Source organism: Haematobia irritans, chromosome 2 (assembly GCF_050003625.1).
Source record: "Haematobia irritans isolate KBUSLIRL chromosome 2, ASM5000362v1, whole genome shotgun sequence".
In the NCBI taxonomy this organism is placed as follows: Eukaryota; Metazoa; Arthropoda; class Insecta; order Diptera; family Muscidae; genus Haematobia; species Haematobia irritans.
The window spans coordinates 28816508-28937819 of record NC_134398.1 but is presented as its reverse complement, the minus strand read 5'-3'; the positions used below and the strand labels follow the sequence as shown (position 1 = coordinate 28937819).

At 28.2% G+C, this 121312-nt stretch overlaps 6 protein-coding genes and 2 long non-coding RNA genes across 12 annotated transcripts; 4 read left to right on the top strand and 4 right to left on the bottom strand.

Moving 5' to 3' along the window:
• Positions 1–9919: 9919 nt before the first annotated feature.
• l(2)34Fd (nucleolar protein 10 lethal (2) 34Fd) lies at positions 9920–12558 on the bottom strand. Its single transcript, XM_075293672.1, has 5 exons — positions 12389–12558; positions 11926–12327; positions 11443–11868; positions 11082–11377; positions 9920–11004 (listed from the first exon to the last, which is right to left on the bottom strand). The coding sequence occupies exons 1-5, from the start codon at positions 12452–12454 to the stop codon at positions 10038–10040; spliced, it is 2157 nt and encodes a 718-aa protein (XP_075149787.1). The 5' UTR covers positions 12455–12558; the 3' UTR covers positions 9920–10037.
• Positions 12559–12802: 244 nt separating this feature from the next.
• On the top strand, positions 12803–14365 carry LOC142227464 (uncharacterized). 2 transcript variants are annotated; one of them, XR_012719841.1, is made up of 4 exons: positions 12803–13124; positions 13233–13294; positions 13360–13786; positions 13851–14365. It is a non-coding gene; the product is annotated as an uncharacterized LOC142227464 (long non-coding RNA). The 2 variants fall into 2 exon arrangements; XR_012719840.1 differs by having other exon boundaries at positions 12803–13294.
• Positions 14366–18486: 4121 nt separating this feature from the next.
• Positions 18487–29459, top strand: Rab14 (RAS oncogene family member Rab14). Of its 2 annotated transcripts, none has more exons than XM_075293670.1 (4): positions 18487–18624; positions 23933–24046; positions 24123–24486; positions 28425–29459. In XM_075293670.1, exons 2-4 carry the CDS (start codon positions 23941–23943, stop codon positions 28600–28602), a joined length of 648 nt encoding a protein of 215 aa, XP_075149785.1. In that variant the 5' UTR covers positions 18487–18624; positions 23933–23940; the 3' UTR covers positions 28603–29459. The 2 variants fall into 2 exon arrangements, with proteins under 2 accessions (XP_075149785.1, XP_075149786.1); XM_075293671.1 differs by lacking the exon at positions 18487–18624 and adding an exon at positions 18634–18855.
• On the bottom strand, positions 18982–19492 carry LOC142223831 (uncharacterized). The gene is made up of 2 exons (XR_012718919.1): positions 19328–19492; positions 18982–19253 (listed from the first exon to the last, which is right to left on the bottom strand). It is a non-coding gene; the product is annotated as an uncharacterized LOC142223831 (long non-coding RNA).
• Positions 29460–29563: 104 nt separating the features above from the next.
• LOC142223828 (DNA mismatch repair protein spellchecker 1-like) lies at positions 29564–51832 on the top strand. 2 transcript variants are annotated; one of them, XM_075293669.1, is made up of 7 exons: positions 29564–29708; positions 39946–40467; positions 40529–40791; positions 40859–41919; positions 41985–42166; positions 42227–42318; positions 51359–51832. In XM_075293669.1, exons 1-7 carry the CDS (start codon positions 29706–29708, stop codon positions 51630–51632), a joined length of 2397 nt encoding a protein of 798 aa, XP_075149784.1. In that variant the 5' UTR covers positions 29564–29705; the 3' UTR covers positions 51633–51832. The 2 variants fall into 2 exon arrangements, with proteins under 2 accessions (XP_075149784.1, XP_075149783.1); XM_075293668.1 differs by lacking the exon at positions 29564–29708 and adding an exon at positions 39318–39508.
• Pgant35A (polypeptide N-acetylgalactosaminyltransferase 35A) lies at positions 34311–36598 on the bottom strand. The gene is made up of 2 exons (XM_075293667.1): positions 35534–36598; positions 34311–35474 (listed from the first exon to the last, which is right to left on the bottom strand). Exons 1-2 carry the CDS (start codon positions 36483–36485, stop codon positions 34576–34578), a joined length of 1851 nt encoding a protein of 616 aa, XP_075149782.1. The 5' UTR covers positions 36486–36598; the 3' UTR covers positions 34311–34575.
• Positions 51833–55641: 3809 nt separating the features above from the next.
• Positions 55642–64201, top strand: spel1 (DNA mismatch repair protein spel1). Its single transcript, XM_075293666.1, has 7 exons — positions 55642–55802; positions 56735–57259; positions 57325–57596; positions 59459–60546; positions 60605–60837; positions 60894–60985; positions 63513–64201. Exons 1-7 carry the CDS (start codon positions 55707–55709, stop codon positions 63982–63984), a joined length of 2778 nt encoding a protein of 925 aa, XP_075149781.1. The 5' UTR covers positions 55642–55706; the 3' UTR covers positions 63985–64201.
• A 5686-nt stretch (positions 64202–69887) lies between these two features.
• Positions 69888–119604, bottom strand: Ca-Ma2d (Ca[2+] channel Muscle-specific alpha2/delta subunit). Of its 2 annotated transcripts, XM_075293664.1 has the most exons (14): positions 119312–119604; positions 118391–119176; positions 94259–94340; positions 93826–94192; positions 93217–93731; positions 92648–93007; positions 89798–89968; positions 89032–89109; positions 88440–88962; positions 81667–82172; positions 81339–81581; positions 76712–76805; positions 76211–76635; positions 69888–71407 (listed from the first exon to the last, which is right to left on the bottom strand). In XM_075293664.1, exons 2-14 carry the CDS (start codon positions 118513–118515, stop codon positions 71300–71302), a joined length of 3597 nt encoding a protein of 1198 aa, XP_075149779.1. In that variant the 5' UTR covers positions 118516–119176; positions 119312–119604; the 3' UTR covers positions 69888–71299. The 2 variants fall into 2 exon arrangements, with proteins under 2 accessions (XP_075149779.1, XP_075149778.1); XM_075293663.1 differs by having other exon boundaries at positions 118391–119604.
• Positions 119605–121312: the final 1708 nt, after the last annotated feature.

Here is a 121312-nt window from a genome sequence, read left to right as displayed (position 1 = left end):
CAAATAAATTTTTGACAAAATATTCTATATATAGAAAATTATGACAAAATTTTTGATAGAAATAAAATGTTGACAAAATTTTCTATAGAAATAAAATTTTGATAAAATTTTCTATAGAAATAAAATTTTGACAAATTTTTTTTATAGAAATAAAATTTTGACAAAATTTTCTATAGAAATAAAATTTTGACAACATTTTCTATAGAAATAAAATTTTGACAAAATTTTCTATAGAAATAAAATTTTGACAAAATTTTCTATAGAAATAAAATTTTGACAAAATTTTCTATAGAAATAAAATTTTGACAAAATATTCTATAGAAATTAATATTTTGACAAAATTTTCTATTATCATAAAATTTTGACAAAATTTTCTAAAGAAATTAATATTTTGACAAAATATTCTATAGGAATAAAATATTGATAAAATTTTCTATATATAGAAAATTTTGACAAAATTTTCGATAGAAATAAAATTTTGACTAAATTTTCTATAGAAATAAAATTTTGACAAAATTTTCTATAGAAATAAAATTTTGACAAAATTTTCTGTTGAAATAAAATTTTGAAAAAATTTTCGATAGGAATAAAATTTTAAAAAAATTTTCGATAGAAAAAAATTGACGAAATTTTCTGTTGAAATAAAATTTTTGACAAAATTTTCTATAGAAAAAAATGTTGACACAATTTTCTTTTGAAATAAAATTTTGACAAAATTTTCTATAGAAATAAAACTTTGACAAAATTTTCTGTTGAAATATAATTTTGACAAAATTTTCTAAAGAAATAAAATTTCTTTCTTTCATTCGTTTTGTTTTGTTATTGTTGGTTTTTGTTCTTTAATCATTGTTGTTGTTTTTTTGATTTCAGCTTAAAACCATACATTGACTAAACTACAAGTGTAGCTTAACCAACACAGGAAAGAATGTTTGTCAAATTTATTTGGGCAAAGCCCTATAGACTGCAAGATGGTTGGATGGACGCACGTTTACTTGCAAAGAAAAGAGAGATGTTTGTACGAATTTATTTCGGCATAAGCCAGCTATCAATGTAAAGCCTTTTTTCGGAGGGTTCAAGTGTGGTTTATTGTTGGGTTTAATGAACTGCCTGAATTTATTCTGATAATTGGTTAACCAAACATTCTTTTACTCTGTTGGTTAAGCTACACTTGTAGTTTAGTAAATGTATGGTTTTAAGCTGAAATCAAAAAAAAAACAACAACAATGATTAAAGAACAAAAACCAACAATAACAAAACAAAACGAATGAAAAAAAATTATTTCTATAGAAAATTTAGTCAAAATTTTATTTCTATATAGAAAATTTTGACAAAATTTTCGATAGAAATAAAATTTTGACTAAATTTTCTATAGAAATAAAATTTTCATAAAATTTTCGTCTAAATTTTATTTCTATAGAAAATTTGGCCAAAATTTTATTTCTATAGAAAATTTTGTCAAAATTTTATCAAAAATTTTTTTCTATAGAAAATTTTGTGATGATTTTATTTCTATAGAAAATTTGGTCAAAATTTTATTTCTTTAGAAAATTTGGTCAAAATTTTATTTCTATAGAAAATTTTGTGAAAATTTTATTTCTATAGAAAATTTTGTCATAATTTTATTTCTATTGAAAATTTTGCCAAATTCTACCAATCTATCAAACAGTAAAAAAGACTACATTTTTCGGTAGAATTCTACCAACTGTGGCAACCGTGGTTCACAGACAGACGGATAACTACATCGACTCAGGTCCATTAATGCCAAAGACACCACACGCTCACAAAAAATCGCTTCTGTAACATATACTCCCAAACATATTTTGCTTCAAGCATATACATTTTTGGGTATTGCCCAAACATTTATATGTTTGATCTCTTCCAATATATAATATGTTTGAAAGCATATTGGTCTAAACAATATAAGTTCCAAACATTTTGTATTTTTGCATCCAAATTCAATAATGTTGTCTTCCAAAAAACAATCGTGTCTGTTCTGGTACACACATGTACAAGTTACGTATGGTGTCACACTTAAAAGGTGTTCTGGCCAACACTATACACCGTCATAGACCTGAAAAATGTACACGAACATTTCTTTTGTGTAGGCTTAGTGTACAGCCATCGTATGCAAAGTTAGAAGTTTTTATAACAAATAAATAACAGATTCTGAAACTTTAATATGTTTTTTATAAATATTTGCAAATTTTATTGGGAAAGTCACTTATATATGTCAGAAACCACGATTTTAAAAATCCATCTAAAATTTGAACCGAAATTTCCTCTGGTTGGTGTATAAATTTTGGGGTTGTTTTAATCAGCTGATTTTCAGTGTGTTCGAAAGCATAATGTTGCCACAATTTTTAAAAGTTAACACAAAAAAGTTTTAAGCAAAATTATCTTTGATTTTTGTGAATACTATCCGCTTTCCTAAACAAATCAAAGGTCTTTTTGAAAATATAAGGCAATTAAATTATAACTTTTACAAAATCAATGGGCTAAGAAAAGTGAATTTTACCAAATTTATTGCATGAAAAATATGGCATCTTCAATTCTGCAAAGTGTTCTTGGTGCACAAATCACTGAGCAAATCACAAAAAAAAACTAACGCCGCCAATATCTTTCTGCACATGAAGGCCGCCACGATAGAAAATTTGTTTGCAATATTATTGTAAATATTTAAGCAATACAAATGAGAAAAACCTTAACAGAATAGTTAATTATGCCCACTATAATTAAATTTCCTTTAATGTATGGATGTTAAAAACTGTTTGACCAAAACCAATGTTACTCATGGACAAAAACGTTTGTTCATGAGTAACATTGAGGAGGGATAGAAAAAAACAAATCAAAACAGATTTGAAGCATCACGCAATTGTCTCCTTTTTCTTGATAAATTGCTCTTGTCCTTACATTATTCACTGCTAACAAAAATCCGACAGGCATTTTATGGCTTTGAGTTACGCACTTACTTTTAATTTTTTATGTTTTATACCGGCAAAATATGTTTTGTTTATAATTTCTGTCTGCAAATAATATGGCTTGCAGAAAAAATCAGCTGTCACATTTTTCGATTAAAAGTCCGAAAAAAGTGTTCACACGTGTGACTCAGAACAACTAACTTTGTGTGTGGTGTGTAGAAAGTGTATAGTGTGGTGCACAATGCGGTGTGACCCAGAACAGACATGAATATGTTATTATGTGACCATATAATATGTTTGGAAGCATTTTGCGCCCAAAAATATTATATGCTTAAAAAAATTCTCCCAAACAATATTGTGCTCAAAATTTTATTTATTTATTTATATATTTACAATCATAATGAATTATGAAAATAAACAGGTAATATAGGTGCTAACAACATAGGTTTTCGACCTGAATGCTCAAAATTTTGTTTCTGCCCAATTGTATATTCCCCCACATCTTTCTCACTTCCACGAGATTTTTTAGTTCTTAGCACCAAACATTGTAGAAGAAATTATTCAATTGTATGATTTTTTTTTATTTTAATTTTACCTTTTGCCGGACGGGGATTCGAACAGCGGACCACACAGTTTGTAAGGATCAAAGAAGTAGCTGATCAATTGCCCAAGGAAAAATAAAATGTTAATTTTGTAATAACAAGCAACAACCACCAACTTAATTCAATATCGCTCCCTGTTAAATAGCGCTCCAAGCTACTAAACACATATATGTTTATAGGCTATTTCTAAATTAATATATGTTTGCATCCAAGCATATTATATTTACAAACATTTTATGTCCCAAACATAATATGTTCTAACATATTAACATATATGTCCCAAACATGTTATGCTAGTTTATGAACATTATATGCTTGCACTCAAAAATATTGTGTTTAAAAATTTGTGTTCCAAACATATAATGTTTATAGCCAAACATATGAAAAACAGTCTTTTTCATCCGTGCATGTGTCTATCTCATCTCCTTCTGGGCGGGTGTTGTAAGCATATTCACTAACTTATAACACCCTAATCCACAGTGTGGCGCAGGGTACAATAAAAAGGTTTTCTAGATGTGAGAGCTCTTTTGAATGAATATGCAAATGTTGCGAAACAACAACAAAATAAATCGTTGTAGAATAACTATAACGTAAAACTCTATAACGATAAAACCAAAATGTTAATTTTTACTCATCAAATTAAAATTTTATATATCATAACACCAGCATGGAAAGTATGATCTCAATGGCACAACATTTTTTTTTAGGTGTACTGCAGTTTATTGTTATTAAAAGAAAATTAATTTATATTTGAAAATTTGATTAATGATTTTTTTAATATTGTTTCTGAACATGATTTTCGTAATCATATACGAAAAGCAAAATACTATTATTCAGCAAATTTTCAAAGCGATTGTGTTCAGACTTTTGGGATTTCCTCAAATTGGTCTAATCGGTTTATTTTTATTATTGTTATTATTGTTTTTTAATTCGACTAATCAAGTTTTGATGGTTTGTACACTAGATAGGGTCACGGCCTAAAGGAAAAAAAAGTTGATGCGGTCACCCCCAGTTTTGTAGCCTATTCGAAGACAATTTCAGAACACCAAAACTTTTTTTTTTCCGTGCACCCTACGACCCCCCGAAATACAATTTATTGTGCTGTGTCATCATTTGAAGTCCGATCGAAAAGAAACGCATATCGTTGTTCGTGATTGATCAGGGGCTATATTTCGTGCATTGGTCATTTTTGACTCCGACGTCAAATTTCATTTTTAATTTTTTTATTTCGCTTCGTATACCCCTACGATGCCCATTTCTGATAACCATTATAAAGATCTTAACAAAATATGAAACTTTTACTTTTAAAGTATTTACTTATATTCATAAACAAAAAAGTTACAGAGATTTTAAAAAGTCAATAGGTCACGAAAATATGGACAGACTAAAAATATCATGTAACGAAAGTGATTGTTAAATCTTAAAACAGTAGGCTCTCAAATTGTTCTAGCAAAAACACATGCACTTTGCATAACGCAGAAAATGCCGTGGCAAACAACGAGTATGTATACAAAGGTACCGTTAGAAATTTACAGATAAACAGCAGTGCTGCCGCTAGTGAAAAATTGAGTGAAGTAGATTTTGGAAAGAAGTGGAGTAGATTGAATAAAATTGAAGTAGCATACATTTTTGAAAACAAAACAATAGAATTAATTTTATTATACCCTCCACCATAGGATGGGGGTATATTAACTTTGTCATTCCGTTTGTAACACATCGAAATATTGCTCTTAGACCCCATAAAGTATATATTATGTGTCGTGGTGAAATTCTGAGTCGATCTGAGCATGTCCGTCCGTCTGTTGAAATCACGCTAACTTCCGAACGAAAGAAGCTCTCGACTTGAAACTTGGCACAAGCAGTGTTGCCAATTTGGTGCTTTTAGCACCAAATTTAGTGCTTTTTGATTTCTAAAAAGCACCAAATTGCCTTTTTGGTGCCTTTTCAAAAAAAGCACCAACTTGGTGCTTTCTGGCATTTTCATTTAGTGCTTTTGGTGCTTTTTTTATTTTGAACAGTATTAGTTTAATTGATACAAAAATTTTGATTAGACTTTCAAGAGCCGAAAAAACTCAAATTTATTGCCAAATATAGAATTTGATTGTTATGAAGTTGGTATTGATTATTATTTAATTAATATTGTTATTTAGGGTATTCTGTAGGAAAGTCGAGCGATGAATGTCGAATTTTTGAATTTGGTAAAGATGTCATTAAAAACGTTTGTATTAGATTCAGAAAAGCACGCACAACTGAAATAAGCAATAGACTCCTTCCATATATTAATATTTTGAAAGTTGAAAAACATCACTGATCAAAATGAATTGGACGAAAGCATTAAAACTGATCAAAGTGTATACTTGTATAGCGGTTCATAATGGTGAGTACTAAGTTCGAGTTTTGCCGCTAATGTGAAAACTATATCAGTAAACAAGGCATAAAATTTTGCATATTTGCTGCAAATTTTATTAGAACTTGATGGGGAATAGCCAAAAGCAAATTTTCACAAAGTTTGTATTCCTTAAAATGAATTACTTAAGAAAAGTAATTATGAAAAATGGTAATTTTAGCAGCTAAACTCGATCTTAATACCCACGATAACTTCTTAAAATTCAATTCACAAAAGTAATACATGTTCGGAAGTTTTTTTTTTTTTTTTTTTTTTTTTTTTTTTTTTTAGTAGAGCGTTTAATTTTCGATTTTGTGATGGAAGGTGGTATGTTAGAATTTATAATATATTTTTGGTGCTTTTTGGCCTTGGGGAGTTGGCAACACTGGGCACAAGTAGTTGTTATTGATGTAGGTCGGATGGTATTGCAAATGGGCCATATCAGTCCACTTTTACGTATAGCCCTATATAAACGGGGACTCTAAGAGAAGCAAGTTTCATCCGATCCAGCTGAAATTTGGTACATGGTTTCAGCATATGATCTCTAACAACCATGCAAAAATTGGTCCACATCGGTCCATAATTATATATAGCCCCCATATAAACCGATCCTCAGATTTGGCATTCGGAGAATCTAAGAGAAGCAAATTTCATCCGATCCGGCTGAAATTTGGTACATGGTGTAAGTATATAGTCTCTAACAACTATGCAAAAATTGGTCCACATCGGTTAATAATTCAATGATTAAAACCGCTATGTTCATCGTAATTAAAGGAATAGGAAAAGCTATTAGGTAATATGGGGAAAATTTTAAAAGTTTGAAGCAGAACAAAAAGTGAAGCAGATTTTTGGAAGAAGGATTGACGAAGTAAATTTTATGAAAATGAAGCAAAATACTTCGATTGAAGTAGTAGCGGCAGCACTGTAAACAGGTTTTGTGTTCTAAATGCCTTATAAATTGATTTCGTAGATGTGTATAAAGATGTGCATATTAGAGGTGTGCGCGTGAGTGAAATTTCATTCACACTCACGCACATTCACGAAGCAAAATGTTTGTTCACGCACGCTCACGCACGATATGTTTGGTAGCCACTCACACTCACGCACGTTCACGAAATGTAAACCGGTACTCACGCACGCTCACGCACGAACTACTTTTAAAGACTCACGCTCACGCATGATTCACGACATTTTCCAACCGGGAAAGAGGAAAGGTAACTAAATTAATAAATAGGATATAGTTCGACAGCTAAATAGAATTCAGTTATCATATCAGAAAGAATTAAATCTTAATTTTTTCGTGAGCGTGATTTTGCAGAAATTTTATTCACGCACATTCACGAACCGATTTTATTTCTCACGCACGCTCACGCACGACATATTATTTTTAGTCCCATTCACGAAAGTTTCTTCAGATTTTGTTCACGAGTCACGTGATTCACGCGTGAATCACGCGTGTCACGACAGTCTCGTGTCACGCGCACACCTCGATCGGACATCATGACAACACAGCAAAAACTATTTGGTGGTGTGTAGGGTGACCCATTGACTTTTTAAAATCTCTGTAACTTTTTTGTTTATGAATATAAGTAAATACTCCAAAAGCAAAAGTTTCATATTTTGTTAAGATCTTTATAATGGTTATCAGAAATGAGCACCATAGGGGTATACGAAGCGAATTAAAAAAATTAAAAATCAAATTTGATGTCGGAGTCAAAAATGACCAATGCACGAAATATAGCCCCTGATCAACCACGAACAACGATATGCGTTTCTTTTCGATCGGACTTCAAATGACGACACATCACAATAAATTGTATTTCGGGAGGTCGTAGGGTGCACGGAAAAAAAAAGTTTTGGTGTTCTGAAATTGTCTTCGAATATGCTACAAAACTGGGGGGTGACCGCATCAACTTTTTTTCGTGACCCTATCTATTGTACACCATCGACTTTTAGAAGAAATCAATATTGAATTTAAAGAGCAATGTTATATAAACTTTTTATGTTTACCCTCTATCATATCCTTTATTTGAAAATTTCTCCTACTCTAACAACCAATAGTGTGGCACATATTTTGAGAATAATTTCTCAAAGCTTCCAGAGAGGCATTAGACAAGATTGTGTAGCTTTTCAACCACAACAAAGTTTCCTGTGTACCTCTTATATTTCTACAAAAAAATTTGTAATAGCAGTAAACTGTTTCTTTCAGCAGTTTTTGTCTAAAATTGGTTCAGCGATTCAGCATACACACAAAAAAATATTTTTTTGTGTTCAATCACCAAATTACTATACTATATTAATTATACTATACTAATCAATTAAAAAAAAATTAATTGATCCAATAATATTTATAACCATAATAAATTATGAATATAAATAATGACAGAATGTAGGGTACTAACTACAAAGGTTTTATAATATTGATACTATTAATTTTTCTTTCAATTAAAAAATTTGTTGAATCAATTAAATTTTTAAATGAATATTTTTATACCCTGCGCCACACTGTGGAACAGGGTATTATAAGTTAGTGCATATGTTTGTAACAGCCAGAAGGAGACGAGACAGACACATGGTGTCTTTGGCAATAATGCTCAGGGTGGGTCCCTGAGTCGATATAACCATGTCCGTCTGTCCGTCCGTCCGTCTGTCTGTGAACACATTTTTGTGATCAAAGTCTAGGTCGCAATTTAAGTCCAATCGCCTTCAAATTTGGCACATGTTCATAATTTGGGTCAGAATAGAACCCTATTGATTTTGGAAGAAATCGGTTCAGATTTAGATATAGCTCCCATATATATCTTTCGCCCGATATGCACTAATATGGACCCAGCAGCCAGAGTTTTATACCGATTTGTTTGAAATTTTGTACAAACATAACACTTAGTCGTATAGTCAAGTGTGCAAAATTTGATTGAAATCGGTTCAGATTTAGATATAGCTCCCATATATATCTTTCGCCCGATATGGACTTATATGGCCCCAGAAGCCAGATTTTTGGCCGAATATGGTTGAAATTTTGCACAAGGAGTACAATTAGTAGTATAGTCAAGTGTGCAAAATTTGATTGAAATCGGTTCAGATTTAGATATAGCTCCCATATATATCTTTCGCCCGATATGGACTAATATGGTCCTAAAAGCCAGAGTTTTCGCCCAATTTGGTTGAAATTTTGCACTAGGAGTACAATTAGTAATATAGTCATGTGTGATTGAAATCGGTTCAGATTTAGATATAGCTCCCATATATATGTTTTTCTGATTTCGACAAAAATGGTCAAAATACCAACATTTTCCTTGTAAAATCGCCACTGCTTAGTCGAAAAGTTGTAAAAATTACTCTAATTTTCCTAAACTTCTAATACATATATATCGAGCGATAAATCATAAAAAAGCTTTTGCAAAGTTTCCTTAAAATTGCTTCAGATTTAAATGTTTCCCAATTTTTTTTTTTTACTAAAATTGTGTTCCACCCTAGTGCATTAGCCAACATAAATTTTGAGTCTATAGATTTTGTAAAAGTCGATCAAATTCTGTCCAAATCGAGTGATATTTAAATGTATGTATTTGGGACAAACCTTTATATATAGCACCCAACACATTTGACGGATGTGATATGGTATCGAAAATTTAGATCTACAAAGTGGTGCAGAGTATAATATAGTCGGCCCCGCCCGACTTTAGACTTTCCTTACTTGTTTAAAACTCAATTAAGTTTTTAATTGGAAAAATTTGTGTGAAAATTTTTTCTGTGTAATTAAAATTGGCTATTTTAAATATTATAGTTGATCAATCTGCTATTGCGATTTTTTTAGTAAAAAATAATAATTCTGTAAACGGCAGTTATTTTCCGCAAACTACGGAATGTTTTGGCAGGTATTCTGCTCACGTTAAAACAAAATTACCAATAATCGTTTTCTGTAGACCTATGGAAAACTATTGAAAATGTCTACGAGTCAATGTCAACCAAATCCTATCATAGGCAATATTTGTAGAGCGATATTATTTTCAATATTTTCTTTAGACATTATTACAATGTCATTTCATATTAACTTTATTTTTCTTATAAAAATAAACAAAAACTATTATGTACTACGATATATGTAGATTTTCTACAGAATAATAATGCCTACTACTTAAAATTAACTTTCTTCAATTTCAGTGACTTTATGGGTCTTATAATCTTTTTGCGTTCCTCCCGATGTTGTTTCATTTGTTGTTCACGTTTTCGCATTTCTTTCGAAGGAGGTTTTTTCATTTCGAATGTCATCTGGCGATTACCCAGTGAACGTCCAATTGTCTGAACTTTAGAATTAGTCTCTTCAACTTTCGATACACGATCTTGTAGGCTTACTTTCATAACGCCTCGCCTTACAGAACTCATTTCAGCTGTGGATTGTAAGGAATACATTTTAAATTCCTTTGGTTTTTCGCCATTTGTTTTGTGTGATATAAAACGATTATTTTTATTGTTAATTGGTTTTGTTTGCTCCCCTTCTTCATTGTCCATTTCTTCTAGATCTTCTTGCCTTTGTTTTTTCACTTGCTTGTAGGCCTTTTTCATTTCCTTAGCAAACTCCTTGGCATTTTCATCATCAGATGATTCAGCTTCGGATGAATCTTTTCCTTCGTCATCATCACTCTTCTCTAGACCAAATAAGTCCTCATCATTGTCACTTTCCTGGTGGGGATTGTTTTCATCTTCATGCAATTCATTCACTCGTGCAACCTCTATACGTTTCTTAATTTCTTTTAGTTTGGATTTCTCTAAACGATTGAGTACTGGAGCCAAAAGTTTATACTCTTCGGCATTTTTGTCAATATTGAAATCGGTGTTTTCGAACATAGCCTTGAAACGATTATCCTCCAAAAGATTGGGTACTTGTTTGCTTGCCTGTTTAGCTGTAGGATTACTCTGTTCATCAATAATTTTAAGAGCCAATTCCTGATTAACTTTGGGAAGTTTAGTGTTAAGTTGTAAGCGAGGCTTACGTTCACTTTCGATTTCTTGGCGAATTTTCTCTTTGCGGAAACGATCAAAAGCGAAGGGATCCACAATGGTCTTGGCCTTATTATACAAGCGAGCATCAATAAAGTACCTGCGAGAGAGAAAAAAAACAATTATTAATAATTGCCTATATGGTATAATATGAAAATACTTTTGACTTCAACTTACCCATGCATGTAGGCTTTCAGCAAATTGCTGCCTATTAAATGTTCCAAGCCCAACTCTTCCAATTCTTTCTGGGTAACAAATTGATAATCATCATACATGTTCTCCACGACTTCGGATTCAATTTCTTCCGTCAAATTATCCAAGAATGAACACCATCTGGGTGCAGGACCCATTGCAGGTACATAGAATGTCAACATTTTGACATCTTCTTGAGCCAAAAACATCATGCCTGTATCTGGTATACTGCAGAAGTCATTGAAAGACGATGTCGACTCTATATAAGCTATTTGTTTACCCTAAAATAGACACCATGCACAATCAACAAATGAAACAAATTTAATAGTCCATAACTTAAACTTACAGTTTGTTCATCCCACAACTTGAGCATTGCTTCATCCAAGGAATATACAGCATTATGATTACTATTAAAGGCCAAACGCTTAATGGGTTTTCTATTCAAATGATCTTTAATCAATAGCGGTTCTTTTGAACGTATATCATAGAGTAAAACATGGCCTGAATTTGTTCCTACACCCAAATGAAGACCATCCTTGAATTTCAAGGCTGAAACTGAGGGAAATTCCTTTGCACCAGCTAATTTTATGGCCACATCTAAAGTGGAACATTTTGTCTTCGATCTTGGATCCCATGCTTCAACTGTACCCTCTTTTGAGCCAACCATTAGTAAACCATGTTCGCTGCTAATTTCACAGCCATTAAGGGTTGAAGCTTCAGACTCATAAGGTTGTAAAAATTGACCACGTTCCAAATTCAAACGATAGATTTCCTAAAAACAAAACCATAGACATTAATTCCTTGCGTCTTTTAATATTTAAACACAAACCTTTGAGGTCCCCACTATGAATAAATCACATGATGGTTTATGATACTTCATATCTCGTCCAAATCTGGGAATACGTAAACGATAGTGTCGTCCATGTGCTGCATGTATTTCCACATAACGATCACATTGTAGAAAAACCATTTTGCTATAGTCATCGCTAATCACCTCAAATGTTGTAACTTCAGAATCAAAACACCGTTCAAACTTTATGGACAAATTGTTAACTTCAAAGCATTTTACGCGTGGTTTGTAGGTTCCAGTGGCCAAAATGTATTGCATATCAGGAGACATTCGTATTGAAGTACAAACACCTGGCATATCAAAATCCTGTATCAGTTCTATTTGGCGGCGAGAATCCACCTTTTTCATAAGTTGGGATTTTTTCCGGCGATCGGTAAGCCACTACAGAGAAGAACATATTTATAAGTATCACGATTATCGGTAATGGTAGCATTAAACTTACTTCTGGTACCGATTTTCCAGCACTTAAATTGTAGATTTTCACATCGTTTACTTCATTGACAAACATATTGTCATATTATATTCAAAAAATTTTGAGGACCACAGATATTGTTTTAAATTAATGGAAGTCACTAACAGAATGTAAACAACCAGCACGTGTACGAATCATCTGCTAGCTATATACCAACAAACCAAGTGGGACTGAAATCATCGTGTAAACATCGTCTTATGTGAGACTATTGTGAATTAATTTATAATTGGTGGCGCTTTACATCCCAATAAACACAAACGTTTGGAATATGCTAAAGTTCAACAATTTTTCAAACATTTTTTCAAAGGATTAGGGTAATATTCAAGTTGAGAAAACACTTTCTCAACAAAAAACAGACATTACCCAATAAACACAGGATGAGCGTTTTTCAAATGCAACAACTTTTCAGTTTGAGGGTAACTATAATTATCAACATAAATTCAGCTTGACTTGAAACAGCTCATATTCAATACATCTTCAAATTGTTTGCGAATTACTTCCAATTTGCCAAAATGTTGACGAAATCTTTGAAAAGGGGTTGAAGATAATATGAGAAAACTTTGACAAAACACTACCCTAAAATGCAACGAAAAAACCATGTGGTTTTCAATACTTGTTTGTGCAACGAAGTTCGTGGTCAATTGAAAGAAATAAAAAACATTTTAGACAAAAAACTGAATTTACTCCCAATAGTTTCTAATAATACGTAAGTGAAAATAAAAAAATGATATGAAACTTTAAGGAAGACACTAAATTATATCTCTTTGCCGAAAACTAAAATTATGGATTCTACGTTCTTTAAAACATTAAAAAGCTGACCGATGAAAAAATGTTGGACAAGTAACTGGAACTGCTTCAAATAGTTTATAATAATTGGTAAGTCAATATGAAAAATTAAATCAAAACTTTAGAGAAGTCACTAAATTTAAATCTCATTGCAGAAAACTAAAATATTTGGATGCTGCATTCTTGGAAACATTAAGAGGTTGACCAATGAAAAATGATGGTGGCTTATCGAAAAGAGAAAGTTTCCATAAATCAAAGTACAATGAATTAAACTTGGTATTTATGCTTTTCCATATCAACTACTGGGTGATAATACGCATCACGCCTATAGTTTAATTTACATCGCATCATCGGTTTAATTTGATATTTTGTGAATTGAAATTGCTGGAAATTTATTCTAACTCTCTAGTCATCAAGTTCCTTGCTAATTTCCCGAATTTTAATGAGTTTTACAACAATTTTGTGACACCAACGTTCTTGAGGAATTTTGTGGTTTTCAATACATTTTGTGCCACGAAGTACGTGGTCAGTTATTTTTATTGACATAAAACTGAAATTAATCCAAAACGGTAATTATAATTGGTAAGTCAAAATAAAAAGTGAAATGAAAACGTAATGGAAATCACAAAACTCGATTGTTTTGCAGAAAACTAAAATCATTGGATGTTATATTCTTGGAAGATGTTGACCGGTGAAAAAATGATGAAGGAAACAACAAAGAAACGATTCCAGAAAACTTGCAAAGTGCAACCAATTAAAACAAAGTGCAACAGTTCCTAAATCAAGAACTTCTGGATGAAAATGTGCATTACATCTATTTACATTCCGTCATCAGTTTGATATTTTGTGAATTCCTCTTGATGGAATCTATTCTAACACGCAGGCCAGCAAGTTCCTCGATAGTAATTATTTGAAATTGTCAGCATATTAATTAATAATTAATTAATTAATAGTTATGTGACACCAACATTATGGGGGAAATTATACATGAAAAATGTTTAAGTTATTTAAAGTTGTATTGATAGTTTTAGTTATTAATACCTTTAATAAGATAATTATGTTTTGATATTATTATTTTTATATATTGTTAATGTTATTTTTAATATTATTATATTTTTCACGAAAAAAATTAATAAAATGTACAAAATCATTAGAAATTTAGTATTGACTTTCAGTAAGAACTGGGATTGACTTTCATGCAAATTGTGGTTAGAAAATATTCGCAGCAATATTAATTTTTAATTTGTCTCACATTGAAAACTGTTTGAGAAATTATTGAGTAGCAATGCATTTCAATTTGAGGATTACAATTGAGAGATTATTGCTATTGTGTTGAATTTTACTGTTGAGGGTAATGTCTGTTTTTTGTTGAGAACGCGATTTTCTCAACAATTTCTCAACTTGAATATTACCCTAATCCTTTGAAAAAATGTTTGAAAAATTATTGCATTTTAGTATTTTTCAAACGTTTGTGTTTATTGGGTACCCTTAAGGCCGGTATGCACCTCTAGCGAAAAATTTCATTCCCATAAGAAATGCATTGCTATTTATGCTAACAAAATTTTCGGTAGCGTTCAATTTCGTAAGCTTGTACGCACCTCTAATAAAAATAACAGGGTTGTCAAAAGCATATTTTGGCAGCAAACATTTAATTTATTACAATCATTGTGTGCGTAAAAGATTTAAAAGGTCTGTAAATAATAAACAATTTATTTGAGGAATGTTTGGAACATATATTAACAATTTTTAAAAGCGATTAGCTGGTTTAAAATTTGTGTACACAGCCCTGTTTTTTTTTTTGCAGACTTAAATAAATTTTTGCTACCGAAAATTTCGCTAGAGGTGCATACCGGCCTTAACAGTAAAATTAATTTCTCAAGTGTTCAAATCGAAATGCATCGCTGCTCAATAATTTCTAAAACAATTTTCGAAGCGAGTCAAATTAAAAATTAATATTAGGGCTGTTTTCTTTTAGCACTGGATACCTTGAGCCCTGAAGGACTAAAAGAAAACAGAGTACTCGTTTATCCAGGACATCCCTACCAACATTTTTTGAATGTGACGGCGAAACTAGCTTCTAATAATTTATTTAAATAAAATCGATAATGAAGTTCTGAAAACATAGTTATTTCGCTTAAAATTATAAAAGGTATATTGGTGAACAATTTTTGACTTTCCAAATGGAATAAAGTGATTGCTTTTCAGATATTTTACAGATACGCTGCCTCCATCGAGAATAAAAACACTAGCTGATAGACGCTGCAACATGTACGAGGGCGGCTCGGAAACTTCTTAGCCTATCAATGAATGAGAATAGTTAGTTTTTCAAAAATATTTTGAGTTTTCAATATAATCTCCTGAAACTTCAATACACTTAGTCCAACGCTTTTCTAGCAATTCTATCCCTTGATTAAAATAGTTTTCCTCAATGTCTTCAAAATAGTGGTTTACAACTATAATTACATCTTCAGGTAAAACGCTTGCCAGCAAGGATTTTTATACCATCCACCATAGGATGGGGGGTATATTAACTTTGTCATTCCGTTTGTAACACATCGAAATATTGCTCTAAGACCCCGTAAAGTATATATATTCTGGGTCATGGTGAAATTCTGAGTCGATCTGAGTATGTCCGTTCGTCCGTCCGCCCGTCCGTCCGTCTGTTGAAATCACGCTAACTTCCGAACGAAACAAGCTATCGACTTGAAACTTGGCACAAGTAGTTGTTATTGATGTAGGTCGGATGGTATTGCAAATGAGCCATATCTGTCCACTTTTACGTATATCCCCCATATAAACGGACCCCCAAATTTGGCTTGCGAGGCCTCTAAGAGAAGCAAATTTCATCCGATCCGGCTGAAATTTGGTACATGTTAGTATATGGTCTCTAACAACCATGCAAAAATTGATTCACATCGGTCTATAATTACATATAGCCCCCATATAAACCGATCCCCCGATTTGGCTTGCGGAGCCTCTAAGAGAAGCAACTTTCATCCGATCTTTCTGAAAATTGGTACATGGTGTTAGTATATGGTCTCTAAAAACCATGCAAAAATTGGTCCATATCGGTGCATAATTATATATAGCCCCCATATAAACCGATCCCCCGATTTGGCTTGCGGAGCCTCTAAGAGAAGCAAATTTCATCCGATCCGGCTGAAATTTTGTACATGGTGTTAGTGTATGGTCTCTAACAACCATGCAAAAATTGGTTCACATCGGTCCATAATTATATATAGCCCCCATATCAACCGATCCCCCGATTTGGATTGCCGAGCCTCTAAGAGAAGCAAATTTCATCCGATCCGGCTGAATTTTGGTACATGGTGTTAGTATATAGTCTCTAACAACCATGCAAGAATTGGTCCATATCGGTCCATAATTATATATAGCCCGCATATAAACCGATCACCAGATTTGACCTCCGGAGCCTCTTAGAAGACCAAAATTCATCTGATTCAGTTGAAATTTGGTACGTGATGTTAATATATGACCTCAAACACCTTGCAAAAATTGGTCGATATCGGCCCATAATTATATATAGGCCCCATATAAACCGATCCCCAGATTTGACCTTCGGAGCACCTTGGAAGAGCAAAATTCTTCCCATTCGGTTGAAATTTGGTACGTGATGTTAGTATAGGGTATCCAACAACCATGCAGGAATTAGTTCCTATCAGTCCATAATAATATATAGCTCCCATATAAACCGATCCCCAGATTTGACCTCCAGTGCCTTTTGGAGAAGCAAAATTCATCCGATCTGGTTGAAATTTGGTACGTGGTGGTAGCATATGATATTTAACAACCATGTGAGTTGAAATTTGTGGATGACAGTCTTTCGTAGAAGTTTCTACGCAATCCATGGTGGAGGGTACATAAGATCCGGCCTGGCCGAACTTACGGCCGTTTTTTTTTTTTTTTTTTTAGATTTGGGAACAGTAAAAGTCACTGGGAGCTAAATCATGAGAATAAGGTGGTGGTCAAGCAACTCATACATTAATTCGTTGATTTTAGCCATTGTTAAAACACTCTTGTTCGCTGGTGCGTTGTCTTGATGAAAATTTGTTTTTGTGTTGTAAAGGTGAGTACTATGTTCGGATTTTTCACCAAAACACTAAACTAAAAGTACAAAAATATGTATGAAGACGATTATATTTTGATCAAGTCTTACCTCTTAATGGAAGGAAAAGATCCAATGAATCGTGTTTTACTTGACCACAACGATTCTTTAACAACTATAGGGCTGTTTTCTTTTAGCACTGGATACCCTAAGCAGTCACGGACTAAAAGAAAACAGAGTACTCGTTTGTCCAGGACATCTCGAATAATATGCAACACTGTCATCAGCTGTTTAAAAAGAATCACAGAAAATAGGTGAAATCTTGCATTTTTAATGTATGAAATGCTCCAATTAGTAATAAATATTTACTGCTGCGATTATTTATGTCACTGTGTCATTTAAAATTCTTGTTTTTCGATAAATTAGTCACAATAAAGTGCTATTGTGAACCGAAGAACCGTCACTATATCAAAATACAATCTGGCAACATCGGCGCGACTTGCACTGATGAGATGTTCTGGATAGAACACCAGTGCAACCATGTTCTGGATAGCCCATACAAATGTTGCGTCCAGTGCAAAAAGAAAACAGCCCTAGTGACGTACAACTTCTCAATAGTGATGGCGCTTTTCCGACGAGTTTTGGATATCGTATACGATTGTTTTCGACGTGGTGGGGATTCTCAGAAGCGCCGTCAAATTCAAAAAATGTTGGCAGGGTAATAACCCGGCTTGTTTTCTGTTAGTACAACCAATCCGTCGGGAAATAAAAAATGCAGTATTCTGGATAGCTCATACAAATTTTGCATTCATTACTTCAAGGTGGGTATTAAGTTCGAGTTTAGCCGCTAACATTTTTTCACGATTACTTTTCAATAATAATATTATTTTAAAAATATGAACTCCGTAGAAAGTTGCTTTCGATCATTCCCCATCAAGATATAATAGAATTTGCAACAAGATGATGTAATTTTATTCTGTTTTGGCAGATTTCTTTGTGATTTTATCGGCTAAACTCGAACTTAGTACCCACCTTAAAGAAAAACAGGGCTATTGTTTTCAAATCTGAATATGCTCTTTGCTCTTTCAGTTGGTGAATCGATGTTTTTTCATTACGACCTCTATTGTGAATTATATGCAGTTTGTTAATATTATTGAAAATTGTACAACAAATCATTATATCGGAAAACTAAATAAAAAAATCAAAGACTATTAACGGACGCCTTAAATTCCAATTTAGGCACAGTCATACAAAAAAGTTGCAAAACAGAGAACGTCAAACATAGAAAATTTCAAGGAAACAGATCAAATAATACAGAAAATACATCAATTCCAAAATACTGCAAAAATAAAAAGTAAATATCAAAAATATTAAGTAAACAATTCAGAAGAAAGTATTTTATCCTTCAATCGCTTTAAAGAAACAGCAGTGAGAAGAAAGTGAATCCAATTTGCTAAGGGCAAACAAAAGAAAATAAGACGCATTTTGCAAAAACAAGGGTAGTTGACGCTAGTCTGGAAGATTGAGAAATAAATAAAACCAGATAAAAAAGAAATTATTTTGAAAATAAAATCCAGGAAAACCAGTAAGTCGACAAATATCACGATTTTTTTCCTCGATGTGTTTAAATATTTGTCTGTCCAATGAATCATCGCCAATATTATCAACGTCAATCGTTGAACAACATGGGTTCACAATGAAAGAAGTAATGTGAAGAGGAAGTACATAGATCCGTTATAGGTTTATTGGACTACACCCCCTTTTAATGGTAGAAAATGCAAAGAATAAAAGGTTTTACATGTTAAATGTAAACTACGATCACAACGAAGACGATCGTATGTTTGTAAATGGATCTACTCGGCCGTTTGATAGTGGCTTTTACCATAACAATCGGGGGAAAATGTTTCTGGGATAAAGATAGTGGATTGGTTCTCTCATAGTTTCAAACTAAGAAATTGTAGTTTGTGTATAATGTCCATCCAACTAAAATTGAAAAAAAAATCGAAATTTAGCATAGTTTAGAGCCTATAAATTCTTTCTTAAAAAAAATATCTTACAGAATGATACCGTGCAAAACTATTCTACGGGATATGTGGTTGCGGTCAAAAATGTGTTAATAATTTGTCATTATGTTTCTCCCATTTACATTTTTTGTTGTTTCTTCAGCGAATGAAATATGCTTTATCAATTTAGGTCTTTGATTGTTCTCACCGAACAAAGAAATTTTAATAGATTTAATGGTGATCAATTGTTTACATGACATATATTGAACAACAAGACCAAAAAAGATGATAAACAAAGTTGTTATGAACAACCTGCAAGATATCTTTGTGTACGTAATAAAATAAAAGCTATGGGTTCCATTTGACAATGATTTAGAGTAGAAATTTGTATTTTTTTTTTATTTTTTCATTAGCTTTCTGTGATGGGCTTTTTAATTTGGAATGAAATGAAAACCCTCATTGAAGTCTGTGCAGCATACAGGATCTACCGCGGAGTATGTTAAATTCGAAAAAATTTAAAAACAAAAAACAATTTCATAAAAAACAAATCGCAGAAGAATTGCGTATGACTGTGAGACACGAGAAATAAAAATTTGTACAAAATTATCTATAGCAATAAAATTTTCACAAAATTTTCTATAGAAATAAAATGTTCACAACATTTTTTATAGAAATAAAATTTTCACAAAATTTTCTATAGAAATAATATTTTGACAAAATATAAATAAAATTTTAACAAAATTTTCTATAGAAATAAAATTTTCACAAAATTTTTTATAGAAATTAAATTTTCTATAGAAATAATATTTTGACAAAATTTTTTATAGATATGACATTTTGACAAAATTTTGTATAGAAACAAAATTTTCCATAGAAATAAAATTTTGACAAAATTCTCTATAGAAATAAAATGTTAAAACTATTTTCTATAGAAATAAAATTTTCACAAAATTTTCTATAGAAAAAAAATTTGACAAAATTTTCTATAGAAACAAAATTTTGACAAAATTTTCTATAGAAATAAAATTTAAAAAACTTTCTATAGAAAAAAATTTTGACAAAATTTTCTATAGAACCTAAATTTTGAAAAAATTTTGTATAGAAATAAAATTTTGACAAAATTTTGTATAGAAATAAAATTTTGACAAAATTTTGTATAGAAATAAAATTTTGACAAAATTTTGTATAGAAATAAAATTTTGACAAAATTTTCTATAGAAATAAAATTTTGACAACATGTTCTATAGAAATAAAATTTTGACAAAATTTTCTATAGAAATAAAATTTTCCATAGAAATAAAATTTTAACAACATTTTCAATAGAAAAAAAATTTAACAAAATTTTCTATAGAAATAAAAATTTCACAAAATTTTCTATAGAAATAAAAATTCCACAAAATTCTCTATAGAAATAAAAATTTGACAAAATTTTCTATAGAAATAAAATTTTGACAACATTTTCAATAGAAATAAAATTTTGACAAAATTTTCTATAGAAATAACATATTGACAAAATTTTCTATAGAAATAAAATTCTGACAAAATTTTCTATAAAATAAAATTCTGACAAAATTTTCTATAGAAATAAAATTTTGACAAAATTTTCTATAGAAATAACATATTGACAAAATTTTCTATAGGAATAAAATTCTGACAAAATTTTCTATAGAAATAAAATGTTGACAACATTTTCTATAGAAATAAAATACTGGGATTTGAGTACTTGACCGGACTCCTCAATTTGTCCTTAGAAAATCTCATTATACCCGATGTCTGGAAAATGAGTCGAGTGGTTCCACTACTGAAACCAGACAAAGACTCGAGTAAGAGTGAATCGTACAGAAGATATCCCTTCTCTCGCCAGTAGCCAAGACAATTGAGGCACTACTCCTCCCCAGCCTTGTGGAAAACTTTCCAGCTGCCCACCATCAACATGGATTCCGCTAGGTTCATAGTACGACGATAGCCTTGCATGCCATTTCAGCACACATTAATATGGGACTCAATCAGCCCAAGCCGTGTCACAGGACGATCCTCGTGGCGCTTGACCTATCGAAGGCATTGGATACGGTCAACCATGCCACACTATTCGAGGACATCGAGAATACGTCCCTACCGGCAGGAACCAAGCGTTGGGTTCTGAATTATCTGGAATTCAGGGACAAGAAGTAAAAACTCCGTAGAGTTAAACAGGGTGTTCCCCGGCACTGTTTAATCTCTACCTGTCCTCAATTCCACCCCTTCTGACGGCTTCGACATTGTATTATATGCGGACGACTGTACAATCCTGGCATCCAGGCCCATTGTTGATAACATATGCGATTGTTTAAACGTCTACATTGCTGATCTTACCAGTTATTTCACTGCTAGAAATTTGAGGATATCCCCCACCAAATCCTCAGCCACAGTGTTCACTACATGGACGGCGGAAGTACGTAGGCAGTTGAATGTTAGAGTCGACGGCGAAATAATTCCGACATTGAACATCCACAAGATACTCGGAGTCACATTCGACATTGCAATCGTCTGCCCATTCCATTGCAATTTGTAACAAGCTCCTCAAGTCACTTGCCGGCAGTATTTGGGGTGCGGACAAAGAAACCTTGATGACTACCTATAAGGCAATTGGCCAGTCAGTGGTAAACTATGCAGTAAACTATGTGGGAACACCTCAGACAAGCGACACGCAGTGGAATAATATCCAGAACTATCAGAACGCTGCCTTTAGAACTGCAAAAGGATGTATCCGCAGTACACCCCTGGATTACCTTTATGCGGAGACCAAGATCATCCCGGTGCGTCGACACAATTACGTTGTCAAAGCAGTACCTCCTGGGTTGCTATCGAAGTTGTCATCCAAATCACCATCTTGTGGATAGGCAACCTCCTCCCAGGAATGTAAGGGTTGATCTTCACCTTCTAAAGCCCGAGATCCAGCGTTACAAAAAAGCGCCTCGAGATCAGGCAGCATATCAGAAAGGTCTGAACAGGATTCATGAGGATACTGTAGCTGATGCGGTTAGAAGCTACAAGGTTAATCCTCTTCTCGGAGTCCGACCACCGCCCATAGCACCGGAGGAAAGAGACCTCCCAAGGAAGACTAGGGTGGTTTTAGCCCAATTAAGAGCTGACAAGTGCAGCCGCCTCAATTCATACCTATCAGTAATTGATAGCAACGTAGCTGACGTGTGTCCCATCTGTAACCAAGGGCCACATGACACTCGTCATATTTTTGCTTGCCCAGCTAAACCTACCCGACTTACCACCAGATCACTCTGGTCGCACGCCACCCTTGTTGCAGAGTTCCTAGATCTGGATACCAGCTGAACCAATTGGATGAAATTATATTAAAACTGTTAAAACAACAACCAATTACCAGAATAAATTCGGGTAGTTCACTAAACCCAAAGTGAAGCACACTTGAACCTTCCAGATCTAGGAAGGTTTATGGTAGTCGGCTTTTACCGAAATAAATCTTTGTACAAATTTCTATAGAAAAAATATTTGGACAAAATTATCTATAGAAATAAAAAACTAACTTGTGCTGTAAATTGATTTGAAACTTTTATTTCCTACCTCTGAGCTTTCCAAAAATACCAGTGACGTAGACGAATGAAATACAAAGCCGAATACCCGAAATCTTAAGTGAAGATCGCAGTACCAATGATTATAGATAGACTCGGTAGATTAAAATACAGTTTCAATATGTTATGGCTCGAGCGATAGAATAGGTAGAAACACCTTCTTTTATTTTAAACAGTTTTTTGTCTCTAAACACATACAGCACCCAATAATTTTCTCTCAAGTGCCACGAGGTCAGTTCTGTTGAGACCTTTACTCGTATGGTCAGTTCTTTTGAGACTTTTATGAATATAGTGAATATAGTATGTGATGTAGTATAGCTTTTGTAAATAGGTTTTTATTACAAAATTGATAACTTTTAGGTCATATTTCTTTATTCCGATTTAATTCAAATCCGTATTAAATGCAGTCATTTACCGTAGATAAATTGTTCATACATACTTGTGGTAATACAAGAGATTTGACCAAAGATATTGAAATGCGTTAAAGGCTCTTTCTCAACCTCTTTGGGAAAAGGACCCTGTGGGTTTGGATATTTTTTCTGGTACTAATTTCTTTTCACAATTAATAGTCACATTTGGTATGCTTTTGAAGACTTTCAGTTCTTCTTATGACACCAAATTCTAATTAACTAATTTCGCTTACATATTTCATTCGAATGTTTATTTAATGCTCGCCTACTTTTAGGTGTAACAGGTGTGATATGACCGTTCTCATAGCGACGCAAACAATACACCTGCTGTCTTTGAAGCACCACCAAATCAAAGAGATAGGAACAAAATTTATGTTAATTTTCTTCAATGCTGATAAAGCGAACTCGTTTTATTTCGAATCGAAAACTTTGTAGTCAAAGCTAAAACTCCAACTTCTTTGAAAATGGCCAACATAATGACGGAAAAATATTTTGTAATTTTTAATAGGTTTTACAAAGGATTTGATGAATTTTATGAAAGATGTAAGATGCGAGTTGCATATAGAAAAGACGTAATCACAAACAAAGAGCCTAAAGAAATTTCACAATGGAAACATTTTATAAAACTATTAAAAAATTTAGTTTTTCTGTTTTTTATTTTTCAGATCCAACCATGTCGTCGGCACCCTATAATTACAATTATATATTTAAATACATCATAATTGGTGATATGGGTGTGGGAAAATCATGTATTCTACATCAATTCACCGAAAAGAAATGTAAGTAAATAACCTTTTGTTCTCGCAAAACCTTTTTTGAGTGTTAATGATTGAACATTTCTTTATATATTTTCAGTTATGGCAAATTGTCCACACACAATTGGTGTTGAATTTGGCACTCGTATCATAGAGGTCGATGACAAAAAGATCAAACTACAAATCTGGGATACAGCTGGCCAAGAGCGTTTCCGTGCTGTAACACGTTCATATTATAGAGGTGCCGCTGGTGCATTAATGGTTTATGACATTACCAGACGATCTACATATAATCATCTTAGCAGCTGGTTAACAGATACCCGTAACTTAACCAATCCAAATACTGTGATTTTCCTTATTGGTAACAAATCCGATCTCGAAAGTACAAGAGAAGTTACATACGAAGAAGCTGAGGAATTTGCCAAAGAAAATGGTTTGATGTTCTTGGAAGCAAGTGCAATGACGTGAGTATTTTTGTTTTCGTCAAACATATCTGAATTTGTGATGTTAGTCGTCTATTTGTAATCTTCAAATTCGGCAAATCGATTTTTTATATTATTGAAAATCATCGACTTTTCATGCTGTTAAAATATTCTAATCGAGTTTTGAGGAAAAAGTCGAGATTGGATTAAAAGCAGACTATGATAAACTTTAAATATTTTAAAAAGTAAAAAATCGAATTTTTAATTCGGGTTGCAATCACTGTTGCCACTCATGCCAAAAATAATCTACCAAAACTTAAACCAAATATCTACCAAACTTAAAAAAAATCAAAATTTTATTTCTATAGAAAATTTTGTCTAAATTTTATTTCTATAGAAAATTTTGTAAAATTTTTATTTCTATAGAAAATTTTGTCAAAATTTTATCTCTATAGAAAATTTTGTCACAATTTTATTTCCATAGAAAATTTTGTCAAAGTATTATTTCTATAGAGAATATTGTCAAAATTTTATTTCTATAGAAAATTGTGTCAAAATTTTATTTCTATAGAAAATGTTGTCAAAATTTTATTTCTATATAAAATTTTGTCAAAATTTTATTTTTATAGAAAATTTTGTCACAACTTTATATATATATAGAAAATTTTGTCACAATTTTATTTCTATAGAGAATTTTGTCAAAATTTTATCTCAATAGAAAATTTTGTCAAAATTTTATTTATCTCTATAGAAAATTTTGTCACAATTTTATTTCTATAGAAAATTTCCTCACAATTTTATTTCTATAGAAAATTTTGTCACAATTTTATTTACATATATAGAAAATTTTGTCACAATTTTATTTACATATATAGAAAATTTTGTCACAATTTTATTTATATAGAAAATTTTGCCAACATTTTATTTTGTATAGAAAATTTTGCCAAAATTTAATTTCTATAGAAAATTTTGCCAACATTTTATTTTGTATAGAAAATTTCGCCAAAATTTTATTTCAATAGAAAATTTTGCCAAAATTTTATTTCTATAGAAAATTTTACCGAAACATCAAGAATTCTATTAAACAGTAAAAAATCTACCTTTTTTGATAGAATTCGACCAACTGTGGCAACCGTGGTTGCAATCCATATGTAAAACAAGTAAGGAAAATCTAAAGTCGTGCGGGGCCGACTATATTATACCCTGCACCACTTTGTAGATCTAAATTTTCGATACCATATCACATCCGTCAAATGTGTTGGGTGCTGAATATATAGAGGTTTGTCCCAAATACATACATTTAGATATCACTCGATCTGAACAGAATTTGATAGACTTCTACAAATTCTATAGACTCAAAATTTAAGTCGGCTAATGCACTAGGGCGAAACACAATGATAGTAAAAAAATATGGGAAAGATTTAAATATGAAGCAATTTTAAGGAAACTTCACAAACTTTTATTTATGATTTATCGCTCGATATATATGTATTAGAAGTTTAGGAAAATTAGAGTAATTTTTACCACTTTTCGACTAAGCAGAGGCGATTTTAAAAGGGAAATGTTCGTATTTTGACCATTTTTGTCGAAATCAGAAAAACATATATATGGGAGCTATACCTAAATCTGAACCAATTTCAAACAAATTTGGCACGCATAGCAACAATGCTTATTATACTCCCTGTTCAAAATTTCAACTAAATCGCAGTAAAAAATTGGCCTCTGTGGTCATATGAGAGTAAATCGGGCGAAAGCTATATCTAAATCTGAACAGATTTCAATCAAATTTAGCCCACTTGACTACACTACTAGTTGTACTCCTAGTGCAAAATTTCAATCAAATTGGGCCAAACCTCTGGCTTCTAGGACCATATTAGTCCATATCGGGCGAAAGCTATATATGGGAGCTATATCTAAATCTGAACCGATTTCAATCAAATTGCACACTCGACTATACCACCAATTGTACTCCTCGTGCAAAATTTCAAGCAAATCGGGATAAAACTCTAGCTTCTGGATCCATATAAATGCATATCGGCGAAAGATATATATGGGAGCTATATCTAAATCTGAACCGATTTCTTCCAAAATCAATAGGGTTCTATTCTGACCCAAAACAGGAACATGTGCCAAATTTGAAGTCGATTGGACTTAAACTGCGACCTAGACTTTGATCACAAAAATGTGTTCACAGACAGACGGACGGACGGACAGACGGACATGGTTATATCGACTCAGGGAACCACGCCGAGCATTATTGCCTATCTCGTCTCCTTCTGGGTGTTACAAACTTATGCACTTACTTATAATACCCAGTTCCACAGTGTGGCGCAGGGTATAAACACCCTCGGTTGTTGTTGGCCCACAGCTTTCTTATACCCAAAATTTTGACCATACTTTACTTAATGTCTCGGTCATCTCGCTTATCTTCAGTCGATGCAAATGAGATCCGGTTCCCAGAAATCCGTTGTAGTCGATTTCTGGGAACCGGATGTGGCTCATTAGAAACCGACACACGACTATGTTCAAAATTGGTTAAAAAGCCATCGAAGAAGAACAGAGGTTAATCACCGACCGATGTTTCTAATTTTCAAGAATACGCCTTCACTCCCGCAAGCATTGAAAAACTAGGATACGAGTCAAATCTGGCAGAAACTTCGACAGTAGCCACTTACAAGAAGTATTACATGATATAAAATTGGATTTTCATTTCAATCAATACTTGTACCGTTACGTCTGGAATCTTTGCATAGATTCAATGGCGACCAACGTGTCGTAGTAATTTGTTTAATTTACATTGCTGTTGTGCCTCTTAAATACACTTTCCGCCGATGGCGCCCAACGTAGGGCCGCAGTGCAAAACTTAAAGTTCTATAAAAAAGTTTTAGTCGTGAGAAAAATTGATATATTTTGATTCCAAATGCGATTAAAAATTAATTCTGTTTAAAAAAAAAATCGGTACCTTTTCCTGTTTAGGATGGGAAAAGAAGGGAAATTAAAACCAACATCATACACTTTTTCCGCCCTCGATCATATTAGTTCCATCCCTTTTTTATAATTTGACTTATGTTCGTTTAAAACGAATCTTAGGACAAACGCTACCTAATATTACATTCATATTATGACATTCCGTACCCGTACTCTTAGAAGACGACGATCTCCTCACCCACTATCGTAGCATCGTCTTTGAGGTTTTTGGACTGTGACGTCTGGAATCGTTGTTTGAATTCAATGGCGCCCAAAGTGAGACCGCAGTACATAGTTCCACTAAAAGTTTTTGTTATGCGAAAATTTTTTATACATTTAATTTTTTTTATTTATATTTAATTGTCATCACTGCTATGCCTCTAAACCACTTTTAGAAATTAGTTCTATCAAACAAATGGTTTACATAGTTTTATTGGCGACCAACGTGGGGGCACTACATAAATGAAAGTTTTACTAAAAGTTTTAGTCGTGCGAAAAATTTCTATATTTTAATACCAATACTGCCGTGTCTCTTAACTACATATTCCGCTGATTCGATTAGAAAGCTAATTTAATTTGTTCTATCATTTTGAGAATAAAATTTATTTCTCCGGAGATGTTTTGTCCGAATGATGTAAGATGGGATAGGCTATCAATACAAAGGAAGCCAGTAAAGGCCAATTATACAATGTATTGTAATAAAAAACTATGTGTGTTTTTTGTCTTCAGGGTCATACAATAGCGTTTGAGATTATATTTTTTTGAATATCTTCGAAAGTATTCTTGCGAAAAGGTTCACTCTATTTTTTTTGTCATTTTCTTATTTCTTTTCAAAATTAAATTCATGGTGATTGCGGTAATATACTCACATAGATGGTATTTTAGTTATTTTCGTTGCAAATTAATATTCTTTTCCTCACATATTTTACACTTCTTACAAGGCTAATTTTTCAGTCATATTTTTTTTCCAAAAGAAATAAAATTTTTGTTAAAAATTCTTCATTGTTTTACAGGGGCCAAAATGTAGAAGAAGCGTTTTTGGAAACTGCACGCAGAATTTATCAAAATATCCAAGAGGGCCGATTGGATCTCAATGCATCGGAATCTGGTGTACAGCATCGTCCTTCGCAGCCAGGCCGGACTTCATTAACAAATGAGGCTCCAAATAATAAGGATCAGTGCTCATGTTAAACACCCACATAAACACTCGCAACCCATAACATACATACTTTGTTAATATTTGTTTGATATTCCATATGGTTGGTTTTTTTTTTTTGAAGTGACATTTTCTTTTTGTTTTTTTTTTTTTTTTTTAGAGGAAGAAAATATATATATATTTATTTTTTGTTTTTTTTTCTTATTATTTCTTTTGTATATTATTAGTTTTTGTTCTTTTTGTTTCTTATTCTCCATATATGTTAACATGTGTAGAAAAGGCACTTTATAACTATTATTATTATTATTAATATTATATATTACTTTTAAGTATAACATGTATTACAACAAAATAGAATATTAGTCTAAAATATACCTAAAATATAATTAAACTAAAACGAAATGAACCCTCATTCAAATGAAACTCTCTAGTGCTCGAACAAAAAATACAAAACTTTTTTTTAGCTAAAAGGAACCGAAATAATTTTCCATACACATAGACAGATGTTAAATGTTTGTCATTAAAAACAAATAAACTCCCAACATTAAACAAAATAATAAAATTAGCAGAAAAAAAACAATAATGCCAGAAACAATTTTAGAATATACAATCAATATAAATATAACATTTGTCAAAGAAACCACTTATTAACCATTAAAACTCACTGACATCACTACTCTACATTGAAAAAGGAAAAAGTGATTTTATTTTTATATTTGACATTTAACATAAATTGTCTTATTTGTCCATTTCATCTGATACAAATTCCAATTCGGTTTATCGTCGGTCCATTTTAATTATATTCATATGGTAAATTTTATCGTTGGTATAAATACATTGTATGGCTAAGAAACAAAAGAATCCGTTAAATAAATGGTAGATTTAGTAAGAATCATGGATGTGTATGAAATTTATTAATTTTTAATCTTTTAATAGGTTCATTGGTAAAGATAAAATATAAAACAAATTACTTAGCTAGGTGAAATCTGATATATGATAAAAAAAACTTGAAAATAGGGAATAAAACAAGAGTGGGGAGAGGAGAGTGCATTTTAAAGAAAAAATGTAAAATAAAAACTTTGTCGGAAAAGCATTGTTTTCAAGATATCGTCCCCTGAAAATCGCTACATATAAAAATATGGTAAGTATTGCATTTTTTGTGTATTTAGTACAAAGGGTGTTTGTATTTTAAAGAGAAAATATGGAGTGAAAATTAAATAAAATTTTGACAAAATTTTCTATCAAAATAAAATTTTTAGAAAATTTTCTATAGAAAAAAAATTTTCTATAGAAAAAAATTTTGAAAAAATTTTATATAGAAATAAAATTTTGACAAAATTGTCTATAGCAATAAAATTTTGACAAAATTTTCCATAGAAATAAAATTTTGACAAAATTTTCTATAGAAATAAAATTTTGACAAAATTTTCCATAGAAATAAAATTTTGACAAAATTTTCCATAGAAATAAAATTTTGACAAAATTGTCTATAGAAAAAAAATTTTGACAAAATTTTCTATAAGAATAAAATTTTGACAAAATTTTCTATAGAAATAAAATTTTGACAACATTTTCTATAGAAATAAAATGGTGACAACATTTTCTATAGAAATAAAATTTTGACAAAAATTTTCAGTAGAAATAAAATTTTGACAAAAATTTTCTATAGAAATAAAATTTTGACCAAAATTTTCATATAAATACAAATTTTGACAAAATTTTCCATAGAAATAAAATTTTGACAAAATTTTCTATAGAAATAAAATTTTGTGAATGATATTTTTGTTTCGTCTCCAATTGGTGAATGTTTGCCGTTTCTTTATGCGGATGATATTCATCTTTTTTTCAGTAGTACTTCTACTTTACAACTTGAGATGAATATTAATTATGTTTTGGAACATGTTAGTCGGTGGGTTTGTGATAATGATTTTGTCATAAATAACTCTAAATCTAGAGCTATGTTCTTTTATCATACAAATAATGAAGTAGAATTGAATATAAAAGTCAATGGTTATGGAGTCCCTTTCGTTACTGAGATGAGATGTCTTGGTGTAGTGTTGGATAGGAGACTTAGTTTTGAACATCATGTTGACTCTATTTTTTCGAAAGTTCTGTCCACTCTTCGGAGGCTTTACTCGCTAAATTTGTTTATGCCAGTTCATATTAGGAAGAGATTGGGTTTTTCATTACTAATGTCTTCCGTTAATTACTGTATTGAAGTAGTATCAGGTGCGAATTTGGCTTGTTTTAGTAGGCTACAACGAATAGTGAATATGATTGTCCGGTTTGTTTTCTCTTTAAGGCGCAATGATCCCACTTCGGGCAGTGTATTAGAGTTTCTAGGGGTGCCTTTTCCTATGTATATTGAGCATAAGGTTTTGATGTTGTTTTATAGGCTAGTAAATACGGGTTCTCCAGCTCTGCTCCGAAGCCGTTTTATTTTTTCAAGGTCAATCAGAAATCCGCAGATAATTTTCCCTCGCTTTAATACGGCTGTATGTGATCGATCTTTTACAGTGCGTGTCGCTAGAATCTGGAATCATCTTCCGCTTCATTTAAGAAAGTTTTCTTATTCTACTAAGGAATTTTCTCGAAGACATTTTCTTCATTTAAAAGAGAGTATTCAATGATAAAAATCATTTCTTTTTCTAGTCATCAATAATGGACCATAATTTCACATATTTTTTTTTAGTTCTTTATTGTTGTAGGCTGGGGAGCCAAGGTCTTGTCTTCTTTTTTCTTTTTTTTTTAATTAAAAAAAAAAAATTAAATTTATATATATATATATATATTTTTTTATGTTAATTCTAATATTTTTATTATATATTTATTTATTAGCTTAATTGTTATTAAATTCTCTTAGATTTTTTTTTTAAATATTTTTTCTTAATAAACCTGTTATTGTAGTTAGTTTATTACCGCATAAATCTGTAATATATTGTTAATTAGGCCTGGGTTGGCTTTGTGTATATTACTTTGGAGAATAATAAAATGAAATGAAAAAAATGAATAAAATTTTTACAAAATTTTCTATAGAAATAAAATTTTGACAAAATTTTCTATAGAAATAAAATGGTGACAACATTTTCTATAGAAATAAAATTTTGACAAAATTTTCTATAGAAATAAAATTTTCTATAGAAATAAAATTTTGACAAAATTTTCCATATAAATAAAATTTTCTATAGAAATAAAATTTTGAAATTTTCTATAGAAATAAAATTTTGACAAAATTTTCTATAGAAATAAAATTTTGACAAAATTTTCTATAGATATAAAATTTTGACAAAATTTTCTATAGAAAGAAAATTTTGACAAAATTTTCTATAGAAATAAAATTTTGACATTTTTTATAATAATAATATTTTTACAAAATTTTGCAAAGAAATAAAATTTTGTCAAAATTTTCTATAGAAATAAAATTTTGAAAAAAAATGTTGACAAACATTTCTATAGAAAAAAAAATCTATAGAAAAAAAATTTTGACAAAATTGTCTATAGAAATAAAATTTTGACAAAATTTTCTATAGAAATAAAATTTTGACAAAAAATTTCTATAGAAATAAAATTGTTACAAAATTTTTTATACAAATAAAATTTTGACAAAATTTTCTATAGGAATGAAATTTTGACAAAATTTCTATAGAAATAAAATTTTAACAAAAATTTTCTATAGAAATATAATTTTTAAAAAAATTTTCCATAGAAATACAAGTTTGAGAAAATTTTCAATAGAAATAAAATGGTGACAACATTTTCTATAGAAATAAAATTTTGACAAAAATTTTCAATAGAAATAAAATTTTAACAAAAATTTTCTATAGAAATAAAATTTTGACAAAAATTTTCCATAGAAATACAAATTTTGACAAAATTTTCCATAGAAATAAAATTTTGACAAAATTGTCTATAGAAATAAAATTTTGACAAAATTTTCTATAAGAATAAAATGGTGACAACATTTTCTATAGAAGTAAAATATCGACAAAATTTTCTATAGAAGTAAAATTTTCGCAAAATTTTTTATAGAAATAAAATTTTGACAAAATTTTCTATAGAAATAAAATTTTGACAAAATTTTCTATAGAAATAAAATTTTGACAAAATTTTCTATAGAAATAAAATTTTGACAAAATTTTCCATAGAAATAAAATTTTGACAAAAATTTTCTATAGAAATAAAATTTTGACAAAATTTTCTATGGAAATAAAATTTAAAAAAAATTCTATAGAAATAAACTTTTGAGAAAATTTTCTATAGAAATAAAATTTTGACAAAATTTTCTATGGAAATAAAATTTTATAAAAATTTTCTATAGAAATAAAATTTTCTATAGAAATAAAATTTTTACAAAATTTTCTATGGAAATAAAATTTAAAAAAAAAAATTTTCTATAGAAATAAACTTTTGAGAAAATTTTCTATAGAAATAAAATTTTAACAAAATTTTCTATAGAAATAAAATTTTGTCAAAATTTTCTATAGAAATAAAAATTTCTATAGAAATAAAATTTTGACAAAATTTTCCATATAAATAAAATTTTGACAAAATTTTCTATAGAAATAAAATTTTGACATTTTCTATAGAAATAAAATTTTGACATTTTCTATAGAAATAAAATTTTGACAAAATTTTCTATAGAAATAAAATGTTGACATTTTTTATAAAAATAATATTTTTACAAAATTTTGTAAAGAAATAAAATTTTGTCAAAATTTTCTACAGAAATAAAATTTTGAAAAAAAAAATGTTGACAAAAATTTCTATAGAAAAAAAATTTTGGCAAAATTGTCTATAGAAATAAAATTTTGACAAAATTTTCTATAGAAATAAAATTTTCTATAAGAATAAAATTTTGACAAAATTTTCTATAGAAATAAAATTTTGACAAAAAATTTCTATAGAAATAAAATTTTACAAATCTTTTTATAGAAATAAATTTTTTACAAAATTGTTAATACAAATAAAATTTTGACAAAATTTTCGATAGAAATAAAATTTTCTATAGGAATGAAATTTTGACAAAATTTTCTATAGAAATAAAATTTTAACAAAAATTTTCTATAGAAATAAAATTTTTAAAAAAATTTTCCATAGAAATACAAGTTTGGGAAAATTTTCTTTAGAAATAAATTTTTTACAAAATTTTCTATAGAAATAAAATTTTAACAAAAAATCTCTATAGAAATAAAATTTTGACAAAAATTTTCTATAGAAATAAAATTTTGACAAAAATTTTCCATAGAAATACAAGTTTGAGAAAATTTTCTATAGAAATAAAATTTTACCAAAATTTTCTATAGAAATAAAATTTAGCCAAAATTTTCTATAGAAATAAAATTTTAACAAAAAATTTCTATAGAAATAAAATTTTGACAAAACTTTCCATAGAAATAAAATATTACAAATCTTTTTATAGAAATAAAATTTTTAGAAAATTTTTTATACAAATAAAATTTTGACAAAATTTTCTATCGAAATAAAATGTTGACAAAATTTTCTATAGAAATAAAATTTTGGCAACATTTTCTATAGGAATAAAATGTTTACAAAATTTTCTTTAGAAATAAATTTTTGACAAAATTTTCTATAGAAATAAAATTTTGACAAAATTTTCTATAGAAATACAATTTTGACAGAACGTCGATTATTTTCATACCGCATTTTAGATGACTACTCAAATCAATAAATCGATCTTAGGTTCATTGTTATTTTTTTTGCAAAACAATTAAAAGAAGCAACATTTTTTTAAAGAAATATTTTATTTGTTCGTCTTAAGTCTATCACAAACTAATCAATATTTTCGAAGAGTATTATAAAAGTATAAAAATATATGTGGTGTGTGTGTTTTCAAAAAATATGGACGTAAGGTATAAAAACAAAAGTTTTTAAAAATTCATATAAAAAAAATAAAAAATTGTAAGTGTAGCATGGATTTCCTTTTGTATGTACAACAATATTTTATTGCATAGATCTGTGTGCTATCTGGGAATTATACAATAGCTTGGTTACGTTTTTGAAAATTCAATTATATCCCAAGCACTTAGTTCATGCTTTGCGCACAAATCCATTTGTAACATAGCACCCACTTTGGGTTGAGCTGCCTGAAGACATGTACCCGTCGCCATATTATAAATGGGACTTCGTTCTTTTTTTGTGTGTCGCCACTCTTGATTACCCATCATTTCATGACATTTGTTTATTATCACTTGTGTATCGCCGGAAGCTTCCAAACACAAGAGACGATCTAATACTAATTCAGATTTATCTGTTTCATACCATAATTGATTTCTGCCCTGTTGGCATTGCTGTAAAACTAAAGAGCTGCCTTTTTTCCAAAAGCCTTTAACTTTAGGAGCTATGACGGAAGCACATAACTCTGTTCCTGAGAGTCTTAGGGTGTATGTGGATATATAGTTTCGTTTTCTTGAATGCCACGGTTGAAATACTGGGGGTTTTTGTTCTTTTTTGCTGCCCTCTTGTCCGGGAATCCTTAACTCAGGATATACATTTTTTAAATACCATTCAAAAGATTTACACTGGAGTTTCTGGCGTAACGCTAAACGATCTGTGATGTCACCGTAATCGTAGTTGGGCGATATTTTTTCATGAATCAAATAAAATTTCTTATAGTCATCCATCCAAACATGAGCCAAACGCAAGGAGTTTTTCATCATGGTATTGCTGCCATCGGGTGATGAATAGGGTCTACGTTTTCTAAAAATGTGACCTACTCGAGAACAAGGTGTAATTTTTATAGCCCCACCGCATTGCCAGACACGGAATGAAATTTCTAGATTTTCCCCACCCCAAATATCCATGCCCATATCATAGCTGCCAATATAATCGAAGTATTTACGATTGACTGCAAATAATCCCCCAGCCATAGTGGGAGATTTAAAGGGACCTTAAATAGAATACCTCATTTAGCTAGAGAAATCTTGTAGAGCATCATTTCAAACATACCTTTGAAGTCCTCTTGATCTTTTAGGGTGCCATCCGGGAGATTTTCCCATTTGTAATGCAGGCCCCAGTTGAAGCCTCCACGAACCAATGGACTTGCTGTGTACTGGAATGTATCGGGATTTATCAAGTCAATCACCGGCACTGCCAACGTGCTATTTTCATCGCGAATCAAACGCAATAAAGGCTCCACCCATTGTTGATTGACTTCAATATGGGAATCCAAAAATATTAGGACATCGCCTTTAGCCTCCTTTGCTCCAATAACACGTGACCTTATTAAACCCTCGCGTTGTGTATTTCTAATGTAATGGATATTTTCATAATGAAGTTGAGAATGTAATTCTCCAACTAGATGAAATTCCAACTCTGGCAAATCACTAAAATCATCAACCAGAATTATTTCCTTTAATAGCCACGAAGGCGTACGATCAATTACACTCTTGATTGAACGAAATAATGTCATCTTGTGTTCATTAAAGAAACACATAACTATGGAAGCTGAAGGCAAATTCTCTGCTTTTTCGGCTGGGGTTCGGGGACATACTTTGTGCCTGGTGTCGGGTACGGAACGTGTCAGACCAATATTATTGGAGACCAAGGCATTAAAGGCATGATGTTTGTAGCCAATATCCCGTATATACTTATCGTTTTTGTTTCGCACTATCCCCAATGAATTTAATGGATCTTCATCTACGCCACCATCCACTATAGACAGATTGAGCAATGGATTTGGAGTTTTTGGTACTTTTTCGCTAAGACATTTCGTTTTGACCCGAGCCTCGAATTGCAGCAAAGGATCGGCAGTATGTTCTGCAGAATTCTTGAGGTTCCAGCCTCCATTTTCAATGTCACCTCGTAGCAAGTAAAAATATACAAGCAATGAAATTATTCCAGATAACACCAAATATGTTTCCAATGTAAACGTTTTACAAATACGTCGTTTTAGCTGCATATTCCCAACAACATTGATGAAATGTTGAGAAATTTTAATTGTCTAATAATCCAATTGGCAGATTTTGCAATCCATTGAGATCAACCTTCAACTTGTACCTGTTTATTTGTTTACGTTAGCAAACAATGTAGCCACTCTTTTTTGCAGGAAAGTTATTATGGTAGATAGGGCAACTTCAGCAAAACAATCACAATAGTAATCATACCAAAATAACGGTAAATGGGTTTGGGTGTCTCCCTAAATGGAGATTCGAGCGTTTTAATTTGCAAACACTTGGTGGAACTAATAATTAATGCGCTTTACAGGCTATCAATTATTCCGGACGGAATGTCGGTGTTTGTAAAGAATCCTACAGTGTGTCAGATCGATAGGACTTGTCGGCGATGAATAATCGCTAAATGCGTTTTCGATCCCATAAACATGCAGCAGTATCGATTATGCCTTCGGACTTAATTTATAATGTGAACAATATATGAGATATGTTGGACACGAGCACTGTCGTCCGGAATAGCTGATAGTCTGTAAAGCGCATAAAAGTGGTCCTTTCAACAGCAGTGATGGCAAAATACTTTCAATTTTTTTTTGGATACACTTTTCATCACAGTTTATGATTGCATAGTCCCACTCAAGAGTCGACGGGAGCGATGGGAATAAAATTCAATTTTGAAATGCCCCTGCCAGTGTAGTGATACTTGGTGGTACATTTCCCAACACAGTTAACGATTGTTATGACAACCCTGCCAACATTAACTCCGTTCGAGAACCCGATTTATTATAATTATCACAAATTTTTACTGGATTTGTAAGAATTTATAAATGTTTAATAAAATTACTAAAACATCTAAACAATCGTGTTTTACTTGACCACAATGATTATTTTACAACTATCTTAAAATGCACTTTTTCTAATAGTTTGAAGGGACTCTTTTTGGCGTCGTTCTAAATTGATCCAAAAAGGCATCTAATAATTGCACAGATGCGATACTTTTTTGTAGTAATTTGGTGTGGTACAACTTCTCAATAGTGACGGCGCTTTTGCAAAGAGTTTAGGCTATTGTATATGACTGTATTCGGCGTGGTGGGAGTTCTCAGAAGCGCCGTCAAATTCAAAAAATGTTGGCAGGGATATGACACCACATTTGAAAAGTATAGCACAGCAAAAGATAATCGCTTAAAAAAGTAGCAAATATAGTACTAAAATAGTACAACGTTAATCTGAACTGAGTTGTCGATTGAAATCATTGGGAGTCTTCCCATGGCTTTCAGAGATGGAAATCGAAAATAAACGTGTAATGCGTATCAGAAAAAGTGCATTTTAAGACAGTTGTAAACGAATCATTGTGGTCAAGTAAAACACGATTTTTAGATGTTTTAATAATTTGATTAAACATTTTTAAATTCTCACAAATATACAATTTATACGACTATCACATCACATTTAACATTATTTTTTGCATTAATAAAAGAATGATGTCGAGTTACAAGTAGCAAGTTACATCCCTACCAACATTTTTTGAATTTGACGGCACTTCTGAGAATCCACACTATGTCGAAAACTATCGTAAACGACGTCCAAAACTCGTCGGAAAAGCGCCGTCACTATTGAGAAGTTGTACCACGCCAGGTTACTACAAAAAAGTTTCGCATGAGTGCAATAATTAGAGAAAGTGCATTTTACGATAGTTGTAAAAGAATCATTGTGGTCAAGTAAACACGATTGTTTAGATGTTTATTAATTTGATTAAACATTTATAAATTATTATAAATATAACATTTATACAACTATCACAACACATTTAACATAATTTTTTGCATTAATAATAGAATGATGTTGAGTTACAAGTAGCAAGTTACATGTTGCAGCGTCTATCAGCCAGTGTTTCTATTCTCGATGGAGGCAGCGTGTCTGGAAAATGTCTGAAAAAAAAACTATCACTTTATTCCATGTGGAAAGTCGAAAATTGTTTACCAATATAACTTTCACAATTTTCATTTCATTTCATTTAATTTGTTTTTTTATTTATTTAATCGAGCCCAGTAGAGCCATATATATGTTTTAAGCGAAATAGCTATGGTTTCAGCATTTCATTATCGTTTTTATTTAAATAAATTATAATAAGCTAGTTGCGCTTGGTGTTTTACAAAATATAAAATAACTCTTGTAACAATAGGGCTGTTTTCTTTTTGCACTGGATACAACATTTGTACGGGCTATCCAGAACATCGTTGCACTGGTGTTCTATCCAGAACATCTCATCAGTGCCAGTCGCGCCGATATTGCCAGATTGTATTTTGATAAAGTGACGCTTCTTCGATTCACAATAGCGATTTATTGTGACTAATTTATCGAAAAACATGAAATTCAAAGTGGTGCAGTGTCATAAATAATCCCAGCAGCAAATATTTATTACTATTTGTGCACTTGATACATTAAAAATGCAAAATTTCACCTCTTTTCTGTGATTGTTTTTAAACAGCTGATGACAGTGTTGCATATTTTTGGAGATGTCCTGGATAAACGAGTACTCTGTTTTCTTTTAGTCCTTCACGGCTTAGGGTATCCAGTGCTAAAAGAAAACAGCCCTAATAGTGATGGCAAAATACTTTCATGTACATTTCATACTTTTTGATACGCTTCCCCCATCACAGCTGGTGATTGTTGTAGTATCACTTACGAGTCTGTGGTAGCTATGAAGATGAAATGGAACTTTGAAATGCTGGCAGGGATTCCCCAAAAAGTTGTCCAAATAAAAGTACAATATAAATGGCGCATAAAGCCATTGTAAATGTATGTTTCATTCAAATTTTCCTTTGTGTGTAGATAACCATTCACAATAATACAATTTTAAATTAAACTGCCCAATTCAAAATAGTGAAAAGAAAAGCCATATTTGGATATTAAATTAAAATTCAACTAAACTGAAAACATGAACGCTTTAATTAATTACAATCAAGCTCCGAAATTTAATTTAAATATCGACGAATATCAGAAATTTGTCAATTTCTACATATCATTGGGTGAGGTAAGCTTATATCTTAAATGCCATTTTTGAAATTCTTAGGAATGGCATTCGTCGACCATGACAAATTGAGCTATGCGCCCAGAGTCAGTAAATACCTAAACGCCTATTTCGGAAGGTATTGAACCCTTAGAGGGTCATATAAATGCTTTATAAACGGTGTTATAATAGAAAGTGCTTTATTAGGTTAAAGTGAAAGCCCGATTTATTGTCAGGCTCATTTAGACTATTTAGTCCATAGTGTCCTTTATTGAATTAAGTTCTCTGCGGGACAAATGAGTAATCCACATAGCATAGACCGAGTTGTATAAGTGAATCTGATATAACACGCAGCCCATATAATCTCGCGGGACGTATGTAAACTCTACATAGCACAGATCGTGATACAAGAGGCTGCCACTATAACCTAATTTTTTTATTAAACAATTCCTTATTTACAGAAATCTTTGAGAACAATACGCTTCTTTGACCATCTCTATGCATACTCCGTTCATGGTGATGACGTTAATCTTATTGCCCAAATGGTTTATCAGTCCACATCGCAGATCACACAAATCATTTACAATGACATCCATATATCATGTCTAACTATATATAAAAACGATTTGGAAAAAGTTATAAGAGAACTCTTAATGGTACACAATGTTCGTGTAGAGATTTATGGTAGACGTTTTCTTTATTCCGATTGGGAAATTGAATATCGTGGATCACCAGCGTATTTGTCACAATTTGAAAAACTTATATTTTCCAATAAGAAGGAGTCCTACATTGACAATAGGATTTTATCTGTAAATCTTTGTCTGAAGGACAGCCAATATCTCGTTGGCCTTGCATTAATAGATCAAAATCTGTGCCAATTGAAAATTATGGAATTTGCAGATGATTACTCATTTACCAAATTCCAAGCCATATGTGTAATGTTGGCTCCAAGAGAATGTTTGCTGCCAGACGAAAAAGATCAGGTATGTACAATGATGTAGACTATAATTATTTTAAAATATATATTATTTAATTTTGTTTCAGTACAATTGTGTAAAACACATCTTGGAGAAAAATGGGATTTTGGTGACCATACATCAATCCCTTATACCTTATGACGATTTCATTTTAGATTTGAATAAGATTCTACGTTCTACTAAAGGCTATAAACAATCGTCATATATTTTTTTCGAAATCAAATGGGATATCTCTATAGAAGCTTTGAAATTGGCCATTGATTATTTAGACTTAACAAGTGACCCATGCAATATGGAGCAATTTCATATCAGTCATATGAATTTAAATAGGTTTTATTTCCGAGATCCCTGAGAAGGTTATTTATTAAATTTTTTTAATGGATTTTTACAATTTCAGTTTTGTACACATGGACTTTGCCAGTGCAAATATTTTGAAAGTTTTACCACCTTACGGATGTGAGAGTGTTTTAACTATCTTAGACCATTGTCAAATGCCTCAAGGGCATCGTTTAATGACCGAATGGATTAAACAGCCTTTACGTTGCGTGGAGATTATAAATCATCGTCACAATATGGTGGAATGTTTTACGCAGTTTCCCAATATTTTACACTTACTACACAATGGATATTTGAAACGTATTCCTGATCTTTTAATTCTCGTCCAGAAACTACAAAGGAAGAAAGCTAATCTAAAAGATGTTTTTGATATTTATGAAGTTATTTTACGATCTCACAAAATTGTAAAAATTTTACATTCTGTTAATGATGCCACCATAGCACGAATTCTGTGTCATCGATTTCATAGTGCCTTGGATCATGTATCCTATCTTGAACAATTATTAGAACAAGTCTTGGACTTTGAAGCTGTAAATCGAAAACAGTATGTGATTAAGTCATCTTCCGATAGAGTGCTACAAAATACCAAAGAACAAATGGCATGCCTACTTCAAAAAATGGCAAAATGTCAAGAGCTAGTTTCCAAGAACTTGGATTTAGAATTAAATTTTGCTGTTAAATTGGTAAATGTAGCTGATTATGGCTATACTCTAATTGTCAGATCCAAAGATGCAACGAATCTATATAAGAATACGGAATACAAAATTCTTGATATATACAACAATGAAATATTTTTCACTACCCAGACATTATCCGCATTTAATAAAGAGTTTTTCGCCCTAAAAAATCTCTATGAAAAGGAGCATACATTAATCGTAGAGGAAATTTTCAAGTTAACTGTTTATTACTCGGAACATTTATTGGATTTGAATGCGGTATTTGCTGAGTTAGATTGTCTGCTGAGTTTTGCCAAAATAGCTCAATCGGATCAACAAACTTTTGTAAGACCCATAATATTGACGGAAGGATCTGGAGAATTTATAGTAAAAGATATTAAACTTCCATGGATAAAAGAACAAAAAACGATAACATTTCTAGCCCATAAAATGGACATTAGTAAGGGTAAGAATTATTTGCAATGATTTATATTTTCATTTTAGAAATAAATCATGCTATCCATTATGTAGATCGTTTTGGTAAAACTGGTTTGAAAATGCAGCTCAATTCAAAATATATGCCAGCCGTTATTACAGTTATTTTAATGGCCTTAGTTGGTAGTTTCGTACCTTGTAGTGAAGCTAAAATTTCACTTATTGATTCCATATTTACAGATGTGGAAACAATTGCCGCCAGTACATCTTCAGGAAGGGTAAGGAAATATGTCCATATTTAAACGAAAATTTATTGATGTACTTATTTTACAATTTAGCAATCTGTTTATGGCAAACCATCGGATATTGTACATGGAACGGACAAGGGTAATATAAAGAAAGGATGTAATACACCATGGCTTATGCAAGGGTGAGTACATTTTTAAATTTTCTTAAATTGATTTTTAATGTTCTTGGTGAAAATATTGTAATCGATTTTTTTATTGGCCATTATCGACCAATTCAATTTGAGCGCCAATTAAATTGGAATGTCACTATGTAGCATAAAATTTGATTTTCTTACACAACTACAGGGCAAGATGTTAGCTTGTATATAGGCAAATTAAGATCGTTGAAACAATACTAGGGATTATATTAAATTTCATAAAGTTCACATATGGACCTTTTCCAAAATGTGAAAAAAATCGACTTTCTGCGAAGCAACTATCTTAATTAGGCCTCTCCTTATGCCCGAGCGCCCGTGCTGCAATGGTAAGCATGTCCGCCTTACATTCAAAGAGTCATGGGTTCAAGTTTCGATCAAACACCAAAAATTTTTCAGCGGTGGATTATCCCCTCTCAATTTTTGACAAAATTTTCTATAGAGATAAAATTTTGACAAAATTTTCTATAGAGATAAAATTTTGACAAAATTTTCTATAGAGATAAAATTTTGACGAAATTTTCTATAGAGATAAAATTTTGACAAAATTTTCTATAGAGATAAAATTTTGACGAAATTTTGTATAGAGATAAAATTTTGACAAAATTTTCTATAGAGATAAAATTTTGACGAAATTTTCTATAGAGATAAAATTTTGACTAAATTTTCTATATAAATAAAATTTTGACAAATTTTTCTATAGATATAAAATGTTGACAAATTTTTCTATTGAAATAAAATTTTGACAAAATTTTCTATAGAGATAAAATTTCGACAAAATTTTCTATAGAGATAAAATTTCGACAAAATTTTCTAAAGAGATAAAATTTCGACAAAATTTGATATAGAGATAAAATTTTGACAAAATTTTCTATGGAAATAAAATTTTGACAAAATTTTCTATGGAAATAAAATTTTGACAAAATTTTCTATGGAAATAACATTTTGACAAAATTTTCTATGGAAATAAAATTTTGACAAAATTTTCTATGGAGATAATATGTCGACAAAATTTTCTATAGAGATAAAATTTTGACAAAATTTGCTATAGAGATAAAATTTTGACAAAATTTTCTAAAGAGATAATATATTGACAAAATTTTCTAAAGAGATAAAATTTCGACAAAATTTGCTATAGAGATAAAATTTTGACAAAATTTTCTATAGTAATAAAATTTTGACAAAATTTTCTATAGAAATAAAATTATGACAAAATTTTCTAAAGAGATAAAATTTCGACAAAATTTGCTATAGAGATAAAATTTTGACAAAATTTTCTAAAGAGATAAAATTTCGGCAAAATTTGCTATAGAGATAAAATTTTGACAAAATTTTCTATAGTAATAAAATTTTGACAAAATTTTCTATAGAAATAAAATTTTGACAAAATTTTCTATAGAGATAAAATTTCGACAAAATTTTCTAAAGAGATAAAATTTCGACAAAATTTGCTATAGAGATAAAATTTTGACAAAATTTTCTATAGTAATAAAATTTTGACAACATTTTCTATAGAAATAAAATTTTGACAAAATTTTCTATAGAAATAAAATGTTGCCAAAATGTTCTATAGAGATAAAATTTTGACAAAATTTTCTATAGTGATAAAATTTTGACAAAATTTTCTATAGTGATAAACTTTTGACAAAATTTTCAATAGAGATAAAATTTCGACAACATTTTCTATAGAGATAAAATTTTGACAAAATTTGCTATAGAGATAAAATTTTGACAAAATTTTCTATAGAGATAATATTTTGACAAAATTTTCTATAGAGATAAAACTTTGACAAAATTTTCTATAGAGATAAAATTTCGACAAAATTTTCTATAGAGATAAAATTTCGACAAAATTTTCTATAGAGATAAAATTTCGACAAAATTTTCTAAAGAGATAAAACTTCGACAAAATTTGCTATAGAGATAAAATTTTGACAAAATTTTCTATAGTAATAAAATTTTGACAAAATTTTCTATAGAAATAAAATTTCGACAAAATTTTCTATAGAGATAAAATTTCGACAACATTTTCTAAAGAGATAAAATTTCGACAAAATTTGCTATAGAGATAAAATTTTGACAAAATTTTCTATAGTAATAAAATATTGACAACATTTTCAATAGAGATAAAATTTCGACAAAATTTCCTATAAAGATAAAATTTTTACAAAATTTGTTATAGAGATAAAATTTTGACAAAATTTTCTATGGAAATAAAATTTTGACAAAATTTTCTATGGAGATAAAATGTTGACAAAGTTTTCTATAGAGATAAAATTTTGACAAAATTTTCTATAGAGATAAAATTTTGACAAAATTTTCTATAGAGATAATATTTTGACAAAATTTTCTATAGAGATAAAATGTTGACGAAATTTTTTATAGAGATAAAATTTTGACAAAATTTTCTATAGAGATAAAATTTTGACAAAATTTTCTATAGAGATAAAATTTTGACAAAATTTTCTATAGGTAAAATTTTGACAAAATTTTCTATAGAGATAAAATTTTGACAAAATTTTCTATAGAGATAAAATTTTGACAAAATTTTCCATAGAGATAAAATTTTGACAAAATTTTCTATAGAGATAAAATTTTGACAAAATTTTCTATAGAGATAAAATTTTGACAAAATTTTCTATAGAGATAAAATTTTGACAAAATTTTCTATAGAGATAAAATTTTGACAAAATTTTCTATAGAGATAAAATTTTGACAAAATTTTCTATAGAGATAAAATTTTGACAAAATTTTCTATAGAGATAAAATTTTGACAAAATTTTCTATAGAGATAAAATTTTGACAAAATTTTCTATATAAATAAAATTTTGACAAATTTTTCTATAGATATAAAATGATGACACATTTTTCTATTGAGAAAAAAATTTGACAATATTTTCTATAGAGATAAAATTTTGACAATATTTTCTATTGAAATAAAATTTTGACAAAATTTTCTATAGAGATAAAATTTCGACAAAATTTTCTATAGAGATAAAATTTCGACAAAATTTTTTAAAGAGATAAAATTTCGACAAAATTTGCTATAGAGATAAAATTTTGACAAAATTTTCTATGGAAATAAAATTTTGACAAAATTTTCGATAGAGATAAAATGTTGACAAAATTTTCTATAGAGATAAAATTTTGACAATATTTTCTATTGAGATACAATTTTGACAAAATTTTCTATAGAGATAAAATTTTGACAAAATTTTGTATAGAGATAAAATTTTAACAAAATTTTGTATAGAGATAAAAATTTGACAAAATTTTCTATAGAGATAAAATTTTGACAAAATTTTCTATAGAGATAAAATTTTGAAAAATTTTCTATAGAGATAAAATTTTGACAAAATTTCCTATAGAGATAAAATTTTGACAAAATTTTCTATATAGATAAAATTTTGACAAAATTTTCTATATAGATAAAATTTGGACAAAATTTTCTATAGAGATAAAATTTTGACAAAATTTTCTATAGAGATAAAATTTCGACAAAATTTTCTATAGAGATACAATTTTGACAAAATTTTCTATAGATATAAAATTTTGACAAAATTTTCTATAGATATAAAATTTTGACAAAATTTTCTATAGATATAAAATTTTGACAAAATTTTCTATAGATATAAAATTTTGACAACATTTTCTATAGAGATAAAATTTTGACAAACTTTTCGATGGAGATAAAATTTTGACAAAATTTTCTATAGAGATAAAATTTTGACGAAATTTTCTATAGAGATAAAATTTTGACAAAATTTTCTATAGAAATAAAATTTTGAAAGATTTTTCTATAGATATAAAATTTTGACAAATTTTTCTATAGAGATAAAATTTTGACAATATTTTCTATTGAAATAAAATTTTGACAAAATTTTCTATAGAGATAAAATTTCGACAAAATTTTCTATAGAGATAAAATTTCGACAAAATTTTCTATAGAGATAAAATTTCGACAAAATTTGCTATAGAGATACAATTTTGACAAAATTTTCTATAGTAATAAAATTTTGACAAAATTTTCTATAGAGATAAAATTTTGACAAAATTTTCTATAGTAATAAAATTTTGACAAAATTTTCTATAGAAATAAAATTATGACAAAATTTTCTAAAGAGATAAAATTTCGACAAAATTTGCTATAGAGATAAAATTTTGACAAAATTTTCTAAAGAGATAAAATTTCGACAAAATTTGCTATAGTGATAAAGTTTTGACAAAATTTTCTATAGTAATAAAATTTTGACAAAATTTTCTATAGAAATAAAATTTTGACAAAATTTTCTATAGAGATAAAATTTCGACAAAATTTTCTAAAGAGATAAAATTTCGACAAAATTTGCTATAGAGATAAAATTTTGACAAAATTTTCTATAGTAATAAAATTTTGACAACATTTTCTATAGATATAAAATTTTGACAAAATTTTCTATAGAAATAAAATGTTGCCAAAATGTTCTATAGAGATAAAATTTTGACAAAATTTTCTATAGTGATAAAATTTTGACAAAATTTTCTATAGTGATAAACTTTTGACAAAATTTTCAATAGAGATAAAATTTCGACAACATTTTCTATAGAGATAAAATTTTGACAAAATTTGCTATAGAGATAAAATTTTGACAAAATTTTCTATAGAGATAATATTTTGACAAAATTTTCTATAGAGATAAAACTTTGACAAAATTTTCTATAGAGATAAAATTTCGACAAAATTTTCTATAGAGATAAAATTTCGACAAAATTTTCTATAGAGATAAAATTTCGACAAAATTTTCTAAAGAGATAAAATTTCGACAAAATTTGCTATAGAGATAAAATTTTGACAAAATTTTCTATAGTAATAAAATTTTGACAAAATTTTCTATAGAAATAAAATTTAGACAAAATTTTCTATAGAGATAAAATTTCGACAACATTTTCTAAAGAGATAAAATTTCGACAAAATTTGCTATAGAGATAAAATTTTGACAAAATTTTCTATAGTTATAAAATATTGACAAAATTTTCAATAGAGATAAAATTTCGACAAAATTTCCTATAAAGATAAAATTTTTACAAAACTTGTTATAGAGATAAAATTTTGACAAAATTTTCTATAGAGTTAAAATTTTGACAACATTTTCGATGGAAATAAAATTTTGACAAAATTTTCTATGGAAATAAAATTTTGACAAAATTTTCTATGGAGATAAAATGTTGACAAAGTTTTCTATAGAGATAAAATTTTGACAAAATTTTCTATAGAGATAAAATTTTGACAAAATTTTCTATAGAGATAATATTTTGACAAAATTTTCTATAGAGATAAAATGTTGACGAAATTTTTTATGGAGATAAAATTTTGACAATATTTTCTATAGAGATAAAATTTTGACAAAATTTTCTATAGAGATAAAATTTTGACAAAATTTTCTATAGGTAAAATTTTGACAAAATTTTCTATAGAGATAAAATTTTGACAAAATTTTCTATAGAGATAAAATTTTGACAAAATTTTCTATATAAATAAAATTTTGACAAATTTTTCTATAGATATAAAATGATGACAAATTTTTCTATTGAGAAAAAAATTTGACAATATTTTCTATAGAGATAAAATTTTGACAATATTTTCTATTGAAATAAAATTTTGACAAAATTTTCTATAGAGATAAAATTTCGACAAAATTTTCTATAGAGATAAAATTTCGACAAAATTTTCTAAAGAGATAAAATTTCGACAAAATTTGCTATAGAGATAAAATTTTGACAAAATTTTCTATGGAAATAAAATTTTGACAAAATTTTCGATAGAGATAAAATGTTGACAAAATTTTCTATAGAGATAAAATTTTGACAATATTTTCTATTGAGATACAATTTTGACAAAATTTTCTATAGAGATAAAATTTTGACAAAATTTTGTATAGAGATAAAATTTTAACAAAATTTTGTATAGAGATAAAAATTTGACAAAATTTTCTATAGAGATAAAATTTTGACAAAATTTTCTATAGAGACAAAATTTTCTATAGAGATAAAATTTTGAAAAATTTTCTATAGAGATAAAATTTTGAAAAATTTTCTATAGAGATAAAATTTTGACAAAATTTCCTATAGAGATAAAATTTTGACAAAATTTTCTATATAGATAAAATTTTGACAAAATTTTCTATATAGATAAAATTTGGACAAAATTTTCTATAGAGATAAAATTTTGACAAAATTTTCTATAGAGATACAATTTTGACAAAATTTTCTATAGATATAAAATTTTGACAAAATTTTCTATAGATATAAAATTTTGACAAAATTTTCTATAGATATAAAATTTTGACAAAATTTTCTATAGATATAAAATTTTGACAACATTTTCTATAGAGATAAAATTTTGACAAACTTTTCGATGGAGATAAAATTTTGACAAAATTTTCTATAGAGATAAAATTTTGACAAAATTTTCTATAGAGATAAAATTTTGAAAGATTTTTCTATAGATATAAAATTTTGACAAATTTTTCTATAGAGATAAAATTTGGACAATATTTTCTATTGAAATAAAATTTTGACAAAATTTTCTATAGAGATAAAATTTCGACAAAATTTTCTATAGAGATAAAATTTCGACAAAATTTTCTATAGAGATAAAATTTCGACAAAATTTGCTATAGAGATACAATTTTGACAAAATTTTCTATAGTAATAAAATTTTGACAAAATTTGCTATAGAGATAAAATTTTGACAAAATTTTCTATAGTAATAAAATTTTGACAAAATTTTCTATAGAAATAAAATTTCGACAAAATTTTCTATAGAGATAAAATTTCGACAAAATTTTCTAAAGAGATAAAATTTCGACAAAATTTGCTATAGAGATAAAATTTTGACAAAATTTTCTATAGAAATAAAATTTTGACAAAATTTTCTATAGAAATAAAATGTTGCCAAAATGTTCTATAGAGATAAAATTTTGACAAAATTTTCTATAGTGATAAAATTTTGACAAAATTTTCTATAGTGATAAACTTTTGACAAAATTTTCAATAGAGATAAAATTTCGACAAAATTTTCTAAAGAGATAAAATTTTGACAAAATTTGCTATAGAGATAAAATTTTGACAAAATTTTCTATGGAGATAAAATTTTCTATGGAAATAAAATTTTGACAAAATTTTCTATGGAAATAAAATTTTGACAAAATTTTCTATGGAAATAAAATTTTGACAAAATTTTCTATGGAAATAAAATGTTGACAAAATTTTCTATAGGTAAAATTTTGACAAAATTTTCTATAGGTAAAATTTTGACAAAATTTTCTATAGAGATAAAATTTTGACAAAATTTTCTATAGAGATAAAATTTTGACAAAATTTTCTATAGATATAAAATTTTGACAAAATTTTCTATAGATATAAAATTTTGACAACATTTTCTATAGAGATAAAATTTTGACAAACTTTTCGATGGAGATAAAATTTTGACAAAATTTTCTATAGAGATAAAATTTTGACGAAATTTTCTATAGAGATAAAATTTTGACAAAATTTTCTATAGAAATAAAATTTTGAAAGATTTTTCTATAGATATAAAATTTTGACAAAATTTTCTATAGAGATAAAATTTTGACAATATTTTCTATTGAAATAAAATTTTGACAAAATTTTCTATAGAGATAAAATTTCGACAAAATTTTCTATAGAGATAAAATTTCGACAATATTTTCTATTGAAATAAAATTTCGACAAAATTTGCTATAGAGATAAAATTTTGACAAAATTTTCTATAGAAATAAAATTTTGACAAAATTTTCTATAGAAATAAAATGTTGCCAAAATGTTCTATAGAGATAAAATTTTGACAAAATTTTCTATAGTGATAAAATTTTGACAAAATTTTCTATAGTGATAAACTTTTGACAAAATTTTCAATAGAGATAAAATTTCGACAAAATTTTCTATAGAGATAAAATTTTGACAAAATTTGCTATAGAGATAAAATTTTGACAAAATTTTCTATGGAGATAAAATTTTCTATGGAAATAAAATTTTGACAAAATTTTCTATGGAAATAAAATTTTGACAAAATTTTCTATGGAAATAAAATTTTGACAAAATTTTCTATGGAGATAAATGTTGACAAAATTTTCTATAGAGATAAAATTTTGACAAAATTTTCTATAGAGATAAAATTTCGACTAAGTTTTCTATTGAAATAAAATTTTGACAAAATTTTCTATAGAGATAAAATTTTGACAAAATTTTCTATAGAGATAAAATTTTGACAAAATTTTCTATAGAGATAAAATTTTGACAAAATTTTCTATAGAGATAAAATTTTGACAAAATTTTCCATAGAGATAAAATTTTGACAAAATTTTCTATAGAGATAAAATTTTGACAAAATTTTCTATAGAGATAAAATTTTGACAAAATTTTCCTATAGAGATACAATTTTGACAGAATTTTCCTATAGAAAAGATAAGTAAAATTTTGACTAAATTTTCAATATTAAAATAAAATAATATCACAAAAGAAATCTATTTCCATAATAACAAAAAAAAAATTGATCAAACACTGCAAAATATTTTTTTGTTTTAGTTGGTAGTTTTGTTTTGTTTTGTAAAATGTTCTTTAAATCTTGGTATGCATAATAATTTGACGATTGAATAACTACAAGCATCTCATTGGATCAGTCAACGTCACGTCACTAAAGGTGACTGACGTCCTTTCTATCCAGTTTTGAGGCGTCCTTTGCCAAAGAAATTACCCTCATACACCCAAAGAAATTTGTTAGTAGACAGCAGAAAAGTCTGCTGAAATCAGTTAATGTTTGCAGAGATAGTAAATATAGTTTGTTATTTTACTAAGCTCTTTTAGATTAGATAACGTAACCCCCATTTTAGAACATACACATTTTGCAATTTGTTGTTTGCTAGACCCTGAAGTACAAAAATATAACAGCAAACTCCGAATGCTATTTTTAGTACACCTATTTCTATGAGTATATATTACACATTCTATATATACTTATTTCTTCCAGAAACAGTGATAAAGAAGACCAAAATTTTATCCTATATATTAAGCATTTGAGAGATGCAAAACAATCGTCACCGATTTTGAACGACAAAAAGAAAACACCAAACGTTCCTGTTGGCGATACTGACAATAATCAAAACTTTAATGAGACTGAAACAAATCGTTCCTCAATTTTCATCGAAAATATTTACAATGACAAATTTTTCTATATTGATGAGGACATAGATATTGAAGAATCGGAAAAAGACAAGTTACTTTTGAAACGAAAAAATCAATGAAATTACACACCAAAATTCGTATATAAAAAATGCATGTATATCGAAGATATGTTTTTAAAATGTTCGTCCAGTTATCTGTGTAGTACGGTGTGTATTAAAATGTTCTCCAAAGAGTTGTGATATTGTAATTTTTGTTATTTTAATTTAACTTTAATTTACTTTTTTAATTTAATTTATTGTTTTTGTATTGGATTGTTCTATTTTTGTTGTGTTTATAATGAATTATTTTGAAATGTAATTTTATATATATTTTTTTAATTTTTTATGTTGTGTTTGTATTGGATTGTTCTATTTTTGTTGTGTTGGTAATGAATTATTTTAAAACGTAATTTTATATACATTTTTATTTTAAATTACAAATTGCATGTACCACAATTAAATTCTTGTAATCAAAAATTTAATAAAAAGATTTTTTATATAAAATAGATGTACGTTAAAAAAATCCCGTACCGATTTAATACATTTTTAGTTGGGTTTGATTGAGGCCTTTCGAGCACTGTGTCTAAATTTTTTGAAGAATAAACATCAAATAGTATTTGATTCGCGGCCATTTTCACGTAGCTCCGTTAGGCTTTAACTGAAGTTAACAGAAAGTAAATTCCAAATTTCTTCTCTCAGGTTAACTTTAATTGAACAATTTTCAGCAGTTAAGTTTCCAACTGGCTTATCCCAGCAAAAAATACTTCAGCAGTAAGAGTTGAGTTGCGCTTTTTGGTGTACAATAAAGTAGGCAGTGCATCCACACTACATGAATCGGTGGCAATAACGTAAACGAGTAATCAAATTAGTTTATGACCATCCGTTTACGTTATTGCAACCAATTCATGCAGTATAGATGCATGAAAGGTAGTGCTGTTTTCCTTCACGCCAACAATGCTATACTCAAGATTATATATCACTTCTGAGCAACATTTCTATTAAAATGAGCAGTTGTATCAGCGCTATGTAGAAGCTGCTCCAAATCGGGACATCGCCCACAGCAATCAGCGCTGATTTGGTTGTTTTGCAAGCAGTTCATACTGCCTCTCTCCCTTACAATCCTGCTGAAATAGTGCACCATTTTTTGCTGGAATGGAATATATACGCATGATGGCAGCTATGTCCATAATACGGTTTAAAAGTTCGTTAGTTAACGGAGCACTAACGGAGCTTCATGAAAATGGGCGTCGATGTGAAATGTTTTCTTAAGAACAATTAATTATATACCTATTATTCATTTCTAGATAAGTTTTTACTGAGCTCTCATTCGGGCCCATCAGCTCTCATTCAGGCCGATCAGGATATAAAAATTGATAAGAAAGTTAACTTTAGCTAATATCACCACAAAACTCTTATTGCTGTTACAGATGGTATAGATAGATCGATGCATTCTTGACGAAAGGAATAGGAAGATAAAATCTCTTGTTAAGTATTTCTTTGAAATCTAGTTTTTTTTATACCCACCACCATAAAATGGTGACGGGGTATAATAAGTTTGTCATTCCGTTTGTAACATATCGAAATATCGATTTCCGACTATATAAAGTATATATATTCTTGATCAGGGAGAAATTCTAAGACGATATAAGCATGTCCGTCTGTCTGTCTGTCTGTCTGTCTGTTGTAATCACGCTACAGCCTCCAATAATGGCGGTATCGTCCCGAAATTTGGCACAGATTAGTTTTTTGTTTGCAGGCAGGTCAAGTTCGAAGATGGGCTATATCGATCCAAGTTTTGATATAGTCCCCATATAAACCGACCTCCCGATTTGGGGTCTTGGGCCTATAAAACCCGTAGTTTTTATCAGATTTGCCTGAAATTGGAAATCTAGAGGTATTTTGGGACCATAAAGAGGTGTGTCGAAAATGGTCCGTATCGGTCCATGTTTTAGTATTAGCCCCATATAGTCCGATCTCCCGATTTTGCTTCTTAGGCGTCTAGAAACAGTATTTTCTATCCGATTTGTCTGAAATTGAAAATCTAGAGGTATTTTAGGATCATAAGGAGGTGTGTCGAAAATCGTTTGCATCGGTCCATGTTTTGATATAGCCCCCATATAGACCGATCTCCCAATTTTGCTTCTTGGGCGTCTAGAAACTATATTTACCATCCGATTTGCCTGAAATTGGATATCTAGAGGTATTGTGAGACTATAAAGAGGTGTGTCGAAAATGGTCCATATCGGTCTATGTTTTGGTATAGCCCCCATATAGACCGATCTCCTGATTTTGCTTCTTACGCGTCTAGAAACAGTATTTTCTATCCGATTTTTATGAAATTGAAAATCTAAAGGTATTTTGGGACCATAAAGAGGTGTGTCGAAAATGGTCCGCATCGGTCCATGTTTTGATATAGCCCCCATATAAACCAACCTCCCGATTTGGAGTCTTGGGCCTATAAAAACCGTAGTTTTTATCCAATTTGCCTGAAATTGGAAATATAGAGGTATTTGAGGACCATAAAAAGGTGTGCCGAAAATGGTGCTCATCGGTCCATGTTTTGGTATAGCCCCCATATAGACCGATATCCCGATTTTGCTTTTAGGGCTTCTAGAAACTATATTTACCATCCGATTTGCCTGAAATTGGAAATTTATAGGTATTTGAGGACCATAAAACGGTGTGCCGAAAATGGTACTCATCGGTCCATGTTTTGATATAGCCCCCATAGAGACTGATTTCCCGATTTTGCTTCTTGGGCTTCTAGAAACTATATTTTCTATCCGATTTTCCTGAAATTGAATATCTAGAGTTCTTTTGGGACTATAAAAAGGTGTGCGGAAAATGGTGCCCATCGGTCCATTTTTTGGTATAGCCCCCATATAGACCGATCTTCCATTTTGCTTCTTGAGCTTCTAGAAATTATATTTACCATCCGCTTTGTCTGAAATTATTGAGCTACAATAAACTGTATTTATTACATGATTTGCCTGAAGTTCGAAATCTAGAGGTATTTTTAGACCACAAATAAGAGTGCCGAAATTGAGGTATATCGGTCCATTTTTTTGGTATAACCCCCATATAGACTGATCTCTCGATTTTTACTTCTTGGGCGTCTAGAGACTATATTTTTTGGCCGATTTGTTTGAAATTTAACATCTGGAGGTATTTTAAGATCACAAATATGTGAGTAGCAAATGGTGCCTATCGGTCCATGTTTTGGTATAGCCCCATATACACCGATCTCCTGGCTTTATTTCTTGGGCTTCTAGAATACGTAGTTTTTATCCGATTTGCTGGAAATTAGTAATCTATAATAAAATTTTAGACAAACGAAATTTCTTTTTCTTATGTGTTTTCGTTTATTCAACGATTGTCTCTAAAATTTGTGTCAAAAGAAAACTTTGCTTGTCTAAAATTACGTTTCTCAAAAAAAGAAAACACTTCTTTCAGGGTATAGCAGGCGCACTGATCATGAAAATTGCTTCAAACTGAAAGTAAAAGTTCCAGATTTTACTCATCGTATTTAAATAAATGCGGAAAAATCTACAAATTTAAGATTTTAAATCAAGGCGTAATTTCAACATATACACGATATGTATATATTTTCTCTAAAACTCAAACAAAATTGGTTCTCATAAATCCAAAATCTTATCTGGTCTTCATAGGTAGAATCTTTAAAGTTTGTCTTCGGGAGCTGGCTCGTTTGGGAGAAGATTTGCCATCAAACCCCCTACAATTCTACATATTATCAAGTAACCCACTACGACGAAGAGTTTCATAGTAAACTATTTTAAAATTCGGCCCGGCCGAATTTACTGCTTTATATACTTGTTTTGTTTAATTTACTGTATACCAAAATTTGAGGAATATTTGAATTCAAACACTAATGAATTACAATTGGATATAATTTTTGGTTTTTTTCGATTGGCAATATTTAACATCGTGCATTATCTGGCAACTCCACTTCGCCAGCTGTTGCCTAAGACATACGGTTGGCAACATAAAAAGTTTCAATCACAATAGTAATGATGCAAAATTATTAAGCGCCAATTTTTTCATTTTTTCATTCCCTATTTTGTTTGTATTTATAAATATAATTGAACAAGGAGTGTATAATTATTTCGTTTAATAAATAATACTAAAGTTGCAAAAATGGATGCCATGATTATTAATAAACAAGCTCCTCAATTTAATATGGAAACTAATGCTCGACGCAATTTTATACGATTTTATAAAACACTTGGCGAGGTAAGTAGATTTTTTCCATTAGCCATCAAGCCAAATAGTTCATGGCTGCAATAGTCTCGCAAGGATCAATTCGTAGAAATGGTTTAATCAAGGAGCAGAATCTATAGTCCTCCCCAGGGGGTGCTGCATTATAAAAGCAGTGAAGATTTTGGTCACCACAGTGAAGATTTTGGTCACCTGGGAGTACAGAGGAAACACATGTGGAGTGGGAAGTGTTTGACATGTATATATTATTCTATTGCGCGTTAATCGTGAATTCGTCTATTGCGTCCAAATCATTGTTGCATAATTTACCACTGACCTTTCAATTGCCTTAGAAATAGACAAACTATGTTTCGTGCATTAGTCCATGGCACAATAGACTCGCAAGGATCAATTCGTAGATGAAATGGCTTAATCAAGGAGGAAAATCTATAGTCCACCTCCAGGGGTACTGCTTTGTAAAAAGATTTTGGTCACCACATGAATGTGGTCCTGGAAGTACAGAGGATACACATGTGGAGTGGGAAGTGTTTGACATGTCTGTATATTATTCTATTGCGCGTTGCATATTATATCTGTACATTATTCTATTGCGCGTTGCAATCGTCTATTGCGTCCAAACCATTGATGCATAGTTCTCCACTGACGTGCCAATTGTCTTAGAAATAGTCAAACTATATTTCATTGTTTGTATCCCAAGTTTTTCCGTCCAGTTACAGAGCGTCCTTCTTGTTGCCATTGTGTAGCTTAAAAAATTAGCAGCAAATAGACAAGGTAGTCTGGGGACCATTAAAATGAGACTTTTAGTCTCATGTTTATGGTCCCCAGACATTTGATCTTAGAAGCAACCTTAATTCTGAGCTTTTGTGGAGTTGAGACCGACTTTACCTTGACCTAAATAATGCTTCTAGTTACAATAATAATAAAGAATAATGTTGCTCTGTCCACAGAAACCATTGACTACGGTACGCTTCTTCGATCATAACGATTCATACACCGTTCATGGCAAAGATGATACAAATCTTATTGCTCGCATGGTCTACAAATCAACTGCTTTCGTCAATGAAATGCTACCAGACGATTCCACATCTATACCATATCTTACGCTATACAAAAATAAATTCGAATGGGCTGTTCGTGAGCTGTTATTGGTGCGTAATTATCGTGTAGAGGTCTATGTACGGCGTTCTTCGGGATCCGAATGGAAAGTCGAATATCGTGGTTCTCCTGGTAATTTGCTACAATTTGAAGATATCATTTTCACCAATAAAGAAGAGATGGTGGGCAATAATATCCTATCATTGCAATTACGAATGCAAAACAATCAAAGGAATGTAGGTGTGGCAGCAGTGGAACAAAATGATTGTATGTTTCAGGTCTTGGAATTTGTCGATGATGATTTCTTTACGGAATTGGAAGCTACAGTTGTGCTATTGGGACCTAAAGAATGTCTTTTACCTTCACAGGAAGGAGAGGTATTAAAGGATCACGGTAAATATTGACACTTTATATAATATTTTTTTTTTTTTTTCGTTTTTAGTATGCAGCTGTGAAAACACTTTTGGAACGCAATGGTATTATGGTGACTGTAGCCTCGAAATCGCAACAATCAACTGAGAAAGGAGATTTAGTACAAGATCTAAATAAACTTTTGAGATTTGCTAAAGGCCAACAAGAGGATGCAACGGGAATGGGTGAACTTAATTTGGTCATAGCAATGGATGCTTTAAAATTGGCCATTAAATATTTGGCCTTAACAAGCGATTCGGGAAATCTGGGGCATTATCAAATTAAACAATTGAATCTAAAGAGGTAGGTATATAGGTCCGCCCTCGTAGTTTATCACCATGAGGAAAAAACGACCAAAATTTTATTCTACATTTTATTTTGTATAAAAAATGTCAAATTTTTATTTCTATAGAAAATTTTGTCAAAATTTTATTTCTATAGAAAATTTTGTCAAAATTTTATTTCTATAGAAAATTTTGTCAAAATTTTATTTTTATAGAAAATTTTGCCAAAATTTTATTTCTATAGAAAATTTTGTCAATTTTTTTTTTCTATAGAAAATTTTGTCAAAATTTTATTTCTATAGCAAATTTTGTCAAAATTTTATTTCTATAGAAAATTTTGTCAAAATTTTATTTCTATAGAAAATTTTGTCAAAATTTTATGTTGTATAGGTAATTTTATCAAAATTTTATTTCTATAGAAAATTTTGTCAAAATTAGTTTTTATAGAAAATTTTGTCAAAATTTTATTTTGTATAGAAAATTTTGTCAAAATTTTATTTATATAGAAAATTTTGTCACAATTTGATTTCTATAGAAAATTTTGTCAAAATTTGATTTCTATAGAAAATTTTGTCAAAATTGGTTTCTATAGAAAATTTAGTCAAAATTTGATTTCTATAGAAAATTTTGTCAAAATTTGATTTCTATAGAAAATTTTGTCAAAATTTGATTTCTATAGAAAATTTTGTCAAAATTTGATTATATAGAATATTTTGTCAAAATTTTACTTCTATAGAAAATTTTGTCAAAATTTTATATCTATAGAAAATTTTGTCAAAATTTTATTTCTATAGAAACTTTTGTCAAATTTTATTTCTATAGAAAATTTTGTCAAAATTTTATTTCTATAGAAAATTTTGTCAAAATTTTATTTCTATAGAAAATTTTGTCAAAATTTTATTTCTATAGAAAATTTTGCCAAAATTTTATTTCTATAGAAAATTTTGTCAAAATTTTATTTCTATAGAAAATTTTGTCAAAATTTTATTTCTATAGAAAATTTTGTCAAAATTTTATTTCTATAGAAAATTTTTTTCTATAGGAAATTTTGTCAAAATTGTATTTCTATAGAAAATTTTATCAAAATTTTATTTCTATAGAAAATTTTCAAAAATTTTTTTTTTCTATAGAAACTTTCCATCAAAATTTTATTTCCATAGAAAATTGTGTCAAAATTATATTTCTAAAGAAAATTGTGTCAAAATTTTATTTCTAAAGAAAATTTTGTCAAAATTTTATTTTTATAGAAAATTTTGTCAAAATTTTATTTCTATAGAAAATTTTGTCAAAATTTTATTTCTATAGAAAATTTTGTCAAAATTTTATTTCTATAGAAAATTTTGACAAAATTTTATTTTTATAGGAAATTTTGGTTTTTATAGAAAATGTTGTCAAAATTTTATTTTGTATAGAAAATTTTGTCAAAATTTTATTTTGTATAGAAAATTTTGTCAACATTTTATTTCTATCGAAAATTTTGTCAACATTTTATTTCTATTGAAAATTTTGTCAAAATTTGATTTATATAGAAAATTTTGTCAACATTTTATTTTGTTTTGAAAATTTTGTTAAAATTTGTATAGAAAATTTTGTCAAAATTTTATTTGGCATCGATATATTATATTTTATTTGGTATAGAAAATTTTGTCAACATTTTATTTCTATTGAAAATTTTGCCAAAATTTGATTTATATAGAAAATTTTGTCAAAATTTTATTTGGTATAAAGAATTTTGTCAATATTTTATTTGGTATTGAAGATTTTGTTAAAATTTTACTTGGTATAGAAAATTTTGTCAAAATTTTATTGCCGGTGAGGCAATGTACGTATCATAACACCCTCGCAAAAGTCGCGGTTTTTTAGACATCTTTTTGTTTGCAGATTTGTCCATATGGATGCTGCTGCCGTTAGTGCCTTGAACATTTTACCAAAACCCGGAACTCATCCATCGTCGCCCTCATATCGTTGGCAAAGTATTTTGGGAGTTTTAGATCGCTGTCACACGCCCCAGGGTCATCGTCTTATGGCTCAATGGGTTAAGCAACCCTTACGTAGTCGAGAAATCCTAAATGACCGCCATAACATAGTCCAGTGTTTCCTGGAATCTCCCACATCATTGAATAGCCTACACGAGGACTATTTGAAGCGCATTCCCGACGTATTAATGCTGACCAAAAAATTATTACGAAAAAAGGCCAGTCTACAAGACATATTCCGTATATATCAGGTAATACTACGGACACCCAAAGTTGTCAATGAATTACGGTCTTTGGAAAATTCCACAATAAATAGTGTCATTTGTGGACCAATGCAAAACTATGTGGAGGATTTAAGTGGTCTGAAACAAATGGTAGAACAAGTAATGGATTTCGATGCAATCGAAACGGGAGAGTATTTGGTAAAGGCCTCGTTCGATGCTGATTTACAAGAGATGAAGGAACGCATGACCAAATTATTGGAAAAAATGGAAAGATGTCAAGAAAAGGCCTCCAGAGATTTGGACTTGGATAAGAACTCTTCGGTGAAATTGGTAAATGTAGCAAATTTGGGTTATACCTTGCGTATAACACTTAAAGATGATACGGTTTTACGTAAAAATAAGGACTATAAAATTATCGATGTCCTAAGAGGTGGCATACGCTTCACAACTGATAAATTATCTTCCATAAATGATGAATTTGTGGCTCTGCGAGAACAATATGAAGAACAACAAAAGACCATTGTTGAAGAAATCATAAAGGTGGCAGTGGGTTATGCAGCCCCATTAACATGTTTGAATAATGAATTTGCTCAATTGGATTGCCTGGTTAGTTTTGCTATGGTTGCCCAATCAGCACCCATACCCTATGTTAGACCGAAAATGTTGGAAGAGGGTTCTGGAGAATTAATATTAAAGGATATAAGACATCCATGTTTGGAATTGCAAGAGCATATAAATTTTATTGCCAATAGTGTGGAATTTAAAAAGGGTAAGCCCACAAAAGCAATTGGAATCCTTTTTTCATGTCCTTGTCTATTTTTGTGTAGATATTTGTAATATGCTTATTATAACTGGCCCTAATATGGGTGGTAAGTCCACATATATACGATCGGTTGGTACAGCAGTATTAATGGCCCATGTTGGAAGTTTTGTCCCCTGCTCTGAAGCAACTATTTCAATGGTAGATTCCATATTAGGCAGAGTGGGAGCCAGTGATAATATTATAAAAGGTTTAAGTACATTTATGGTGGAAATGATGGAAACCTCTGGAATTATAAGGGTAAGTGAAGAAATTAAAGGATGGTGAAATTGTGCCTAACGATTCCATATTTATAGTCTGCTACGGATAAATCCTTGGTAATTATAGATGAATTGGGCAGAGGTACCTCTACATATGAAGGATGTGGTATTGCTTGGTCCATAGCAGAGTAAGTCAATCCCCACATGTTCCTATATTCGGAATCGCAAACACGGTTACCACAGTTGGTAGAATTTCGACGAAATTTTTTTTATAGAAATAAAATTTTGACAAAATTTTCTATAGAAATAAAATTTTGACAAAATTTTTTATAGAAATAAAATTTTGACAAAATTTTCTATAGAAATAAAATTTTGACATAATTTTCTAAAGAAACAAAATTTTGCCAAAATTTTCTAAAGAAATAAAATTTTGCCAAAATTTTCTAAAGAAATAAAATTTTCTATAGAAATAAAATTTTGATAAAATTTTCTATAGAAATAAAATTGTGGCAAAATTTTCTATAAAAATTAAATTTTGAAAAAATTTTCTATAAAAATAAAATTTTGATAAAATATTCTATAGAAATAAAATTGTGACAAGATTTGCTATAAAAATAAATGTTTGAAAAAATGTTCTAAAGAAATAAAATTTTGACGAAATTTTCTATAAAAATAAAATTTTTCCAAAATTTTCTATAGAAATAAAATTTTGACAAAATTGCCTAAAGAAATAAAGTTTTGATAAAATTTTCTATAGAAATAAAATTTTGATAAAATTTTCTATAGAAATAAAATTGTGGCAAAATTTTCTATAAAAATAAAATTTTGACAAAATTTCTAAAGAAATAAAATTTTGCCAAAATTTTCTAAAGAAATAAAATTTTTAAAAAATTTTCTATAGACATAAAATGTTGACAAAATTTTCTAAAAAAATAAAGCTTTGACAAAATTTTCTATAGAAATAAAATTTTGATAAAACTTTCTATAAAAATCAAATTTTAACAAAATTTTCTATAGAAATCAAATTTAAATAATAAATAAAATTTTGACAAAATTTTCTATAGAAATAAAATTTTGGCAAAATTTACTATACAAATAAAATTTTGGCAAATTTTTCTGTAGAAATAAAATTTTGCAAAAATTTTTATATAGAAATAAAATTTTGCCAAAATTTTCTATAGAAATAAAAATTTGACAAAATTTCCTATAGAAATAAAATTTTGGAAAAATTTTCTATGGAACAAAAAATTTTGCTAAAATTTTCCATAGAAATAAAATTTTGACATTTTCTATAGAAATAAAATTTTGACAAAATTTTCTATAGAAATAAAATTTTGACAAAATTTTCTATAGAAATCAAATTTAAATAATAAATAAAATTTTGACAACATTTTCTATAGAAATAAAATTTTGGCAAAATTTTCTATGGAAATAAAATTTTGGCAAAATTTTCTGTAGAAATAAAATTTTGACAAAATTTTCTAATGAAATAAAATTCTGGCAAAATTTTCTATAGAAATAAAATTTTGTGAAAAGTTTGTATAGAAATAAAATTTTGACAAAATTTTCTATAGAAATAAAATTTTGACAAAATTTTCTATAGAAATAAAATTTTTGACAAAATTTCCTATAGAAATAAAATTTTGACAAAATTTTCTATAGAACTAAAATTTTGACAACATTTTCTATAAACTAAAATTTTGACAACATTTTCTATAGAAATAAAATTTTGCAAATATTTTCTATAGAAATAAAATTTTGACAAAATTCTCTATAGAAATAACATTTTGACAAAATTCTCTATAGAAATAAAATTTTGACAAAATTTCCTAAAAGAAATAAAATTTTGACAAAATTTTCTAAAGAAATAAAATTTTGACAAAATTTTCTATAGAAATAAAATTATGGAACAAAAAATTTTGCGAAAATTTTCTGTAGAAATAAAATGTTGACAAAATTTTCTATAGAAATAAAATTTTGACAAATTGTTCTATAGAACTAAAATTTTGACAAAATTTTCTATAGAACTAAAATGTTGGCAAAATTCTCTATAGAAATAAAATTTTGGCAAAATTCTCTATAGATTTAAAATTTTGACAAAATTGTCTAGAAATAAAATTTTGGGAAAAATTTTCTATAGAAATAAAATTTTAGTAAAATTGTCTATAGAAATAAAATTTTGACAAAATTTTCTATACAAAAAAAAACTTAACAAAATTTTCTAATGAAATAAAATTTTGACAAAATTTTCTATAAAAATGACATTTTGATAAAATTTTCTATAGAAATAAAATTTTGATAAAATTTTCTACAGAAATAAAATTTTGGCAAAATTTTCTAAAGAAATAAAACTTTGACAAAATTTTCTAAAGAAATAAAATTTTGACAAAATCTTCTTTAAAAATAAATTGTTGACAAAATTTTCTTTAACCCTTATACTACGTTGGGTATTAGGTCGTATTTTTCATCACCGAATTTCTTACTTTTCGATTATAATTAAAACTTCTTACTATTCAGCATGAATTCAGCATATGTTACCAATTAATGCGCTGAGTGATAGAAATTGTTAATTATATTCGAACAGTAAGATATGCGGTGTTGAAAAATACGATATGGGTCATCAAATGACCCCCAACGTAGTATAAGGGTTAAAATAATAATAACTAGCTTTATGCCTTTTTTGATTTTGAAAATTAAATTAAATCTTCTTTTCAGACATTTGGCCAAAGAAACAAAATGTTTCACTTTATTCGCTACTCATTTTCATGAAATCACAAATCTCTCCGAGACAGTGGCTACTGTTAAAAATTGCCATATGGCTGCCATAGCAGATAATGAGAATTTTACCCTACTCTATCAGGTACGACCGGGAGTCATGGAGAAAAGTTTTGGTATTCAAGTTGCCCGTTTGGCCAATTTTCCCGAAAATGTTGTCCATAATGCTCAACAGATTTACAATGAATTTGAAGATGAATATGCCAATAAACAATCGGAGGATGATAAGGCCCTATTGGATAAAATCAATAAAGCCATTGAGGATCTATCGACTACGGGCAACAATGCTGATATCAATGAGAGTGATCTATCCAAATTGGTAGAGCAATTTACAAAAGACATTAAGAAATTGGATAGTGAATATTTTAAATGTGTTTTGACCACAGCCAGTGGCGGTGGTTTATCCCAGTGATTTGAAGCATTAATATCTGTTTTGTTTGTATTATTCCAGTATATACTATATGGTTTTTGTATTGTTTTGTTTTAAAAACATTGTTTCACTCTTAAGTGAATCTTTATCTACACCAGAAGGCAGCTACACATACTACTTTTTGAAATATATTTTCCCAAAAATGTCTTGAACATCAGCTAAATTTGCTCAAATCATATTGGGAATTTGTCAAACTCAAGATGGTTATACTTAATTTTGAATTTTAGACTTGGATATTGTTTTTCTATTTCAGTTCAGTTTTAATCCAAATCGATGTTATTTTTCATCGCAACATTGGGTAACGCTTTGTTTAGATACAACTAAGCGCTTAAAAGAAAAAGGGAACTTATCAAAATTAATGAATGGACAGATTTCTTACAATTTCAACAAAAATTCTTCAAAATAAAATGGAAACACACAAATCTCATAAAATCATATGACCCATGGACAAGAAATTCATATGATATTCTATCAGTCAAGCATTGAGAAATTCAATTGGGAAACAAATATTCACATTCGAAGGTTCGTTTCTAGTAAGTCGCAATTTTACGCAATTTTATCTTTGCATTTGGGCATGTGATTTTGTATCAAAAGGTCGTTGATAACGTAGGAGCTTGAACTTTCCAGTTGGATCAAAATTACTCGAGCCCTCGTAGCGCTGTGAGTGATGGTGGGTATCAAGGACTACTTCATCGTCGTTTTAGCTACAATATCCTTTTATATTCTGTTCAGACCTGCGTTGTATAATGACTCATACAGGGCTTTTTGGTTGGCTTATCTAGGCGATGGATGTTTAGGCAAGAAATTGTGATATAGAATGTTATACCTTGATGCGCCAAGTTCTTGGTCTCCAAATGAAGATTGTGCAGGTGAGTAAAGTTGATATATCACCCTATGCTGTTTCTAAGAACAACCTTGTCGTTGTCGAAATTAGAGGAGTCAAATATTTGTCTATGGCAAGATATCTTAAAAATATCCTAATATTGGCTTCTAAAATGTAATTTAGTCCGTATGGAGTCTACGTTAGATAAAAGTCATATCAAATATCTAAATAAGCCAATTTCGTTTTGGATCGGTTTATATGGAGGAGTCTATATATTTAAGAAAGCGATGTGGTCCCAATTATGTTAGAAGCCATATACGTACATCAATAGGACTGTTTGCGAACTTCTGCGAGTAAAAATTATATAGAAACAAGTAAGGATTTTTGCATCGGTTTATATGGGGGCTATATATATATATAATTATGGACCGATATTGACAAATTTTGTATGGTTTTTAGATGCCATATACTAATACAACAGAACAAATTTCAACCTTGTCGGATGAAATCTGCTCCGAGACTCCGAAAGCCAAATCTGGCGATCGGTTTATTATTAAAAATCTGGGGATCGGTTTATAAGGGGGCTATATATAATTATGGACGGAAATTCCTCAGGTGAAAATTGAGTTTCTTTATGTTTGCCGGAAACGAAATTGTGGGAACGATAATTTTTCACTCGCCGGTTTTGATATATGCATTCAATCGAAGATGAGTATTCTAGGAATCTTTTTCTCTAGGAATCTATTATGGAACGGACACGTGGCATATCTTGTTGACAGACTTAGTAAGGTCAACAACCTTTTAAGACTCATATGCTCTAAGAGAAAAGGGCCACATATCGACACTGCCTTAGATATTTGCCGTGCTCTAGTTATAGGAGTTCTTTCTCATGGCATAACGATATATGGTTACACCTCTAAGAGAAACATTAGGAAGATTGAAGTAGCCATGAATAAATGCTTAAGTACAGCAAGTGGTCTCTTGAAGTCAACGCCAACGGACGCTCTTATGATTGAATGTAGATATAGCGACTTCGATGGGTTGGTTGAAAAGTTCTCCGTGAACTTGGCGGCGACGGCTTTGACATTACCACGTGATGGTCTCCATGAAATCTTCTGGGAACAGGTGGGTACGAATGGTTCTGGTAAGTCATCCATCAGTAGTATAGTGAGTCGGTTACATGATATGGGTATTATCCTTCCGTCAAAGGCCCGAGGGCCTATTTCTGTCTATTCGAATATGATTGTTGATATTGGTCTTAGTTCTCATAGGAAAGACTTCGTGAATCCTTCAGTGTGTGTGGCCCTCTTGGCCGATAGGATCGCTTCCTACGGGCCACGGACGATCCTCTACACGAATGGCTCATTTGATGGTTTTAACACATCCTTTTCCGTAGTAAGACAAAATTCATCTTGCCTTTTTGATACTGTTAGTGAGTGCCGGTTGGCCGACGGTATTGGGGTCTTTTCCGCTGAGCTGGCGGCTGTCATATCTGCTATGACATACGCATCAGTTCGGCCGGGAAGGACACTGATCTGTACGGACAGCCTCAGTGTTTCAAGGGCCATCAAACCCAATCGAAAGTCCATGTTCAACCATATTTTTTTCCAATTGTGAACAGATGAATTTTGTCTTATTATGGATCCCATCACATATTGGGATAAAGGGCAACGAATGTGCGGATGTGGCCGCTAAGCGTGCCTTAAATTCTTCCGATATCGTAGAGCCGCCATGCTTTTCTAGTTCGATAATCTCACAGTACGGATCCTTTAGGGCACTTCGTAGTCGTGAATTCTGGAATCGATCATACTCCTTTCTTATAGTTATAAACCCCTCCATTATCAGATCGAATTATGCACCTCAATTAAGTAGATCCGAATGCATTTTCTTAGCCAGACTTAGAGTTGGCACGGCAATATTTAACACCCGTCACTATTATGATGATTCGGAGCCTAGGGAGTGCAATTTTTGTAACGATTTGTTTACTGTTGAGCATATCCTCTCAATATGCCCTTCGTCTAGAATAGATGAATCTATTCAGTTGATTTTGGATTGCTCTAATGGTGACATGCTTCCAAAGATTCATGTTGCTATTCGCGCGCATGATGATATTGACATATAATCTTTTTTAATTCGTATCTTCATTATTAATTATTCTAAACTTCTTTTTCTACTTTTTCTTATGTCAATAGATTAATTAGTGTTCTAAGTATATAAATTACCTATCCTTTTTTTCTTTATTCTTATTTACGACAACTGAATAGTTTAGTTTTCTTTTGTAACAAACAGCATATGCTTAAACACCGACAGGTGCATATGATCTAGTTATTAGGCACCTTTAAACTATATTTTGTAAATTTATTTATAAAATATTTTGCAAATAAAATAATAAAAAATAATTATGGACCGATATTGACGAATTTTTGCATGGTTGTTAGAGGCCATATCCTAACAGAACATACTATAGACTATTAATTTTTCACGTGTCAAACATAAAGGAAGTTTTTCTTTGATCGGTATTCCGGAATATTTAAAAAAAATTCGCGTTTTCCCGGAAATGAAAAAACTCCGGGAAAAAGATAAGCCAGTTCGTCTGGTCGTCTATCTGTCTGTTGTAATCACGCCACCGTCTTCAATAACGGTTCTATCGTCCTGAAATTTGGGGCAGATTCGTTTTTTGTCTGAACGCAGGCCAAATTCGAATAGGGGCTATATCGGTCCAGGATTTGATATAGCTCCCATATAAACCGATCCCCCCATTTGGTGTCTTGGGTTTCTAGAAACCGTAGTTTTTATTCGATTTGCCTGAAATTGGAAACATATAAGTATTTTGGGGCCATAAATAGACGAACCGAAAATGATGTGTATCGGTCCACGTTTTGGTATAAAGGGTGATACGGTCAAAATTTGGTCAATATAAACTTGACGTATTTCTTTAAATTTTGCATTTATAAAACCTGAACACCCCTCATTTTGAAGATGTGTGTGTGTAGAATGTTGCTCCTATTTTGATTTTGGAATTCACTCTTCAGTTGTCAAAATGCCGTCCAAGCAAGAAGAGCAGCGTATCAAAATTTTGCTCGCGCATCGCGAAAATCCGAGCTACTCACACGCAAAGCTGGCAAAATCGCTAAAAGTTGCCAAATCAACCGTTACAAATGTAATTAAAGTGTTTGGGGAACGTTTGTCGACAGCCAGGAAGTCTGGATCGGGGGGAAATCGAAAACCGGAAGCCGCTGAGACGACAAAGAGAGTTGCCGGTAGTTTCAAGCGAAACCCTAACCTCTCTCTCCGAGATGCCGCAAATAAGCTGGGTGTATCGTCTACAACCGTGCATCGAGCCAAAAAACGAGCCGGACTATCGACTTACAAGAAGGTAATGACTCCAAATCGCCATGATAAACAAAGTACGACGGCCAAAGCGCGATCCCGGAGGCTGTACACGACGATGCTGACGAAGTTTGACTGCGCGGTAATGGACGACGAAGCCTACGTCAAAGCCGACTACAAGCAGCTTCCGGGACAGGAGTTTTATACGGCAAAAGGAAGGGGGAAGGTAGCAGATATTTTCAAACACATAAAACTGTCAAAGTTCGCAAAGAAATATCTGGTTTGGCAAGCCATCTGTACCTGTGGCTTGAAAAGCAGCATTTTCATAGCTTCCGGGACTGTCAACCAAGAAATTTACGTGAAAGAGTGTTTGAATAAACGTCTGCTGCCTTTCCTGAAGAAACACGGTTGTTCCGTACTGTTTTGGCCGGATTTGGCATCTTGCCATTACGGTAAAAAGGCCATGGAGTGGTACGCCGCCAACAACGTGCAGGTGGTTCCCAAGGACAAGAACCCTCCCAACACGCCAGAGCTCCGCCCAATTGAGAAATACTGGGCTATTGTCAAGCGGAACCTAAAGAAGACCAAAAAAACTGCTAAGGACGAGCAGCAGTTCAAGGCAAACTGGCTTTCTGCGGCGAAGAAGGTGGACAAAGTGGCTGTACAAAATCTGATGGCAGGTGTCAAGCGTGAGGCCCGGCAATTCGGATTTGGAAAAGCGATAGCCTAACTGAATATTTTTCCTGAATTTTATACTAATTGAACTTGAAAAAGAAATTTAATTTGATTTTTTAAACAAACGATTTCACCGATTTACACGCGTTTTACCTTGAACAAATTTTGACCGTATCACCCTTTAGCCCCCATATATCCCGATCTTCTGATTTAACTTCTACGGCTTCTATCCGATTTACCTGAATTTCAAAATCTATAGGTATTTTGGGTCCATAAATAAGTGTACTGAATATGGTGTGTACAGGTCCATGGTTTGGTATAGCCCCCATATATCCCGATCTCCTGATTTGACTTCTTGGGCTTCTAGACACCGCAATTTTTATCCGATTTATCTGAATCTCAAAATCTAGAGGTATTTTGGGTCCATAAATAAGTTTGCTGAATATGGTGTGTATAGGTCCATGGTTTGGTATAGCTCCCATATACCCCGATTTCCTGATTTGACTTCTTCGGCTTCTAGACACCACAATTTTTATTCGATTTACCTGAAATTCAAACTCTGCAGATATTTTGGGTCTACGCATAAGTTTGGCGAATATGGTGCGTATCGTTTCACGTTTCGATATAGCGCCCATATAGCATGATCTGCCGATTTGACTTCTTGAGCGTCTAGATAGCCGAAGTTTTATCCGATTTGCCTGAAATTGAAAATCTCTAGGTATTTTGGGTTCATAAACAAGTGTGCGGAATAAGGAGTGTATCAGTACATGTTACGGTATAGCTCCCATATAGCTCGATCTCCCGATTTGACTTCTTGCACTTCTAGAAACGGCGATTTTTATCCGAATTGCTTGAATTTGAAAATCTAGAGGTATTTTAGGTCCACAAATAAGTCTACCAAAGATGGTGTGTTTCGGTTCATTTCCGATTTCCCTGAAATTGAAAATCTGGAGGTATTTTGGGTCCACACATAAGTAAGTCTAATATGGGGCACATCGAGTATCTGCAAATACTTACTCAGCTCTCCCGATTAATAAAATCTTCTAAAAATCTTGAATTTGTTTTTATTTAAACAATTGGTCTTTGTCTTTATTAATTTTACTTAAATATTAAAACAATTTTTCTTTTTAAATATGGAGTTTTCGTGTTTTATATGTATGCATATATATATGCTCATGTATATATATTTTTATGAGTTTTTTATTTCATGGTTTAATTAAAGTTTCAAAAATATTTTTTTTTTGTATTTCAAATCGAACATCCGTTTTGGAATCATCTTGGTGACTCGCTATGGTATTTTTTTATATAACATTTGTGGTGTTTTCTTTTAATCCTTCACTGACTGAAGTGTTGGGGATTAGCATTTTATATTGAAAAAAAAAACACAGTTCAATTTTGTTTTTTTTTTTTTAAAGCTTGGCGCTTTATACAGACAAAACGTTACTTTGGCTTAATATTACAAAAAAAATTTTGTTTTGTTTTCTTTTATATATAAAGGCATTTTAGGTTTCTTTAGTTTTATAATTTTTGTAGTATGTGTGTGTGTGGTTGTGTAAGTTTTAATTACTAAAATTAAACGAACAAAAAAAGAAAAAAAATAAATTATAAATCTAGTCAATATTTCTAAGAAATTTAAGGCTTTTCTTTAAGTTGTTTTATTTTGATTTTTTTACAATTATTTTTAAATTACTTTACCTTCAAAGTTTGTTTTTTTTTTTTATTATTTGGCTTTGTGGTTTTATTCTCAGGTGGTAATAGACTACTAGTAGTTCTTTTGTGTTGGTTGGGTTTTGCAACATACCTATCCATACACTGATTACAAGTAAAGTATATATTCTTTGGAGTTTCTTGTTTTATTTTTTTCTTTTGTATAAAAAGATATTTAACAAACAAAAAATATTTTTTATATAAAAAAGATCTATAATTTTTTTCGATTTTTCTTTTTCTTGTATTTTTTTTTGTTTTGTATAAAAATTTACAATTTTCTTAAAAAAATAATCGACTGAACGATTTTCTTTTGTTTTTTGGTGTTTTTTGGTATTTTTGTTTTTTTTTTTTTTAACAAATAAAACTATTTTAGAATAAAAACATTTAACTAAATAATAGTAGTGTGTAAGACTTTCACAAGTTTCTCTAGTTTACGTTGGACGTTGTGTGTGTATGTGTGAGTGGCTTTTATTATAGCCATATCCATTTTGGCATTCAATGGTAGTAAATTTGTTATTGTAAAAAAAATCTTGGTACATTCGTTTGGCAAATTGTTTTTTTTTGTGGGCTAAGGAGTTTCTTTTAGGGTTAGTTTTAGGTGTCCTTTTTTTGGTTGTCTCTCCGCTTGCTTTTTCATGGTTGGTTTCGATATCCCTGATTATGTATTATGGTGTATATTGTTTTTAATTTAAAAGAAAAAACATAAAAATTTGGCTAACAACTTGATTTTTTTAAGACGGTGTCATCATTACTGCAACTCGTTTAGGATTGCAAGAAACCTGCTATTATTACAACGAATAGTGTTATACCCATAACAATCGTATTGAAACTTATCGATGTTGCATCACCACAATAGGTAAATTGCTCTTCCTGTAATTATGCAAAGATAATTTAAATTAGTTGTGAAATAAATGTGATAATTAGCACCAATAGAACACTCCACAAAAAAAATCTATTGAAATAAGGTTATAAGAAAATTATTAATAGAAATACAATTTTGCGAAAATTATCTATAGAAATAAAATTTTTACAAAATTTTCTATAGAAATAAATTTTTGACAAAATTCTCTATAGAAATAAATTTCTGACAAAATTTTCTATAGGAATAAAATTTTGCCAAAATTTTCTATAGAAATAAATTTTTAACAAAATTTTCTATAGACATAAACTTTTAACAAAATTTTCTATAGAAATAAAATTTTGACAAAATTTTCTATAGAAATAAAATTTTGACAAAATTTTCTATAGAAATAAAATTTTGACAAAATTTTCTATAGAAATAAAATTTTGACAAAATTTTCTATAGAAATAAATTCTTAACAACATTTTCTATAGTCATAAACTTTTAACAAAATAGTAATCAAATTTTGACCAAATTTTTTATAGAAATAAAATTTTGACAATATTTTCCATAGAAATAAAAATTCTGACAAAATTTTCTAGAGAAATAAAAAGTTTGTTACAATTTTTTATAGAAATTAAAATTTTGACAGCATTTTCTATAAAAGTAATATTTTGACAAGATTTTCTATGGGAATAAAATTTTGGCAATATTTTCTATAGAATTAAAATTTTGACAAAATTTTCTGTACAAAATAAAATTTTGATAAAATTTTCTATAGAAAAAAAGTTACCAAAATTTTCTATAGAAATAAAATTTTGACAAAAGTTTCTATAGAAATAAAATATTGAGAAAATTATAGAAATAAAATGTTGACAAAATTTTCTATAGAAATAAAAATTGTGACAAAATTTTCTATAGAAATAAAAAGTTTGACAAAATTTTTTATAGAAATTAAAATTTTGACAACATTTTCTATAGAAATAACATTTTGACAAAATTTTCTACAGAAGTAAAATTATGACAAAATTTCCTTAGAAATAAAAATTTTGACAGCATTTTTTATAGAAATAAACTTTTGACAAAATTTTCTATAGACATAACATTTTGACAAAATTTTCTACAGGAGTAAAATTATGACAAAATTTCCTTAGAAATAAAAATTTGACATAATTTTCTATAGAAATGCAATTTTAACTAAATTTTCTATAGAAATAAAATTTTGACAAAATTTTCTATAGAAATAAAATTGTGCAAAAAAAATTAGAAGATTTTCTATAGAAATAAAATTTTGACAAAGAAATAACATTTTCTATAGAAATAAAATTTTGACAAAATTTTCTATACAAAAAAATATTGACAAAATTTTCTATAGAAATAAAATTGTAACAAAATTTTCTATAAAATAGTAACTAAATTTTCTATAGAAATAAAATTTTGACAAAAGTTTCCATAGAAGTAAAATTTTGAGAAAATTTTCTATAGAAATAAAATTTTGAGACAATTTGCTATAGAAATAAAAATTTGGCAAAATTTTCTATAGAAATAAATTTTTGACAAAAGTTTCTATAGAAGTAACATTTTGAGAACATTTTTTATAGAAATAAAATTGTGAGAAAATTTGCTATAGAAATAAAAATTTGGCAAAAGTTTCTATAGAATTAAAATTTTGACAAAATTTTCTATACAAAATAAAAATTTTGACAAAATTTTCTATAAAAATAAAATTTTGACAAAAGTTTCGATAGAAATAAAATATTGAGAAAATTTTCTGTAGATATAAAATTTTAAAAAAAATTTTCTATAGAAATTAAATTTTGAGAATATTATAGAAATAAAATTTTGACAAAATTTTCTATAGGAATAAAAATTGTGACAAAATTTTCTATAGAAATAAAAATTTTGACAAAATTTTCTATAGAAATAAAATTTTGACAAAATTTTCTATAGAAATAAAATTGTGCAAAAATATTAGTAGATTTTCTATAGAAATAAAATTTTGACAAAGAAATAACATTTTCTATAGAAAGAAAATTTTTACAAAATTTTCTAGAGAAATAAAATGTTGACAAGATTTTCTATACAAATAAAATTTTGGCAAAAATTTCTATAGAAATAAAATTTTGACAAAATCTTCTATACACCAAAAAAAAATTTTTGTGATAATTTTCTATAAAAAAATTTTTTGACAAAATAAAATTAAGAAATAAAATTGTAACAAAATTTTCTATAAAAAAAAATTAACACAATTTTCTATAGAAATAAAATTTTGACAAAAGTTTCTATAGAAATAAAATTTTGAGAAAATTTTCTATAGACATAAAATTTTGAGAAAATTTTCTATAGAAATTAAAATTTACCAAAATTTTCTATAGAAATAAAATTTTGTAAAAAAAATTAAAAGATTTTCTATAGAAATAAAATTTTTACAAAGAAATAAAATTTCCTATAGAAATAAAATTTTGACAAAATGTTCTATAGAAATAAAATTTTGACACAATTTTCTATAGATATAAAATTTTGACAAAATTTTCTATAGAAATAAAATTGTAACAAAACTTTCTATAAAAAAAAAATTAACAATATTTTCTATAGAAAAAAAAATTTTGACAAAAGTTTCTATAGAAACAAAATTTTGAGAAAATTTTATATAAAAATAAAATTTTGCAAAAAAAAATAGAAGATTTTCTATAGAAATAAAATGTTAACATAGAAATAAAATTTTCTATAGAAATAAAATTTTATATGTAAATAAATTTTTGAGAAAATCTCTATATATATAAAATTCAATCTATGTTTGTTTATTTGTTTGTTTGTTTGTATGTTCCGAGTTGGCTCCGAAACGGCTGAACCGATTTACTTGAAACTTTCAGAGATCGTAGGGGGCGTCCATGTGGTGAAAATAGGGTACCTCATTTTTTGACACCTGGTCGCGGAGGGGGACCTCCCCTTTGTCGGACTTTTAGAAAATTGGACCAAAGTTGACCAATTTGCTTGAAATTTTCATTGAAGGTTGAGGTTGGCATCTACACAAAGATCCGCTACTTTATATTTCGATATTTTGTGGCGGAGGGGGACCTCCCCTTTGTTCGGCTTTTTTTAAGTACAGTGAAAAAACTAAAATTCTCTAAATTATCTGAGATTTACAGAGACCATTCGGTGAGGTTATGGAAATAAAATGGGTACCTGACGATTTCATATGTGGACGGGGAGGGGGACCTCCCCCTTGCCCTACTTTTTGAAACTTGGAACAAAATTATGCGATTTGCTTAAAATTTTCATTGAATGTTGGGGTTGGCATCTAGACAAAAATCCGCTACATTATTTTTCGATATTTGGTCGGGGAGGGGGACCACCCCTTTGCCCGACTTTTTTTTTAAGGTACAGTGAAAACAAAACTAAACTCCCCCGACTGAAATATTACGGAAAAAATGGGTGAGATTATGAAATTTATATCAGGTTCCTGATTTTCTAACAAAAATAAAAGGGCATAGGGAGACATCCGCTTCTCTTAAGTACATACAGAGAAACAATTAAACTTTACCGAGTTACTTGAAATTTACAGAGGACTGGGGATAGGTTACGATATTAATAGTTGATACCTGATTTTGCGACATTTGGACGGAAGAGAGGCCGCCCCCTTTAGGCTTATAATTTGCTTGACATTTTCTGAGATACGCTACATCACTTTTCAATATTTGGTCGGGGAGGAGGTCCTCCTCTAAAACTGCAAAAAAAATTTTTAAGTTTTCTTGAAATTTACAAAGGAAATGGGGGAAGGTTATGAACGAAGAGGCAACCTTCCTTGCCCCACACTTGAAGGAAAGTTTCAAGAATTTTCAGGGAAGGTTAGGGGTGCTATTCACTACGGTGTTTGTCGATATTGTATCGGGGAAAGTGACGTCCCTTTAAAAAAATAGAACAAAATTTAAACATCTCCGATCTATTTGAAATTTACAGGGAACGTGGGAGGAGGTGATTAAATTTGTACATGATTTTAAAATTAGTATATGATTTTTCAATATCTGATTGGGGAAGGGGAAAATTGAAATAAACTTTGTCGATTTACTTCGATAGAATTTATAGGGACCATTGAGTAGTTGTGAAATTAATATAGGGTACGTGATAGTCCGATATCAGGTCGGAGTGGAGCAAAGGTGGGTAGAGGGTTCCCTTTTGTTCGTTTTTTTTTTCTTAAATTGAAAGTAGAGGGTTGTCCATAAATGGAAACTCGGTACATAATTTTATGTATTTTGCACAGGCTTCTACCAGACTTCTTTTTAGTAAAGAACTTAAATGTACATGAAATTGGCAGCCACCGTAAAGGGTGCATAATTTTCCAACGTTTTAGCAAAGGTTAAAGTGGTAAAATTTTTTACTACTTTTGCTTTTTCCGAGTTATTGGATGGGAAACAGTAATTCTTTGTATGTTACTATAATATAGTGCTTAACTTTCAGATATGTTGAGGAGAAGGATACCTTTCCTTGACAAGCCACTTTTCGATTTTTTTTAGCACGAAGGATATGGTTCTCTAAGTTAACGCAAAATGTTCCTACAAATACGCTTCGCAAGGCGCAGCGAAGCGGCCCGGGTTACGCTAGTTATCTATAGATTATGCGAACTATCATGAGGGCATGGAAGCAAATCGAATAAAATTGTGGGTTATGTGGAATCTAATACGTCTTGTATTGTTAGTCCGATGTTTATCTCTTTTTTAAAAGAGTTTCTGCAGAACAATATCGATCTGCTTTCGGGTTATATATATTTTCCTTCCATGCCCCATCTCCGATGTATAACAAAATTTATAGAAATTAAAATATGATATACTCACTCGTTCATCTTCCGTAAAGCATTCCTCAATGCGTCGCCGTTTATAGAAACTCATATTGAGTTTATAGCACGGGAATTCATTATCATATTCCACGGGTTTAGGTTCCACAGATAAATTGATTGTACCCTTAGATGGTTTCAAGACATCGATGACAATTAATAACAAATTGGAATTGGGTATTTTCTTCACATGAAACGGTCGACTATTGGGTAAATGTGTAAAATCTCTTTCTTTCTGTACTTCGACAGGGTCCAAAGTATAGAGTGTGGCTATTTTATCACAAGGAACATATACCGGTTCTGGTGGTGGTTCATGGAAAATATGCTCTTTTTCATCGCCATCGGCATCGCCTTTAGGTTTATCCGGCAAATAGGGTTCATTGATGTTACTATAATCCTCTTCGCTGTTCTCATCATAATCAAGATCTATTAGGCAGATGGAAAAAATTGAAAGTGGTTAAGAATTGAGGGAAATGTTGTAGTCGGGATATAATAAACTTACATGGTGCTCCTTGAACCCACCATTGTATCCTACTATAATGCCAGAATATTTTTGTCACCAACCACTTCCAGGCCATATTAAAGAATTGTACAGGCTATAGGTATATTAAAAAAATGGAAATATTAGATGGGTAAATAAAAGATATCCTCGGGCTTAAAACAAAGGTCTTGGGTCTACACATACAAACACCGAAAATCCTATCCAAATCCTTAAAAAATCTAATTTTTTTATGAAAAATTTTAAATTTTTATATGAATTATTTATTTTGCACATATCTCCTAAACTATGCGTACTAGAGAGAATAGGAGGTTAATTGCCAAAATTTTATTTGTATAGAAACTTTTCTCAAAATTTTATTTCTATAGAAAATTTGATCAACATTTTATTTCTATAGAAAATTTTGTCAAAATTTTATTTCTATAGAAAATTTTGTCAAAATTTTATTTCTATAGAAAATTTTGCCAAAATTTTATTTCTATAGAAAATTTTGCCAAAATTTTATTTCTGTATTTGACAAAATTTTCTATAGAACTAAAATTTTGACAAAATTTTCTATAGAAATAAAATTTTGACAAAATTTTCTATAGAAATAAAATTTTGACAAAATTTTCTATAGAAATAAAATGTTGATAAAATTTTATATACAAATAAAACTTTGACAAAATTTTCTATAGAAATAACATTTTGAGAAAATTTTCTATAGAAATAAAATTTTGGGAAAATTTTTCTATTGAAATAAAATTTCCCTAATGGGGAAGCGCTGATCTAAAACTTAAAAAATCGAAATTTTTTGCCCCTTACCTCTAAAACTCTTAGAGCGAAAATGAGCTTTACTTGTGATCATCCCTAGAACAATCCAACACTCCATCGAAATATGTTGCTCATACCTCCTAAACTATGCGTCCTAGATCGAAAAGGAGCTTAATTCGTGATCACTTCCATAAAATCAAAATTTCCATCTAAGACTGTACTAGAGCTTAAAGGGGTTTAATTCGTCATCATCCCTGTAAAATCGAAAATTTTTATATGAAAATTTTATTTTGTTAATATCGCCTAATTCGTGATTACCCCCTTCAAATCGAAAATTCCATCTATAACCTTAAAAAAATTTAAATTTTTATATGAAAAACTTATTCTGCCATATCTCCTAAACTAATTCGAAACATCGACATAATTTTTAATTTTTTTATGGGAAAAATTTTTTGATCGTATCTTCTAAACTATGCGTCCCAGACACGGTTGCCACAGTTGGTAGAATTCTACCAAAAATGGTAGATTTTTTACTGTTTGGTAGATTGATAGAATTCTTGATGTTTTGGTAGATTTTGCCAGACATTTCCCTCCAGCTAAGAGCTACTCCTATTTTCTATAGAAATAAAATTTTGAAAAAATTTTCTATCGAAATAAAATTTTGAGAAAATTTTCTATCGAAATAAAATTTTGACAAAATTTTCTATAGAAATAAACTTTTGAGAAAATTTTCTATAGAAATAAAATTTTGAGAAAATTTTCTGCAGAAATACAATTTTCTATTGTATTTCTATTGTCTTGTAGCTCCAGCTAAGAGCTACTCCTATTTTCTATAGAAATAAAATTTTAGGACATTTTCTATCGAAATAAAATTTTGACAAAATTTTCTGCAGAAATACAATTTTCTATAAAAACAAAATTTTCTATAGAAATAAAATTTTCTGTAGAAACAAAATTTTCTATAGAAATAAAGTTTTGATAAAATTTTCTGCAGAAATACAATTTTCTATAAAAACAAAATTTTCTATAGAAATAAAATTTTCTGTAGAAACAAAATTTTCTATAGAAATAAAGTTTTGATAAAATTTTCTATAGAAATAAAGTTTTGATAAAATTTTCTATAGAAATAAAATTTTGAGAAAATTTTCTATAGAAATAAAATTTTGAGAAAATTTTCTATAGAAATAAAATTTTGAGAAAATTTTCTATAGAAATAAAATTTTGAGAAAATTTTCTATAGAAATAAAATTTTGAGAAAATTTTCTATAGAAATAAAATTTTGACAAAATTTTCTATAGAAATAAAATTTTGACAAAATTTTCTATAGAAATACATTTTTGAGAAAATTTGCTATAGAAATAAAATTTTGACAAAATTTTCTTAGGAAACAAATTTTGACAAAATTTTCTATAGGAAAAGAATTTTGAGGAAATTTACTATAGAAATAAAATTTTGACAAAATTTTCTGTAGAAACAAAATTTTAATAAAATTTTCTGTAGAAACAAAATTTTAATAAAATTTTCGATAGAAATAAAATTTTGAGGAAATTTTCTATAGAAATAAAAATTTGACAAAATTTTCTATAGGAAAAAAATTTTGAGAAAATTTTCAATAGAAATAAATTTCTGATAAAATTTTCTATAGAAATAAAATTTTGAAAAAATTTTCTATAGAAATAAAATATTGAGAAAATTTTCTATAGAAATAAATTTTTGAGAAAATTTTCTATAGAAATAAATTTTTGAGAAAATTTTCTATAGAAATAAAATTTTGACAAAATTTTTTTAGAAATAAAATTTTGATAATTTTTTCTATAGAAATTTTGAGAAAATTTCTATAGAAATAAAATTTTGAGAAAATTTACTATAGAAATAAAATTTTGAGAAAATTTTCTATAGAAATAAATTTTTGAGAAAATTTTCTATAGAAATAAAATTTTGACAAAATTTTTTTTAGAAACAAAAATTTTGAGAATTTTTTCTATAGAAATTTTGAGAAAATTTCTATAGAAATAAAATTTTGAGAAAATTTTCTATAGAATTAAATTTTTGACAAAATTTTCTATGGAAATAAAATTTTGACAAAATTTTCTATAGGAAAAAAAATGTTGAGGAAATTTTCTATAGAAATAAAATTTTGACAAAATTTTCTATAGAAATAAAATTTTGACAATATTTTCTATAGAAATAAAATTTTGACAAAATTTTCTATAGGAAAAAAATTTTGGGAAAATTTTCTATAGAAATAAAATTTTGACAAAACTTTCTGTAGAAACAAAATTTTAATAAAATTTTCTGTAGAAATAAAAATTTGAGCAAATTTTCAATAGAAATAAAATTTTGAGAAAATTTTATGCAGAAATACAATTTTCTATACAAAAAAAAAATGTTGACAAAATTTTCTGTAGAAACAAAATTTTAATAACATTTTCTGTAGAAATAAAATTTGGAGAAAATTTTCGACAGAAATAAAATTTTGACAAAATTTTTTCTACTAAAAAAAAAAAAATTTTTTACTGTTTGGTACTAAAAAATTTTTTTACTGTTTGGTACTAAAAAATTTTTTACTGTTTGGTAGATTGATAGAATTCTTGATGTTTTGGTAGATTTTGCCAAACATTCCCCACCAACTAAGAGCTACTTCAATTTTCTATAGAAATTAAATTTTGACAAAATTTTCTATCGAAATAACATTTTGACAAAATTTTCTATCGAAATAACATTTTGAGAAAAATTTTCTATCGAAATAACATTTTGACAAAATTTTCTATAGAAATAAAAGTTGGAAAAAATTTTCTATAGAAATAAAATTTATAGAAAATTTTCTATAGAAATAAAATTTTGACAAAATTTTCTATTGAAATAAAATTTGGAGAAAATTTTCTATAGCAATAAAATTTTCGATAGAAATAATATTTTGACAAAATTTTCTATAGAAATAACATTTTGACAAAATTTTCTATAGAAATAAAATTTTGACAAAATTTTCTATAGAAATAAAATTTTGACAAATTTTTCGATTGAAATAACATTTTGACAAAAATTTTCTATAGAAACCTCAGAACACCCAAAATTCCATCCAAATCCTAAAAAAAAACAAATTTATTATATGAAACACTTAATTTGCTCATTTATCCTAAACTATGTGACCTAGAATAAAACTGAGCCTAATTCGTGATCACCCCCATAAAGTAGAAAATTCCACCTAAAACGGGGAAAAAATTAAAATTTTTATATTAAAAATCTATTTTGGTCATATCTCCTAAACTATCCGTCTTAGAGCGAAAAGGAGCTTAATTCGTGATTACCCCCATAAAATCGAAAATTCCGTCTAAAATCTGATAAAAATCTAAATTTTTATATGAAATACTTATTTCGCGTATATCCCAAAAACTAGGCGCCCAGAACGAAATTTAGCTTATTTCGTGATCCTCTCCAGAAAATTCAAAATGTTGTTTAAAATCTGAAAAAATCTAGAACGAAAAGGAACTTTATTCGTGTCATCCTTATAAAATCGAAATTTCCATCTTATTTTGCTCATATCATCTAAACTGTGCGTTCTAGAGTGAAAAGGAGCTTCATTTGTGATCACCACCAGAAAATCCAAAAAAAATCGCAATTTTTATATAAAATATTTATTTTGCTCACATCGCCTAAACTATGCGTCCTAGGGCGAAATGGAGCTTCATTCGTGATCGAAAATTCCATCCAAATCCTAAACCATCGAAATTTTTATATGAGAAACCTCTTTTGCTCAATATCTCAAAAAAAAGAGCTTAATTTGTGATCACCAACATAAAATCGAAAATTCCTACAAATCTTCCGGTAAGTTTCGTTCAGCCCACATCCTCCCAGTCCAATATTCAGTTTGACTTACATGTAACATAATATTAGCATCACTATGCTTATCTGTGCCATTGGGACATAACGATTGATAATCATAGACAATAATCTCCTTAAAGTAATGGGCATCTACCATGGCCTTCATTATTTCGGCATGGTATTCACCGAAAAATATACCCGTATGATTGGGATTATGGGCCAAAATAATATAGGCGTTGTTATCAATTACATAGCATTCCTTTTCATCACTATTACAAGTTTTGATGCAGCCATTACACTAAAATTGGAAGAAGGTAGAAAATTAGCAATTATCCAAATCGAAATTCCTTGAAATATTGCAAATTCATTTTTTTTTCACTTACATTATCATTACTCGTAATATTGTAAAATCGTTCATACATTAGAGCATAGGAAAATTGAAAACCCACAACACAGGCTGGAGCCTCTTTACCACCATCCCTTGGAAATATAGCATGTGAGGCTGTAACTTGAGGACTTTTATGTTCATTGGGATCAGCTGAATGTTTTACCGAATACACAAAAGTTTCTGTCAACTCCGAATGATGTTGCAGTATGGCACTTCGATACCAAGTCTCATCAATGGCCTTCGTATGATAATCACCAAATTCACGTTCATTATAGCCCTCATCTTCGGCATAGATAAATTGCCAACGGGTCAAACCACTCATGGTGGCTACAAAACGTTGACTTGCTCCAAAACGTTCGATCAAAGCTTTCTCCTCATCGTTTTTAAATTTCCACACCCCATAACTGGAATAGGTAACTTTGGCATCAAAAATAAGTAATTGGACCAATTCTTTATTGCAATAATAGGCATCTTCATCCAAATTGGTACGACTGCAATTTGCTATATGACAAAAAAAAAAATAGAGAGAAATAGAAAATGGTTTTAAAATCATTCCTCAAAAAAATATAAATTAAAAAAGAAATATTTAAATTAAAGAAAAGCTTCTTCTTAACCTGAGTAGATCTTACTCTCTTCATAGCAGCTCCAAAAAGAATACATATCAAAATAGTTTTTAATTAAATAGCTCATGAAAAAAATCTCACAATGTTTAATAAACTCGAATTTAATTTAATATAAATGGGCCTTTCTAGATTTATTTGATGTTAGTTGTTAGTCTATCCTAGACTAAATTCTAAAATTTTTTATTATACCTAGAGATTAGTTCTGGAATGTATGTTTTTGTAGTTCCCTTCGGATTAACAAAACGCCTTTGGAGTGTATGAAGGAAACTGCAAAGACTACATTCCTCAATGAAATATTGTGTACCTATTTGAATTTTAATAATCTCTGGTATACGTCAGCTCTACTTTGATATGTCTATGAATTTTTGGACCTCATAGGTAGGGGTGGGTGGCGCTATGAAAATGGGCCCCATGAAACTTAGCTACAAAATCTAAATAAAGTAGGACCTTAAAAAATTATATGGAAACAAAAAAAATATATTTTTATAGGAAATCTCACAATTTTATTTGAATAGAAATGTTTTGTCACAATTTACAAATTTATAGAAAATTTTGTCTAAGTTTTATTTCTATATAGAATTTTGTCAAAATTTTATTTCTATAGAAAATTTTCTCAAGATTTTATTTCTATAGAAAATTTTGTCAAAATTTTATTTCTATAGAAAATTTTGTTAAAATTTTATTTCTATAGAAAATTTTCTCAAAATTTTATTTCGATAGAAAATTTTGTCAAAATTTTGTTTCTATAGAAGATTTTGTCAAAATTTTATTTCAAATTTATAAAAAATTTTCAAATCTATAGCAATTTGTGCCAAAATTTTATTTCTTTAGAAAGTTTTGTCAAAATGTTATTTCTATAGAAAATTTTTTTAAAATTTTATTTCTATAGAAAATTTTGTCAAAATTTTATTTCTATACACAATTTTATTTCTATAGAAAATTTTGTCAAAATTTTATTTCTATAAAAAATTTTATTTCTATAGAAAATTTTGTCAAAATTTTATTTCTATAGAAAATTTTGTCAAATTTTTATTTCTATAGTAAATTTTGTCAAAATTTTATTTCTATAGAAAATTTTGTCAAAATTTTATTTCATAGAATATTTTGTCAAAATTTTCAAATCTATAAAGAAATTTATTTCTATAGAAAATTTCGGCAAAATTTTATTTCTTTCATTCGTTTTGTTTTGTTATTGTTGGTTTTTGTTCTTTAATCATTGTTGTTGTTTTTTTGATAGCTTAGTAGCTTAACCAACAGAGGAAAGGAATATTTGTCAAATTTTTTTGGGCAAAGATGGTTGCAAGATGGTTGGATGGACGCAAGTTTCGGAATTACCACATTCCTCATCAGCATCCTCTACTTGCAGCAAAACTATCAACCAATTATCAGAATAAATTCAGGCAGTTTATTAAACCCAACAAAAAACCACACTTGAACCCTCCGAAAAAAGGCTTTACATTGATAGCCGGCTTATGCCGAAATAAATTGAAAACAAACAGAAAATGTCAAAATTTTTAAATCTATAGAAAATTTTGTCAAAATTGTATTTCTGTAGAAAATTTTCTCAAGATTTTATTTCTATAGAAAATTTTGTCAAAATTTTATGTCTGTCAAAATTTTCAAATCTATAGAAAATTTTGTCAAAATTTTATTTCTATAGAAAAATTAAATTCAAAACAAACAGAAAATGTCAAAATTTTCAAATCTATAGAAAATTTTGTCAAAATTGTATTTCTGTAGAAAATGTTCTCAAGATTTTATTTATATAGAAAATTTTGTCAAAATTTTATTTCTATAGAAAATTTTGTCAAAATTTTATTTCTATAGAAAATTTTGTCAAAATTTTATTTCTATAGAATATTTTGTCAAAATTTTTTTTCTATAGAAAATTTGGTCAAAATTTTATTTCTATAGAAAATTTTGTCAAAATTTTCAAATCTCTAGAAAATGTTGTAAACATTTTATTTCTATAGAAAAGTTTGTCAAAATTTTATTCCCATCGAAAATTTTGCCGTATTTTATTTTTATAGAAAATTTTTTCAACATTTTATTTTTATAGAAAATTCTGTAAACTTTTTATTTCTACAGAAAATTTTGTCACATTTTTATTTCTATATCAAATTTTATTTCTATAGAAAATTTTGTCAAAATTTTCAAATCTATAAAGAATTTTGTCAAAATTTTATTTCATATAGATGTTTGTCACAATTTTATTTCTATAAAAAATTTTTCTCAAAAATTTTATTTCTATAGAAAATTTTGTCAAAATTTTCAAATCTATGGAAAAGTTGGTCAAAATTTTCAAATCTATAGAAATTTTTTTCAAAATTTTATATCTATAGGAAATTTTGTCAAAATTTTCAAATCTATAGAAAATTTTGTCAAAATTTTATTTCTATAGAAAATTTTGTCAAAATTTTATTTCTATAAAAATTTTTTTCAAAACTTTCAAATTTATAGAAAAGTGTCAAAATTTTCTAATCTATAGAAATAAAATTTTGTCAAAATTTTATTTCTATAGAAAATTTTGTCAAAATTTTATTTCTATAAAAAATTTGTTCAAAACTGTCAAATCTATAGAAAAGTTTGTCAAAATTTTCTAATCTATAGAAAATTTTGTAAAAATTTTATTTCTATAGAAAATTTTCTCAAGATATTATTTCTATAGAAAATTTTGTCAAAATTTTCAAATCTATAGAAAATTTTGCCAGAAAATTTCAAATCTGTAGAAAATTTTGTCAAAATTTTATTTCTATAGAAAATTTTGTCAAAATTTTATTTTTATAGAAAATTTTGTCAAATTTTTTTCTATATAAAATTTTTTCAAATTTTTTTCTATAGAAAATTTTGTCAAAATTTTATTTCTATATAAAATTTTGTCATAATTTTATTTCTATTGAAAAGTTTGTAAAAATTTTATTTTTTTACAAAATGTTGTTAAAATTTTATTTCTATAGAAAATTTTGTCAAAATTTTTAAATCTATAGAAAATTTTGTCAACATTTTCAAATCTATAGGAAATTTTATTTCTATAGAAAATTTTGTCAAAATTTTCAAATTTATAGAAAAGTTTGTCAAAATTTTCTAATCTATAGAAAATTTTGCCAGAAATTTTCAAATCTTTAGAAGATGTTGTCAAAATTTTCAAATCTATAAAAAAATATTGTCAAAATTTATTTCTATAGAAAATGTTCTCAAAATTTTTATTTCTATAGAAAATTTTGTCAAAATTTTATTTCTATAGAAAATTTCAAAATTTTCAAATCTATAGAAAATTTTGCCAGAAATTGTATTTCTGTAGAAAATTTTCTCAAGATTTTATTTCTATAGAAAATTTTGTTAAAAATTTTATTTCTATAGAAAATTGTGTAAAAATTTTCAAATCTCTAAAAAATTTCTCAAAATTTTATTTCTATAGAAAATTTTGTCAAAATTTTATTTCTATAGAAAATTTTCTCAAAATTTTCAAATCTATAAAAAAATGTTGTCCAAATTTTATTTCTATAGAAAATTTTCTCAAAATTTTTATTTCTATAGAAAATTTTTTCAAAATTTTATTTTATAGACAATTTTGTCAAAATTTTCAAATCTATAGAAAATTTTGTCAACATTTTCAAATCTATAGGAAATTTTATTCCTATAGAAAATTTTGACAAAATTTTCAAATTTAAAGAAAAGTTTGTCAAAATTTTCAAATCTATAGAAAATTTTCCAGAAATTTTCAAATCTATAGAATATTTTGTTAAAATTTTATTTCTATAGATAATTTTCTAAAAATTTTATTTCTATAGAAAATTTTGCAAAATTTTATTTCCGTAGAAAATTTTTTCAAAATGTTATTTCTATAGAAAATTTTGTCAATATTTTATTTCTATTGAAAATTTTGTGAAAATTGTATTTCTATAGAAAATTTTGTCAAAATTTTATTTGTAAGAAAATTTTGTCAAAATTTTATTTGTAAGAAAATTTTTTCAAAATTTTATTTGTAGAAAATTTTGTCAAAATTTTATTTCTATAGAAAATTTTGTTAAAATTTTATTTGTATAGAAAATTATTTCAAAATTTTATTTCTATAGAAAATTTATTTTATATAGAAATAAAATTTTGTCATAATTTTATTTCTATTGAAAAGTTTGTAAAAATTTTATTTTTTTCACAAAATGTTGTCAACATTTTATTTCTATAGAATTTTTTTTGTCAAAATTTTATTTCTAGAGAAACTTTTCTCAAGATTTTATTTCTATAGAAAATTTTGTCAAAATTTTATTTCTATAGAAAATTTTGTCAAAATGTTATTTCTATAGTAAATTTTGTCAAAATGTTATTTCGATAGAAAATTTTTTTCAAAATTTTATTTCATAGACAATTTTGTGAAAATTTTCAAATCTATAAAAAATTTTATTTCCATAGAAAATTTTGGCAAAATTGTATTTCTATAGAAAATTTTGTCAAAATTTTATTTCTATAGAAAATGTTTTGTTAAATTTTATTTCTATAGAAAAATTTGTCAATATTTTATTTCTACAGAAAATTTTGTCAAAATTTTATTTCTATAGAAAATTTTGTCAACATTTTCAAATCTATATGAAAGTTTGTCAAATTTTTCTAATCTCTACAAATTTTTGTCAAAATTTTCAAATCTACACGCTCATAAAAAATCGCTTCTGTAACATATACTCCCAAACATATTTTGCTTCAAGCATATACATTTTTGGGTATTGCCCAAACATTTATATGTTTGATCTCTTCCAATATATAATATGTTTGAAAGCATATTAGTCTAAACAATATATGTTTGGGTAATCTAAGTTCCAAACATTTTGTATTTTTGCATCCAAATTCAATAATGTTGTCTTCCAAAAAACAATATGTTATTATGTGAACATATAATATGTTTGGAAGCATTTTGCACCCAAAAATATTATATGCTTAAAAAAATTCTCCCAAACAATATTGTGCTCAAAATTTTATTTATTTATTTATATATTTACAATCATAATGAATTATGAAAATAAACAGGTAACATAGGTGCTAACAACATAGGTTTTCGACCTGAATGCTCAAAATTTTGTTCCTGCCTAATTATATATTCCCCCACATCTTTCTCACTTCCACGAGATTTTTTAGTTATTAGCACCTTTTTCTGTAATACAAACATTTTAGAAGAAATTATTCAATTTTATGATTTTTTTATTTTAATTTTACCTTTTGCCGGACGGGGATTCGAACAGCGGACCACACAGTTTGTAAGGATCAAAGAAGTAGCTGATCAATTGCCCAAGGAAAAATAAAATGTTAATTTTGTAATAACAAGCAACAATCACCAACTTAATTCAATATCGCTCCCTGTTAAATGGCGCTCCAAGCTACTAAACACATATATGTTTATAGGCTATTTCTAAATTAATATATGTTTGCATCCAAGCATATTATATTTACAAACAGTTTATGTCCCAAACATAATATGTTCTAACATATTAACATATATGTCCCAAACATGTTATGCTAGTTTATGAACATTATATGCTTGCACTCAAAAATATTGTGTTTAAAAATTTGTGTTCCAAACATATAATGTTTATAGCCAAACATATGAAAAACAGTCTTTTTCATCCGTGTATAGGAAATTTTGTCAAAGTTTTATTTTATTTATTTAAAATAAATGTATTAAAAAAAATTGTCAAAATTTTATTTGTATAGAAAATTTTGTGAAAATTTTATTTCTATAGAAAATTGTGTTAAAATTTTATTTGTATAGAAAATTATTTCAAAATTTTATTTCTATATAAAATTTTGCCATAATTTTATTTCTATTGAAAAGTTTGTAAACATTTTATTTTTTTTACAAAATGTTGTCAAAATTTTATTTCTATAGAAAATTTTCTCAAAATTTTATTTCTAAAGAAAATTTTGTCAAAATTGTAGTTCTTTGGAAAATTTGTGAAGTAACTCTTAGTTGGAGAGGAATCTACCAAAACATCAAGAATTCTTCCAATCTACCAAACAGAAAAAAAATTAAAACAAAAACTAATTTGATCCAGGACAAAAGACGAAAATGTTATTTCACTATCTCACCTAGTGGCTAAAAATCTATTTTGACTACTCTTCTAAACTAAACAGAATAACTTAACATACTACAACTTACATTCGGAGGTTCCATCACCCAAATCATTTTCATACTGCTCATACCAACCCCAATCGGGCTGTACCATTTTCTTGAGGAAATGTCTTACTTCATCTTCTGGCGTTTTGAACTCATGTCCCTCTAGATAATGATATTTGCAATATACCCAATCGGGATGGACTTTCCAATTATCGCCCACAAAGAAGTCGGAAATATTCACTTTCATGTGAATATTCTTTAAGACTTCATCGCCGACTTTAATCCATGTCTTGCCATAGGTACTTGGCAGGACAATGCCCAAACTGAATGGGGTACCTGGTAGAGGTGCAAAGAAATAATCCTGTTGTTGATCGACGACCCGACGCATTTTATCATAGTGTAGCTTGACACTAACACCCACCAATTCACCGGTTTCATTGTGGACTAAACGTTCACGTAAATTGAGTATTAAATTTCCGGGTCGGCGGGGTTCATCATCTTCGGAAAGTTGTTCAACTTCAGTAAAATCAATACTATTGTAATTCGGATTCATGACACCATTATACTGGAAATAATGAAAATTGTTACATGAATATAGGAAAAGTTATGGATATTGGGTATTTGTTATACTTACCCCAATAGCTCTTAAGTCCGGATGTAAAAGAACATAACCATTATTGGAAACCACAAAAGAGTAACCGTTTACACCCAACTGAAAGGGAAAATGGTTAATTAGAGGTCGAAGGGAAATTCGCTATATACAAATAATTAAAGTAGATGGATTTATATTGGAGTATAAAAATACAATTTTGACAAAATTTTTTATAGAACTAAAATGTTAACAAATTTTTTATAGAAATAAAATTTTGATAAAATTTTCTATAGAAATAAAATTTTGCAAAAAGTTTCTATAGATTTGAAAATTTTGAGAACATTTTCTATACAAATAAAATTTTGACCAAATTTTCTATAGAAATAAAATTTTGACAAAATTTTCTATAGATTTGGAGAAAATTTTTTATAGAAATAAAATTTTAGCAAATTTTTTTATGAAAATTACATTTGGTCTCCACTATTCTCAAGGGATATTTACTTAAATAAATTGTCGCTATTAGGAGCGATCAAAAATAATAAATAATCTTCTAAAATAAAATAATAAAACACTTCTTTTAAAATTTTCTTCAAATTTTGGTAGATTATTTTTTGCTCGTGTGGCAACTGATTTTTTTTATTTCAAATTTTTTTGATTTGCGTAACTCGAAAATTTCGATTATTTGCCATAGAATTTAGGTATAGCAAGTTCAAGTCGCGTAGAGGACATCACCAGAATGTCCCTTCCAAATCTAGTTTTAAATCAAATATATCGTACAATGCATGAATGCCAGGTCCCAGTAGCTTACCTTATAAGGTAATGTTAATTTATCAATATCCTCTACAGGCACATCGGTACCGGCCACACCCAATAAACGGGCATGTTTTGTTGAATTCGGTTTATTATAGGAACGATCAAATGCCGGAACACCCACTGCTATCATAAGGCGGGCATTTGTTGAATTACCTTCAGGTTTATACTGGAAAAAAATAAAAAAAATAAATAAAAATCATTAGCTTAGAGAAAAGGATATTATTTTGGCTCACGAGAGGAGAATGAAGTCGAGGCGTTTTTTTATCGGAGGCTGCGGCTGACACTAGCCGTCATCTATAGAAATAAAATTTTGACAAAATTTTCTATAGAAATAAAATTTTTGTTAAAATTTCTATAGAAATAAAATCTTGACAAAAGTTTTTATAGAAATAAAATTTTGACAAAATCTCCTATAGAAATAAAATTTTGAGAAAATTTTCTATAGAAATAAACTTTTGACAAAATTTTCTATCGAAATAAAATTTTGACAAAATTTTCTATAGAAACAAAATTTTGAGAAAATTTTCTATAGAAATAAAATTTGGAGAACATTTTCTATAGAAATACAATTTTGACAAAATATTTTATAGAAATACAATTTTGAGAAAATTTTCTATAGAAATACAATTTTGAGAAAATTTTTTATAGAACTAAAATTTTTTATAGAAATAAAATTTTGAGAAAATTTTCTACAGAAATAAAATTTGGAGAAAATTTTCTATAGAAATAAAATTTGGAGAAAATTTTCTATAGAAATAAAATTTTGAGAAAATTTTTTATAGAAATAAAATTTTGAGAAAATATTCTATAGAAATAAAATTTTGAGAAAATTTTCTATAGAAATAAAATTTTGACAACATTTTTTTTATAGAAAAATGTTGACAAAATTTTCTATAGATATAAAATTTTTGATAAAATTTTCTATAGAAATAAAATTTTTGATAAAATTTTCTATAGAAATAAAAGGTTGACAAAATTTTCTATAGAAATAAAATGTTGACAAAATTTTCTATAGAAATAACATTTTAACAAAATTTTCTATAGAAATAACATTTTAACAAAATTTTCTATAGAAATAAAATTTTGAGAAAATTTTCTATAGAAATAAAATTTTGACAACATTTTTTTTTATAGAAAAATGTTGACAAAATTTTCTATAGAAATAAAATGTTGAGAACATTTTCTATAGAAATAAAATTTTGAGAAAATTTTCTATAGAAATAAAATTTTTGATAAAATTGTCTATAGAAATAAAATGTTGACAAAATTTTTGACAAAATTTTCTATAAAAATAACATTTTGAGAAAATTTTCTATAGACATAAAATTTTGACAAAATTTTCTGTAGAAATAAAATTTTTACAAAATAAAAAAATTTTGACAAAATTTGCTATAGAAATAAAATTTTGATAAAATTTTCTGTAGACATAAATTTTTGATAAAATTTTCTGTAGACATAGGTTAGGTTATGTTATGTGGCAGCCCGATGTATCAGGCTCACTTAGACTATTCAGTCCATTGTGATACCACAGTGGTGAACTTCTCTCTTATCACTGAGTGCTGCCCGATTCCATGTTAAGCTCAATGACAAGGGACCTCCTTTTTATAGCCGAGTACGAACGGCGTTCCACATTGCAGTGAAACCACTTAGAGAAGCTTTGAAACCCTCAGAAATGTCACCAGCATTACTGAGGTGGGATAATCCACCGCTGAAAAACTTTTTGGTGTTCGGTCGTAGCAGGAATCGAACCCACGACCTTGTGTATGCAAGGTGGACATGCTAACCAAATGGTTGACAAAATTTTTTATAGAAATAAAACGTTGTAAAAATTTTCTATAGAAATACAATTTTGATAAAAATTTCCATAGAAATAAAATGTTGACAAAATTTTCTATAGAAATAAAATTATGAGAAAATTGTCTATAGAAATAAAATTTTTAAAAAATTTTCTATAGAAATAAAATTTTGAGAAAATTTTCTATAGAAATAAAATTTTTAGAAAATTTTCTATAGAAATAAAATTTTAAGAAAATTTTCTATAGAAATAAAATTTTTGATAAAATTTTCTGTAGACATAAAATTTTCAAAAAAAATTTCTATAGAAATAAAATTTTGACAAAATTTTCTATAGAAATAAAATTATGAGAAAATTTCTATAGAAATAAAATCTTGACAAAAGTTTTTATAGAAATAAAAATTTGACAAAATTTCCTATAGAAAAAAAATTGAGAAAATTTTCTATAGAAATAAAATTTTAACAAAATTTTCTATAGAAATAAAATTTTGAAAAAAATGTCTACAGAAATAACATTTTGAAAAAATGTTCTATAGAAATAAAATTTTGACAAAATTTTCTATAGAAATAAAATTTTGAGAAGATTTTCTGTCGAAATAAAATTTTTGATAAAATTTTCTATTGAAATAAAATTTTTGATAAAATTTTCTATAGAAATAAAATGTTGACAAAAATTTTGACAAAATTTTCTATAGAAATAACATTTTAAAAAAATTTTCTTTGGAAATAAAATTTTGACAAACTTTTCTATAGAAATAAAATTTTTGGCAAAATTTTCTATAGAAATACAATTATGAGAAAATTATCTATAGAAATACAATTTTTCTATAGTTTTTTTGACAAAATATTTTATAGATTTGAAAATTTTTACAAAATTTTCTATAGATTTGAAAATGTTGACAAAATTTTCTATAGATTTGAAAATTTTGACATTTTCTATAGATTTGAAAATTAAAAAAAAAATTCTATAGAAACAAAATTTGGTGACTAAAATTAGCTCCAAAATTCGGCGGCTATCATTCTCTGCTCCTGCCTGCTCCTGATACCTACCGTCTTATCTGTAAAAGCATGAGTCCATGTGGGAGGATGTTCAATATCCTGCAGGACTAGTGGTGTCGCTATAACATCGACATATTTCAGAGCTTCTTCCTGGACCTCATCCAATGTTTGTACATGTGAATAGTATCCACGATTTAGACATGCCATCCATTGGATCTCTCTTACTTTGGTCACCTCTTTGCCCAGTAAATAGGTAAATATACGAACATTCATACTCATCGTCCCGTTTTCACCATCACCCCAATTATAGGTCTCAAAAACTTCGGTAGTATTACCAGCAACACCATCGGTGACCACCATAATGGCCTGATTACATTTCCGGGTTGTATTACAATCACGTTTCAGGTAATACTGTAATCGAAATGAAAATACAAATTAATAGAACTAATCTCGGAAAATAGGGAATTCCCATTCTTTGCTAGGCAAACAAGGGGAAGTCCCTTTTGAATCCCCCGGATATATTAAATTTTTGTTGGGCATTCTTTTGTGTAGAATTCAGGCGCTATCCTAATGTGGCGATTTGTCCTGATTCCTACCAAAGCTTGCATCGCGTAATTCACCTCTTTAAGCAATTCAAAGGCCTTGGTATATGCTATGGTTAAATTTGCATATCCGGTAGGTTTTAATTTGCTTATGGCATGATTAAAAACACGTATATTCTCCGGGGTTGCCTGGACCAGAGCATCTTTGAAGCAGGGTATGACATCATCCACAGTGGCCGAATAATTGAATATGGTAAAGAAATCATTGTTCGAAAAGGTATCCAAAATGCTGCGTATGGTAAATTTGGCCACATGCTGTGGGAAACCAACCATGGAGCCTGAGTTATCCAATAGAATGACGATATCCTTGGAACATGTGGCTGTCTCAATATACCAAGAACGCTTGCGGCAATCATAGATATCGGCATTTTCGTCCTCTGAAGATTTGTCCCATTGTATAGCAGGAAAATGTCTTAGAATACCAGTGTCAGAGCCAAAATATTGCCAAGATAAAGCGGGATCAGACTTATAGTTTTGCCTAAATATGGCATCCAGACTCTCGGTCCACATAATGGTCTCCAAAACGGGACGATCTACAATCAAAACAAAACAAAATCATTATTTTATCTTATCCCCCAAGGAAATCGATTTGCCCTTTTTCTCCCCCCTTCCCCCTCCCTGCCTTACGTTTATCGTACACATTCGATGGGACATGCACAGCACTATGTTCCGTATCCACCGATATATTATAGAAATGTGTGTCCGGATTTAATTCAAAATCTTTGTACATATTTGCATTTTCCTCCTTTAAATTTCCAATCAGTTCTTCGGAGCTATTATCATTGAATTTGGAAAATTTACTCGAATAATAGGTAAAATTCTCAGCCTCTGTTTCATTGAATACGAAATTTTCATATTCTCTTTCTGCCACTTCCATAATACAGCGGACGGCATCCATTTTGCGTGCCAACATTCGGCCCACATTTTCCGTAATGGATTGTATTAGCTCGGTGCCATTTTTGAATTCTACTCGAGCATTGTATTCTTTGTATTTCTAGAAGAAACAAAAAGAGGTTTTACGCCATGTCTATTTTGGAATTAAGATTTTTTCTATACTTACGGCTTTAATCTCTTTCGATTTAGTCATAATCTGGGCAAGTTCCCATAGTTCGTCACCAATTTGGCTAGCCCATTTTGCAACACTGTAAGAAAAGAGGTATTATTAGATGTGATAATAAAATTAAATACATTCAAATAGAAATTGGGAAGATCATGAAAACAAATATGGGGGTATTATATATACTGTTCTGAACACTAAAATATTGATTAGTTTTATATTTCTTCTAAATTTTATTTCTATAGAAAATTTTGTCAAAATTTTATTTTGTACAGAAAATTTTGTCAAAATTTTATCTCTATAGAAACTTTTGTCAAAATTTTATTTCTATAGAAAATTTTGTCAAAATTTTATTTCTATAGAAAATTTTTCGCTAAATTTTATTTCTATAGAAAATTTTGTCAAAATTTTACTTTTAAAGAAAAATTTCTCAAAATTTTATTTCTATAGAAAATTTTCTGAAAAATTTTATTTCTACAAAATTTTGTCAAAATTTTATTTCTATAGAAAATTTTCTTAAAATTTTATTTCTATAGAAAATTTTGTCAAAATTTTATTTCTATAGAAAATGTTGCCAAAATTTTATTTCTATAGAAAATTTTCTAAAAATTTTACTTCTATAGAAAATGTCAAAATTTTAATTCTATAGAAAATTTTCTCAAAATTTTATTTTCATAAAAAATTTTCTCAAAATTTTATTTCTATAGAAAATTTTCTCAAAATTGTATTTCTATAGAACATTTTCCGAAAAATTTTACTTCTATAGAAAATGTTGCCAAAATTTTATGTCTATAGAAAATTTTGTCAAAATTTTAATTCTATAGAAAATTTTGTCAAAATTTTATTTTTGTAGAAAATGTTCTCAAAATTTTATTTCTATAGAAAATTTTCTCAAAATTTTATTTCTATAGAAAATTTTCTCAACATTTTATTTCTATAGAAAATTTTCTCAAAATTTTATTTCTATAGAAATTTTTCTCAAAATTTTATTTCTATAGACAAATTTTGTGAAAATTTAATTTCTATAGAAAATTTTGTCAAAATTTTATTTCTATAGAAAATTTTGTCAAAATTTTATTTCTATAGAAAATTTTCTCAAAATTTTATTTCTATACAAATTTTTCTCAAAATTTTATTTCTATAGACAAATTTTGTGAAAATTTAATTTCTATAGAAAATTTTGTCAAAATTTTATTTCTATAGAAAATTTTGTCAAAATTTTATTTCTATAGAAAATTTTCTCAGAATTTTATTTCTATAAAAAATGTTCTGAAAAATTTTATTTCTATGGACAATTTTCTCAAAATTTTATTTCTATAGAAAATTTGTCAAAATTTTATTTCTATAGAAAATTTTGTCAAAATTTTATTCTATAGAAAATTTTGTCAACATTTTATTTCTATAGAAAATTTTGTCAAAATTTTATTTCTATAGAAAATTTTCTGAAAAATTTTATTTCTATAGAAAATTTTGTCAAAATTTTATTTCTACACACAAAAAAAATTTTTTCTGATTCAATCACGAAATTAATTTTTTAATTGAAATGTCTTCAATCTTTAGAAATGATAGTATCAATTAAAAAAATTAATTGAAGGTCAATTAAAAAATTAATTGATTCAATTAAAAAATTAATTGATATATTAATTTTTGTGATTGATTTATGTTTCAATTAAAAAATTTGTTGATTGAATTAAATTTTTAATTGAATATTTTTTAAACTCAATTAAAATTTTAATTGGAACATTTTTCGTGAAATTTTTTTCTGTGTATAGAAACTTTTTTCACAATTTTATTTCTATAGAAAATTTTGTCAACATTTTTTTTCTATAAAAAATTTTGTCAAAATTTTAATTCTATAGAAAATGTTGTCAAAATTTTAATTCTATAGAAAATTTTGTCAAAATTTTACTTCTATAGAAAAATTTGTCAAAATTTTATGTCTAAGAAAAATGTGTCCAAATTTGATGTCTATAGAAAAATTTGTCAAATGACAATGTGGATAGGTCAGGGAAACTCAAGTAAGTGTGGATGATCAGCAAACCTCCTGGAAGATGAAATGACAAAAGAACTCCAACGCAAATTTGTCCACCAGTTGAGAGATATAAAACCAATGGAAGCAAAACAAACGAATTAGGGATTTCTTCAAGTATGGTACTGTATTTCATTTGTGGACGGAGATAGCATTTTCTCAAAATTTTATTTCTATAGAAAATTTTCTCAAAATTTTATTTCTATAGAAAATTTTCTCAAAATTTTATTTCTATAGAAAATTCAGTCAAAATTTTATTTCTATAGAAAATTTATCAAAATTTTATTTCTATGGAAAATGTTCTCAAAATTTTATTTCTATAGAAAATTTTCTCAAAATTTTATTACTATAGAAAATTTCGTTCATGATTTTCTTGTATTTTGTCATAATTTTATTTCTATAGAAAATTTTGTCAAAATTTTATTTCTATCGAAAATTTTGTCAACATTTTATTTCTATATAAAATTCTGTCAAAATATTATTTCTATGAAAAATTTTGTCAAAATTTTATATCTATAGAAAATTCTGTTAAATTCTGTTATGGAAATTTATTCAAAATTTTATTTCTGTGGAAAATTTTTTCAAAATTTTATATCTATAGAAAATTTCGTTCACGAATGAGGTTAAAATGCGGGCTGCCAGTATTCCTAACTTTACTAAATCCCATGAAAATCAGTGTTTCAGTTTTTAACCTTATACTTCGGTTGACAGCTCATCAGTAAAGACTTTGGTTGGCAATTCTCAATTTTATTTTATAGAAATATAAATTTGGCAGCACTACTATATACTGAATAGATAATCTGAATGTTTTTGGATATTCCGTTTTTCTTTGTCTATTTATACACGGTTTTGACCACCGTGTCCTCCGAAGTCCTCCAAAGCACACATTTTTGTAACGACCCTTTTATGCAATGTTTTATGGTTCATCGAACAAATTAAATTGAAGTTATTTCCTTGTAAATTTTTATCATAATCTGTCGTAAACCTTATGGTTTACTTCCACTTTATGTTCTTTCGTAAATTGAAATTAATGCTTAACTTATTACAGACCAATGAATCGAGAAATCATTGACCAAAAAATCGATTATAATCGAATCGTTGTCATATGATGAAACATGGGAATCGTATGTTCCATCATATCGCCATATAGAATATCCTTAATATAGGTAAGTTATAATAGTAACGATGCTCTATAACATATTGGCTGGATAAAGTGTGTGACGAAATATTTCCCTTAGTTTTGCCACATATTTGACAATAATTTAGATTAGTTTGGGTATAGTGGCAACATTTTCTATAGAAATAAAATTTTGACAAAATTATTCTATAGAAATAATACTTTGAAAAAATGTCTATAGAAATAAAATTTTCACTAAATTTTCTATAGAAATAAAATTTTCACTAAATTTTCTATAGAAATACAATTTTGACAAAATTTTCTACAGAAATAAAATTTTGACAAAATTTTCTATAGAAATAAAATTTTGACAAAATTTTCTATAGAAATAAAATTTTGACAAAATTTTCTATAGAAATAACATTTTGACAACATTTTCTATAGAAATAAAATTTTGACAAAATTTTCCGATTTCAATTTTGACAATATTTTCTATTGAAATACAATTTTAACAAAATGTTCTATAGAAATAAAATGTTGACAACATTTTCTATAGAAATACAATTTTGACAAAATTTTCTATAGAAATACAAATTGGACAAAATTTTCTATAGAAATAAAATTTTTACAACATTTTCTATAGAAATAAAATTTTGACATATTTTTTATACCCTGCGCCACACTGTGGACAGGGTATTATAAGTTAGTGCATATGTTTGCAACACCCAGAAGGAGACGAGAGAGGCATGGTGCTTTTGGAAATATTGCTCACGAAAATGTTTCCAGTTAAAGTTTTAATTGAGTTAAAAACAGGTAAGGAAAGTCTAAAGTCGGGCGGGGCCGACTATATTATACCCTGCACCACTTTGTAGATCTAAATTTTCGATACCATATCGCATCCGTCAAATGTGTTGGGTGCTATATATAAAGGTTTTTGTCCCAAATACATACATTTAAATATCACTCGATCTGGACAGAATTTGATAGACTTCTACAAAATCTATAGACTCAAAATTTAAGTCGGCTAATCCACTAGGGTGGAACACAATGTTAGTAAAAAATATGGGAAACATTTAAATCTGAAGCAATTTTAAGGAAACTTCGCAAAGTTTATTTATGATTTATCGCTCGATATATATGTGTTAGAAGTTTAGGAAAATTAGAGTCATTTTTACAGCTTTTCGACTAAGCAGTGGCGATTTTACAAAGAAATTTTTGTCGAAATCAGAAAAACATAACATATATATGGGAGCTATATCTAAAACTGAACCGATTTCAACCAAATTTGACACGCATAGATACAATGCTAATTCTACTCCCTGTGCAAAATTTCAACTAAATCGGAGCAAAAAGTTGGCCTCTGTGGTCATATGAGTGTAAATCTGGCGAAAGCTATATATGGGAGCTATATCTAAATCTGAACCGATTTCAACCAAATTTGGCACGCATAGCTACAATGCTAATTCTACTTCCCGTGCAAAATTTCAACAAAATCGGAGTTAGAAATTGGCCACTGTGGTCATATGAGTGTAAATCGGGCGAACGATATATATGGGAGCTATATCTAAATCTGAACCGATTTCAATAAAATTTGGCACACTTGGCTATAGAACTAATTGTTCTTCTTGTGCAAAATTTTAAGCAAATTAGGTAAAACTCTGGCTTTTGGGGCCATATAAGTCCATATCGGGTGAAATGTATATATGGGAGCTATATCTTAATCTGAACCGATTTCAATAAAATTTGGGCACACTTGGCTTTAGTACTAATTGTTCTTCTTGTGCAAAATGTTAAGCAAATTAGGGTAAAACTCTGGCTTATGGGGCCAGATATATATATATATATATATATATATATATATATATATATATATAGGGGCTATATCTAAATCTGAACCGATTTCTTCCCCAAAATCAAGGGTTCTATTCTGACCCAAAACAGGAACTTGTGCCAAATTTGGCGATTGGTCTTAAACTGCGACCTACACATTGATCACAAATATGTGTTCACAGACAGACGGACGGACGGATGGACGGACAGGCGGACATGGCTATATCGACTCAGGAGCCCACCCTGAACATTTATGCCAAAGACACCATGTGTCTATCCGTGGAGCCACCGTGTTGCAATGGTTAGCATGCCCGCCTTGCATACCCAAGGTCGTGGGTTCGATTCCTGCTTCGACCGAACACCAAAAAGTTTTTCAGCGGTGGATTATCCCACCTCAGTAATGCTGGTGACATTTCTGAGGGTGTCAAAACTTCTCTAGGTGGTTTCACTGCAATGTGGAAGGCCGTTCGGACTCGGCAATAAAAAGGAGGTCCCTTGTCATTGAGCTTAACATGGAATCGGGCAGCATTCAGTGATAAGAGAGAAGTTCACCAATGTGGTATCACAATGGACTGAATAGTCTAAGTGAGCCTGATACCATCGGGCTGCCATCTAAACCTATCTCGCCTCCTTCTGGGTGTTGCAAACATATGCACTAACTTATAATACCCTGTTCCACAGTGTGGCGCAGGATATAAAAATTGAAAAGTTAATTGATTCAACAAAGTTTTTAATTGAAACAAAAATCAATCACAAAAATTAATAGTATCAATTAATTTTTTAATTGGATCAATTATTTTTTAATTGGCCTTCAATTAATTTTGTGATTGAATAAAAACATATATATTTTGTATGTGTGAATGTCAAATTTGGTTGAAATCGTTTCAGATTTACATGCAGCTCCCATATATGTATATCTTTTGTTAAATTTAGACCACATATGACCACAGAGGCAAAAGTTCAACTTCAATTTGCTTGTGTAGGGTGTAGATTTACGTAGTGCTTCGTTTTCAAATGGAACATATTTTCGCTTTCGAACATAGTTTTAATTTGAAATATTGGGGTTTATTTTCATAATGCAAAGGGCCCCAAAAATAATAGGACGTTACTCTGCAAAAAGCATAAATAATTGGGGTTGTTGTTTTCCATTTCATTTTTTTGGCTTACTACTACATTTAAATATTAAGGCTAATTTTCATAGGGCCCATATTTATAGGGACATGTTGGGACTCAGTTTCATTCATTATTATCGCCCCACATTTGGGGCCCAATTAAAAAAATAGGACAAAGGTTCATTTTCATTTGAACCCAAAAAACATAAATAATTTGGTTTCTTGTTTCCATTTCATTTTTTTGGCTCCCTACAACATTAAAATTTTGGGGCAAATTTTCATGGGGCCCATATTCATAACAATTTCATTCATTAATTCTTAATCCCTCCACATTTGGGGCTTTGTTCCATTTGTGTTTTGGGCCTTATTCTCCTGGGGCCAATTTTTACAATGCCCTGAATATTATAATGTTTCTTTTTTTTTAAACAAATTTTTCTTAAATCGGTCAGTTTTATTTTTTGATAATATTTGGCATAAATCAGTCATAAGTTCAAACGTAGCACCAGTAAGAATGAAAAATATTTTTTTTAAATAAAAATAGCCATACAATAATAGTTCATTTCAACAAGTAGCTTACAATATTGCTCTATATTTAATATGTATTCCTCATCGCTATAGGGAGGGTAACATTGGCGTATGAGCAATGTCTTTTAACCGGTAACACGTATACGGCACACATGCCCTACTTTTGTATTCCCAATTGAGTCGTTTTTTGTTTCTTTTTTTTTCTTGGTTTACATCGTATACTACTAAAACTAATTTTATCTTTTGCAAAATAAATGACTAACATTCATGTCATTAACACTAAACAAAATTAAATGGAAATAAAAATAATAAATAAAAAGCATATTAGAATGTTGTATGGGCGCTTTCTCTAACACACACACACATGCAAAAGAATGTGTTTTTATAAAAAAAACATTGCTCATATAAACTCCTACACTTGAGCCCCTAGGAGAGGAAACACACAAAAAGAAAGCGACGAGCCTTCTTGTATAGCTGACGACGATGACATGAAGAAATAAATGAATGAGCAACAAGTGTTCTAACGGCGGTGTTATTTTATGTTTCAGCTATGGCTAAGCATGTGGTCGGTCACCATACCTCTCGCCACTACCCAATCCACACACACACACACACACTCAAACTGGCAAATACACGTGACAAGAGTGTATTCACACAACACATTCTATGTCATTTTACGGCTATTTGTTTACATTTGAGATATTCTTATAACAACAACAATAAAGGCTACAACAACTCTTGAATTTGTTTGAGATTTCCATGCAGTTTGTATTTTGCTTATTATTCTCAGTCTCTTTGACTTTTTCTCCCTCTCTCTTTCTCTCTCGTTTTTAAGTTGTATTCAGTATTACTCTTTTTTTTTGTTCTCTTTTATTTTCAATAGAATTTCCCTGCTTCTTTATCACTCGTTCTTGATAATTTGACATTTGTAGTTTCCTATTTGTAGAAATTTCTTTTGTATTTATTTTCTAAATATTTGTTTTGTTTTCGTATTTTCTTCTTTAACTCACATGAATGAATATCGCAAGTGTCTGTCAGTCATTTACTCACAATTGAGTTTATGTACAACCTCCTCTCACATACGAATGTATTTACAGAATATAGACAACCAATATTTTAGCATATACTCAACACGGTTGCCACAGTTGGTAGAATTCTACCAAAAATGTTAGATTTTTTACTTTTTGGTAGATTGGTAGAATTCTTTATATTTTGGAAGATTTTGCAAAATATTCCTCCTAACTAAGAGGTACAAAATTTCTATAGAAATAAAATGTTGACAAAATTTTCTATAGAATTAAAATATTGACAAAATTTTCTATATAAATAAAATGTTGACAAAATATTCTATAGAATTAAAATTTTGACAAAATTTTCTACAGAAATACAATTTTAACAAAATTTTCCATCCAAAACAAAATTTTAACAAAATTTTCCATACAAAATAAAATTTTAACAAAATTTTCCATACAAACTAAAATTTTGACAAAATTTTCTATAGAAATAAAATTTTGAGAAAATTTTGACAAATTTTGTATAGAAATAAAATTTTGACAAAATTATCTATAGAAATAATATTTTGAAAAAATTTTGTATAGAAATAAAATTTTGACAAAATTATCTATAGAAATAATATTTTGAAAAAATTTTGTATAGAAATAAAATTTTGACAAAATTTTCTATAGAAATAAAATTTTGACAAAATTTTCTATAGAAATAAAATTTTGACAAAATTTTCTATAGAAATAAAATTTTGACAAAATTTTCTACAGAAATAAAATTTTAACAAAATTTTCCATACAAAATAAAATTTTGACAAAATTTTCTATAGAAATAAATTTTTTACAAAGTTTTTTATAGAAATAAAATTTTTACAAAGTTTTCTATAGAAATAAAATGTTGACAAAATTTTTTATAGAAATAAAATTTTGACAAAATTTTCTATAGAAATAACATTTTTACAAAATTTTTTATAGAAATAAAATTTTGACAAAATTTTTTATAGAAAAAAAATTGACAAAATTTTCTAATGAAATAAAATTTTAACAAAAATTTCCATACAAAATAACATTTTAATAAAATTTTCCATACAAAATAAAATTTTAACAAAATTTTCCATACAAAATAAAATTTTGACAAAATTTTCTATAGAAATAACATTTTTACAAAATTTTCTATAGAAATAAAATTTTTACAAAATTTTCTATAGAAATAAAATGTTTACAAAATTTTCTGTAGAAATAAAATTTTTACAAAATTTTTTATAGAAAAAAAAAATTGACAAAATTTTCTATAGAAGTAAAATTTTAACAAAAATTTCCATACAAAATAACATTTTAATAAAATTTTCCATACAAAATACAATTCTAACAAAATTTTCCATACAAAATAAAGTTTTGACAAAACTTTCTATAGAAACAAAATTTTAACAAAATTTTCTATAGAAAAAAATTTTAACAAAATTTTCTATAGAAATAAAATTTTGACAAAAAATTCTATAGAAATAAAAATTTTGACAAAATTTTATATACAAAATAAATTTTTTGACAAAATTTTCTATAGAAATAAAATTTTGTGTTTGTTGTTGATTAGAAAAACAGACAGCGAAGTAACAAGACAGCGGAGAGAATCCTTGAAAACGGTTCTGACGAAGTCAACCGAAATATCGGAAAATAAAAAAAAAAAACAAGAAACCAACAATTTCAAGTTTAATTTATAGACCTATAGCCGAGATTATGAGATAAAAAATCATAAAATAAAATTTTGACAAAATTTTCCATAGAAATAAAATTTTGACAAAATTTTCTATAGAAATAAAATGTTGATAAAACTTTCCATAGAAATAAAATTTTGACAAAATTTTCTATAGAAATAAAATTCTGACAAAGTTTTCTATAGAAATAAAATTTTGACAAAATTTTCTATAGAGATAAAATTTTGACAAAATTTTCTATAGAAATAATAGTTTGACAAAATTTTCTATAGAAATAATATTTCGACAAAATTTTCTATAGAAATAAAATTTTGACAACATTTTCTATAGAAATAAAATTTTGACAAAATTTTCTATAGAAATAAAATTTTGACAAAATTTTCTATAGAACTAAAATTTAAACAAAATTTCCCATACAAAATAAAATTTTGACAAAATTTTATATAGAAATAAAATTTTAACAAAATTTTCCATACAAAATAAAATTTTTGACAAAATTTTCTATAGAAATAATTTTTTGTTTATAAATAAATAAGAAATAAAATGTTGACAACATTTTCTATAGAAATAAAATTTTGACAAAATGTTCTATGGATATAAAATGTTATCAAAATTTTCCATACAAAATAAAATTTTGATAAAATTTTCTATAAAAATAAATTCTGGCAAAATTTTCTATAGAAATAAAATTTCAGCAAAATTTGTCAATAGTAATAAAATTGTGACAAAATTTTCTATAGAAATACAATTTTAACAAAATTGTCTATAGAAATAAAATTTTGCGAAAATTTTCTATAGAAATAAAACTTTACGAAAATTTTCTGTAGAAAGAAAATTTTGACAAAATTTTCTATAGGAATAAAATGTTGACAAAATTTTCTATAGAAATAAAAATTTTGACAAAATTTTCTATAGAAATAAAATTAAAATAAATAAAATAAAATAAAAAAATAAATTTTCCATACAAAATATAATTTTGACAAAATTTTCTATAGAAATAAAATGTTGATAAAACTTTCCATAGAAATAAAATTTTGACAAAATTTTCTATAGAAATAAAATTCTGACAAAGTTTTCTATAGAAATAAAATTTTGACAAAATTTTCTATAGAGATAAAATTTTGACAAAATTTTCTATAGAAATAAAATTTTAACAAAATTTTCTATAGAAATAATATTGTGACAAAATTTTCTATAGAAATAATAGTTTGACAAAATTTTCTATAGAAATAATATTTCGACAAAATTTTCTATAGAAATAAAATTGTGACAACATTTTCTATAGAAAAAAAATTTTGACAAAATTTTCTATAGAAATAAAATTTTGACAAAATTTTCTATAGAACTAAAATTTTAACAAAATTTCCCATACAAAATAAAATTTTGACAAAATTTTCTATAGAAATAAAATTTCAGCAAAATTTGTCAATAGTAATAAAATTGTGACAAAATTTTCTATAGAAATACAATTTTAACAAAATTGTCTATAGAAATAAAATTTTGCGAAAATTTTCTATAGAAATAAAACTTTACGAAAATTTTCTGTAGAAATAAAATTTTGACAAAATTTTCTATAGAAATAAAATGTTGACAAAATTTTCTATAGAAATAAAATTTTAACAAAATTTTCCATACAAAATATAATTTTGACAAAATTTTCTATAGAAATAAAATGTTGACAAAATTTTTTATAGAAATAAAATTTTGACAAAATTTTCTATAGAACTAAAATTTTAACAAAATTTCCCATACAAAATAAAATTTTGACAAAATTTTCTATAGAAATAAAATTTTAACAAAATTTTCCATACAAAATAAAATTTTTGACAAAATTTTCTATAGACATAATTTTTTGTTTATAAATAAATAAGAAATAAAATGTTGACAACATTTTCTATAGAAATAAAATGTTGACAAAATGTTCTATAGATATAAAATTTTATCAAAATTTTCCATACAAAATAAAATTTTGATAAAATTTTCTATAAAAATAAATTCTGGCAAAATTTTCTATAGAAATAAAATTTCAGCAAAATTTGTCAATAGTAATAAAATTGTGACAAAATTTTGTATAGAAATACAATTTTAACAAAATTGTCTATAGAAATAAAATTTTGCGAAAATTTTTCAATAGAAATAAAACTTTACGAAAATTTTCTGTAGAAAGAAAATTTTGACAAAATTTTCTATAGAAATAAAATGTTGACAAAATTTTCTATAGAAATAAAAATTTTGACAAAATTTTCTATAGAAATAAAATTTTAACAAAATTTTCCATACAAAATATAATTTTGACAAAATTTTCTATAGAAATAAAATGTTGACAAAATTTTTTATAGAAATAAAATTTTGACAAAATTTTCTATAGAAATAAAATTTTAACAAAATTTTCCATACAAAATAAAATTTTAACAAATTTTTCCTTACGAAATAAAATTTTAACAAAATTTTCCATACAAAATAACATTTTAACAAAATTTTCTATACAAAACAAAATTTTCCATACAAAATAAAATTTTGACAAAATTTTCTATAGAAATAAAATTTTGACAAAATTTTCCATACAAAATAAAATTTTAACAAAATTTTCCATACAAAATAAAATTTTAACAACATTTTCCATACAAAATAAAATTTTGACAAAATTTTCCATACAAAATAAAATTTTGACAAAATTTTCTATAGAAATAAAATTTTGACAAAAGAAGATTTTTTGGTAAAATTTGCTCCAAATTTTGGTAGATTATTTTTGGCTCCAGTGGCAACCGTTATACTCATTCATCATCAATAAATGATGTATTTTAGAGCTGGTATAAGTATTGTATAGATGTGACTGTGTGTATGTGTATGTGAGTTTGAGTATAACCGCATTGTTTTCTGTTTTTGATGTGATGTTGTTGTTGTTTTTTTTCATACAAGAGATTCCTAAGATCTGTTTGTTTGTTTTTTTCTTTGGCATTTCTCAGAATAGGGTCATTCTAATGCTTGTCATATGTACACTGTGTGGGGGTGCCTTATCTCGATTTGTGGGCAAAACAAGTATCGCTTCTTAATAATAGTTTGAGATCAATTTAATAGAACACTGGTTCAGGGCGATGCATATGTATATGCATGTGGCAGCTATATCTAATTTCGGACCGATTTTTCCAAACTCAATAGAATAATATTCCAGCAAAAAAAAAAAAAAACGACACCAAAAAAGTAGTGAAAATGTTCATTTTGGATCCGGATGTGTGCAAAATTAACGCAGAAGTGATGAATCACCATTTCAACAGCCGTGGCACTGAATTTGCATTACTTCTTAAGGTGTAATCCGAATTCAGTGTTTTGGATGTGAATTAGCATATTTTGTGATCTTTTGTCATATAAATATTTTTATTTAATATTTGTTATGAGTTTTAATGCATTCTAACGCCTGTCTGAAACGTTTCACCTTAAATATTTTCAATTCGCAATTTTTATACCCTCCACCATAGGATGGGAAATATATTAGCTTTGTCATTCCGTTTGTAACACATAGAAATATTGCTCTAAGGCCCCATAAAGTACATATATATTCTGGGTCGTGGTCAAATTCTGCGTCGATCTAAGCATGTCCGTCCGTTCGTCTGTTGAAATCACCCTAACTTCCGAACGAAACAAGATATCGACTTGAAACTTGGCACAAGTAGTTGTTATTGATGTAGGTCGGATGGTATTGTAAATGGGCCATATCGGTTCACTTTTACGTATAGCCCCCATAAAAATGGACTCCCTGATTTGGCTTGCGGAGCCTCTAAGAGAAGCATCATCCGATCCGGCTGAAATTTGGTACATGGTGTTAGTATAGGGTCCATATAATAACCATGCATAAATTGGTGCATATCGGCCAATAACTATATATAGGCCCCATGTAAACCGTTCTTCAGATTTGGCTTGCGGAGCCTCTAAGAGAAGCAATATTCATCCGATCCGGTTGAAATTTGGTACGTGGTGTTAGTATATGGTCTCTAACAACCATGACAGAATTGGTCCATATCGGTCCATAATTATATATAGCCCCCATATAAACCGATCGCCAGATTTAACCTCCGGAGCCATTGTGCCATTATATGGCCGATAACAATCATGCCAAAAATGGTCCGTATCGATTTAGTTATATATAGAAATTTTAGTCAAAATTTTATTTCTATCGAAAATTTTGTCAAAAATGTTATATTCCCATATAAAATTTTGTCAAAATTGTATATTTCTATAGAAAATTTTGTCAAAATTTTATTTCTTTGGAAAATTATGTCAAAATTTTATTTCTTTGGAAAATTATGTCAAAATTTTATTTCTATAGAAAATTTTGTCAAAATTTTATTTCTATAGAAAATTTTGTCAAAATTTTATTTCTATAGAAAATTTTGTCAAAATTTTATTTCTATAGAAAATTTTGTCAAAATTTTATTTCTATAGAAAATTTTGTAAAAATTTTATTTCTATAGAACATTTTGTCAAAATTTTATTTCTATAGAAAATTTTGTTAAAATTTTATTTCTATAGAAATTTTTGTCAAAATTTTATTTCTATAGAATATTTTGTCAAAATTTTATTTCTATAGAACATTTTGTCAAAATTTTATTTCTATGGAACATTTTGTTAAAATTTTTTTTCTATAGAAAATTTTGTTAAAATTTTATTTCTATAGAAAATTTTGTCAACATTTTATTTCTATAGAAAATTTTGTCAAAATTTTATTTCTATAGAACATTTTGTCAAAATTTTATTTCTATGGAACATTTTGTTAAAATTTTTTTTCTATAGAAAATTTTGTTAAAATTTTATTTCTATAGAAAATTTTGTCAACATTTTATTTCTATAGAAAATTTTGTCAATATTTTAATTCTATAGAAAATTTTATCAAAATTTTTATTGCTATAGAATTTTTTGTCAAAATTTTATTTCTATAGAAAATTTTGTCAAAATTTTATGTCTATGGAAAATGTTGTCAAAATTTTATTTCTATAGAAAATTTTGTCAAAATTTTATTTCTATAGAAAATTGTGTCAAAATTTTATTTCTATAGAAAATTTTGTCAAAATTTTATTTCTATAGAAAATTTTGTCAAAATTTTATTTCTATAGAAAATTTCGTGAACAAATTTTGGCAAAATAAAATTTCTATAGAAAATTGTGTCAAAAATGTTATATTCCAATATAAATTTTTTTCAAAAATGTTATATTCCAATATAAAAATAGAAAATTTTGTCAACGTTTTATTTCTTTAGTAAATTTTGTCAAAATATAATTTCTATTGAAAATTTTGTCAAAAATTTTTTTCTTTAGAAAATTTTGTCAAAATTTTATTTCTATAGAAAATTTTGTCAAAAATGTTATATTCCCATATAAAATTTTGTCAAAATTGTATATTTCTATAGAAAATTTTGTCAAAATTTTATTTCTTTGGAAAATTATGTCAAAATTTTATTTCTATGGAACATTTTGTTAAAATTTTTTTTCTATAGAAAATTTTGTTAAAATTTTATTTCTATAGAAAATTTTGTCAACATTTTATTTCTATAGAAAATTTTGTCAATATTTTAATTCTATAGAAAATTTTATCAAAATTTTTATTTCTATAGAATTTTTTGTCAAAATTTTATTTCTATAGAAAATTTTGTCAAAATTTTATGTCTATGGAAAATTTTGTCAAAATTTTATTTCTATAGAAAATTTTGTCAAAATTTTATTTCTATAGAAAATTTTGTCAAAATTATATTTCTATAGAAAATTTTGTCAAAATTATATTTCTATAGAAAATTTTGTCAAAATTTTATTTCTATAGAAAATTTTGTCAAAATTTTATTTCTATAGAAAATTTTGTCAAAATTTTATTTCTATAGAAAATTTCGTGAACAAATTTTGGCAAAATAAAATTTCTATAGAAAATTGTGTCAAAAATGTTATATTCCAATATAAATTTTTTGCAAAAATGTTATATTCCAATATAAAAATAGAAAATTTTGTCAACATTTTATTTCTTTAGTAAATTTTGTTAAAATATAATTTCTATTGAAAAGTTTGTCAAAAATTTTTTTCTTTAGAAAATTTTGTCAAAATTTTATTTCTATAGAAAATTTTGTCAGAATTTTATTTCTGTAGAAAATGTTGTCAAAATGTTATTTCTATAGAAAATTTATGAAGCACCTCTTAGTTGGAGAGGAATAGTTTGAAAAATCTTCCAAAATATTAAGAATTCTCCCAATCTACCAAACAGTAAAAAATCTGCCAGTCTACATCCTGAAATCCAGGAAACTTTTTCCATATAAAAGAAACAATCTATGAGGTAAATATAATCTCTCTTAGATAACCCATTTGGTATTCTAGTCTTTTTCTGACCCAATTTATTTCCCTTTTGATACAATGGGACACAACGTTTTCCCCCTCGGTCCGCTCTCTTATCTCTTCTAAATTGATTCATTGAAAATGAGTTGCCTTTGCATATTGCTTTAGTATTTCGATTTTTCTACCAACAATTTCTACTGTATTGTTTGCCTTTAGAGAATGGATGCATTCGACCATTTACACAAACAATCTGTTAACAAATTTGTCTATATTATATAGCGACTAAACAACTAACGACCAGACAGACAGACGCAAATGACAGCCAGATCTTTTTATACAGGCATCTCTATATATATATTATACAGACAAAGTGAGACTAAAAATTTTATATTTTAAACTACAACGCAATGTGTAGTTTAGATAGACAGACGGCTGACATATTCTTATGCCCCAAGACCCATAGATAAATAGGCGATAGACGGAAAAGTGATCATTTATTAAAACAGCCAAACAATCAAATATGGACGGAAGAAGACGATCGTATAAGACACTTCCCAATTTTTCTGTAGCTATTTTGAAAACTTTATAATTTTGGGGAAAGTTATTTAAAAAAAATTATTTCTATAGAAAATTTTCTCAAAATTTTATTTCTATAAAAAATTTCGTGAAAGAAACCAACAATTACAAAAACACAATTTTATTTCTATAGAAAATTTCCTCAAAATTTTATTTCTATAGAAAATTTTGGCAAAATTTCTATAGATAATTTTCTGAAAATTTTATTTCTATAGAAAATTTTATCAAATTTTAATTTCTATAGAAAATGTTGTCAAAATTGTTTCCCCAAAAAATTTTTGTCAAAATGTTATTTCTATAGAACATTTTCTCAAAATTGTATTTCTATTGAAAATTTTGTCAAGATTTTATTTCTATAGAAAATTTTGTCAACATTTTATTTCTATGGAAAATTTTGCAAAATTTTAGTTCTATAGAAAAATTTTTTCAAAGTTGTATTTCTATATAATTTTTTTTAATTTTATTTCCATAAAAAAAATTTTGTCAAAATTTTATTTCTATAGAAAATATTGTCAATATTTTATTTTTATAGAAAATTTTGTCAAAATTTTATTTCTATAGAAAATGTTGTTAAAAATTTATATCTATAGAAAATTTTGTCAAAATTTTATTTCTATAAAAAATTTTGTCAAAATTTTTACTTCTATAGAAAATTTTATTTCTATGGAAAATTTTGTTTCTATGGAAATTTTGTCAAAATTTTATTTCCATAGAAAATTTTTTCAACATTTTATTTCTATAGAAAATTTTCTCAAAATTTTTACTTCTACAGAAAATTTTATTTCTATAGAAAATTTTGTCAAAATTTTATTTCCATAGAAAATTTTGTCAAAATTTTATTTCTATAGAAAATTTTGTCAAAATTTTTTTTCTATAGAAAATTTTGTTTCTATGGAGAATTTTGTCAAAATTTTATTTCCATAGAAAATTTTGTCAAAATTTTATTTCCATAGAAATTTTTTCAAAATTTTATTTCTATAGAAAATTTTGTCAAAATTTTATTTCCATAGAAAATTTTGCCAAAATTTTATTTCTATAAAAAATTTTGTCAAAATTTTTACTTCTATAGAAAATTTTGTCAAAATTTTTACTTCTATTGAAAATTTTATTTCTTTGGAAAATTTTGTTTCTATGGAAAATTTTGTCAAAATAGAAAACAACATAGAAAATTTTGTCAAAATTTTATTTCTATAGAAAATTTTGTTAAAATTTTACTTCTATAGAAAATTTTGTCAAAAATTTTGTTTCTATGGGAAATTTTGTCAAAAATTTTGTTTCTATGGAAAATTTTGTCAAAATTTTTACTTCTATAGAAAATTTTGTGAAAATGTTTACTTCTATACAACATTTTATTTCTATGGAAAATTTTGTTTCTATGGAAAATTTTGTTTCCATGGAAAATTTTTGTCAAAATTTTATTTCCATAGAAAATTTCGTCAAAATTTTATTTCCATAGAAAATTTTGTCAAAATTTTGTTTCCATAGAAAATTTTGTCAAAATTTTATTTCTATAAAAAATTTTGTCAAAATTTTTACTTTTATAGAAAATTTTGTCAAAATTTTTAATTCTATAGAAAACTTTGACTTTTATAGAAAATTTTGTCAAAATTTTTACTTCTATAGAAAATTTTATTTCTTTGGAAAATTTTGTTTCTATGGAAAATTTTGTCAAAATTTTATTTCTATAAAAAATTTTGTCAAAATTTTTAATTTTATAGAAAATTTTGTCAAAATTTTTACTTCTATAGAAAATTTTGTCAAAATTTTTACTTCTATAGAAAATTTTATTTCTTTGGAAACTTTTGTTTCTATGGAAAATTTAGTCAAAATTTTATTTCTATAGAAAATTTTATCAAAATTTTATATCCATAGAAAATTTTGTCATAAGTTTATTTCTATAAATTTTGTCAAAATTTTTACTTCAATAGAAAATTTTGTCAAAATTTTTACTTTTATAGAAAATTTTGTCAAAATTTTTACTTCTATAGAAAATTTTATTTCTATGGAAAATTTTGTTTCTATGGAAAATTTTGTCAAAATTTTATTTCTATAGAAAATTTTGTCAAAATTTTATTTCTATAGAAAATTTTGTCAAAATTTTGTTTCAATAGAAAAGTTTGTCAAAATTTTATTTGCATAGAAAAGTTTGTCAAACTTTTATTTGCATAGAAAAGTTTGTCAAAATTTTATTTCTATAGAAAATTTTATTTTTATGAAAAATTTCATCAAAGTTGTATTTCTATAGAAAATTTCATCAAAGTTGTATTTCTACACAAAATTTTGTCAAAATTGTATTTCTATAAAAAATTTAGTCAAAATTTTATTTCTATAGAAAATTTTGTCAAAATTTTTGCTTCTATAGAAAATTTTGTTTCTATAGAAAATTTTGTAAATTGTTTATTTACTTCTATTGAAAATTTTATTTTTATAGAAAATTTTGTGAAAGTTGTATTTCTATAGAAAATGTTGTCAAAATTTACCAAAAAAAATCTACCAATAAAAAATCTACCATTTTTTTATAGAATTCTACCAACTGTGGCAACAGTGCCTGCCAATCTGATATGTGATCCGGCAAATGGAATAGTACCTCGATATCTGTGTCCATTACCCGCCCTTTAACTCATCTTCGATCCATCGGTGTTACAATTATTTCCGTCTGGTATCTATTCTCGAGTCCCATTCTCCCAGAATTTTCTCTTTCTGGCGTCAGATTTATGTATCCCGGGGTCAGAATGTGCATTTCCAAGTTTTAAGTTCAATATCTTTTTGAGAACAAAAATATAGGATATTTAAAGTTTCTATTATGGTATATTCCATTGGCTATTCCATTTACCCAGAGTGGAGGATATATAGCCACATGCAATCGTATTTCAAAGGCACCAGAGACCTGTCATAGGTAGTCGGTACATGCTCATGTTCCCCTCACCCCACTCGACAAGTGAACAAGAATGCAAGCAAGCAATATGAGGTACTCATTCTCCGCCTTCGCTTCATTCCCATCCCATGGTCACGTCGTAGTGTATGTCTCATATTCATTACGAAAATATGTAGGGGTGCGCCGCCTGAACATTTAAAAATCTTTTATGTGAATATGGCATGGTCTGTAAACTGCAGGAAGCAAGTGCCCAACAATATTTGGACGAATTCAAATATGATTCATGATACACAGAGAAGGCATATAACTTAATTGGCAAGTTTGTTAAGATGTTATTGGCTGACTGAAATATGGCATCCAGAAGAAAACAGCAGGCACTACGAGGATGATATTAATTGACAATAAAGCTGTTAGTGGTTTCGGTTCCTTCCACATCGGCTGTCTTTCAAAATTCAATCAATGATTGGAAATTTTATTTTCTTGGTCACTTTTTTGGGAAGATGCAAATGGCTTTACATGAGGTGGGTCGATTAGGCAGCGTAGCAGATGCATATGACCGAAACGTAGGAATGTCAAACATTTCTATAGAAATAAAATGTTTATTGTTGTTTTTGATCTCAGCTTAAAAGCATGCATTTACTAAACTACAAGTGTAGCTTAACCAACAGAGGAAAAGTATACTTGTCAAATTTATTTGGACAAAGCCCTATAGACTGCAAGATGGTTGGATGTACAGCTGTTTCGGAATTACCAACAGAGGAAAAGTATGCTTGACAAATTTTTTTGGGCAAAGCCATATAGACTGCAAGAAGGTTGGATGTACAGCTGTTTCGGAATTACCACATTCCTTTTTCCAAACTTTTTGTCGGAAGGTTCAAGTGTTGTTCACTTTGGGTTGAGTGAATTACCTGAATTTATTCTAATAATTGGTTGATAGTTTTGCTGCAAGTAGAGGATGCTGATGAGGAATGTGGTAATTCCGAAATAGCTGTACATTGTGCCAAAATTTTATTTCTACAGAAAAGTTTGTCAAAATTTTATTTCTATAGAAAATTTCGTCAAAATTTTATTTTTATAGAAAATGTTGTCAAAATTTTATTTCTCTAGAAAAATTTGTCAAAATTTTATTTCTATAGAACATTTTCTCAAAATTTTATTTCTATAGAACATTTTCTCAAAATTTTATTGCTATAGAAAATTTTGCCAAAATTTTATTTCTATAGAAAATTTTGTCAATATTGTATTTCTGTAGAAAATTTTGTCAAAATTTTATTTCTATAGAAAATTTTGTCAAAATTTTATTTTTATAGAAAATTTTGTCAAAATTTTATTTTTATAGAAAATCTTGTCAAAATTTTATTTCTATAGAAAATTTAGTCAAAATTTTATTTCTATAGAAAATTTAGTCAAAATTTTATTTCTATAGAAATTTTTGTCACAATTTTAGTTCTATAGACGATTTTATCAACATTTTATTTCTATAGAAAATTTAGTCAAAATTTTATTTCTATAGAAAATTTAGTCAAAATTTTATTTCTATAGAAATTTTTGTCACAATTTTAGTTCTATAGACGATTTTATCAACATTTTATTTCTATAGAAAATTTAGTTATAATTTTATTTCTATAGAAATTTTTGTTACAATTTTATTTCTAAAGAAATTTTTGTCAAAATTTTATTTCTATAGACGATTTTGTCAAAATTTTATTTCTATAGAAGATTTTGTAAAAATTTTATTTCTATAGAAAATTTTGTCAAAATTTTATTTCTATAGAAAAATTTTGTCAAAATTGTGTTTCTATAGAAAATTTTGCCAAAATTTAAATTCTATAGAAAATTTTGTCAAAATTTTATTTCTATAGAAAAATTTTGCCAAATTTTATTTTTATAGAAAATTTTGTCAAAATTTTATTTCTATAGAAAATTCAAAATTTTTCTATAGAATTGTCAAAATTTTATTTCTATAGAAAATTTTGTCAATATTGTATTTCTGTAGAAATTTTTCTCAAAATTTTATTTCTATAGAAAATTTTGTCAATATTGTATTTCTGTAGAAATTTTTCTCAAAATTTTATTTCTATAGAAAATTTTGTCAAAATTTTATTTTTTATAGAAAACTAGCGTAACCCGGCCCGCTTCGCTGCGCCTTCCGAAGCGTATTTGTAGGAACATTTTGCGTGAACTTAGTCAACCATATCCTTCGTGCTGAAAACAAATTCGAAAAGATTTGAATTCTTTCAAACAAATCGGACTACTTGCTTTTTCGTAAAATCGGACTACTTGCATATGTAAAACGGTTCGTCTTAAAAAATGTCGGGGAGAGGGTGTACCCTTTCGTCCAAATTTTTTTAATAATGTTCTGTATTCAAGTATTTGGACAATCTTCTATATTTCTTGGGAATTTTTTAGTGGTTTGACATTTTTAAGTGGTTTGTCAAGGAAAGGTATCCTTCTCCTCAACATATCTGAAAATTAAGCACTATATTATAATAACATACAAAGAATTACTGTTTCCCATCCAATAAATCGGAAAAAGCAAAAGTAGTAAAAAATTTTACCACTTTAACATTTGCTAAAATGTTGGAAAATGATGCATCCTCTACGTTGGCTTCCAATTTCATGTAAATTTAAGTTCTTTACTAAAAAGAAGTCTGGCAGAAGCTTGTGCAAAAATAATAAAATTATGTACCGAGTTCCCATTTACGGACAACCCTGTACTTTCAATTTAAGAAAAAAAAACATACTTAAGAGAAGCGGATGCCCTTTTATTTTCCCCCGACCAAATATTAAAAAATCAGGAACCTGATATAAATTTCATAACCTCACCCATTTTTTTCCGTAAAATTTCAGTCGGGGGAGTTTAGTTTTGTTTTCTCTGTACTTTAAAAAAAAAGTCGGGCAAATGGGTGGTCCTCCTCCCCGACCAAATATCGAAAAATAATGTAGCGGATTTTGTCTAGATGCCAACCCCAACATTCAATGAAAATTTCAAGCAAATCGCATAATTTTATTCCAAGTTTCAAAAAGTAGGGCAAGGGGGAGGTCCCCCTCCCCGTCCACATATGAAATCATCAGGTACACCATATTAATTCCATAACCTCACCGCATGTTCTCTGTAAATCTCAGATAATTTAGAGAATTTTAGTTTTTTCACTGTACTTAAAAAAAAGTCGAACAAAGGGGAGGTCCCCCTCCGCCACCAAATATCGAAATATAAAGTAGCGGATCTTTGTCTAGATGCCAACCCCAACCTTCAATGAAATTTCAAGCAAATCGATCAACTTTGGTCCAATTTTCAAAAAGTCCGACAAAGGGGAGGTCCCCCTCCGCGACCAGGTGTCAAAAAATGAGGTACCCTATTTTCACCACATGAACGCCCCCTACGATCTCTGAAAGTTTCAAATAAATCGGTTCAGCCGTTTTGGAGCCAACTCGGAACATACAAATAAACAAACATAGATTGAATTTTATATATATATATATAGATTTTGTCAACATTTTATTTTTATAGAAAAATTTTTCAAAATTTTATTTCTATAGAACATTTTCTCAAAATTTTATTGCTATAGAAAATTTTGTTAAAATTGTATTTCTGTAGAAAATTTTCTCAAAATTTTATTTCTATAGAAAATTTTGTCAAAATTTTATTTCTATAGAAATTTTTGTCACAAATTTATTTCTATAGAAAATTTTGTCAAAATTTTATTTCTTAGAAAATTTAGTCAAAACTGTATTTCTATAGAAAATTTAGTCAAAATTTTATTTCTTAGAAAATTTAGTCAAAATTTTATTTCTATAGAAATTTTTGTCACAATTTTATTTCTATAGAAAATTTTGCCAAAATTTTATTTTTATAGAAAATTTTGTTAAAATTTTATTTCTATAGAAGATTTTGTCAAAATTTTATTTCTATAGAAAGTTTTGCCAAAATTTTAATTCTAAAGAAAATTTTGTCAAAATTTTATTTCTATAGAACAATTTTGTCAAAATTTTATTTCTATAGAAAATTTTGTCAAAATTTTATTTCTATAGACGATTTTGTCAAAATTTTATTTCTATAGAAGATTTTGTCAAAATTTTATTTCTATAGAAAAATTTTGTCAAAATGTTATTTCTATAGAAAATTTTATCAAAATTTTATTTCTATAGAAAATTTTATCAACATTTTATTTCTATAGAAAATTTTGTCAAAATTGTATTTCTATAAAAAATTTTGTCAAAATTTTATTTGTATAGAAAATTTTACCAAAATTTTATTTCTATAGAAAATTTGTGAAGTAACTCTTGTTGTAGAGGAATAATTTGCAAAACCGTGAAACTTGCTGGCATTTAAAATTCTATGCTACCTTCAGCTTTAAAGCCAGATGGTAAATGGGCACTTAAGTAAGTAGTTTAGGGAATTCCAATGCCAATTTAAGTGAACACAATAGGCCTACAGAGTTTTGACATGGCACCACCCTGTTCGTGTCATACTATCCTCGTAAAATTTATTCACATTTCTTGTTGTTGTTGTTGTGTTTTAATAGGCGTCTTGTTAACAAAATACAATTTAATTAAAAACTACTATTATGGATAATAGACATACAACAGGGTTCAAGAGGTGGTTAACATACATACGTACACAAAAACATGCGAGAGCAAAAGTACTCTCAAAGGACCTGGGTTGTATTGTACTTAGTGACATCAAAACAAGAACAACAACAACAACAACATTATCTCACTGGGGACTCTGATAAACAAAGTCAAAGGCACATAAACACAAATAGACGCGCACACACACACACACACCCTCATACGAATAATGCAAAAAAATGACAATAACAAGAAAATAGTATGCGAACATACACTCACACACAAACACACACATTAATGCTCATGTTGAGTATAAAGAAAAAACTATATCATGGTTGGTTGAAGAATAGAGAGCAGAGGAGAATAGAGTGAGCAGCTGTAAGCTTCTCATACAAGACGACAGGCAGTTAGACAAAAACCCCCTGTGGGGCATACTCTCTGGGTGATGTTGGGATGGATGACATTGAGATAGACTTACGCTTCATCCTCGGCAGAGGCTTCCACTTGATTGAGACTGGGTGGCAGGCAGATGAAATAAAACAGCAGGAATGCGGTCAAAACAAGTGAAATATGTGTCATCAACTTATCACACGAACAATACATTTTTCTAGCATTTTCTTAACGTAATTCTTCGATTTTCACTCGTCCATATACACATAAGCACATACACACACACACTCGAACACGGAGACACTATTCAGAAATTGTTGTTATTTTTCTTTTTGACAAAGAGCCCCTCAGAATCCAAGATATTAATGAAAATCTTTCTCCTCCCCAAAGGGGGGGGGGGCAAATGGATTTTTTTTGGGGAGAGAACAAAAAAACCGATACACTTTAATTTTGAAAGTGGTTTTGGTATTATTTTCGTTTATTTTCAATATAAAAAAATATTTTGTTTTTAATTTTTTTATTTCGGTTTTTTTTTGGGGAAACACTTTTTTCTTTAAATTTTATCAAAGTTTGTGTATTGAGATTTTGCAACACAATTTTTTTTGGTCTAAATTTTTATTCACTCAAAAAAAAAAGACAAAAATTTTATTTTTCATATAAATTTTTTTCTTCCAAATTTCCCTTTTTCATGCATTGAGATTTTCTCCAAGGGGAAGATTATCTGGGTTTTGCTTCATAAGGAATGCGCCTTTCTTGCTGGTATTTATGGCTGATTTTTTTTTTTCTCTTTTAATTTACTATGGATTTTTATTGAAATTTGGGTATTGTTTCAAAGATTTTCCGGGATAAATTCACAATTTGCACAATAATTTTACTATATATTTTTTTTTGTAAGAAAAACCATAAAAAAATATTCAGCTGTGCGTTAATTTTCTATATATAAACCACGTTCAACATCTATGATTTGTTACATATATACACATACACGCACACACTCGTACACACATACATATTTGGGGCGCAATGTTTTGTTGCTATTTCAATGGTACTTTGTTGGCGGGGGCTATAATGTGTGTGAATAATTGTATACACGTTGTTTTTGTTGTTATGGCGGCGGAGGTGACGGCGACTACGACGACGACGATGATGATGACTATGTTATTTGTATGTGTGCGTATATTTCTGTTTTGTTGGCTAGCTCTGGCCACAATGCCCGTCGTCCGGTCGCGTTGTTGTTTTCTTCGATGCGTTTGTTAAAGACTTGGTCCACCCGTTACCGTTGAAAAGCTGCGAAAAACTAAAAAGCAATGTGAAAAATTTTTCGTTTCGTTCGAATTATTCGTTAATCGTCGTCGTCCATCTGTGCTACACACTGCTGGCTATCCCAAGCAATATGGGAGACAGAGAGCAAAGTCTATTTTTAGCAGGATTCTTGTGTTGACTTTGTCAAAAAGGAATCAGCTGTTAGTTAGTTGTAGTTTGTTTTGCTTTATATATCTTTTGGTCTCTCTCTCTCTAGCTCTCTCCTTAGTTGTTTATTGGCTCTTTAGCTAGGCCATGTGTCTTGGGTTTTGTTTACATATTGATTTTTCCCTTGTTATTCTATGGAATATGGCTACAGTTTATCCGTAGCCTTTGGTAGCATAGAGAGACTAAAGAGTATTCTATGTGAGAGAAGAGATTTTCTCTTCTCAGGGAGGGCTAATATGTTAATAAGGTCCCCAAATGATACACTGAAATGATACACTGAAAATTCTTAAATTAAAGCAGGAGTCTGCATAGAATATTTACACAGAAAAAAAAATACACAAAAATTTTTCCAATTAAAGTCTTAATTGAGTCTTAAAAAATATTCAATTAAAAATTTTGATTGATTCAAAAAAGTGTATAATGGAAACAAAAATCAATAACAACAAGTATATACGGCCGTAAGTTCGGCCAGGCCGAAGCTTATGTACCCTGCACCATGGATTGCGTAGAAACTTCTACGAAAGATTGTTATACACAATCGAATTACTTGGGTTGTGGTATCTTAAATCGTTTTCTAAATTTGAGTTAGTCCACACGTGGTATATATTAGACAAAAAGGTATGTAAGTCTACAAATAATTACGAATCGATATGGATTTTTGCACGGTACGTAGGGAGCCAGAATTGAAATATGGAGGTCGCTTATATGGGGGCTATATACAATTATGAACTTGATATGGACCAATTTTTGTGTGATTGGGGATCGATTTATCTGAGGGCTATATATAACTATAGATCGATATGGACCTAGTTAGGCATGGTTGTTAACGGCCATATACTAGCACAATGTACCAAATTTCAACTGACTCGGATGAAATTTGCTCCTCCAAGAGGCTCCACAACCAAATCTCGGGATCAGTTTATATGGGGGCTATATATGATTATGGACTGATATGGACCACTTTTGGCATGGTTGTTAAATATCATATACTACCACCACGTACAAAATTTCAAACAGATCGGATGAATTTTGCTTCTCCAAAAGGCACCGGAGGTCAAATCTGGGGATCGGTTTATATGGGTGCTATATATAATTATGGACTGGTGTGAACCAATTCCTGCATGGTTGTTGGATACCATATACTAACATCACGTACCAAATTTCAACCGAATCGGATGAATTTTGCTCTTCCAAGGGGCTCCGGAGGTCAAATCTGGGGATCGGTTTATATGGGGGCTATATATAATTATGGACCGATTTCGACCAATTTTTGCATGACCATTAGAGACCATATACTTACACCATATACCATTAAAAAATTTTAAACTAAAACTAAAATTCTAAAACTAAATTAAACATTAAACTTTTTTTAAATGTTTTTCATACATTTTTATAGTAGAAACTCTTTTTCATAGAACACCCACATCGCCATCATCGACATCTTTCTACGATTTTCTATTTACAACACGTGTCTTTTGGTGAAACTCTTAATATTATTTTTGTTTATTGCTTTTATATATTTTCGTAACAGAGAATCTAT

Coding starts and splice junctions, on each gene's coding strand:
- Rab14 (XM_075293670.1), top strand. CDS start 23,941: ATGTCGTCGGCACCCTATAATTACAATTATATATTTAAATACATCATA. Junction 24,047..24,122: donor TCAATTCACCGAAAAGAAAT/GTAAGTAAATAA, acceptor ATATATTTTCAG/TTATGGCAAATTGTCCACAC. Junction 24,487..28,424: donor TTGGAAGCAAGTGCAATGAC/GTGAGTATTTTT, acceptor ATTGTTTTACAG/GGGCCAAAATGTAGAAGAAG.
- Pgant35A (XM_075293667.1), bottom strand. CDS start 36,485: ATGCAGCTAAAACGACGTATTTGTAAAACGTTTACATTGGAAACATAT. Junction 35,475..35,533: donor AGATCAAGAGGACTTCAAAG/GTATGTTTGAAA, acceptor ATTCTATTTAAG/GTCCCTTTAAATCTCCCACT.
- LOC142223828 (XM_075293668.1), top strand. CDS start 39,413: ATGAACGCTTTAATTAATTACAATCAAGCTCCGAAATTTAATTTAAAT. Junction 40,792..40,858: donor AGTCATATGAATTTAAATAG/GTTTTATTTCCG, acceptor TTACAATTTCAG/TTTTGTACACATGGACTTTG. Junction 42,319..51,358: donor ACACCATGGCTTATGCAAGG/GTGAGTACATTT, acceptor TATTTCTTCCAG/AAACAGTGATAAAGAAGACC.
- spel1 (XM_075293666.1), top strand. CDS start 55,707: ATGGATGCCATGATTATTAATAAACAAGCTCCTCAATTTAATATGGAA. Junction 55,803..56,734: donor TTTATAAAACACTTGGCGAG/GTAAGTAGATTT, acceptor CTCTGTCCACAG/AAACCATTGACTACGGTACG. Junction 57,260..57,324: donor TACCTTCACAGGAAGGAGAG/GTATTAAAGGAT, acceptor TTTCGTTTTTAG/TATGCAGCTGTGAAAACACT.
- Ca-Ma2d (XM_075293663.1), bottom strand. CDS start 118,515: ATGTATTGTTCGTGTGATAAGTTGATGACACATATTTCACTTGTTTTG. Junction 94,193..94,258: donor AATCGAAAGAGATTAAAGCC/GTAAGTATAGAA, acceptor TGTTTCTTCTAG/AAATACAAAGAATACAATGC. Junction 71,408..76,210: donor GCTTTACGGAAGATGAACGA/GTGAGTATATCA, acceptor GCATAATTACAG/GAAGAGCAATTTACCTATTG.